Genomic DNA, 118420 nt, shown 5'->3' on the forward strand with positions numbered 1-118420 from the left:
TGAAAGAACTTTCTAGTCATGTGAGACTTGGGCGTGTCCCTCAATGGCCGTCATACCTCCTCAGGTTGTCTTGTCTGGTTCCACATCCTCTGCCTTCCGACCAGAAGGACCCAGGTGCCCTCTGGTCATCCTTTCTGGCCTCTATACCCACGGAGCCCACTTCTCCAAACATCCCCAGAAGAACCTCATGAATAACCGTCACCATCTTCTCTTCCTTTGACAGTTCCAGCCCAGGCCACCGTAAAGGACCACAGTCATTTTTCAGGGCTTTGATGATGAACCCATACTGAGGTCCTCAACATTGAACCTTAAACCCATGCTCCCTATCTAAAACTATCGTAACCAACCCCCACCCCTAGAATGCAAGTCTTTGACATGTGTGACCAACTATGTTCTGGCAACACCAAGGACAGACACTGTTGATCATCACTCCCACTACAACTGTCCTGAGAAGTCTTACGATGAAGAAACAGGTCTGGCCTAGCCTTACTTCCCAAGTGTACTTGACAATGGGGCACTTCATAGCCCTCCTATTAATATCTCTTAGGACGCTGGAACTCTTTAGAACTTGAGTTGGAAGTCCGTCTGCTTGCTTTCTCCGCTGTTTACACCTGTAGAAGAGCAGTAGAGGGTAGCAATCCCCTGCACACAGAAGGTACAAGCACATCCATTGCAGATCCCTGGATGAGCATCACTTTAATCACCACAGAAACAGAGGAAGAAACATATGAGAAGAAGACAGAATCATCTTTGGGGGCAAGAAAACCACTGAGGGTCTCAGGGAAGCAGACTATGACCCAGAAGAAGGGAATACCACTACTCCCCAACTCCCTACTCCCCCACCCCCGCCATAATATCCTTGTCTCTGAAAGATGAGATCCAAGAACATCGTCCCATCCTTAGACCAGAGTTCCAGCTCTGACTCACTAGTCTAGAGCTTACAGGCCGCCCTCTCCTGCTCTATCTCTCAGGACAGCTGGCACTGGAGAGCTGCTTTCAATACCACACCTCTTTCCACCCCACCCTGCATATAGCGGGGCAGAGAAAAAACATCACAGAGGAGTAAGGGAGATTTCAATCCAGATATGGTGGAGAGAGGGGCTGTGGGGAAGAAGCCACGGTCTCAGGACCATCCTGACTCGCCTTTGATTCTTCAAAATCCAGTCCATATGAAAAGTCCCTTAACCCAAGCACTTTCCTCCAGGTCAGAGAGTATAGTTTACATGACAAATAAATTCAGTGGTAAGCCAGACTGTTTGATCTGTAGTGGCCTCGGTGCTAATGAACTCATACTGCTCTCCCACACACACACACACACAATCTCACATTCTGTCAGCCCATTACCACTCTGTGGTTCTGCGCTCTTTCCATGTCTTCACCCACCCTAGGCCAACTCCAGGCTCTGGTGGTGTGTTTGCCATTCAACTACGAAGAAGAAATGAACTCCCAGGATCTTTGATCAAGTCGCCCTGTCTGGATCCCCCTGTGGCAATAGTTTACACATGGCAATTAATGGGGGGCAGGAGCACAAAGGAAAGAGAAACCCAAGTCCCAGGTCCCTGAAGCTAGGCCGCTGTGGGGAGGGCAGGGAGCAGAGGCCATCACTGAGAAAACAATAAGAACCTAGGCATTCTGTGTAGGATGCCTGTGGCTTCATAATGGGTTGATTTTCAAGTTCCTAGCAAAATAGAGAACAGCGTGTACAGAATGGAGGGCATTATCATTGGGAAGAAAACAATCAAGATTCCCAGCCCTGGCTTCCCACGTTTTCAGATTGTAACAAATTTTTTTTTTAAAGTTTCTCTTCAGTGGTGACCATGAGCAAGTCCACAATGCAGAAATACCTAAACTCTAAACTTCTTTACCTAATATCCCTGCCGCTGCCCCCCCCCCCCAGGCTTTTCTTGAGAGCCTGCCTAAACAGAATCTTAGGCTAGAGGTAGATGACTAGGTAAGCGATGCTCTAACTCTTGTTCTGGTCGCTCCCTTAGAACCTTAGTTCTTGAAAAAATAAGATTCAGTCAGTCTGATAAAGTGCCAGCAGCGTGTCTTGGGCTGATAGCACACATATGTGTGTATTGCTACCCACCCTGTTATCGGGTATTGTTACGAATAAGTAGGATCAAAGGACAACTCAGCAGTGATGACTTGGGGGACCTTCACATGTGTAAAGTGGACCTTAAAACATCTCCTTCAGACTGCCTTGAAGCCCCACCTCAGTAGTATCAAATCCCCACTACATGTGTCCTCTGAAATTCCTGGTCCATTTAATGCATTCAAGTCTCAGATCTGGGACTGAGTGTCCTAAGGGACCGTCAAAAGAAATAAAAGCATATTGTATACACAGTGTTCTAAGTTTAGGTATGCCCATCAAACATAAGAAACTCCATAGCACAACAGAAGCTTTGTTTATAAGAAAGGTATATATATATAAAAATTTTCATTTTGGGGGGTTGGGAGAAAAGTAATTTAGGGTTAGAACTGACATGTGCTACTCCAGAGAAAAGTAAAACCACAAACAGTGAGCCTTTCCCAGAGTGCCTGTAAATATAGAACCATCCCACACATCTGTAGCAAGCGAACTATAGTAATTACCAAGAAAAAAAAAGTCCCAGGTCTGTGTCACTGTTCCCGCAGGGAATGGCAGGGATGAGCGTCTCTCTTCTCCTCCAAATCTAAATTCTGACAGCTTCAGTGAAGCATGGCACGGTGGGAAAGAGTCCTGGCTCTCAGTTTGATCATTGTGCCCAGCTCCCCTCTGGAGTGGCCCTGACCCTCTAAGAAAGTTTGCCAGCTATCAGAGTGTAAGAGCTGCCACTCACTCAGCTCCTAACATGGTACCAGGTATCCAGAGGGCTCCTACCTGGCCTCAGCCTCTCACATCTTGACAAGATCAGGCTCCCAGCTCCTCAGTTCCATTAACAGTTAGGTAACTGTCACTCTGGTTTCTAGAGTTCCTGAAGTCTCCTCTTTCAGGGCCAGACCAGATTATAAGCAAAAACATTTGGAGGTTCTAAGTCTTGCTATGCTAAAGAACCTAGTTCCTGCCGGGCGGTGGTGGTGCATGTCTTTACTTCCAGCACTCGGGAGGCAGAGCCAGGCGGATCTCTGTGAGTTCGAGGCCAGCCTGGGCTACCAAGTGAGTTCCAGGAAAGGTGCAAAGTACACAGGGAAACCCTGTCTCGAAAAACCAAAACAAACAAACAAACAAACAAAAAAATCTAGTTTCTTATTCTCCCCAAATATCTACAATATTGTCATAGCCACACATGCACAGTAGACCTCAGACCATTCCTATTAAACAGTGAGTGAAAATTTTATTAAACTCATTTAAAGACTTATGTTGTACTTCCAAAGTTAAAAACAAACATTACTGAAAAAGAGGTGGGCATAACGGCTCACACCTTTAATTCCAGAACTTGGGAGACAGAAGCAAGAGGATTTCTGGGAGTCTGAAGACGAGCCTGGTCTACAGAGTGAGTTCCAGAACAGCCAGGAGAACATAGTAAGACTTTGTCTTGAAAGAACCTAAGTAAATAAAATTATATATGTGTATATACACACACACACACACACACACACACACACACACACACACACACACACACACATATATATAGAATCCTAAAAGCAAACAAAAAACAACCAAGGATGTTCAGTTTCTACAGCACCTCAAAGGGTCCAGCCTGAAAAACACTTTCCTAGCTTCCAACTGCACTGCCCTTTTATTGAGACATTTAAAAACTGTTCTCAATGAAGTGCTGTGGGAAAGACACAGCCCCTTTTAAACTCATTTCCACTTATGTGAATGTACGTGTTTGTGCATGTGAGCACAAGTGCCCTTGGAGGCCAAAGGTGTCAGATCCCCCCTGGAACTGGAGTTCCTGGCAGTTGTGAGCTACCCCACATGGGTGCTAGGAACCAAAGTCTGATCCTATGTTTAACCCCTGCGCCATCTCTCCAGTCCTGAAACCTGATTTTTGTGTGTTTGTTTTTTGTGACAGTTTCTCTGTGTAGCTTTGAAGCCTGTCCTGGAACTCACTCTGTAGACCAGGCTGGCCTCGAACTCACAGAGATCTGCCCGTGAAACCTAATTTTTTTAATGAGGGAAAAAGGTCTTTTTCAAAACTCAGGCATATTCATCACTGATGTCCACTGGCCTTCAATCCTGAAAGCCTTGAGAAGGACCTGCAATACCGTGTATAAAAAGACACGTGATCTGAGCACAGTAGAGCACCAGGATACTCCCAGGCTCTGGTTCACATTCTAGCCAACCACCTGTGGTGACAGAGCAAGACCATAGAAGGCCAGCCTGTGATCTGTTATTTTATCAAAGAGATGAATGAAGAGAAAAGTGCCTAACTTGAAGGACTGTGGCAAAGATTATGTGTGTTAACATTCAAAGACCAGCAAGAGAGGACTGATGTCAAGAGCAAGCAAGTAATGATTATAGCGACCCCAGGGAAGGCTTGGTAGAAGTTAGCTAGCTGCGGCTGCCACCATTATAAACCTGGCTGGCCCTCTCTAGAGTGACAAGTTTTAGTGGGCTGCACCTCTCCCAGGCATTCTCTTTCTCCAAACAGATAAAATGAATGTAACAGATGTCTGCGATCCGTTTCTGGAGACAATTAAGACATACCTATCGTGTGTCCTAAAGAAAGCATTATTTAGTCACACCCAAATCCCGCCAAGACTGTTCCTGAGCAGGGAACAAACCACCGCAATGGCAGCAAAGACCACGGTCACCGGGCATTCTTAGGTCCTTCCCATTCCTTCCCCAAACACCACACTAAAAGTTGAAGGTTAACAACAAAAGGAGAAAGTGAAATACGCAGAGATATACCCTAAGAAAAACAACAAATTCTATCAACTCTCTCCCAAACTGTTAAGAAACTGTCTCTAGTGAATTCTCTTTCTAAGACTCCTAAAAACACATCCTAGATCTGAAATCCCTCCTGGAAAGAACATGTGGATGCTGTCCCGCCATAACTGCACAAGGCCAGACCCTAGTCCAGCAGAAGGCGGCTCTGGTGTAGCAAGGAGCTGTCCCTGGCCATAGCGCAGCAGTGACAGACCCTGTCTTCTCTGCTGTGGAGAAGAGAATTTATACATGATGAATAGCTTGCCCATCAACCCAATGGAAGGAGATAATGTTCAAGTTACGCCACAAGTATTGAGACAAATTTCCAATGCAAGGCATCGCTTGGAATGCTGGGAATAAGCAGTCAGCTCATTAGCATCAGAATAAGTTGTAAATGAAAACAAACAGCTGACCCGCCCTCTTCCATTCCCCACCCACCCCACCCCACCCCACCTCCTAAGTCACACCTCAGTCTGTGCACAGCTAAGAAAATCCAACTAGAGCTCAGGTGACTCAGACCCTGACCAGAATGTCAGCCCTTATCCCTCCCCAGGAGGACAGACAGCTCAGGTGCAGATCTCACAACTGATCTCCGCCCAGTCACAAGGAAGAACTCTCTAGAATTCAGAGCAGCAACATGTCTTTTACTCCCTGGATGAAGGACCGACTGCACCCTGGTGAGGTCTGTGCCTGCAGCCTGTCAAGGGAGTAAGTGCTCAAGAACAAACGGAATTGAAAATTCACACCGGAAAACAGTGAGCAAGCCAGGATTTGAAAGACAAGTATAATAAGTAGTCACCAAATAACACTGTTTGACACCTAAACAGAGCTCCAGAATCTTGCAGGTCACTCGAGTTTATTATCCCCCCCCCCTTTTCTTTCTACCAAGGATGTTAGGATAGAGGCATCGTGGGAAAGGTTACCAGGATGAACCTCTACGGGCAACCTGGAGGGTGGGCCTGCCTGAAACCTGTACTTGAACTCAGTCAGCAGCTCAGGGCGAGGATTGTTTCAAAATTGCCTGGAGTGGCGACAGAGCCTGGGAGTTCAGAAGCAAGCGAATGAAGTTATTTCAAAAATTCCCAAAACAGCAGCTTATGAAATCATTTTGGTTTCACAAATGTTCCATTATTGTGCTCGCCCGTGTCCCTAAGTCCCCCGGCACCCATTCTGGAAAAGGAAAGGGAGGGTGCTGTTGCTTTGGTGTTGACCTAGCGTGCATGGAGCCCTCGGTCTGACCCCCAGCACTGCCTACAGGGAACGTGCTGGCTGGCACTCCTCTGCCATCCCAGCACCTCCTGAAGCCCAAGGAAGGAGGACCAGAAGTCCAGGGTCGTCCTCAACTACGTAGATCTCCTTGGGAAGGTCTCAATAAAATTTTAAAAATGCAAAGCAGGGAGAAAAGCGGGGCAACTGTTGGAAGAGCCAGCTGGGGTCCCAGGAGTTCTTACCGACTGCACAAACCTTCAGGCCTCATGACAGACACCTGCCATGACAGCGAGACCCACAGTCCTTCAAGAGTCCCCCGTGTCCCCCAAGATTGCCTTCATGGCCCCTGCACACCTTGGGCTTAAATCTCAGAAAGTCAACTCTCCAAATCTCCAAGCATCTCAGAGCAGGTGCAGGGCCTCGGGTCTGAGTCCCCCCCCGCCCCCCGCGCGCCCCGGACACCGTGCCTCAGTTTACAGACAACTCGGCTGACACTAGAGCCCTAGGAAGCCACTGACTTTGAACCGGGCCTCACTTACTCTCTGAGTCGCTGAAGCCGCTGCTGTCACTCACGCTGGCGCTGCTGCGCCGCTTCATGCGCTGGAGGTGCTCCTCATAGTGGAAGTGGCGGGCGTGGAAGGGCGAGGCGAAGTCGGCCAGCACGGCGTCGAACTCGCACAGCACGTCCGTCAGGTCTGCCGCGGCCGCTGAGTCCATGGCCGGGGCTGGGGGCGGGCACAGTGAGCTCAGCTGAAGGGAGCCGGGGGTAGGGGTGACTCTGCCCGCTGCGCGGGAGGATCTGGAGGGGCGGTCGCCGGACTAGGATGGCTAACTTCACTCTGCGTTTGCCAGCGACAGCCGCGCAGTTACCTCGTAACCTCTCTACCACCCTCCCAAGCGCCGGTCACCGACGCCGTGCGGGGAGCGGAAAGTCTGGAAGTCACCTAGCCCACCCCAGGCGCTTTCCTGCTCGTGCCCACGCTCACTCCCTGCAGCGAGCGGCGGCGGAGGAGGGAAGTCTGAGTCAGACAGCACCCGTTACGTGTCAGGCTCAGATCCTTGTCCCCAATGGGAAAACCAAACTGAACTGGCGCCGCCGGCCGTGTGCGCCCCGGAGATGGGGGGGACCGGGGGGTGATGGAGAACGGAAGGGTGGGCAGTGGAAAGGGACATTCACGACCCTTGTTCTCTCGCCCCTACCTGCAGGCTCGGGTTCTCAGGGGCCCCGGGACTCGGGGTGTAGCTTAGCGTGGACAGAGTCCCCTGGCTTCGATCCTGGGGCGCAGAGATGGAGGGGGCACCCCAACCCGGCACTCACCTGCGGCCGCCACCCTCGCTGGGCTGCCCTGAGTCGAGGGCGGCTTCATGGAGCAGTCGCTTGCCGACACGCGTGGCAGAGATGCTGAGAGATGCTGGCCCCGGTGGCTGGCTGCCGCCTTGCCCTGCAGTCCGCTCGGGTAGCACTGCCTCCTCGCTCCTTGGCCGGGCCGAGAGCTGGCTCCTCGCTTGCGCCGCCACCCGCCAGCCGCCCCGTCTTATAGCCACGGGCAGGGGCGGGGCGGGGCGGGGCCGCCGAGTCTGTCCCGGGCGACCTAGGGGGACGCCCCTGTCCTCCACCCCTCTTCCCCCCTCCCCTACCCCGGCACCGCCCTCGCCACGCGCCCGCCGACCCAGAACCGCAGTGACGCCTTGTGTCGCCCGGAGCCCGGGTTACCGCCCCAAATATTTACCCTCCGCTTCCTCCCCCCCACCCCCGCGCCACCCTGACAACCCGACCCACGAAAGTGTCTTTGCTGGCCTCAGAGTTCCCCAAGAGTTTATCCTACTTCCCGCCCTCTGGCCGAGCCTCCTGGAGCCTCAGTTTCCTTATCTATGAAACGGAACTGCAAATGCAGAGCCTCCTTGCTTGCTACAAAAATAAAGGAACCGAGGGCCTCAGTCGGTGGTACGAGGGCAGAGAGTCCTCATCCGATTTTCTCAAGAGATCGTGTGTGATCAGAGTAGACCGCTGAGGGCCGCGGACTGAGGCGAAGGCAGTCTTCAGGTGCGGTGATCTCTGAGCTACAGGAGGAAAGCACAGCATGGATGGATGGAGATGGATGCATTCCCTACTGGGTCCCTATGAATGAGCCATCCGTCCACGCCAAGCACAGCCCAGTATAATCCCTGCTTCAGGCCTTGTGTTGGCAAATAGGGTGACCAATTGCTCTTTGCCACAGACGGCTAGTTAAAAGTAAAGTAAGCCGGGCGGTGGTGGCGCACTCCTTTAATCCCAGCACTTGGGAGGCAGAGCCAGGCGGATCTCTGTGAGTTCGAGGCCAGCTTGGGCTATACAGAGTGAGTTCCAAGAAAGGCGCAAAGCTACACAGAGAAACCCTGTCTCGAGAAACAAACAAACAAACAAATAGTAAATAAATAAATAAAATTAAAGTAAGTGGCCTGTGTGGCCTGTGCCTATGGTTCCAGACCTAAGGATGATGGTAGAAAGGGAGTCTGAGACAAGAGAATAGAGATTATGAGGACAGCAACGCATGCGCACACCTTTAATCTCAGTCCTTGCAAGGCAGAGGCAGGCCGATTTCTGTGAGTTCAAGGCCAGCCTAGTTTACAAAGTGAGTTCCAGGATAGCTAGAGCTATTACACAGAGACACCCTGTCTTGAAAAACCTGATGATGATGATGATGATGATGATGATGATGATGATGATGAAGATGATGAAGATGCCTGGATAGCCACCCACTTGTAATCCCAGCCCTGAGAGGCAAAGGCTGGAACAAAAACACCTGTGTGTATACCTGCGTGTCCTACAAGTACACATGAGTGTGTGTGTGTGTGTGTGTGTGTGTGTGTGTATGTGTGTGTGTGTATGTGTGTGTGTATGTGTGTGTATGTGTGTGTATGTGTGTGTATGTGTGTGTGTATGTGTGTGTGTATGTGTGTGTGTATGTGTGTGTATGTGTGTGTGTATGTGTGTGTGTGTGTATGTGTGTGTATGTGTGTGTGTATGTGTGTGTGTATGTGTATGTGTGTGTGTATGTGTGTGTATGTGTGTGTGTATGTGTGTATGTGTGTGTATGTGTGTGTATGTGTGTGTATGTGTGTGTGTATGTGTGTGTATGTGTGTGTGTATGTGTGTATGTGTGTGTATGTGTGTATGTGTGTGTGTGTATGTGTGTGTATGTGTGTGTATGTGTGTGTGTATGTGTGTGTATGTGTGTGTGTATGTGTGTATGTGTGTGTGTGTATGTGTGTGTATGTGTGTGTGTGTATGTGTGTGTGTGTGTGTGTGTGTGTGTGTGTCTCAAATCCTTGTCCCAAGTGAGAAACCAAACTGAACACACATGACAAAGTTAATTAAATGTAAAGCAAGGAGCTGGTGGCAGCTGGCACTATGACTGAGTGATAAGTGCTTCCCTAACAGGGGTCAGCCCTGGGTTTGAGGGGCCAATCATCCTCAGAACTGCAAACAAACAAACAAATAAATGAATGAATGAATATTTTCATAAATAAATGTAAAACAGTTAAAATTGAATAAAACAAAATGTTCAGTGCCTCGGTTACACTGGACACCTTTAAGCGGTTAGTAGCCTTCATCACAGAATCTTTAGACAGTATTGCATGAGGATGTCTTCCCCTGGTGACTCCAGAACTCCTAGGTGTCAGGATGTGGCCCAGCACCAGGTCTCACCCCCACAGTCACCTGAATGGTATAATCACTGTCACTGGTTTGCTGTGAGAAAACGGAGACATGGGCAGCTAAGTGGCCTGCCCGCCCATCAGCGGATTAATAGAAGGCAGGCCAGTCTCCTCTTCAAGCCACTTGGAGGTCGGCCACACCCTGCCTCCCTAGGGTGGGGGAGAGCTAAGCAGCTCAGTGGGCCCCCAAACCCTGGAGCAGACACCCCAGGTCCCAGAAGCCACAGACAAGGCACTTCCTTTCACGTGCCCTCCCCACACACTCTACACCCTCATTCTCTCCCCAAAAGTATTCTGTTCGATTTGCCCATGGCACCCACTGCTCATGCCCTGAGCTAACAGCAGCAGCCAATCTGGGAACTGCAGCCAAAAGGATGCCAATGACAAGCTCATTTGGTACCCGGAGCACAGTTTATCTGTCCATCATCCAGCGGGTGGGCCACTGGGTTGTTCCCAGTCCTTCCCTGTACGCATCTCAGTGCTTCCATGTGATTCTGTCCATGGGTTGATCTTGTTTTCTTCCCTAGAACCAGGTAAAGGTTTAAACCTTTATCCCCAGAGCCTTCGGGCTGGGCTCTGTAGCCTATACTAGAGACTTTTATGGCCCTCAGCCACCTGACAGTGGTGACAGAGATCAGGAATGACCTCAGTGTTCATGTGTGAACTTGTCCCTCCAGAGGGGTGGGGAGCTGTATCCTTTATCTCCTCACACTGAGAGTTACCTAACTTCCAAGTCTCAGAAAGTCATGCTGTCACGGGACACAATGGCCTCAAGAAAAAGACTGGATGTTGCCTTTGATTTGCAATGGGAAAAATCAAGGACTCCTTATACTGTAAAGACAGGGTTTCTCTGTGAAGTTTTGGTGCCTGTCCTTGATCTCTCTCTTAGACCAGGCTAGCCTCGAACTCTCAGAGATCTGCCTGGTTCTGCCTCCCGAGTGCTGGGATTAAAGGCGTGAGTCATCGCTGCCCAGCACAAGACCTGTTCTTTATCTTAACTAGTCTCGCCCTTGTCTACTTTGCTGTCATATAACAAAATATCTGGGTAATTTGTAAACCACAGAAATTTCTTTCTCACTCTTCTGAAAGCTAGAAAGCCCAAGACCAGTGCTGCCTGGTGAGGGCTTGCTGTATCCTTCCGCGACAAAAGGAAGGAGTGGGAAGAAACTGTCCCCACCTCAAGCCCCCTGACAGTCCCTAATTCCATTTGGGAGGACTCTATTCTGGTCAGCTCAGAAAGGCACCCATGCTTGATAGGATCAAATCTGCAGTTAGACTGCCGTGTTCAGACTTTACCCCAAGATCTGCCGCAGACTGACCACAGAAGCCTCCTCACTGCACACTGCTCACCACACTTTCCTTGGAACTTGTCCAGAGCATCGCCCAAGAGCTTCATCCTTCCGAAACCTGGAGGATTTTATTATTGTGACTGAACTCTAGCTCCCTACCTGTCTGCCCTGGATCCTTTCTTCTAACTTGTAACTTTCTCTTGGCCTTCTCACTCTTCTCCCTAGAAAGTCTAACTATAATTCACTCACTTTAATTTTTTTTTTTTTTTTTTTTTTGCTTTCAGAACTGATTTTTGTCCTCTAAAATGTCTTATAGTCAGTTACCCACAGGACTTCTGCTCTTGACAGTCCTCCACAGAGGACTCTCTATGGAAGAAGCTCCTAGTTGTTACTGTAAATAAGTTGGTGGACTCATGCATTCCTGAAATAGCATGTTACCAGTATCTTGAGTTAAGGCGGGTGATGTGACTAAGCTTTGGACAGCAGACAGGGCTAGCCCATGTGGCCTCCTGGGTAAGTCTCCCCCACTTCTCTTTCTCACTGTATAACAGGCAGTCATAAAGCTCCGTTTTAGCCACGAGGTAGAGGTCACTTTCCCAGAATGGCAACAGAAACATTTTTAAAAAAATGTCTTGGGTGTCATAAAGTGGCTACATCAACCAACCCTGGGTAACCAACATCTACAGGAAATAAAGATAAAATAAAATGTCAGGGACTGGAGGTGTAGCTTAGTGGACAAGTGTGTGAGGTTCTGGGTTCCATGCTCAAAACCACTAAATATAAATGAGTAAAGAGAAATGGCTGTCTTGTGTAAGCTTCTATGGGACGGGCAGGCGAGCAGGGGGTTGGTGTGGGTGGGGGGGGGGGGGTGTTGGTCCATACTGTTGAACTTTACCCTTCATGCTTCCTGCATCAAATGAATACCATCTGAGCCTCCTCGATGCTGTTGCTGTAAATCTAAGAGCAGACTTTCCTTCCTCCTTAGGCTAGCTGGGGTCATGTTTCAGTATCTGTCCATCTGTCCATAGCTAAGTTGTCCATCGGGTGATGACTCAGAACAACAGGAATGTATTCTCTCCCAGAGCCCTGAAGATGGGAAACGTGGGATCGGATCACATGCTGCCTGGGCTGGCTTCCTCTGGGAGGCCTCAGGGAGGATTTGCTCCATGCTTCTGCTTGGTTCCTGAGTGTGTGCAGGCCATCCTCAATGTCTCATGTGTGGCGATGTGTCACCATGGTCTTCTGGTTGTCACATGATCTCCCCTGTATGTCTGCTTTGGTGTCTTCTCTTCTTTCAAGGGTAGCAACTGTTGCCTTACATGGATTAGGCTTGCCCTAACTTAGGATGGATGACTTTACCCTAACTCCATCTTGTCTCCAAAAGACCCTGTTTCCAAGGAGGTCGCAGCCATAGGTACTTGAGCAAATCTGAGAGCGGGACACTGTTTAACCCAGGCCAGTGACATAAGCCCTGCATTGACCTCCATTAATGAAAACCATATTAGAGAAGATAAGGTGTCAAGACTTGATACAGAGCTACGATGGTGAAAACTAGTTTGAGATGTAGCTCGGTGGCAGAGTGCTTGCACAAGTCCCAATACTGGTTCATTTTCTGTGGCTTTAACCTGGCTCTGGGGACCTTACAAGTAAAAGGTGGGTATTCCATTCAGTTTGGGAAGCTGGTAGTCCAACACTGGCCGGCTTCATAGCTGCCACCTCTGATGAGGACCCTTGGCTATATCATACCATGCAGACAGCATTGTGGTGAGAACATATTCAAAAGGGAAAGGTCACATGGAGAGACAAAAAGCCAGTGAAATACAGGATGGAGCCGGGTGGTGGTGGCGGCGGCGGCGCACGCCTTTAATCCCAGCACTTGGGAGGCAGAGCCAGGTGGATCTCTGTGAGTTTGAGGCCAGCCTGGGCTACCGAGCAAGTTCCAAGAAAAAGGCACAAAGCTACACAGAGAAACCCTGTCTCAAAAAACCTAAAAAAACACAAAAACCAGGATGGTGTGTGTGTGTGTGTGTGTGTGTGTGTGTGTGTGTGTGTGTGTGTGTGCGCGAGCATGTGTGTGTATATTAGTTCATCTTGGGAACCAGAGTTACCAGAGAACTACATTAGTCCCTTCCTAGGACAGGGTTCCCCAGTAATCTAACTACATCCCACTAAATCTCACTTCTTAGAGATCACACCACATCCCAACATCACCACACAAGGAACAAAGATCCCTATATGTGAGTCTATGGGGAACAGCACACTAAACGCCGTACAGGGCCCAGTCTGATAGCATGAACCTTTAGTAGCAGAGAACTTTTCTTGGCCATGCCCAAGCGGGCATGTAGATGCAGAGAATAGGGATGAGGGGTGTGTCATTGCTAGTTTGGAAGACTGGAGAAGGAGCCATAGGCCAAGAAATGTTGGGGGTTGGGCAGGGTGTCTCTGGTTAGTAAAACAAAGAAACGGCTTCCCTGTTAGGGATCTAGAAAAGAACACCACCTTGCCAACATGTTGACTTCTGCCCATCAAAACTGTTGATGGATTTCTTCAATGCCTTTGTTGTGTTTCCTAGTGCAAAACTTAGGCTGGCTGGGCCTCACAGCCTTCTTCCTTCTGCCTCCTGAGTGCTGGGATTTCAGGAGTCTGTCGCCATACCTACCTCCTTGTTGGACTTCTAACACAAAAGCTGTAAGATATGTATTTTGGTGGTCACATGTTCCAGCCATAGCTAGAAAGCCAGCAGCACTATATGGCTGCATCCCCATGAATCTAAGTTCAAATACAGACAAAAATAATCAGTGGAGATCTGAGTCAGACCTGCAGGGCTAGCACATCACAATGCAAGGGGGACCAGGAGAACCCTCAGGGAATGTTGTGTCTCCATTTGGGTGTTTAACGCTTAGGGTATACAAGAAACCCATTGGATGGAGAATGAGTATGCACTTGACTGGGTAAAACATACACAATGGTATTTTGAAAGCAGGAACAACTGTGCCGATACTTTTCCTCACCTTGAGGATCTAAGCACCCAAGTACCACTCTGCTTCCCTTCCAAGAGTAAGTATACCCTTCACCACGAACTCAAATACAGTCTTCAAGGCACAAACAACGCTTCTCTAATTATCCTCATAAAATTCCTTAAAAAAAAACCCTGAGGATTTTTATGTTAAGCTCCTATCCCTGACAGTCTTTAGAAACAGTCCTAGCCCCTGATACGTATCATTCAGACTGTTGGTTCCTGGTGACGAACTCATGAAGTTAGTATTAGGACCTTTTTTTCCCTCCCCTTCCAGACAGGGTTTCTCTGTGTAGCTTTGCACCTGTCCTGGATCTCGTTCTCTAGACCAGGCTGGCCTCAAACTCACAGAGATCCACCTGGCTCTGTCTCCTGAGTCCTGGGATTAAAGGTGAGTGCCACCACCACCCAGCGAGGACCTTTCTTTGACAAGTGCAAAACCAGTCCTGATAGCATCCTCCCCATGTGACCCAGTTAATGGAGTCCGTGCTCAGCTCCACATCAGTTCACTCCCCAGTGCATCCTTCCCATGACCCCGGGTGACCTCCCTCATTGCCTCCCTAACTCCAGCATTGTACCTGCTCTCTGGCAGGGCTCACCAATGATTCATGACAAACAGGGAATGAAGTTAAGGAAAGTACTCCAGAGGGTAAGCCACTCCTTGAGCATGGCAGAAAAGGCAAGGGACCCTTTTCTGTGTTCACTGGTTTTATGGGGGAGGTATCTTTTTTTATAGTGCTGGGTACCAAACCCAGGGCCTTGTGTGGCAAGAGCCATGGCATAGAACAGCAGAAGGCAATTAATATCCAAGGTGTCAGCCCATCAGAAAGATAATTCTCCAATGGGAAACTTCGTTAGGCATGGCCATGGGGCCACAGACTCTGGAATATTGTTTGCTTCTGTCTATAATTTCTCATGCGCTATTGCAAATTTTCCCTAGTGGCTATGGGGAATCCCCCACTGCCTGTATTGTATCATGTTTATCTCATGAGTATATTCCATCTACTGGGCACATTTGTATCTGTGGTTTGTCAGGAAGACAATCTCTCCTTAATACTAGGCCTATTGTTCCATGAGGGCTGTGAGATGCTTAAGACCTGTTTTATATCACAGCTCAGGTTGACATAGGAAAATACTTGAATCTCCCCAGCTCTCAAGACAACTGAATACCATTAGCTTATTTAAAGCTTTAAAGTAACTTTAGATAAGACCAGGTACCTTGCTAGCAATTTTTAAGATAAACTGTTTCTGGTAAATGCAGTCCAGTTCACAAGAACGGAAAGCCAGCTGTCTGATTGCTGAGTCAAGGTTAAAGGTGCAAAGCAACTTCATAGAGGTGCCAGCTTCTCTCCTAGGTCTGGCTAATGATCTAGGACAGCAATTAACTCTCTGCACAAATTCCTAACCTCAGTTTTAAATGCGGGCATCTAACCTGAAAACTCAAAGTTCAGCCAATTGACTGTTCTTTATGTTGGATCCTGAAATTACACAAATGACAGAGAATCAATAACAGAGGTCTGGGGACAAACAGCTTTCATTCAGAGGCATGCAGGGGTAAATTTTCCAATCAGCCAGGGCTACAGAGTATAATACAACTTCATAGCCCCAAGAAGGAGTTGCAAGTTTCCTTTCTTATGGTCTAAAGTCACAAGCAGGACAGAAAAATACATTTGAAGATTTAAAATGCTTTTAGTGTCACTGTGCCTTGAAGAGCGCCAAGTGAGCTGCACTCCCCAATCTCTCCCACTCCCTCCCCCCCAGCAAACCACCCCTCCCCCCACACCCACACCCACATACCCCCTCCCCCAGCATGAGGGCCCCCAGCCTGCACCTGCCACAGTCTGCACTCTCCCTGAGGACACAGCTCTACCTGTAAACAATTAACGTCCGAGAGAGCCCAACATTTCTAAGATTGTTAATCATAAAATGCTTGTTTAAAATACAGTGCATGATTTCCTTCTTTTTCTTAGATTCCTCAGTAGTTTAGTTTTATAAAACTCCCTTAAACCCCTTTATAAGATTATCTCTTTAGTTAGATAATGAAATGACTGGTTCTTTCTTTGCAGCCGCAACTGCAAATGACAGCCCCACCAATTAGCAAGTTGAGACCTATTACGAGTGAATTGTCAGGATGACTCTATTTCTTATCAAATGAAATGTGACCTTCAAATGTAACTTCTATATTTCCCGTAAGATTCTGTTGGGTATAGCTATAAGGACAAAGGGGTAAAGAGAAGCCCATATGAGAGAATAAAGAGAGATTCAACATGAGAGAATAAAGAAAGTAACCATCAGAATGTATGTGAACTCATTCACTTCCTTTAAAAAAAAGTCCCTCAGCTGACAGTGGCGGCACACGCTTTTAATCCCAGCACTCAAGAGGCAGAGGCAGGGGGACCTCTGTGAGTTTGATGCCAGCCTGGTCTACAGAGTGAGTTCCAGGACTCTCGAAAAACAAGCAAACAAACAAAAAGCCCTCAGATAAAAGTCCTAAGTTTCACTATGCTGCGGCTTTCTCTTTGAGCCCAGTTCAGCAGCCTTGGAGCTTGGTCTCCACAGGCTGTAATACTTGTGCGTGCTTGGAGTCTACCACTGAGCTCCCCCTAACCCTATCAGTTTGTTTTTAAGCCCAGGTATTGCTCTCAGTCCAAGCTGGTCTTGAACTCACATTTCTCTACCACCCCTCCCCCACCACAAAGTGCTGGGATCATAGGTATTCACCACTATGCCCACAACAAGAGAACTTTTAAAAACAGGAAAAGACACCACTGTGATTTTCTTTCCCACAAGTATCTCTCAATAAAATTTGCATACAATTAGCTGCACAAATTTAGAGGGTCGAAATTTGACAAAGGTTAGCATCCACTCACAAGATATTGAACATAGCCAGGCTGTGGTGGCACACGCCTTTAATCCCAGCACTTAGGAAGCAGAAGCAGGTGGATCTTTGTGAGTTTGAGGTCAGCTTGGGCTACAGAGTGAGTTCCAAGCTACACAGAGAAACCCTGTCTCAAAAACAAACAAAAAAAGATACTGAACATAGATGCACGCACAGAGGTTTTATTTCCTGCCCTGTTAAGATTGTTTCTTAACCTCCCTCACACACCCCCATCAACACCCCTGCAACCCCGAGTCACTTTATCACTTTCAATTGGTTAAATAAGTGGAATCAAACATATGTTAAGACGTATCCATGTTGCTGTGTAATTCACTCCTTTTCAGTGCTGGGTATTATTCCACTACATGGATCTACAATGATTTACTTATTTATTTGTCGAAGGATATTTGGGTTACTCCTCATCTGATCTATTATAAATAAATCCAGTACACAAGTGAGGGCAGCTACATCTGCCTCACTTCCAAAGGATGGAAAGACTGGATCATATCGCAGGTTTGTGGCTGTGTGTGTGTGTGTGTGTGTGTGTGTGTGTGTGTGTGTGTGTGGTGTCTTGCTATGTGTGGCTGCCCTCAAACTCACACTCTCCCATCCCAGCCTTCTACATGCCCATATTCTAGCTGTGTGCCACCAAAGAAATGCACAGCACTTCTCAGGCAGCCTTCAAGCTGGAGATGCCCAGGAGGTGGACTCTCCAACTTTCTGCTGCCACCCTCTGGGAGACACAAAGAAAAGAGCTATCCCCAGGAGTCTAGCCCCCACACAGGATCTGTCCAACTTCTTTTCTCTCTCCAGCTGTCCCCACCTCACCATATCCACAATTCCAGCCCATCCAGAGTTCCACCTACCTCCACTACAGGTGAGGGATTTCTTAGTGGTTCAGTCACCAATAAAACTCCTGAAAAGAAGGCATCCCCTTAAGCCTAATAGGGGTACCATTCCTGGGGTAGCATCCTAATATCACAGAGGGAAAAAAGAATTTCAAGTGGCAGAAATGAGGTAGCATGTTATTTGCAATCCAAACCAGCATTGCGTGCGCGCGTGTGTGTGTGTGTGTGTGTGTGTGTGTGTGTGTGTGTGTGTGTGTGTAGTATTTTTGTACTTTGGCCCATAAAAATACCAAGTTTTCATTTGTTGAATGTCCTGGCTAGTCTTATGTCAACTTGACATAAAGCTAGAGTTACCTGAAAGAAGGGACCCTCAATTGAGAAACTGCCTCCGTAAGATCTTAATTTCCTTAATTAGTGATTGATGGAGGAAGGCCCAGTCATTGTGGGTGGTGCCATCCCTGGGCAGGTAGAATTGGGTGCTATGAGGAAGCAGGCTGAGCAGGCCATGGGGAACAAGCCAGTAAGTAAGCAGCTCTCCTTCATAGGCTCTGCATCAGCTCCTGCCCTGTGTGAGTTTCTGTCCTGAGTTCCTTCCGTGACGCACTATGGCTGTGGAAGTGAAAGCCCAGTAAACCCTTTCCTCCCCATGGAGGAAAAAAGTGACTACAGCTGAAGTCACTTGAGCTGCATCACTGAATGAATTAATAATTGCCACAGACATTCCGGACACAGGCACGCTCATGAACAGAAACGATTAAATGCACACAGGACCCAGGCTGCCGGCGCCTGGAGTGGAGAGAAGCAGAGAGAAGAACGCAGCCAGATGCAGTGAGGTAAACCTGCCATCGGCAGGAGTAAAGGAAGGCAGGAGGTGAGCTTCAGACCAGCCTACGCTGCACAGTCAGACAGTGTCTCTAAAACAAAAGAGAAAACAACTTCGGGGGTCTGGAATGCAGGTCAGGGGTAAAGCATGGGCCTCGCATTGCAGGGATAAGGGCAGGAGGCATTTCTTGCAATGCGTGAAAAGAATGCAAAATTCCCTCCTGAGGAACAGCCCGTTTCAGAAAATTTCAAGATGACCATATAATTACAATGAAAAATGAGCAAGACAGAGATACGTTCTCAGTAATACGAAACAGACTGGTTGCAGGAATTCCCAGAGTATGGGAGCAAATACTTCCCCACCCACCCCATTCCGTCACACTCTGCAAGGGAGAGGGGAGCTCATGACAGAGCTCCCCTTGTCTCTCCCCTGAAATACTCTTCAAAAGAACTACCTTTGGAGAAGGAAATGTAATCTAACTTAACAACTTCTTAAACACTAAGAGCAGTTGGGGTAATTTGGCCTGGAAAAGACACAGTGACATGGAAATCTGGGTGACAAAGTAGAAAATGTTTAAAAAAAAAAAGCAGGTGGGTTGGGCGGTGGTGGCGCACACCTTTAATCCCAGCACTAGGGAGGCAGGGGCAGGGGGAATCTCTGTGAGTTCAAGGCCAGCCTGGTTTGTAAAGTGAGTTCCAGGACAGGCTCCAAAACTACACAGAGAAACCCTGTCTCTAAAAAACAAAAAACAAAACAAACAAAAAAAGCAGTTGGGCATGGTGGCGCACACCTTTAATCCCAGCACGATGGAGGCAGAGGCAGGTGGATCTCTGAGTTTAAGGCCAGTCTGGTCTACAGAGAAAGTTCCAGAACAGCCAGGACTACACAGAGAAACCCTGTTTCAAACCTCGCCCTCCCCCCCCCAAAAAAAACCCTCCATTTCTAGCATACTCCCAAGTGCAGTAGCTGCTGCCCCAGTGAGCACAACCAAAGAACCATAGGTAGAAAATGGATGAGTCTGTGAGCCTCAGGGGCTTAATCCTGATACTCAGAAAGCTGTGTACAAAGTGTACAGAAAGACCATTGTAAAACACCATTACAGTTCATTTACAATCCATATCATCAATAAGTGAACTCACATGAAAAACCCACAAGTTAGTGAAACAGCTCCAAAATCGCAGGAACTGTCCCCAAAGCAGATAAGATTAAACAGCACCAGCTGTGAACAGAGTAACACGCTGGAGAGGGCCAGCCTTCAGTCAACACCACTAGTGAGTGCACTCTCACCAACCAAAAGGCAAGGCTCCAAAACCACGAACTCGGCAAACAGCCTGAAGGAGAGAATTACTGCATTCTCTATTCCTTAAGATTTGAAACACAAAAACTAAAAAGTTAAGCGACTCACTGTAATAAATATTCATAAGACAGTATGTTTTCAGTTTAAAAGCTAACCAAAATGCTGGAAATGTATAGCTCAACAGTGAAGTGCTTGCCTAACGCATTCCGATCCCCGCACCATAAAGGAAAAACCAATGAGCCAGATTAACATGCCATAGTGGGACCATGCGTTGGGCACCAGATGAAGCCTACATGGATACCATTTGCGAGGAAGACGAGCTTCAGCAAGCTAAAAAAGATGAGAAAGTAAGGCCGAGAATTCTGTGGATGGACAGCAGGACTTGAGTACCCCGGCACCCAGCTGTGGCCAGGGGTTGTGTTTCCCTGCTTTGAGCTCCCAAACCTGGAATTAGTCAGTCTGCAATAGAGACGCCCCAAACCACAGGAGGCCCGACCTGGTTAATTTGGTTTTGTTTTTTCACAAATCTGTAAGATCACCGCAGCGTGGGGAGAAGAAGCAGAAACACAATCAGGACAAAGGCTGTTACCTCACCCCACACTCGTAGTCTAATACCTAAGGACCCGAAGAAGAACAGAATAATAGAGCATCTAGCAAAGCCTAGCTAGCTACTAATGGTTTGACTCATACCAGCCCCAGACTGGAAAGCAGCCCAAAGCCTATAAGCAGGGACAAATAAGCAAATTTCAACAATAGAGAGAATGAATCATTGATATATGCTGTTAATATTCTGACCCACCCCTCGAAATCCCACCCCTTGGAGGCTGCCCTGCATCTGACTTAAGTTTGCATTCTAAGAAAAAACCCCTCCCCTTCCTCCTTCTCACTTCCGCTTTTCCTCCCACGAGGTGTGCACCCCTTGAGCTCTCTCTCCCTCCGTCTCCCTCCCTCCTCCTCCCTCTCTCTCCCCCTTCTCCTCCTCTCTCTCTCTCTTTCTCTCTTCTCCTCCTCTTTCCTTTCTCTCCATCTCTCTATTATAATAAACTTATTTCTGCATGGATGCAGTGTCTGGGTTGTGAATGTCCACCTTCCACCGCAGCCACATCCACTGCAGCATGTCAGCATGTTTCCATGCATGCCCAGGGATACCCCCGGGTCCCCCAAGCAACTTCATAACACATGCCACAGTGTAAATGATTCTCAAAAATAGTATGATCAAAGGACTAGATGTAAGAGCATCATCAAGTGGCTCTTTAAGTGCCTTCACCTTCATTTGTCTGTTGAGCTAGTGAGTGACTCAGTCAATGCTTAGAAAATACCGATAAGCACTTCTTACTTAAAGATGATAAAGATTGATGGCTGATGGTGGCCCACGCCTTTAATCCCAGCACTTGGGAGGCAGAGACAGGCGAAACTCTCTAAGAGGCCAGCTTGGTCTATAGAGTGAGTTTCAGGACAGCCAAGGCTGTTACACAGAGAAACCCTGTCTCAAAAAACAAAACAAAAAGTTGATAAAGATTTTTGTTTGTTTTGTTACTGTTATTTGTTTTTCAGACAGGGTCTCACTGGATAGCTCTGGCTCAACTGGAACTCACTATGTAGACCAGGGTGGCCTCAAAGACACAGAGATCCACCTGCCTCTGCCTCCTGAGTGCTGTGATTAAAGGTGTGTTCCACCACACCCACTTTTGATAAGGATTTTTTTTTTCTTTTTGTTTTTGTTTTTTGAGATAAGATTTCTCTGTGTAACAGTTCTGGTTGTCCTGGAACTCACTTTATAAAGGCTGGCCTCAAAATCACATTGATCCTCCTGAGTGCTGAGATTAAAGACATGCGCCATCACTAATGTCCAGCATTGATAAGGATTTTAATCTATCATAAATTCAAAGTTTTGGGTCAGCAAGATGGTTCAGTTGGTAAGGGTGCTTTCTGCCATACCTGACTGCCTGAGTGTGATCTCCAGAACCTAGATCATCATCTCCCAAAAGTTATCCTCTGACCTCCACATGTATACCACAGCATATACATGTACACACACACACACACACACACACACACACACACACCAAGTGAAAAATATTTTAATAGAATTCAAAAATACAAATGTATTAGTTATGAAAGTCATATAGAACCATGTGAGGAGGTATCCATTGTCAGCAGTTTTGGGAACCGAGCAAGCGTTTCATGCTTTCCCAGTGAGTCACACCCCAGCTTAGTGATTTTAAATTTTAATGGTTAAGGGGCTGCTCACTGCTCAAAATACTTATAAGAAGAAAATACTGTATTGTTAATTAAGTCATAACAGAGGGAAGGGCCCCTATGTGCAAAAGCTTAGTATAGGTGCTTTGTGAGTCAACGGGTGTCAGACAGTAGTCACCTGTCCTCCCACATGAGGGACAGGGACAGAGCTCCTACATCATCATGGTACAGTCAACTTGGATTCTGTCATTTACACTGAATTACATTCAATTTTACAATTTGGCCTTTCTAGATGGCCCACAACATTGCCCCCTCTCCCTTCCTTCCTTCCTTCCTTCCTTCCTTCCTTCCTTCCTTCCTTCCCTCCCTCCCTTCTTTCTTTCTTTTCTTCCTTCCTTTCTCTCTCTCTCTCTCTCTTAAACATTGACAAGGCATGCACTGGACTTTTTCCACACTGTTTGGAATCCCGTTCAGCCCTAGCCCAGCTCAGAAGCCCAGTTCCATGTGACAAAGACATGTGACCTTGACCTCCTGACCTTTCCAAATGTCTTATAGGAAAAAAGATACATCAACTATGATGTCTTACAGTGCCTGGCACATGGTAAGTGCTTAGATGAACACAGACTCCCCAGACATGCTCTTCAGGGCACCAATGTTTCCCGTGTGGGTTGTAACAGTGCAGGTTTCCTGCTTTGGGCTGGATGTTTTCCCCAATCTGCTTCTGACAGCTGTCATGCCTTGCTTTCTGTAATGTGCTTACATTTTCCTCACTCTTTTTGCCTTTTGTTTTCCAGGGCAGTGCTCACTGTCTCTGCCACACATCTGCCATCTCTCCTGGCTTTCCCAGCCCTCTGTGTCCTGACATCCCTCCTCTCTTGTGGGGGGTCCAGCTCTTTGGCTTGGTATCTTCAGGCATTCCTTGGTCACCCTGAGTACCATTTATAATGCACAGTCACAAGATCTGTTTCCACTCCATTAAGCAGTGTTTCTCAAAGTAGGGTGCCTACTTTGCCACGTGGTACCTATTTTATAAAAGTACCTCCTGAGATGGGATGTAGCTCAGCCCAAAAGTGCTTGCCCTGAGTATGTAAGACCCTGGGTTCAATCCTGCGCACTGGATATAAAGAAAGTCTTCACTATGGTGGGATTTGATGGTACAAAGCATGTAACCTCTGCACTGGGGAGGGGACTGAGGTTGGGAGCATGCTAGGAGTCATGAGTCAGCCTGGGCTACAGAATAGAGACCTTGTCTCAAAACAATAACAAAAACAAAAGAAAACCAAAAATCAATAACGAAAATGTATACATTAACAAATTAAAATAATCTAAAGTCACATGGCATTGCTGCCAGGTCAGCCGTGAGGTGGCCTATCGACAGTCCTTCCTCCTGCCACACTTTGTCTTGTGGATTCCCACTAAGACTCTGTTGTCTGTCACAAGCCTCTGGGCTCAGCACAGCCATGCTATGACTTTCAGATTAGCCCCATCTCTTCCTGCAAGTGGCTACTTTATTCTCATAGCCAACGGGACACAAAACCCAGAGGCAGAGAGTTATCTTCTATAATGTTTATTAATGTCTTAAAAGCATGCCTGTGCCCATCAGTTCTCAACCGGAAAGAAAGCAGAGTTAGGCATACAAAAAAGAAAGAAAGAAAGAAAGAAAGAAAGAAAGAGAGAGAGAGAGAGAGAGAAAGAAAGAAAGAAAGAAAGAAAGAAAGAAAGAAAGAAAGAAAGGAAAGTCCAGTACAGTGGGTTAATCAGCTTGTTAACTAGTGCCATCACTAGTCAATGTTGCGCCAGTGATGTGCAGGGTGGTAGGTAAACGTTTGAATACACTGACGGAACTGGGGGCCGGCTCAAGGGTGGAGCACTTGTCTAGCGCTTGTGAAACCCTGGGTTAGACCCCAGGAGCCACAAAACCAAGAACAGATAACTGACGGAGATTCCACTTCCCTTTAGAGCTCGTCCTTTTTCTGAGTTGGGTGGATGTTTAGTTTGTAGTTTGTTTCTCTAGATGCTTGCTTCATCTTAAAGTATAAAACAGAGATAGGGAAAGGAGGGAGGAGAGGAGGGGGGAGAGAAAAAGGGGAGGACCAGAGGGAGGCAGGATTAGAAATTATGTCTTTAAAGTATCTTGTTTTTCCCTAACATGTACATTTTTTGTTGTTTGTTTATCTGGAGACAGGATCCCAATATGTAGATCAGGCTGGTCTTGAACTCATGGAGCTCCACCTGTCTCTATCTCCTGAGTGTTGGACTTAAAGGAGAGTTCAACCAAAGCACAAATGGACTAAGACCCCAAGGGTGTGCCAGAAAAGCTCCACCAAAGAAAAGATCCACTCTGTGAAATGGGAAACACTAAACTCTGTTCTGCAGGAGACTAGGGTCATCAACGATGATATAGCCACACTGTAAAATAATGTACGACCACTCACTGCACTATGGATGATTTTTAGTAATATGTAAACAGTAACTGAAGGCATAAAATAGGAAATTCTGGGAGCTGGTGTAGCCCACACCCCTGGGCGTGGGAGGCCAGGAACAGGGCTATTTATCCTCAGATGCTCTTCTGCCATCACAGGTCTGTTTGGATGGGGACTGAGCCATGTCTCCTCCACATTACATCCTATGCGGGGGACAGGGGCCAGAGCGGGGCACAGGGACAGGGGGACATGACCCTGAACTGTCAGCCAGGGCAACTCATATCATTTCCCCTTCATTGCTTACCTCAAATATGAAGGAGTTACTAGCATGTTCCATGAAAGATCAACAAGATATTTAGCAAAACAAAGAAACAAAAAATGACTGAGAACTTCAATGAGCTGATGGCACCAATTCTTCTGTGTCTTTACAGTATAGTACAGACGTCACAGGATTTTATTAGTGCTTAAGGAGGATAACAGTGTTTTGAGTAGTGAAGTGGTTACTAACTCTCACAAATGAACAGAACCTGCCACTCATGTGCCTTTTTGTACAATTAAACAAAGTTAATAGCTATATATTGGTTTCATATAGATATCTGTATACACACACACACACACACACACACACACAAATGAGTAAAGAGAAATAAATGATATCCACTAATATGAAATATTTATCATTGGATTCATGGACTAAGAGTTCAAAAGCCTAACACAAGTTTCCTTTTATGTTGGCCATTCATGAAAACATTTAATAGATGTAACTTACTTTAACTTGCTTAGAACCTGGTGGTCTAATTTTAATTTACCTAGGGATTTGAGTTCTAGAGAACTATGGCATCTCCTTGATCAATAACAAAATGGAGAATTAGGTATGGAAGTATACGTGTAAAGGAAAAATTATGTCCTGTGGTCAACAAAGCATGGGGTTGGGGACTTAGCTCAGTGGTAGAGTGCTTGCCTAGCTAAGCGCAAGGTCCTGCTTTATTTTTAAATGGATAATAGGTCGGTTTAGTACATGAATTTAGATTCTGCTACATAAGGGAATAAGGATGCTCTCTGTCTCTGTCTGTCTGTCTCTGTCTGTCTCTGTGTCTCTCTCTCATTCGCTCTTGATAGATAGGGTTTCATTATATAGCCCAGGTTGGCCTCGATCTTGTTTTTGTTTTTGTTTTTAAAGTTAATTTTCTGAGATTTATTTTTATTTTCCATACGTGGGTATTTTGCCAATTAAAGAATTTAAAAGTAGGAAGAAGTGTGGCCAGAGTCTGGAGGGTGGGGGGTGAGGTGTCCCCACACAGCCATCATATGATACCTAGGAAATCAAGCTCCCATCTCGGGTTTCTTAGTCATCAATAGGAGAAGGGACACAAACAAGTTCTAGCACATTCAGAAGCCTGAGGACAATTCTTAGATTCTAAAAGGAAAACCTCAGGGCAGGCAAGCTGTGAGTCTCCTGGCTGCCTGGAAGGGAGGAGAGTGGAGGAGAGAGAGAGAAAAAACAAAAAAACTCAAGCTGCTTGAGATAAAGCAGCCAGAGGTCAGCCACCTGGAGGCCGGCAGCCACACACCAGGAGGGGGTTATTAGAAAAAGTTAAGGAAGCCCAAAGCTGTGGTTAGGGAGTTTCAATGGATAGTTAGAAAAGGTGCGTTCTGTGTCTGCCCTGAGCCTTCTGACAGTGGCCCACTGACTGTAGGGATGGCTCTGCAGGTGGGGGGATTCTGGAAAGAAAAAGCACTTTGTCTAAGGTGGAAAGGTCCCTGACCTGATGCTGGATTAACCCTTAAGGTTGGAGGGAATCAGGGGACCGTCTCTGCCTACAGGTAGATTCCACTCTGGACACCACCAGGCCCAGGAACTCTTCCATGGATTCTGCAGAATTACAATGAAACGTTGTAAAAGGTGCCCTAAAATTATTTTAGGGAGCTGAGGGGTACACAGTCAATAATTTTCAAAGGAGAGGATTCCCTGCTTTAAACACCCCAGAAAGGCTGGATTACTTGACCTAGATTCTTACTGTTGACAATTTTTTGTGTTTGTGGGTTTTTTTGTTTGTTTGTTTTTTGTTTTTTGTTTTTGTTTTTTGTTTTTGTTTTTTTTGTCTATTTTGTTCATTTGTTTCAGTTCTAGAGTCGGAATGGAGGCCAGGGCTCTACCCCTAAGCTGTACTCAGTGCGCTGAAGTGTGAATTGCACGTGTGTGTGTGTGTGTGTGTGTGTGTGTGTGTGTGTGTGTGCACTCATCCCTGGCCTTACACATATTTCTTTTATGTAGAACCGCAATACACTAACTCTTCTACTGAATTCATTCCTTGGAAATGGTATGTTTTTGAGAGAATGAACTGTGACCATCTAGAAAGATGCAGGTCTCAACCCTTCTAAGGGCTCTGAGCTGACTGGTCATGGAGGGTGTGTGGCTGGCCTGCACTGTGTCTCCATGTGGCAGGATCGGCTCTGAGAGAAAAGTACTGCACACATTTCCCCAGGACGCCAGTCCATCTTTCCTTCCAGGCAGTGGTCCGATGTGCATTCTGGGTTTCGTTTACACCCATCCACACCTCTGCCTCTTACTTCACAGGCTATATTCTGCACTTACAATTTTAAACCCGTTGAGTAACACAGCTACTCCCTAGGCCAAACTGGACTGGAGTATTTGTGGCCATGAGTAACACAGCAGAGAATGAAATGGACATGGGTGCAGACAGTTTGTCTCCGAGTGCTGGGGGCTCCCTGAGGAGCCAGGCTCCAGGTCCCTTTAGACATGTGGGGCATTTCTGTACTGTCTTCATGAGCACATGCATCTCCTTACTGCTTGGATCCTCTTAACCACTGTACTAGATATAACTCATAACAATTCCACTCCCTTTATCTAACTTTACAACATTTCCCTTTATCTAGACATTTATTCTCTCTGTCTGTCTGTCTGTCTGTCTGTCTCTCTCTCTCTGTGTGTATGTGTGTATGTGTGTGTGTGTGTGTGTGTGTGTGTGTGTGTGTGAATGTATGTAGTTAATATAGATAAGTGCACCCCAATAAACTTATCTGGGGGTCAGAGAACAGAACAGCCATTATATTAAACATAGAGGATGGGCGGGTGGTGGTGATGCACACCTTTAATCCCAGCACTTGGGAGGCAGAGCCAGGCGGATCTCAGTGAGTTCGTGGCCAGCCTAGTTTACAGAGAGAGATACAAGACAGGCACCAAAACTACACAGAGAAATCCTGTCTCAAAAAACAAAACAAACAAAAACTCTGTAAAACAAACAAACAAACAACAACAACAACAAAACAATTCTGAGAGGCTCAGAGATAGCAATTAGTATCAGAGCACTTGCCTAACATTAAGGGGAGGGGGTTGTGAGAACTCTGCCCTCATGAATACACTGATGCATTGTGGGAGTGGGTATCTTGCAAAAGCAAGATTGATTGGGCGTACTTCCAGCAGGAGGAACACCCTGGAGCTGAGAACCCAAGACCAGCCGGAACAACACAGCCAGATTACCTCAAACGCAAACTAAGTACAATACAAGTAAAACCAACTCTACTCCCCGTCCCCGCCTTCTCTCATCCCATTCTGCCTCCTAATGTGAGGTGATGGAATGCAAGGGCCCTCATAGAAACTGGCCGCTCCTTGGTCTTGGACTTCTCAGCCTTCAGCAGTAAGAAGAAACACATTCTATTCTTTATAAATTATCCAGTTTCTAGTATTCTGTTCTAGCCGCACAAAACAGACTAGGAGCCTTGTCCCTGTTCCCTTCTCTCACTGTGAGGAAACACTCGGACAAACAGCAGCTTAAAGGAGAAAGGGTTTGTCCGGCTCACACCTCCAGGTCACCGTCCATCCTGTAGGGAAGTCAGGGCAGGCACAGGACATTTCCAGCACGTTACATCCCCAGCTGAGAGCACATATGTTCTGCAGTGTTTGGATGGCAAGTTCTGTAGATGTCTGTCAGGTCCACTTGATGTTTCTCTGTTTGTTGGGCTGGCCTACCATTGGTGAAAGTGAGGTACTGAAGCCCTCGACTGTTATTTACCAGGGTTAATCTGTGTCTTTACACACAGTAGTGTTTGTGTCATGAAGCTAGGTTCACCAATGTTCCCCCATGGTCTGTTCCCTTAATCACATGAAATGATCTTCTTTTTTGACTAATTTTAGCTTAAAGTTTATTTTGTTGGTATTTGCTTGGAATGCCTTTTTTTATTTCTTGAAAAAGAGTCTTGGTACATTATGTACCCCAGTGTGCTGGGTAATTTTATACCAGCTTGATACAAGCTAAAGTCATCTGAGAGGAGGGAACCTCAATTAAGAAAATGCTTCATAAGGTCTGGCTGTAGGCATTTTCTTAATTAGTGATTGATGGGGGAGGGTCCAGCCCACTGTGGGTGGTGCCATTCCTGGGCTGGTGGTCCTGGGTTCTATAAGAAAGCAGGCTGAGCAAGCCATGAAGAGCAAGTCAGTAAGCAGCACCCCTGCATGGCCTCTGCATCAGCTCCTGCCTCCAGGTTCCTGCCCTGTTTGAGTTCCTGATTTGACTTCATCCAGTGATGAACAATACTGTGGACGTGTAAACCAAATGAACCTTTTCCTCTCCAAGTTTCTTTGGTCATGATATTTCATCACAGCAATAGAAACCCTAACTAAGACAGTGTCTAAATAGAAACACTGTCTTAGGGTTTCTATTTCTGTGAAGAGACACCATGACCACAGCAACTTTTAAAAAAAATTTTTTTTTGTTTTTGTTTTTGTTTTTTTGGAGCTGAGGATCAAACCCAGGGCCTTGCACTTGCTAGGCAAGTGCTCTACCACTAAGCTAAATCCCCAACCCAACTACAGCAACTCTTACAAAGAAAATATTTAATTGGGGTGGCTTACAGTTCAGAGGTTTAGTCAATTTTCATCATGGCAGCATGCAGGCAGACATGGTGCTGGAGAAGTAGCTGCTACATGTTGATATGCAGGCAACAGGAAGTAGACTGTCTCACTGGGCCTGGTTTGAGCATATATGAGACTTCAAAGCCTGCTTTCACAATGACACTTCCTCCAACAAGACCACATCTACTCCAACAAGGCCACACTTCCTAATAGTGCCACTCCCTTTGAGGGCCATTTTCTCTCAAATTATCACAGACACCCATGCTGGCCTGAAACTTACAATAACCCTCCCATCTCTGCCTCTCAAGTAGTAGGATTACAGGTGTACATGATCATACCTAGTCGTGAATCTGCCTTTTAAAACAAGCAATTCCAGAAGGGGCATTCATTGTCTTCAGCTGTATACTTACTGAGGGCACACAGAGATGCCTGTCAGGCTACAGCCAATAGTTCCAAACTAACAGTCACAGAGGTGATCCTGGTTAGACTCAGTGGGTCTCTGTCCTGGCTGGTTTTGTGTCAGCTTGACACAAGCTAGAGTCATCAGAGGAAGGAGCTTCACTTGAGGAAATGCCTCCATGAGATCCAACTGTGAGGCATTTTCTCAATTAGTGATCAATAGGGGAGGGCCCAGCCCATGGTAGGTGATGTCATCTCTGAGCTGGTGGTCCTGGGTTCTATAAGAAATCAGGCTGATCAAGCCATGAGAAGTATTGTGGTTTGAAAGAAAATGGCCCTCATATAGATTGGCACTATTAGGAGGTACGGCCTTGTTGGAGTAGGCATGGTCTTGTAGGAAGTGTGTCATTGTGGAGGCGGGCTTTGAGGTCTCATATATGTTCAAGATGATGCCCAGTATCTCAGACCATTTTCTGTTGCCTGCAAGATGTAGGACTCTCAGCTGCTTCTCCAGCACCATGTCTGCCTGCATGTTGCCATATCCTGCCATAATGATAAAGTACTGAACCCCTGAATTGTAGATGAGACACCACAATTATATGTTTCCTTAATAAGAGTTGCTGTGGTCATAGTATCTCTTCACAGCAATAGAAACCCTAGGACAAGGAGCAGCAAGTCAGTAAGCAACACCCTCTATGGCCTTTGCACCAGCTCCTGCCTCCTGGATCTTGCTTTGCTTGAGTTTTGGTCCTGACTTTCTGTGGTGATGAATAGCAATATGGAAGCAGAATAAACTCTTTGTTCCCCAACTTACCTTTTGTTCATGGTGTTTCATCACAGCAATAGAAACCTTAACAAAGACAGTCTCAAAAACGAAAACAAAATGTCAAAGAGTCACAGATGTGGGAGAGGGGTTGCAGGGAGCAGGGGTAGTGGAGGTGGGAGGGCAGTTGGGGGTGGCTACAATAATCAGAATGCATATTCTACTTTATGGAATTATCAAAGAACAAACTCGGTAACTTTTTTTTTTTTTAAACACACAGGCTATTCCATTAAGATTTCACTTAAAATACAACCTGGTTACAGTTTCTCCCTTCCAAAATCCAGTCTGGAACCTGATGAAGGGCCAACAAAAAGTCAATACCTTTTGTCAGGCCCTCAGGCTTTAGAAGAAGGACGCCCATGTGGTGGCTTGAATTAGAAATGTCCCCCATAGGCTCATGTGTTTGAACACTTGGTGCCCAATGGGTGGCGCTGTTTGGAGAGATTATGGAACATTTAAGATACAAAGGAAGTACATCACTAGAGGTGAACTTTGAGAGTTTATAGCCCTGTCCCACCTCTGGCGCTCTCTTGCTCTCTCTCTGTCTCTTCTTCATGTTTGTGGTTGAGGAAGTGATCTCTCAGGTTCCTTCTCTGGCTGCCTATTATCATGTTTTCCTCACCATATGGACTCCCCCTCTGGAACCACAAGCCAAAATAAACCTTTTCCTCTAGAAGTTACTCTCAGCCATGGTGTTTATCACAGCAACAGGAAAGTAATTAATAAACTCCACCTGAGCCGTTCACCTCTGACAGTCTTGTCTAGTTTTGAGACAGGGTCTACTTTGTAGCCTAGGCCATCATCAAACTCGTATCAATCCTACTAAGTCCTGGCATTATACCCAAGAACTGCCATCTCCATTTTACATCACTTCTAGACAATACTACCATCAAATGTTGCAGACCGTATTCAGGTTTGGTTTTGGTGTTTATTATTGTTGTCCTTGGTTATTATCCAGATAATGTATAAAAATGTTTAGTGCAGTGTTTGACCTACAACAGTGCTCTAAGCTATTAATATAGAGGAGATAATAAGTATCATTATGGAGTTTTATATATAACATTAATGTTTACATAATAATAATTAACAATGTTAATAAAAAGTTAATAAATATAGAAAAGTACATCAAAAGTATTACCCCAGGCTCCCACACATAAGTGAATATATATACAAAAAGATGGCAGAAATGTATAAACATATGAATAAGCATTAATGTCACATATGTTATACATAGTATGTATTTTCTTTAATAATATACCATGGAACTCTTTCTTTGTCAGAATATTTTTCATTATCTATTTTGTTTTCAAAGCATTTTTTCATTTTGTAGACTTGGCTGGCCTGGAACTTATGCAGACCAAGGTGGCTTCAAATTCTCAGAAAACCATCTGCCTCTGCCTCCGAACTGCCTACCATGCCTGGCCTCATTATCTGTTTTAATGGCTACATAGTGTTCCATTTTGTACACAATTAACTACACTAATTTCTCATTCATATATATAATTTTTTTCAATTTTATAAAATTAAACACATAGTTCTTTTTGCTGTTACTTTTTAAAAACTTTATTAGCCATATTCTGTTGTGGTAAGAACATTAATCTTAAATCTCTCCTCTTAAAAAGACTTCAAGGGTACAATATACTATGGCTGACTGTAGGTATAATGTAGTAGGTAGGCTTCTAGAACTTACTAACCTTGCTTAATCAAAACTGCATATTCATTGATGGTTTATCTCTTACTTCAGTCCCTGGCAACTATTTTTTTGATCTTATGAAACTAACTATTTTCCATACCTCATGCAAGTGGAATCACTATTTTTTTTTTCAATCATTGGTTTATTAGCACTCCACGACTGCCGTGAAAGCTGTAGCCAACATCTAAATGACAAGTGTTGCTGAGCTGGAGAGTAATCTGATGAGTAACCTCATGAACTGTTGGTGGGAACACAAAATGTGAGGTTGTACATACAGAAAACAGCATAGAAGTTCTTAAAAATCTAAAAAGACAAAGACCATCTGATTGACCAGCAAATACACTTCTGGGTATTTATATGAAAGAACAGCAATCAGGGCTGTGGAGACAGCTCAGCCAGTGAAGTGCTTGCCCCACAGGACCCCCATGAAAGCCAGGCACAGTGACATGTGTTCGTAATCCTAGCACTGGGAAGGTGTAGACGTACGTGTAGGTCCCTAGGGCTCTCTGGAAACCAAACTGATGGAATCAGTGAGGTCCCAGACAACGGAGAGACTGTATCATAAAACAAGATGGACAGCAGGGTGACCCTAAGGTTGACCTCTGGCCTTCACACACACTCGCATGCATGCATATGCATGCACACACGCATATGCAAGCACACACACACACATGCATGTACACACACACACACATATGCAAGCACACACACACACACACACACACACACACACACACACACACACTCACGAATGGAAATCAAAATCCTAAAGAGATATCTGCATTCTCATGTTCAACATATTCACAAAAGTCAAGCTAGGGAAACATACCCAGTATCTATGGGCAAATAAATAAAGAAAATGTGGAATACACACAATAGAATATCATTCAGCCTTTGAAAACAGAAAACCAAGTATGGTGATACACATGTGTAATTCTTTTTTTTTTTTTTGGTTTTTTGAGACAGGGTTTCTCTGTGTAGCTTTGCGCCTTTCCTGGAACTCGCTTTGGAGACCAGGCTGGCCTCAAACTCACATAATTCTAGTTCTAAGGAAAACTGGAAGATCTTAAATTCAAAGTTGACCTAGGCTACAGAGCAAGGACTTGTCTCAAAAAAGTAAAAAAACAACAAATTCTGCAATGAAGATACAAGATGAATGAACTCTGAAAACATCATGCTAATTGAAATTGGCCAGCTTCCTTGCTTCTGATTAACTATTCAAGATAATCCCCCAGGACTAGGATTGATAGATCTGTTCTCCACAGCATCATTTTAGAGTTTTGAGAATGAAAATAGCTGGTGAGAAGGGCACAGGTACAAAAAAAAGAATATCTCACAATGTGTATCCATCCTGTATCTCATGGTGTGTCCATCCTGGAGGTGACAAGGCAGAAAATGTTCCAGCACTGAGGCAGGTAGACATGCACACAAGCAATGTTGGCAAAAAGAAAAACATGTTGCCCTCATGCTATTCTACTCCTATGGCAAAACACTACAATCAAGGCAACCTATAAGAGAAAATGTTTAATCTGGAGCTCACAGTTGGAGAGAGTTAGGGTCTGTGACCATCATGGCAGCAGATAGGTATGGTGCTGGAGGAGTAGCTGAGAGCTTACATCCTTATCCACAAGTTGGAGGCAGAGAAAGCTAAGTGAGAATGGACTGACTGGACTTTCGAAATTTCAAGTACCATTCCAGTGACACACCTCCTCCAACAAGGCCACACCTCCTAATTCTTCCCAAACAGTTCCACCAACTGGGGAACAAGCATTAACATGTATGAGCCTATGGGGGCCTGTCTTAGTTTTATTGCTGTGAATAGATATCATGACCATGGCAACTCTTATAAAGGAAAACATTTAATTGGGGCTGGCTTACAGTTCAGAGGTTTAGTCCATTGTTGTCATGGCAGTGTGCAGGCAAACATAGTGCTGGAGAAGGAGCTGAGTGTACTACATCTGGATCCACAGGGTGCAGGACAAGAGAATGAGCCATTGAGCCTGGCTTGAGCTTCCAAGACCTCAAAGCCCACCCTCCAACCCCCACCCCCACCCCCCACCCCCACCCCCGGTAACACACTTTTTTTTTTTTTTTATTCTTTTTCTTTTTTAAATACTTATTCATTTTATGTATATGAATGCTTTATTTTCATTTATACCAGAAGAGGGCATCAGATTCCATTACAGATGGTTGTGAGCCACCACATGGTTGCTGAGAATTGAACTCAGGACCTCTGGAAGAACAGCCAGTGCTCTTAACTGCTGAGCCATCTCCCCAGCCCCCAGTACTGCACTTCTTCCAACAAAGCAATAGCTACTCCAATAAGGCCACACCTCCTAATAGTGCCACTCCCTATGGGCCTATGGGGTCATTTTCATTCATACCACCTCAGGGTGAAGGCAGAAAGTGCTCCAGCACTGAGGCAGACAGGGTATGTTTACACACAAGTGATGCTGGCAGGAAGCAAAGTATCTTGTCTTCAGGCCAGCTCCTAGGATCATGTCAATGACAAAAAGACATTATATGCCTGTCATTTGGGCAGATGAAAATGCGGTGGATGGACGGATGACCTAATAGCCAGCCATGTTAATAAGACCAAGAGTTGGTCTCTAGAGCTTTGCTGAGAAACAGCACTCACCTGCTGGCTTCTCCAGTTATAACCCCTGCTCTCTCGGTTCTTTCCAGTGAAAGCTCGCCCTCCGCACCAAGTTAGGTGCATCTTGCTATGCACCCCCAACCCTGCCACTCCAGCTCTTCTGAGTGAATTAATACCCACTGCCAGATCCCCAACTCCCTATTTTTAAACCAGGCTCTTCAGTTACATCCCACACAGGTGTTAGCCATCATTATCCTCTCCCACGGCACCTCCTCTTTTCTGACCTTTTCCCTTTGGAAATTCTTTGAGGTCTCCTAGTGCAACAGTTAACTTCAATTTCCTGAAACTAGCTTGAAGATGCCATTGTGTTAATACTAAGACAACCTTATGAAGGTGACGAAAGTTTTCGCTCTCTTCTGGGCATATTTTCCAGTGTGCCAGAGTGGCTCCTACAGGGTTCCAGGCAGTCCAACTTCGTGTGGAGTGCTTATACCAGAAAGCCAACCGATTCTCCTTGTCAGACCCCCATCATCCCTTATTAAAAATTTACACAATTGACTTTCAGCAAATCTTGCCCCATTTCCTCTACCCCTTAATATAAACATGCACTTGTTGAGAAACGGCAGGCAAAGCCATCGAGTGACAGCATGGGAGGAGGGGAAGTCGCAGCAGCCTGCTTTGGGCCTTCATTCTCGATGCTTTAATGTCCTCCTTCCTACCCCTCCCAACCCAGCCAGGGAAAATCAACTCTCCTCTTCGTCTCTTCTTTTCCCTTCACCGTTTCTAATTATAAATGTATATAGTGTGTTTGTTTGTTTATTCGAGACAGGGTTTCCCTGTGTAGCTTTGGAGCCTGTCCTAGAACCCGCTCTGTAGACTAGGCTGGCCTCAACTTCACAGAGATCCACCTGCCCCTAATTATATTTTTAAGGGCAAGAAATTATAAGACAGCTGGGCGATGGTGGCGCACGCCTTTAATCCCAGCCCTTGGGAGGCAGAGGCAGATAGATCTCTGTGAGTTCGAGGCCAGTCTAGTCTACAAAGCGAGTTCCAGGACAGCCAGGATTATTACACAGAGAAACCTGTCTCGAAAAACAAACAAAAAAAGAAGACGACAGGAAGAAAGGAAGGAAGGAAGGAAGGAAGGAAGGAAGGAAGGAAGGAAGGAAGGAAGGAAGGAAGGAAGGAAGGAACTAGGAGACAGATGCAGTGGAGTGGAGCTGGAGTGTGTGTGTGTGTGTGTGTGTGTGTGTGTGTGTGTGTGTGTATGTGTATGTGTGCGCGCGCACGCGCGCGCACATGTAGGCTAGGGACCACAGCCTCTCTGAAATAAAATGGTTTATGATGACCTGTTATATATATAAGAAAAACACTGCACTCTGGACCCTTTTCCCCAAATTGCAGCAGAAGCAGCAACAGGGCTCAGGCGTGCTGGGCAATGTCCACTGAGCCGGAACTAAGCATTTGCTTTAATGAGCAGGAAAGGCTCAAGTTGTTTGCACTGACCTACATTGCCTGTGGACAAGGCAGGCGCCTACAAAGCTGGCGAGCTTGGAGCGAAGCTGACTGGAGTGCTGATGGGATAGGAATTTAGCTTTTAACATTCACCTCTCAGAAATAGGCAGCAGTCTTCTGTTGCCAGCTTGCCAGCCGATCAACTTGCCCCATCTCTCCTCCCCTGGGTACTCCAACGTTTCTAGCTCGACTCAAGCCAACTCGGAAGTCCTCTCAATGCTCCACAGAGCAGTGTTTGAAATGAGCTCATTAATAATCCGAACCCTCACGCTGGACTGTGCAGCATTGTATTGCAAAGACAGAGTTTGTATCAACAATGCTGGCGAGAAGTAGGAAATTCTAAATGAAGAAATAACTACCAACAGTAGAGCACTTGTATTTCAAACACTACAGACAGTGCACAGAAGAGAAAACCGCAGACTAGAAAGTCAGTGTCTCTGGACCTTTGCTTGTTTCTATGGAGGGGTCTGAGTTCTATCCCCTCTCTCTTTTCATTTATGAAGATGTGGGTACAATAAAAACACTAAGATGTTGCTGGGCGGTGCTGTTGCACACCTTTAATCCCAACAGCCAGGCAGATTTCTGAGTTTGAGGCTAGCCTGGTCTACAGAGAAGAGTTCCAGGACAGCCAGGGCCACTAAGAGAAACCCTGTCTAAAAAACTAAGATGCAAAGTACAAAGCCCTGGCTTCTATATGCCAAGATGCGTCCAGTTTTTGTTAGCTTGTTTGTTTTTGTTTTGAGCAGGGTCTTTCTATGTAGTCCTGGCTGTTATTAAGCTCACTATGTAAACTAGACTGGCCTCGAACTCACAGAGATCTTTCTGTCTCTTCCCTCCTGTTCTGTCTGTGCTGGGATTAAAGGCATGCACCATTATGCCCAGCTAGTGTTTGTTTTATAAGCCTAAGAGTCCCAGTATTTGGAACACACATATTTACATGTATTGCATCTTCTTGATGAACTGCACCTTTTACTAGTATAATATGAAGGAAATCAAACATGGCCTAGGGTAGGCAAGAGAGATGAGTAACAATAAAAATAAAATATGTATGTAGAAAAATGTCACAATGAAACCAACCCATGCCTTTGTATGACAACTGAAAAAAAATTAAAAACCAACAGATAAATGCAATTCTGTGAAATAGCCTTTGACATGAAAGAGCTGTGCCACCAAGGCAGAAGGCCAAATTAATAGGCAAATTAATGTTTCGATTACAAGATTTCTTACTCAACAAATAATTCCACACCAGGTCGTGTTCTGTACATGGAATGAACGCATGATACAAAATTACTCCTAAATAAATAAACTGCAAGACGTTGACAATTTTGTTTTTGATCCTGGTGCTGTTTTCTGGCCCACAGCACCTGAAACCCTTGAAAGCCCTGAGACCATGTTCTGGTCCATGTGCTAACAAGGTGACTGGTGGCTCGGAATCCTGAGAGTCTCAAACTGGGGGTAATGCTAGAGGAAGTCCACCACAGGTTTAGAGGGCTGGAGTCTCGACCCCATATCATCCCCATCCACGGGGAGACGAACAGGCTAAATATAGAGTTGATTCCCAATGGCCAATCTTAAGTCAGGCATACCTAATGTGGTCTCCATAAACGTCCAGTTGAGGGCATTCTAGGTTCCCATAAACTTCTGGAAGTGCTAGGAGAATAGAGCACCCCAATGCATTGAGGGCTCAGTCTCCACCCTGACCATTTTATTATGTATGCCCTCTTCCATGTGACTTATACTACTCTTTATAATGAACAAGTTATTGTATGCTTCTCTGAGGACTACGAGCCATTCTAGCTAACGATGCAACCGAAGGAGAGGAGCATGGGGCCTGCGATTCCCAGTCAGACAATCAGAAGCACTGGACATCTAGACTTCAGCTGGCAGCCTTGGGGGACTGAAGCCCTTAACTGGGATCTGATACTACTAAGTTCAGGCAGACACGGTCAGAATTGAAATGAAGTACAGGACACGCCACTAATGCCAGGGAACTGGTCCTTGTTGAAAAAATACCCAAACACCTGCTTATGGAAGTGCTGTCTGTTGAGAAACAACCACCCTCCCCATTCTCTGGGACTTATTCTGTCGGGGAAGGCCCCAGTGAAGTAACCAAAATGAGCCTTCCAGTCTGAAAATATCACAGAATATTGTTTCCTAGAAAACCTTCCTCCCACTGACAACAAGAAATAGGATCCCAGGAAGGGTAGAATTTGCCTGAGACCAGTCCCCACTCTTCCCTGACACCAAGACTGTCTTCCCATGTGAAGTTCTCACATTAAAATGTAACAGCCGGGTAACCAGACTTACACCTAGTAAAAGTTTCGTGGAATTGTTCATCTCTACAGAAGACAGCCACCAGCACCTACTGGATCAGAAACCTTCATACCACCAAAAATGAAAAGTACACAAGGTCAACACAGGGGGATGAGAAAATTACCCTCAACCAACTAAAACAGAAACCAACTCAGCCTGCCTTACAGATGCTCACTCTTAAATCAATAGAGTTGGAAAGCTTGCCCTCTAGTGGGAAAATAATGATCTAACCACACAACTGCAACGTTTCAGAAACCATGATCCAGAATCGCATGCTAGCAAAAGTTTTAACAGCAATGATGCACATAAACATAAATATGTCAGGGAACAGGTATGAGCACCTTCTATAAGCTTGGTTTAGACCTATCCTCAGAGGCTTTCTTGTCAGACAGACAAGACCTTGACCTCGCACAGGCCAAGGCCAGACAGACACTATGATTATAGAACATGACAGACAAGAACACATTTCGAAGCTGAAAAGAATGGGTCTGAGTTGAGGCTTTCTATTAGTTTCGAGTCACGTCTAATGAGGATGGTCAACATGCCTCTCCCACAGTGAGGTGTGCATGAGTCCAAGTACCTCGGTGAGTGCCGGCACTCAGCAACAGTTCTGAATGAGTGCTCCCTCTGTATTTCACACTTCACAGAGCAGGCTAGGGAGCTTAGCATCAAGCTAGATAAAAACACAGCAGCAAGGGTTCAAGAAAGGAGGCAACTTCTCCAATACGCATCTGTCTTGCCAGGTTTGAAAAAGGTGTTCCTTTTGGTGGAGGAACTGCAATGGTGTCCCTTCTGAGAACTATTTGACAGGTACCACTGTCTAACACTAGCAGTGGTCATCTACGGCTACTTGGACGAAAGGCCCAGCAAGATGGCTCAGTTGGGAAAGAAGCCTGATGACCCAAGGTCTATCTCCAGGATCCAAACAGTGGAAAGAGAGAACTGACTCCTGAAAGCTGTGACTCTACATGAGTACTGTGGCATAAACACACACACACACACACACACACACACACACACACACACACACACGTACGTACGTACGTACGTACGTAAATAAATGTTAAAAGATCTTTATGCCTTGGTGGCACAGCTCTTTCATGTCAGTACTTGGAAGCAGAGGCAGGTGGGTCTCTGTGAGTGCAAGGGTAGCCTGGTCTACATAGAGAATTCCAGGACAGCTAGGGCTACACACTCAAACTGTCTCAAAAAGAAACAAACCAAACACCTTTACATTTAAAATGAAAATGTGAAAATCAGTTCCTCATCCTCACTAGTCATATTTCAGTGGCCAGTGGCCAGCCACATGTCACATGTGGCCAAAGTACACAGTAAAGTAAGACTGATGTACACTTAAATTTATTGTTTCTCTTTTCTTTCCTTCCTTCTGTCCTTCCTCCTTTCCTTTCTCGCATCCATCCTTTCTTCTTTCCTTCCTTCCTTCTTTCCTTCCTTCCATCTTGCCTCTCTTCCCTTTTTCCTCCAGCCCTTTTTCACGCTCTGACTTTAGCTCAGCATTTCATCTTTCACTCTGTATCTTTCATCTCAGCCTTTCAGCTACACTGCTATTTTCTTAGTAGTTGCCTTGGAGTTTGCAGCATAGCTTTACAACTGATCGTGGGCCACTTTAAAGTATCACTTTACTACTTCGTAGGCCATGTAGGTGCCTTGGAACAGAGCTGCCAGCTCCTCCTATCCAATGCTCATTCCATGAATTCCTAAATTACCATCACCCAACATACTGTTGTATTCCGATAAGCTCCATGGATTAAATAAGAAAGAAAAAGAACAGTTTTGCCTTAATTTATTCTGGCTCTAGTACTCTGTACATTTGTTTGTGACCAATCCAGTCTTCCTTCCCTCTTAAGAATGCTTAACAGCTGTAGCAAGATGGATCTGCTAAAGACCAACTCAATCTCTGGTTAAACCTTATTCCTTCCCATCTGAAGGGCAGTTTTGCTGGATATAAACTTTTAGGCTGGTTTTTTTCTCAATTCTTTTAAGTATTATATTTTACTCTTTTCTGTTTGGCTTCTGGAAAGAAATTTGGTGCTAATTATTACCTTTTTCCCTCTTCAAGAAATGTGGGTTCTGTTCATGTAAGATTTTCTCTGTCTTTGACTTTCTGTGGTTGGAACAACTTGATAGACTTTGCAGCAAGTGAGCACATGGAAGTCAATATGGCCACATCATCTTGTCATGCTTGGCATAAGTTTGGTTTGAACTACTTCATTCTGGTTAGTTCATTCATCTTAGCCTATTTATTTATTCTGGTTTGTTTGTGTTTTTTTAGTTCAAATTTTAGCTTCAGCTGTGCTTCTTATAAGCATTTAATACATCCTAAGAACCTTGAGTCTTCTAATTGATTAAACCATGAGTCTTAACAGGTAAACTACTAACAACTGTAATTAGTGCTACATTAAAACCTCTTTATTCTTTGCCTGAGTTGACTTCTGAGCTTTTCTTCTTGGGTTGCCACAGTTTGTACAATCATACTTGTCTCTCTCTACTTATTTTTTATAACTTCTTTCAATCTTCATAATTATTAATTTCCTTTAAAGAAAAAACCTACAGTCAATATAAAGAGCTGCAGACAATGAAGGGATGCTAAGAGTTGGAGAAGCAGTCTTCCCCAAGGAAGAGCACACCGATGGGTTGTCCAATGCCAATGGTCAACCCTGAAAAACATAATGGAAGTAACATTATACAGACTGAACAGGTTGTATTTAATAATATATGTATATACATAAACGTATATGCGTGTAACAACAATTAGTAAAATTGGTCATGAATTGGAAAGACAGCAAGGAGCGTTATATGGGAGGGTTTGGAAGGAGGAAAGGGAAGGGGGGATTGGTATAGAAACATAGAATATAGATATGATAGGATGAAAGGGTAGAGTAATGAACCTACTTTTAAAGAGCAACAACTTGTTTAAACTGTTTTACATCAGTATAGATTTTAGTTTATTGATACAAGTTTAAACTTAATCTTGTTATACTGTATATATAGTTCTACTCTTGTTTGAGGTATTAAGTTTATGTAACTCATTTAGATTGTAATGGATAATTAAAAAATACAGATTAATAGTCTTCTATGATAGTCAAATTTATAGTCATGTTAAGTTTTCTAGGTATACATAGATATAATTGAATCAGGTAGGTAATCTTCAAACACTTCAAAGACCTACAGAACATGGCATTTAAAATGTTTTGAAAATTCAGACTTTCTGGACAGTGAGACATGTCTGCTCCTGGCAGCACTGATTTACTTCAGAGAGAAAGATGGGCATCGAGATACTCCATATGGAATTTATCTTCTTCTTGGCAAAAATAGCCATTTGGGCAAGAAACTGTTCTGGTCTGGACTGCTTGAAAAAAATGTTATCATCTGGACATACAGGACCCATAGGAAGGTGACCACTGAACTTTGCAAGGTAAAATGGTCCTCCAGGCTCCTGCTTCACAGAGGAAACTGCCAGACATTCTACAGGACACAGAGAAAAGTGACTGAGAGACTCTAGGCCTGTGGCTGAAGACAGATGCCCCAACTTTACAGAGAAACTTTGGATGACTGTCCAGGATACCAGCTGTCTCTGTCTTCTCTCACAAGACTCTCAAAAGTTGCTTGCATCTTCCTCCTCTTTCTCAGGTAATATTATATCTTTCTGAGGTCTTTGATGTATTTGAAGACTTGATAGTCATAGTTTCCTTAATTATGATAAAAAATAAGTTAGATATAAAACCTTAGACTCACAAATATAGGATATGTAAAGATAGGTATCTTCTTTAATTTTGCCAAATACAAACAGACTAGATATTGTAACTAATTCTTGCTTGATAATTGTTTTGTTATCTGTAATTTTACTATGTTAAAGTCAAAACCTTCCTTTGTGAAAAAAAAAAAAAAAAAGAAAAGGGGAAGTGCTGTGGATACAGCTTTGTATGCTATGAATGTGTTGCTCTGATTGATTGATAAATAAAGCGCTGATTGGCCAGTAGCCAGGCAGGAAGTATAGTATTGGTTGGACAGGAGAGAGGAGAATTCTGGGAAGTGGAAGGCTGAGTCAGGAGACACTGCCAACCACCTCTGCATTGAGAAACAAAATGTAAAATACAGGTAAGCCACATGGTAACTTACAGATTAATAGAAATGGGTTAATTTAAAATATAAGAACTAGATAACAGTTAATTTAAGATATAACAACTAGATAACAAGAAGCCTGCCACAGTCATACAGTTTATAAATAATAGGTCTCTGTGTGTTTACTTGGGTCTGAGTGGCTGGGGACCCTGGCAGAATGGAGAAAATTCCAACTACAGGGGATGATGTAATAATAATAACCTCAAAAAATAAAAATAGCTGGGCAGTGGTGACGCACGCCTTTAATCCCAGCACTCGGGAGGCAGACGCAGGCGGATCTCTGTGATTTCGAGGCCAACCTGGTCTCCAAAGTGAGTTCCAGGAAAGGCACAAAGCTACACAGAGAAACTGTCTCGAAAAGCAAAAAATAAAAAATAAAAATAAAATAAAACCTACAAGATAGAAGAAAAGTAATGGCCCAATAAAGAAAAGATTTGGCAATGGATGATGCAGATACTATTGCTCTTATTTAGCTTTATTTCTATTATTTGAAACAAAATTTATTATATATTTTCCTATCAATGAAAATAATTTCAACCTTCTTTAGTTATGATGGAAGTAGAGGAAGAAACACACTGTTTATTCATTCGGCAAGCATTTCAGAATATACATAGGGAAAGAGAAGCCTGTGTAAGTGCCGGGAATGTAAAGGTGAATGCTAGGGTTCATAGCCACTAAGGTCTCACTGACTTGATCATTTACATACAATTAACATACAAACCAACTCATAACTGGTGATACAAGACTGTTGTAAAAATGTACACAAAGGGCTGAGCACTGTACTAGCTATACAAGACACCCGATGAATGGTGGATATTATATTTGTGATGGATGTTGAAACAGTAATAGATTCGTAAGCTGTTAGTTACTACAGACTACAATAGAAAATGCTTCTGGAAGAGGGATACAAATATGGAAATGAGGATTCCTCAACTAATCTCTACCCTAGGGGTTTCCAGGGAAAGGAATGCAGGAAAATGCATCCTAGACAGAAGTGCAAGCTAACAAAGCATAGCAGAAGGAGAGCATGACAGGTCGAGCATCTGAGCAAGGAGAATCAGAAATACCAATACTTAGAGCTGGCGAGGTGGCTCAGTGGATAAAAGCATTTGCTTCACAACCCTGACAATATGAGTTTGATCCCAGGAATCCATGGTGGGAGGAATCAACACCTGACAGTCCTCTGACCTCCATACATGTGCTATGGTACATGTGTGCCTACACACATGCACACACGCACGCGTGCGTGCACGTGCACACACACACACACATTCACAAAATTTTAAAAGTATTAGTATTTATTCATCAATTATGTGTCAAGAACTACATTCACTTCCACAAAAAAAAAAAAAAAAAAAAAAATCTGAGGTAGATATTATAACCCCCATTCAACCAATAGGAAAACCAACACTACGCAAGGCTAGCAAATTACTCAGTGATCCACTGGGCACTGCCTGGGAGAATTACAAGACTAGAAAAGGAAAATGACAAGAGAGATGGCTCTTATAGGACAGGCCAACCATCTGTTCTTTCATGTAAAGAACAAACGAGACATTAAAATCTTAAACACTTGACACCAAGTTGTACTTTCAGAAGAGGTCCTGCAGAGAACAGGCAAGGAAAAGTGAACTTTCAGCATCATAAAGCAATTGACGCCACCTCTGCAATTGCCCTGGCTACCTGTGAGGGTCTGGGTCAGGACACCAGGATTGGAGCATGCAGGCAGGATGACCAACAATGGTGGACACCGAGAGAAAGCAAGAATGCCATGGCATCCAGGTTTTTGGTTCAGTTTTGCCATTAGCTTGGGGAAATCACAGATTCATTAATAGGATGTGTTAGCTACTTTTGTAAATCATAGTGACCCAACTTTATTGTGGGCCATGGTGTCAAGAGAGACCTGTCTTCCACAGCAGAGAACATGTGTGGAGCAGTTCATAATGGCATGTAAGCAGCAGAGACCCCAGCCAACACCAGGTGTGGGTATAGTCTCCAAAGGGTCTAATGACTTAACTTCTGCCAACCAGGCCCAAACCCTAAGGACTCTTCAGCTTTGAAAACAGCACAAGCTGGGGACCAGAATTCATACACATAAACCTGTGGGGGGCATTTCAGATTCAAACCATAGCATTCTATCCATCGCTCTCATTTCATAATGCAAATTTTGGAATGTAAGAGATATTCAGTCCAACTTCAAGTCCCCATAGTCTTAATGGTCTCAACATTGTTCAAAAGTCTAAAATATCTTCTCACATTTGGAAGTCTTAGTTGGAACTTCTACAAGATCAAAAAACAAACAACAACAAAAAGTGACGTCTTCTAATAAAGAATTCCTGGTCCGAAAAGGAAGGAGACAGAGCAAGGGAGTACTGAACCAAAACAAGACTCAACATTAGCAGAGCAAACATGAAACCCTGCAGCTCCACGTGTGACATCAGAGGCACATGGTAACACGACCTGAGCTCTGAAGTTGAGAAGCCCTACCTATCCAGACCTGCCATTCACACATAGCACACGTGGCCACTCCCTTGGAGATAATTTCACTGAGAATCTACAGCTTTTTGGGCATTATCTTGAGCATAGGAGACCTCAAAACCTGGCCCCACCGTGACACACTTCCTCCAACAAGGCCACATCTAATAATACCAATCCCTTTGAGATTATGGGGGCCAATTACATTCAAACTACTACAATGACCCTTTCTTTCAACAGGGCCCCATTTCAGCACTCTCGTCTTTCAAATGCATTGCCACATGATGGGAACCTCGGCTGAGCAAACTTATTTCCCAGTGCAAAATAGGCAGTGTCTCTCCAATGGTGCTAAGTTCCAATGACTGCAACCACTTTGTACTTGCACAACCAAACTGCACACTATTCTGCTTTGCTTTTTAACTCTCACTTTTCTTTATACATCTACCTAAAAGCAACAAGAAATAACCATGCCACAGCCTGAGTATTATGCTGTCTTGGAGTTTTCCTCTGATAAATTATTTAGTCTGTTATTACTTTTAATCCAGTCTCACTCAAATTTTCAAGCCACGGGCAAAATGCAGCCAGACTCTGCCAGAATACAACACAGGCCTCCAGCCCTGTTCCCAATAGTCACTGTTCCCCCTGAGCTATAATGAACTGAGCATCCACAATCTGTCTTGGTATTCTGGACTTTCAGACTGTCACCAGAACGGTCCACGAAGCTCTGCTTACAATGTTACAGCATTTCCCAACCCATGGGCCTATAAGCCACATGGTCAGATTTAAACACAGCATAGCTACTTCTCTGGTACCAGTTTTCTATGTAACCTTTGTATTGCTGAAAACAATACAATACAAATACAAATACAATACAAATACTCAACAGAAACAATTTAAAGATTCAAACCCACAGCCTAACATTTGATGATGTCTGTATATGAGTTACGCAGTTTGAAGCTATGACTGAAGTTCCAGATGACTGGAGATCTGTGATTTAAATCCAGCAGAACTGTTGAAAATCGGTATGTTCGGGGAGCCTGGCAGAACTAGAAGAGGCAAGCCAGGAGAGACAGACAGACAGACAGACAGACAGACACACACACACACACACAGATCAGCCAATATTCTTTCAAACTGGTTACTTGACTGGAGTTTCTGTGGCATATCTGGCTAATCATAATCTTGGCATAGCCCTGGAGACCCCAATGTCAAGCACCCCTTACCCTACCTACACACTGGCTCTGGCTGAGGACAGGTAGTTTCACCTCACCTACATGCACCCAGAACTCTCGGAAACACTGAATCACTCCAAGGAAATACTTTAAAATCTTAATTTTTTTTATTATGCGTGTGCATGTGTGTGTAGTTTGTGCACACGAGAACAAGTGCCCAACAGAGGCCAGAAGAGGATGTGGAACCCTTGGGGACTGCAGCTGCAGGCAGCTGTGAGCCATCTGACTGTTGCAAACCACTCAGTGTGGGTGCAAGGACCGAACTTGGGGCTCGGTGTGCTCCTGACCACTGAGCTACTCCTTCTGCACTACCCCTCCATAGTAATTTCCAGTGTCGCATCCTTCTGAAAGCGGCATCCTTCTGACAGTAAGATAAAAATCACATACTTGCCAGAACATTTCATGACAAATATCCATTAGTTTTGTTTGTTTTTAAGTCAGTCTCACTAGGTAGCCCAGAGCAGACTGGTCTCCAACACAGAGATCCACCTGCCTGTCTTACAATTGCTGGGACTAAAGGTGTGTGCCACCACGCCCAACCCTATTTCTTTTCTCTTCTTTCTTATTTCTTTTGTTGTTTTTCGAGACAGGGTTTCTCTCTGTAGCTTTGGAGCCTGTCCTGGACTAGCTCTGTAGACCAGGCTGGCCTCGAACTCACAGAGATCCACCTGCCTCTGCCTCCCGAGTGCTGGGATTACAGGAGTGCGCCACCACCGCCTGGCTCCAACCCTATTTCTAAATGTTTAAAACACTAAAAGGAATTCCAGTTGCTGTGTCACCAAAGCGCATCTGGGAGGTGATTACCAATAACCACATTTTCTATAAACTTAGAAAGATTGAGATAATTACATTTCTGTTTTCCCCCCAAAGTATTTTTCTAGTATGGACACATAATAATAACAGATATATACACGCAACTTTGTACAAATAATTTATTGCAGAATTGTCTAGGTTGACATTATTTTACAGTTAATTTTTCTCCTCTCAGCAACTATAAATCTAGAGATAAAGGAAACTCACTTTAATTATGACTGTCTAATAAAATCTCCATCTGAGTTTGTATCAGATAGTAGATTTACAGACATATTGACATAGCTGAGAAATAGTGATTCCATTATATGATATGGCAAAAAAGGTGCCCGCCCCCACCAAATACTGTTCAACAACACTATGATTTAACAGCTTAACTAATTATGGTTTAAATTCTCATCTGAGGGATCTAAGAATTCACCAAATAGTTAAAGAATGACTTTGAGGGTGATAGTGCTTTGCTGTTTTAATTTGTACTCTGCCCAATCATGCTCCCTTGAAGAAAATCTCAGGACAAGCTACTTGCTAACTCTCTAAGCAGTCAATCAAGAAAACGCAATTCCTCCACGATGGTCTATAAAACTAAAACAGGCACACAACAAATTTGATGGTCAGGTTACATGATTAAGAGGCAAACCAGTCTTCACATTCTGAATTGTCAACATAAAACTGGAGTTCCTTTATTCAACCGTAAGTATCGCTTCTATGACTATTACAAAAGAATATTAGAGTCTAATGATATGAATGAGGAGGAAATATATATCATTCAAGTTAAGGTAAAGAGGGAGCAATCGCATTAAATACCAAAATGGAAAATATAGCTATTTCTTGTGTGTGTGTGTGAGATTGGGTAAGATTTTATTTCATCTTTTTCATTTTACATACAAACCCCAGATCCCCCTCTCTTCCCTCCTCCCACCTCCCAGATATGGCTATTTCTTTCTTTCTTTTTTTCTTTTTTTTCCCCCAAGACAAGGTTTCTCTGTAGCTTTGGAGCCTGTCCTGGACTAGCTCTGTAGACCAGGGCTGGCCTCGAACTCACAGAGATCCGCCTGCCTCTGCCTCCCGAGTGCTGGGATTACAGGCGTGTGCCACCACCGCCCGGCAGCTTTTTCTTAACATACAGCTAACACTTGAAAAAAAAAATCAAATAAGCCAATAAAAGATCAAAACAGACTCTGAAACTAGATCAAAAGAAAATAGCAAGAGGGCTGTCTACACCTTAATCAGCAACTCAAGTATAATACAGAAGAAACAACACTCCTAATTCAGGAGTGTAAGACTGTATAAGTATAAACAAGCAATTGTAACAGATGTCTATGTAAATTGGAGGCCAGACACAGCATAAAACAAGCTTACACTATACTCCATTTAAAACTTCTATTATTTCATTTCATGCCAATATTAAAATGCACACTGGAAAAGAAACCCTGATGTGAGTTCAGCTTTGAATCTGTAGCAGCACTTTGCACAAGATTTCAAAGTTCACGCTGCAAGAGCTCGTGATCAGCTGTTTGGTTCAGGGCAGCTTCAGTCACAGCAGGCAGGAAGGCAGGTGTAAGTGGAAGCAGGTTATGGCAGGCCTTCCTGTACTCTTCATACTGGGAACTACAGTTCCCAAAGCTGCCATCCAGCAGTGCCTCAGCAACCTGTATCAGAGTCTAATGACACGAGGAGGAAATATCAATTATACAAAGACAAAACAGCAGCTTGCCAGGAATGATGTTCATCAACAGATACAACTTATTCCTTATCCCTGAGAAAGACTTCAGTCCCTTCTTCCTATCTACAGTGAGCAATCATTTCAAATAAAAAACATTAAACACCAGTGTTGAGCTGGTTGTTGTGGCACTCAGGAGGCCGAAGCAGGATTCCAACTCCAAGTCCTAAGAGAACTGCATATCGAGACCCTGTCTCAAAAGAGGGAAAAGAAAGGCGAGATGCCTCAGCAGATAAACATGCTTGCTACCAAGCCTGACAATGTAAGTTCAATCCTTAGGAAAGTAAAGAACCAAATCCCAAAAGTTGTCCTCTGACCTCCACGTTCTTGGCATGGCACTCTCCTTCCCAATAAACAAAAAAAACTATAAGAGGGGAAAACACTCTAAAAGCCTCAAAAAGATAATTCTAGTTTTTGTTTCATCAGGGCAGCTTAGCATCAAACTGAGTATGTAGCCAGGGCTAGCTTTGAACTTCTGATCTTCCTGTTTCCACCCTTTGAGTCATGGAACTACAGGCGCACACCTCATATCCATCCAGGAAGAGTGTCTTTTATTGGTGACAGCAGTTCAATTACTAAGTGCCTCTATATGAGCCAGGACAAAGGACTTCATGCTTCGTTATTTCAGTTAACTCCAACTCAACTATGCAACAGGTATCACTTGCACATCTATCTTTGCAACAAGATAAGAAACGTAACTTGCCTGAAGTCACACAGCTCATCATGGGTAGAGCTGAGAATTGCATCTAGGCTAAGTTCTGTAACCCACTCAGAACTATGTTATAGAGATGTATATTAGATATTGCAAGACCTAGAAATCGGCCTGGGAAGAGTCTTACCTTCACATTTTTGTCTTGTATAGTTTCATCTAACCTAGTGGCTATAGCAATTGCTTTCTCTTGCCTTGATGTGTCCAGAAAATACATCATTTTAGCACCTGAAATTCCAAGACATTTCAATGTGAGTAACTCTTAAGGCTTACGTTTCATTTAGTTTATACTGACCAATCAGATGTGGCTTAAAGTGCTTAATCAACTAGTGGTGGGCTAGAGCTGGCATCCACCAGCTCTGGGCAGCCAACTGTGACATTTGTTCCTAATTTCCTCCTATTTAGTAACATCCCAGTGAAGCATTGGGCTACATTGAGTGTATGAGTTACCACAGAAAAACTATCAGAGGAGCAGTTAAGAACACTTGCTGTTCTTACAGAAAACCCAGATTTAGTTTCCAGCACCCACATGGCAGCTCATAACCATCTGTAACTCCAGTTCCAGGCAATCTGACACCCTCTTCTGGCGTCCACAGGTACTGCACACATGTTGTGCACCAACATACATGCAGGTAAACCCCCAGACACATAAAATTTTAAAAATAAATTTTAAAAGAAAACACATTATCAAAGCTTTTCCTTCACAGACAATTATCAAACATTTACTGAAAGAAGGCTAATTTGTCAACTTCTGCACTTAGAAACAATGTAATTCAAAATATAAATGTACAGGGCTATCTATACAATCAATATTTCAGCCAAAACCACTTTTAAAAAGCATAGTGCCTTAAACTAAAGCATCTAAAGAAGAAATTACTGTCACAAAGAAATATGTTCAAAGAAAGGTATTTCCATACTTACAAATTTTTAAAAGGTATTTAAAATAAAACCCAGTTTCATGTGTCCTGAAAATGGTATGGTTGGTGTTCACGATCCTACTATATTCTTATTAGTGTACATTATTTGTTAGTAATTTGTTGAGAACCCTATACATATTAACTTACAGTTATAAAGTGGACTTCTGACTTTTTTCTTTTAAAGGAGCTTTTCTTTTTCTTTTGTTATGGGATATTTTGACTGTAATTGACACTCCCCAAACTGTCAATAAAGTTTACTTTGAATCAGAGGGTGGAGCTGGCTACCAGCTGACCAAAATTAGCCATAGAGGTTTTGGAGGACCGAGGACCTCTAGAATAGAGACACAGGAGTAGTAGGGTGGGACTCAGATCCTCTGCCCTTGTGGACTGAGGAAGGACAGAGGAGTCAGTGGTCACTTCTTTGACCACTCAGATTCCTACCCCGGTATCTAATTTTTATTAATAAAGAATGATTAGATAAATGCTTCATTCCTTTTAAAAGAAGATTTATTTATTTATTATGTATACAGTGTTCTGTCTTCATGTTTGCCTGCATGCCAGAAGAGGGCATCAGATATCATAACAGATGTAACTGCTGGGAATTGAATTCAGGACCTCTGGAAGAGCAATCAATGCTCTTAACCTCCGATCCATTTCTCTAGGCCCCATGTTTTATTTTTATATAGTAGATATTTTCCTTTCCTTAGAATCCCATTTAATATTTCAAAAACTATTTCTCACAATTATAAAGAAATTATTTCTACTACCCTGGTTTTCCAAAATTATTACTTTTACCTATTACTTTAAAAAATTATTATTTTTAAGTGTGTGTGGGTTTATGCATCTGAGTGCAGGTACCTGCAGAGGCCAGAGGTGTTGAATCCCTCTGGAGCTGGAGTTACAGGTAGTTGTAAACAACCTGATGAGGTACTGGGAATCTGACTCAGATTATCTGGAAAAGCAGTGTACGAATGCTCTTAACCACTGAGCCATCTCTCCATTCTCTGTCTTCTCTGTGTTCTTAAAGAGAAATTCTTCTCTGCTCTTTCTACCTACAAATGTAATTTTTTGAATGTAAGTATTTCTCCCATATGCATTACAATGGGGACATTTGCTTTAACAACAAAGCTTAGATTAAATTATCTACATAATTTTTATCTCCACTACAGGAAGGAAAGCACAGTTAATTCTGGTACATACTTCACTTTATCTCCAATTTTCTATCATCTTCCATCTAGTTTTCATTTAGGCTGCCCTTGACATTTTAGGAGTTGGTGTAAGCTGCCTTTCCAAAACAAAACAGGACACAGAGAGCAGTGTGTGTCCACACAGTGTCTCTACAAGACAGGGAACGAGAGAAGCACAAACGGCTCCCATGGCTGCTGGAGCAGACCCGAGTCTCTAGCACACCAGATGATGTAATAATGGGGTCCCCATAGAACGGTGCTGAGCCCAGAGCACTGCCTGCTCCCTGCCCTTTCTTTGTCCACGGACACACTGCCAGGACATGTTGTCCCTCATGTACACCCTCACAGGCCACGGTTTGCGTGCCACTCAGACTCACTCGATAATAATTCGATGTGTCCTTAGCTGACTGGATAATATATGGATACATGACAGTGAACTTTCACACTGAACTAGATCTGCACCCTGATGCTGGTCTCTGGAATCTGCGTCCCCCATAACTCATCATGACTCCGCTACCCTTACCCCCTCCCCAACCCACCAAAGCAATGCTCCAGAGGATACAAATACATTTCAAGACAGAAAATATATAACGCAAGGCTGGGGATGTAGCCCAATTGGTAGACTGCTTGCCTAACATGCATGAAAGGCCTGGGCTCAATCTCCAGCACTGCATAAAACCACATGTGGTGGACCATGGCTCTAATCTTAGCATGCAGGATGTGGAAGCAGTAAGAAGTTCCAGGTTATTCTTGCCTGTAAGAGGCCAACCAAAACAACATTAAACCCTCCACCAAAATAAATAAATAGGCATAATAGCAATAAAAAGAGAGAAAAATTACTCATAATCTTAGTATCCAAAGGCAACATTATAAAGTTTTGGTATAAACTTCCTTTCAGAGCTTTTCCTAGGCATATTTTTACATAATTGACATTTATTGTTTGCTTGCTCTGCTTATGTATATAGTTATTTATAATCAGATAACCAAGTAGGTGTAATCCCAGCATTTAGGTCAAAGCTGGTTCAAAGCCAGCCTGGGTTACATGAGACCTCATCTCAAAAAAATAAAAAATTAAAAAATAAAAAAGCTATTAATCACTGTTATTATAAATCATGTGAATAGAATTAACACTGCTTTAATGTTTAAATGACTACCTGGTATTCCAGTCTACCATTTACCACTGTTTCCCATATCACTGAACATACATCTATTTGTTCATTCTCTTTCCCTAAATTTTACATACACTTCATACACTTCAGTAGATATCTTTGTATTGAAAGCCCTTTCTTTGTTTGGGTTAATTTTGTTTGAGCCAGGGTTTGTGTATGTAGCCAACTAAGGCCAGCCTCAAACTTGTAATTCTCCTGCATCAGCATCTGGAGTCTTGGGATTACAGGTAAAAACTACTACCCTCCACCCAGTGGTAGTTGGATTAAGTTATTTACAAAAGTATGACTATGGAATCAAAAGGCATAGGTAATGTGCAACTTTAAAAAAAAAAATCATTTTCACTTCTATTTTATGTGTACTGCTTTGCCTATATGTATATCTGTGTACTACATGCATGCCTGTACAGAAGTCAGAAGAGAGCACTGGATCCCCTGGAACCGGAGTTAAGGATGGTTGTAAGACACCACGTGGTGTGACCCTTCCTAAAACAGACAAATTGTGTTCCTAAAGTGGCTGTGTGAATCAAATCCAGGAGTGCTGCTTACTATAGATTCAAGTATTCTTTTATTTATTTATTGGTTTGCTTGTCTGTTTATTATGTATACAGGAGAGGGTGCCAGATCTCATAACAAATGGTTGTGAGCCATCATGTGGGTGCTGGGAATAGAACTCAGGGCCTCTGGAAGAGCAGTACATGTACACCCAGAAGTTGGAAGAGAGCACTGGATCCCCTGGAACCAGAGTTATGGATGGTGGTGAGACACCATGTGGTGTGCTAGAAACTGAACCTGAGTCCTCTGCAAGAGCAGCAGAACTCTTAATCTCTGAGCCATCTCTCCAGCCCCTGAGTTCTCTCTTTCTTAACAAGAACAGTTTGGCCAGTTCAAAAACAAAACTAGTCCTGTGGTTTTTTTGTTTTGTTTTGTTTTTGTTTTTTCCCCTAGTAATTAATTAGGCCGAATACTTCTCCAAACACAAACCTGAAAGTAGATGCTGAAGAGAGGCAGCATTGTGCTTGAGAAAATCTTCATTAAAGCTGTGCAAGTCTTTGTTGACAAATATTTTCTTCATTTCTTGAGCTAGAACTTGGCTCACAATGTCTGGAAGATTACTATGATTAGATACTACAAAAACAAAAACATTTGGATTTGTTTTTCATCTGTCCTTTCAGGGGGAAAAAAATCAACTGAAAGATTTTTGTATTTAGTGTTGAGCTTAATACACACACACACACATAGTAAAATTACTCTATCACTCCTTTGAAACAAATAGTATATAGTCTAAAATGCACTAACTTAAATCTTATCATTTAATTACAGGTGTACTACCATTTGATATCAAGCAAACCTTTGGTTTGATTACATCTTTGCAGTCTCCTTCCTGTCCAGCTAAATGGAGGATGGCTTATATTTGTTTTTCATGGTTGCATGTACACGAACACTTCATCCTCATACTTACCAGATTTAGAAAATTTAATCAAGCATTCATGTAACCACGCATTATTACTGTCGATGGCAAAGGCTCGTTTAACAGACTGCAACATTAGCAGAAACTTCCCTGTGCCAGAAAAACAAAAAACCCAGCATAAGTAGTTACATGGTATCTTCTTCACTTTATTTTAGCTTCATTTATTAAATTCAACTGAAGAACTTAATTTTTAAAAAACATTTGCTAGAAAAATTCAAAGTTAATTTGCATTATCCAAGGCAATTTTGCTTTCCTAAGAAAATTTTAAAAATTGTTTCACATAGGCCAGGCAGTGGTGTCCCATGCCTTTAATCCCAGCACTTGGGAGGCAGAGACAGGTAGATGTGAAGAGAATTCTGTGAGTTCGAGGCCAGCCTGGCCTACAGAGAGAGTTCCTAGATAGCCAAGCCACACAGAGAAACCCTGTCTGGAAAAACCAAAAAGGAATAAAACTGTTTAACATAATGTCTTAGTTAGGTTTCCACTGCTGTGATAAAACACAGGACGAAAAGCAACTTGGGGAGGGAAGGGTTTATTTCATCTTAGAGCTGGGAGTCCATCATCCAGGAAAGTCAGGACAGGAACTCAAGACAGGAATCCTGAGGCAGGAGCTGATGCAGAGACCATGGAGGAACTCTACTTACTGGCTTGCTCCTTATGGCTTGCTCAGTGTGCTTTCTTATACTTCAAAGAACCACCAGCCCACGGGTGCCACTGCCCACAGGTGCCACTGCCCACAGTGAGTTGGATTCTCCCACAATAACCAAGAAATGCCTCACGGCCAATCCAGTAGGAGCATTTTCTCAAGTAAGGTTCCTTCTTCCCAAATATAATACTTCAGTTTGTACTGACATAAAACTAGCTAGCACATCTAAACAATTTGTATAATTGCTCCAACTATTTTCTTACTGGATTTTATTATAATATTTTAATATGCTGCCCAGCAAATTTTTGAGTAGGAAAATAAAAGGAAATTAAACCTTTTGTGGAAGGTTGACATAAAGCTCTAAAAAGCAAAAATGAATCTAACTGACAAAATTAAACTTCAAACAGTCAACATTATAAAGGTTAGAAGCTGAACTCAAGGTTAAGAATGTGTAATTTAGTGAAGAAATACATGCCTAGCCTGTGTGAGGGCTGGGCTTCAACCCCCTGCACCATGGAAAACAAAACAACAGACATACAAACTTCAATTCAAAACAATGTGTTACCTTTTCTAAAATAAATTTCAAATGCTAGCAGGTGGGTATAAATGTTATCAGCAGCAAGGGTCTTTAGAGGAGTGAGGAACTTGATGGCCTCTTCTAATGGATTGTCAACCTATTTTGAAGCAGAAAGGAAATTTTTTGTATTTAAAAAGCAAGTACACAGCCTTTAATCCTAGCACTTGGGAGGCAGAAGCAGGCAGATCTCTGAGTTCAAGGACAGCCTGATCTCTAGAGCAAGTTCCAGGACAGCCAGGGCTATACAGAGAAATGAACAAACAAACAAACAAAATTAAATAAATAAAAGGAAGGTACACATGCCAAATTCCTCTCAAGTTTTATATAAACACACACAGATTTATAATTTGTATACTTTCTTGTATAGCCAAATGAGCATGGAAACATTTAAAAATTATTACCTGTAAATAAATTCAAAGTACATGGTCAGGGGATGGAGAGATAGCTCAGATGTTATGAGCACTTACTGTTCTTCAAGAGGAGCCCGTTCCCAACACCATGTCAGGAAGCTCACAACCACCTGCACCTCCAGCTCCAGGAGATCCACTGCCCTCTACTGGCCTCTGCAAGCCACCCCCGACCATACATACTTATACACATAAATAAAATGAAAATATACTGCTGCTACAACAAATTCCAAAAACTGGGTGTCTTTTTAAAAACTCCTTTCAGTCTGTAGATTGTAAGTCCTACACCGTCTGCTCACCAGGCTTAAAATCAAGGAGTCAGAAGGACCACATCCCCTTCCATGGGCTCTGGGAAGACTCCACTTCCAAGCCTTTTCTACTTCCTACGGCGGGCGGGCGGCCCTCATTCTGTGGCTACGGCCCTCTTCCATCTTGAATGCCAGCAACACATCACCCTACCCCTTTCTGCTTTTCTCCATTTGTGACAGGCCTTGTCTAACCGTGCTGGGCCACGGGGACATTTCAGGCTAATCTCAATCTCTCTCTTTCTATTGAAAGTAGATTTTTTTTTCCCTCTCACAGAATATATTTCCTCCCCACCTCCCCTCCAATCTAGATCCATCCCCTTTCTGTCTCTCATCAGAAAACAAACAAGCTTCTAAGGGATAACAAAAATATAAAATATAGTAAGATAAAACAAAAACTAACACACTGAAATTGGAGGGAAAAAGAAAGAAAGAAAGAAAAGAGCCCAAGAGAAGGCACAAAACACTGACCCATTCATTCACACACTCAGCAAGCCATAATATATACGCAAAGGACCTGCTTCGACGGCTGGAGTCTCCAGTAATCTCTCAACTTCAGCTAGTTACATCCTTAATTTCCCTTTGCCATTATGCACATCCACAGGTTCTGAGAGTCAGAACACACCTTTACAGGATGATATTCTGGTCTATAATATTTCTATATATAATTTGCCATTAGCTAAAATTTGCATATTGCCATTCAAACAGTAACCAGTGGTTCTCATAATGACTTGAAATATTACAAGTGGCTTCTTACTTAAATATTTAAACAAATAATGGCCAGAACAGAATCAAATAGCATGAATTACCATAAAACAGTAACTGTAAACTCAACTCACCCTTTCTAGTTTTTCAGGTGTAAGTTCTTCCTTATGACCACTGGCGGCTTCATCATCTTCTTCTCGTTTTTTCTTCTGGCTTTTCTGCTGACGTTCCCTTTCTGTGTGCTTTCTCTCTTCTTCTAACTTAGCCTTTTTTTGGGCTCTTCTTTGCTTGCTAAGCATTTTCTTCAGTTCTTTGGCTGACAGGATTTCTATAAAGATTCAAATGTGTAAAACGTGCCACCGTCATTTTCCATGTTTCGTCTTTTCTAAAATATATACTATTAATACATTTTTCTTTTGGGGAGGGGGTAGGGTAACTATGTAAAAGGTTTTAGAAAGTATATTCCATGTGACTAGCCAAACATGGCACACAAAAGGCAGCCATTAAATGCTGGTTGCATTAATAACTAAAACGAATTCCAACTCAGCCCTGCCTCTGTGATAATTCTGCCTCTGTCAACTTGACAAAATCTAGAGTCACCTGGGAAGAGTCTCACCAAGGGACTATCTAGATGAGGTTGGCCTGTGGGCATATCTGTGGGAAACTGTCTTGGCTACATTAACTGATGTGGGAAGAGCAGTGCCACTTCCTGGTTTGGGTCCCGCACTATGTTACAAAGCAGAAAGAGCTGAGCAATGTGCATGAATACATTCTCTCTGCTCCTGACTGTGGCTCTGGCCATCTGCTCCAAGTTCCTGCAGCCTTGACTCCCCTGCTATGATGAACCCTGACCTGGAGTTGTCAGACAAAATGAACCCTTTCTCCATAAGCTGCTTTTCCCAGGACAGTTTATCACAACACGATACACAGTCTCCCATACAATAAATAACAAGAAAATCACTTTATCCTCCTTAGTTTCAAGTTGCAGAACAAGTACCAACTGTTTCAAGGATGAGAGGATGTATGGAACAAAACCTATACTTCCTAGCTACTCCATACTGGGCCTCTATTCTGACAATGGCAGTCAGTCCAGTGACTGAAATGTAAGAGGTATTCTCACTTTCAGGAAAGCAAATACCACAAGCTGTAAAAATATTTTTCCTGAGGTACTCAAAGCTTCTCTCTCTCTCTCTCTCTCTCTCTCTCTCTCTCTCTCTCTCTCTCTCTCTCTCTTTTTGGTTTTTCGAGACAAGGTTTCTCTGCATAGTTTTGGTGCCTGTCCATCTCGCTCTGTAGACCAGGCTGGCCTCGAACTCACAGAGATCTGCTTGGCTCTGCCTCCTGAGTGCTGGGATTAAAGGTGTGCGCCACTACCGCCTGGCCACTCAAAGCTTTCTAACTTTTAATTAAAAAACATTTATTATTGGGGAGGGGGAGGTAACATGCCTTTACTCCCAGCACTCAAGAGACAGAGGCAGGTGGATCTCTGTGAATTTGAGGCCAGCCTGGTCTACAGAGTGAGTTCCAGGATAGCTAGGGCAACACAGAGAAACAAAACAAAACAAAAACATTTTTAATATATGATTGTGGCAGGGGAGGTAGAGAGGTTAAGACTGGAAGGGGGTGCATGTCCTAGCGCAGGTATGAAGGTCAGAGGTTAGCCTTATAGAATCAGTTCTCTCCTTCCACCTTTACATGGGTTCCAGGGATTAAACTCAGATCATGAGGTTTGTGTGGTGAAAATTTTATCTCCTGAGCCATTGTACTGGCCTCAAAAGCTTTTCTTCAATTACCATTTAAAGGAAGAAAATAGCCCATAGACATTCATTTATGTTCTTTCTTTTTCCTTTTTGGTTTTTTTGTTTGTTTGTTTGTTTTTGGTTTTTTGTTTTGTTTTGGTTTTTCGAGATAGGGTTTCTCTGTGTAACTTTGTGCCTTTCCTGGAACTCGCTTTGGAGACCAGGCTGGCCTCAAACTCACAGATCCACCTGCCTGACTCCTGAGTGCTGGGATTAAAGGCATGTGCCACCACTAGCTAGAGAGATGGCTCAGCCGTTAAAGGCTAGGCTCACAACCAAAAATATGTTCTTTCTTAACTGATGTTACTGAAAACAAAACCGAGAAAGACTGCTGGATGCTGTAGTATATACCTGTAGCTCCACTGAGGAGACTGAGGCAGAAACATCAAGAATTTGAGGGCAGCTAGGCAGTGAGAGTGAGGGGTAGCAGAAGGCATACAAGTCATCTCACTGGCTGACCGAGATGTATCTGTTATAGAACACCAGCCCCTGACTTTATTTGGTCTCCCTTTTTCCTAATGTGTCAATGAACCAATACTGTCTTCACTTCCATTCGATCACATACTCTTTTACTGTTATTTTAGTTGTACAAACATGGGGTGAGTCAAGACAATTTGATATAGTATATAGTGTATAACTGAGTTAACCATTTTTTTTTTTCTAGACAAGGTTTCTCTATGTAGCCCTAGCTGTCCTGAAATTCGCTCTATAGACCAGGCTAGCTTCAGACTTAAAGATCTGCCTGCCTCTGCCTCCTGAGAGCTAGGATTAAAGGTGTGCACCACCACCATCCAGCTAACATTTTTATCTCCTTAGTCATTTGACACATTTTCCTATGCAGTATGTGGTAATATTTTGAAATTTAGTATTCTTTTTAAATCTTTTCATTACCTGAATTTACGTCTTGTTGCTTGCTTTCACTGGTTAAAGGGTTATCATGTAATCTCAAATATATTTCAATTGCTGATCTAGCAGCCTTGAAATAAAAGGTGTGTCTTCTGAGAGTATCTTCTAATCTCAAGAGGTCAACATAAGCACGGAGGGTCATCTTTCTCATGCAGTAGGTATGGAAGTCAAATTGATCATCGGTTATCTCAAAAAAATGCTTAAAAACAAAACCACAAGATTATCCCTTACATTTATATCAATAATAATTTTATTTTAAAAGAAAATTACAAAAAGCCCCAAAACAATACAGTCACAGTTGTACTTGGTTGCCCTTTCCAATGTCAACAATACAAAAGGCATCAAGTTCTCTGCATTCAACTTAAAATGTCTTTTTTACGGCTGTGATATTCTGAACACACCTGAGCTCAACTTAAAGGGGTCTTCTATAACCTACCCTATTTCCTCATCTCCTATTCTTTGATGCTACTCTATGCTGATAAGGCAAGTATCAGGTCATCTTTTAAACCTGGAGATTAGTACATGTCAATGTAGTTGTCCTCTGTAGTACACCATAAAAACCAACAAGGCAGTGCTAAACAACTTTGAAACTGACGTCACACAGGCTCACACTAAATGTTTCCAAATCTGACAAGCCTTGCTGTCCGTAGCATGCTTCCCACTGCAGTCTAGCACAGCACAGAACCCACCCACGTGAGGTAAAGAGCTTATTAATAGGGTATGTGAGTAAGTCTTTTATTTCTTAGTGCCTTAGTGATTTCATCTAAACTAGGAATACATCTACATAGCCAGATTCTTAATGCGATTGTTCAAGCAACACATTTTAAAGTTTATTCTTCTTAGAAAAGTACTACACAAAGACAACATGACTTTTCCCTAGTGAAGAAGCTCCCATTAACATACCCACATTCCATACATTTTTAAAATCTTAAGTCATAAGGTCTTCCTAACAAGCAAGCTCAATGCTTTCATCTAATTTCCAAAGGACTTAGATCCCCACCCCCAAAAAGTTATGTACTAGTTCCTTTCATGAAAACAATACAATTCACCTTTGATCTACATAAAACAATTTTATAATTTAATTTTCTCCATGACATATATTTATACCTCTGCTTCCCCATTCCACTTTGGTTTCTCCGAACTCATACACAAAAAAATAAAGTACTCCATATTCCCTCAGGGAAAAGAGTTCTCAGGGTGGTCTAGCAACTCACTGTGCAGAGGATGCATTAGCAACTGTCCCTGACCACTTGATAGTTTTAGTCATCTTAGTAATTAGAAACATGTTATATATCCAGAATCACACTAAATACCCAAGAGTTTAAGAGAGGAATTTCAAGAATAAAAGTATAACATGGAGACAAGAAACAGAAAAAATAAACATTTCATATTAGTTCATAGTTATTAGAAAATCATGTTTTAATGACATTTGAAAATTGAATTTTTCCAATGAGATAAATTAGTAACAACATTAATTTGATTTATTTTTAAAAATAAAAGGCTAACATATTTTATAAAGTTGCCAGTGCTTTTCCTTAATGTAAAACAAGCTTACATAAGAGTAATACATTAAAATTCAACACGGCTGGCTAAAGGAAATAGAAAGCTAAGTCATAGAACACACAATAAGATGAAAACACATAAAAAGGAGATGACAAGCTTCAAAAGGTATTCCTAGAAATATCAGTAGACACGGATTTTAAGTCACATTTCACAAGTCATCTGGAACCACAAAAACTTAATCCACCTCCATCAGTAACAGCCCACAGGCTGCCTCTCTCCAGTTGATGTCTTCTATAAACTGGGTGACCAGCTTAGCCCAGTTTACCAGAAGTCGTCTGTTTTTCCAGTGAACACACTGCATATTGGAACCACTCAACCAAAGTCAAACCTAGTGTTCACTTACTCCATATAGCTCTTGGTAGTTTAAAAAAAAAAGGCTGGATGAAATCAGAAAAAGCAGGGCATTGCAGAATACTACACAAGCAACTAAACAAATATCCTTAAACCCTTTCTCTCCTGCCTAGCAGATACTGCTGGTAGATGGTCAACAAAATTAAGCTTGACCATGAACTCTCTCAACAAAACAAAAACAAACAAAACTTGGGCTTGAATTAAGACTAGCTGGCAAAGAATTAAGAAAACCCATCAGAGCTTTACCGTATGACTTTCTTCTGGAATTCCATGAGGCCCTCTCTTCTGGCCACTTTCCTGTTTGTCAAGTCTCTGAATCCTAAGAACTTATCATACACAGAGGAGGAAAAAAGCCTACTCTTGAAAATGGTGACTAGATCAACTTTTCCTCTCTAAAGGCTCTGTCATAAAGCATGTGACAACTAAGAAAGGATGCAACAGGTTTCAATAATCCTAGATTATATATAGTTAGAAATGCAGTGTGTATTACCCTGACCCAAATATAAACCAGCACACTAAAAAGAAATCCAGGTCAGTATTTTAAAAAAGATAAATAATTTAGAATATTGTTATGAATACAAGCTTATAGTTAGTACTTTGAAGACAGCTGTTTTGTTTAATAAAACTTAAGCATCAGATTGGACTAGGCCACATGACCTTTAATGATAATCTTAAAATCCACTTAGAGGGCCAAAATGGAGACAGAAAAGGTACTGTGGACATTCCAGAATGCTACAATTTCAAATCTTATTTCTAAGAAACCACAGCAGAACATGAATGCTGAAACTGCTGTCAATGAAAGTTCTTGACTGAAATCTTAAAAGCAGGAAGACTTGCTCCTTAAATTTGTTTCTTAGCTTTATTTCTATTTAAAAAATAAAATGCAAAATTTTATTTGTGATAGGTATTTATTTCCTTATTAAAATATAAGCAGCCAGGCATAAAGTAACTTGTGTTAAGTAGTTAATAAGTCATCTCTGAAAGCTGGATGTGGTGGTGCACGCCTTTAACCTCAGCATTCAAGTGGCAGAAGTTGTCGGATTTCTACGAGTTTGAGGCAAACCTGGTCCACAAAGAGATCCAGGAAAGTCAGGATATTGCATAGTGAGACCCTGTCTCAAAAAAAATCTTTGAATTTTGTATTTTTTGTGTGCACATCTGTGTATGTGGGCATTCTTGTAGGTGCAGGAGAATATGGCGCGTGCGTGCGTGTAGGTCAGAGAACAACCTGAGATGTCCGTTCTCAGGTGCCTTTGACTTTTGTTTGACACAGGGTTTCCCACTGGCCAGAAATTTGCCATGTTGACCAGGTACCTGGCCCAGTAGCTTCCAAGGATCCATCTGTCTCTGCATCCTATGTCACTGCTGGGATTACAGAAGTACACCATTCTACCTTGCTTTTTACATGGGTTCTGAGGATCCAAACTCAGGTGGGTCCTCAAGCTTGCCAGGCAAGTGCTTTTACTGAACAGGCCGCCTCCCCAGGACAAACTCTGTGTGAGTATCCTGGGTGGGCTCAGGTAGAGACCAGCGGTTGAAGCAGGAGGTCTTCCTCAACTGCTTTTTTTTCTTTTTGAGACAAGGTCTCTTACTGAACCTGGAGCTCACTCTTTCGGCTAGACTGCTTAGCTAGACTCCAGTGGTCTGTCTGTCTCATCCCCTCAGATGTATGCTTCTATGCTTGTTTGTGGTTTGTTTTTTTATTGTTGTTGTTGTTGTTTTGTTTTTAAATCAGTGCTGGAGATTTGAGCTCAGAATCTCATGTGTGCACAAGTTCTTTAACCACTAAGCTGTCTCCCCAGTTCCTAAGCCTGAAGTTTATACTCAAATCTTTCCAATAACATTAAGCATTTTCTTTGGATTTATTAATTTTGTTAGAAATTAGTCATTATTTAATGTATTTATACTAAACACATTTCTACATATGTGTAAAATATGCATATTATTCATGAGTTAAGCTTTTATTTCTAGTATAAATATGTCATTGTAAGTGGCATGAGAAGTAGCTCTCTTCTTATTTTTCAGATTTTTCATAGAGTTAAATGCCAATAGCAAACACTGATCAAAGATTTTTTAATAAATATAATTAGGCCATATGACCAGAGAGTGGTGATTTCTTTTTCTTTTCTTTTCTTTTCTTTTTTTCTTTTGTTTTTTCGGTTTTTCGAGACAGGGTTTCTCTGTGTAGTTTTGGTGCCTGTCCTGGATCTCGCGCTGTAGACCAAGCTGGCCTCGAACTCACAGAGACTCGCCTGGCTCTGCCTCCTGAGTGCTAGGATTAAAGGCGTGCACCACAGCAGCCCAGTGAGAGTGATAATTTCCACATTTTAATCTCTGGTAGTCAATGCAACCCTTTCCTTCAAAGATTTTTTTTTCCCAATTAAATCATTTCTGAACTAGAAGTAGTTTACCTGCTACTAAGAATTTCATTCACACTACTCAGCCAAAGTCACTATAAACTTAATGATACACACTAACGAAAGATTTACTTATCACAGTCTGGCAATTTAGAAAACACTGCAAAGCAGGCATCAACATTCAGAAGAATGGGACCTGAGCCCGCGAGGTTCCAACTGTAACAATCCTACGAACATTCGAATTAAACTTCAACACGGAAATGAGTAGGTTTCTACCTGCATCCTTGCTGAAAGTACTAATGTGCAAATGCTTTAAAAAGAGTTTTACCTCTCATGACAACAGAGTACATGGAATGTCTTTCCTTAACCAGCAGGATGCCTTTAAGTGGCAGACACTAGTGAACACCAAGATAAGCTACTGACATCCAGTACTTTTTTCTGTGAGCTTTTGTTCTTTATTTCTGTGTAAGGTTTGTGTTCACATGTGTATGGGATGGCATATGTGTACTATGACACATACATGGAGGTCAGAGGGAAAACTTGGGTATTAGTTCTCACCTTCCACTTCATTTTGTTTGCTGGTTCTTTTCCATTTATTTATTTAATATGTATGAGTGTTTTGCCTGCATGTATGTTTGTACACCATGTGCATATGTGTTGTCCATGAAGATCAGAAGATGTTATCAGATATCCTGGAACTGGAGTTAAGGGTGGTTATAAACCACCATGTGGGTGCTGGGAATCAAACCTCCCATCCTCTGCAAGAGCAAGTGCTCCTAACTGCTGAACCATCTCTCTAGCCCATCACCTTGTTTTATAAGGGTTTCCCTTGCAGTTTGTGTACTCCAATCTAGCTAGTCCCCAAGTTCCAGGGGATTTTCCTGCCTCTCCCTCATCTCTACCTCCTGACTCACCATAGGAGTCTCGGGATTACAGACACACACCACCATGTCCAGGCTGTTTTGGATTCCAGGGATCTGAAGCCAAGTTACTAGGCTCGTACAAAAGCACATGTATTCACCAACCTATCTCCTATCCCTTTTTTGTTGTGACAGGGTCTCATTATGTCACCTAGGTTGACCTTCAATATCACTTGCAATTCAGGCTAGCCTCAAACTTGTGATCCTGAGTTCTGGGGTTTCAGGCCTGCACCTCCGGTCCCAACTCTGCTCTACAATTTCACCACAGAAATACAAGCCTGATTTAAACTACAATGTTTGGATATTTAACATATAATCCAAGAGGGTTAGAATTCTCAAAGAGAAAATGAGAAGTCTTTCCCCTAGAAATACAACTTTCAAGGACTGAGGAAACAAAAACCAAACAAAGCAAACTTCGGTGATTTCTACAGAGGTTCTGGTATAACCCTAGTTCCAGGTCCCATCAAAAGCCACCCCCTAAGACAGAGCTCTCCTTGGGGTAACCTCACAAGTTTCGCATGGGAAGAAGGCCAAAGTGACTGCCATGGTGCAGACATCAGGCTCACCTGACTACGACGCCTGTGGTTTTAGACTGCGTCAGCAGGGGAAGAGTGGTGCCGAGTGCCCCACAACTGAGGGCTGCTGAGGACTGCCTCAGGGGTGCATTTGCGGCTCCTTTCCTCCTGTGGTCCATGTAGAAGAAGAGTGCTTCAGAGATGACAAAGAACAGGAAAACAAAAATTCACACAAAGGAAAAGAAAAGTGCCCTCGCTGAGGCACATCACACACATAATTCTAAATGCAAGTAATGAACTAAGCCTGCAAATTGGCCAGCTGATGCACAGGGTATCAAATGTGAGAACAAACATCCTGGGAAGACCAACTGGAGAGAGGCTGACTGTGGACCAGATCCTGATGTTAAAGGGGGAAAATGTTGCCACCAGCTGTGTGTCGTCCTAGGCTGCTAATGAAAATTAAATGGCCAGATGAGGGAAGAGAAATTGTGAATGTATATCAATTATACCACACACTGTTTTTACTAAATTGTTTTCGTTTACTCTTCAGAAAAAATACATAAACATGTCAAGTATCAAAAAAGTAATCATTCATTGCACATTGCTCACAATACTAAATACAAAGAATTGTTTTCAAATGAAGCTGTCAAAGTTAGAAGAGGCAGATGATCCAGTGTAGATATGTACCTGCTTTTCTTGTCACTTACAGAAGAAACTAGAATCCACATCCTAACAACTCACCCTTTCCACTTCATGGCATTTTTTCAAGGCATCCCCGTATCTCCCAAGGCGCTGATAGGCCAAAATGCATTCTGTCTCAAACCACATACACTGCATTTCATTTAGATTTTCCACAGCAGATGCTCCTTCCTGAAATGGAAACTTGCATAAATATAAGGCAGCAAGCAATAAAACAGATCCCCCAGTTCACATTGTTTTAAAAGTACAATTAAAAGCCTCAGGTTCAAACAGCAATAGGAAAAAGTCACCTTTCCAACTATTCCCACCAGTATTATGATGAGAATAATTAGCAATCAGCAAATACATTAAGGCGTGTGATGTTTTAAATTATTTTATTAATTGATGTTGTATGTTTGTGTATGTATATGCACAGATGGAACAGCACATTTTGAGGGCAGGGGACAACTTGTGGGAGCCAAAGCTTTCCTTCACTTTCTGAGTCTTAAGATCTAATGTAGGTCCTAGCAGCAGGCACTTTCGCCACCGAGCCTTCTCCACAGCCCTCCTTAGTGCTTTAAACTACAAGGTTTAACTTAAGTCAGCGCCTGTCGGGCGGTGGTGGCACACACCTTTAATCCCAGCACTCGGGAGGCAGAGCCAGGCGGATCTCTGTGAGTTCAAGGCCAGCCTGGTCTATACAGAGTGAGCTCCAGGACAGGCTCCAAAACTACACAGAGAAACCCTCTCTCAAAAATACCAACCAACCAACCAACCAACCAAAATACACAACAGTCCTGTGAATATTGCCTATCTTCTTTTCACTTTCTTTTTCTTTCTACTAGTTAACATTTCCTTGCTGATTCAAGGTCACTGTTATAAAGATCCAGTACTGTTGTGGTACTTCTCACGTTTTCAGTTTCTCAATCTCCCTCCGGCAGGTTAGGCTATACACCGTCACTTTCTATGTTCACACATCTGAGCTTTTAAGAACATCTGCTGTTTCCTAACAAGTCTTTCCCTTCACTGGCTCTCTGTGTCACGTGCTATGAAAACCAAGTAACACTGAACACAGTGGCGCATGCCTATAATCCCAGCACCTGGGAGACTGAGGCAGATTTGAGTTCAAAACCAGCCTGAAGTACATAGCCAGACATTGAAGAAAGAGAAAGGGAGAGAAAGGGGAGGGGGGAGGGGCGGAGGGAGGGAGGGAGGGAGGGAGGGAGGGAGGGAGGGAAGGAAGGAAGGAAGGAAGGAAGGAAAGGAAGGAAGGAAGGAAGGAAAGAAAAAGATCCCTGGATTTGTTACAAGTATTTGTTAGTTCGCACTTAAAGATAAGAGGAATGTGTAAGATATTAGCTCCAATGTAAGGCACTGGATATTTGTCATCCATTGAAACAGATTTATTTTAAACAATTTTATGTGATTTCAGAAAAGATGGGAAAGGCGTATTTATAAAAATATTTTCAGTGTTTGATCATTTTTAAGACCACTTTCTACTATCATTTCAATTCTTGGAATTTATTAAGTCTAAAAATTCCCAAGCTCAGGAGGTGAAGGCAAGAAGATGTCAAGTGTAAAAGGCTAGTGTGAGCTTACACAGAAAGAGCCTATCTCAAAAAGAAAAGTCTAAAAAGAATCTCCAGATTTAAAAAAAAAAAAAAGACTTACCTTATTTCTCCTTTATAGTTATGTATATTTTCCATTTTCTGATGACCGTGTCTTCACAAAAACTATATGTTACTTTATCTCAAAAATCTCACCATAAAGAACTACTAAACAAAGATTTGTAACCCTTTATAATTCCTTTTTTTTTTTTTTTTTGGTTTTTCCAGACAGAGTTTCTCTGTCCTGAAACTCAGTCTATAGACCAGGTTGGCCTCGAACTCACAGAGATCCTCCTGCCTCTACCTCTTGAGTACTGGGATTAAAGGCATGTGCCACTGCCACCCAGCAGCCCTCTATAATTCAAAGCTGTAAACAATCTGTAAATGTGAGCATTTCACTCATTCACTTTATTCTCCTGGGCCCTTTGAAGAGACATACTAATTATCTATGTTTAAATCACTGGACTAACACTTAACTTAAATCTTACAGACTCATTTTCGACGGTACTTCTAGCCCTACCTTTACCTCCTCGTTAGCACTTTTTAACCTAGAACCCAAGGATTTGTATGACTCTCTGCTGTAGTCTCTTCTAAGAGACTTGACAGCTGTGTTGTAGTGGAAAGGACGCTGAACCATGGTACTGGTCAGTGTGACCAAAGACGGTCCAGGTATCCTCTTCTAAGCTTCAATGACTTTTTTGTAAACCATCAGAAACCTGAGTATGTCCTATGTGAACATAAACAATACTACTAGTCCTCTCTCCAGCCACCATGTTCTTGACAAAATTTCTGTCATCATCACAGGGTAGCTACATTCTCTAATTCTCTCTCACTCTGATTACGACTATTTTGCTACACATATACTTAAATAAACATAGTCAAATATATCACTGTTATTCACACTTCATCTTAAACACTTCTAGGATGACTGAATTTGGTCAGTTCATGTTATACATGTTCATGTAAATAACACACTGAATCCCACTAATATGCATGCACTCCTGCTATATGTCAGTAAAATTTTTAATTAATAGAGCTGAGTATGCTGTAGCTCATTTGGCAGAGTGTTTGCCTACCATGAGTGAAGCCCTGGGTTCAATGCACAGTACCACAGAAAACTGGGCATGGTGGGATAAAACTGTAGTTCTAACACTCAGAAAGTAGACAGGAGGATCAGAAGTTCAAGATTATTCTCCCTACAAAATAAGTTTAGGGCCAGCCTTGGCTACTGTCTGAAAGAGCTAAATAAATAATCAAAAAAGGGGGCTGGAGAGATGGCTCAGCGGTAAGAGCACTGGCTGTTCTTCCAGAGGTCCTGGATTCAATTCCCAGCACCACATGGCAGCTCACAACTGTCTGTAACTCCAGTTCCAGTAATTCTAAAACCCTCACACAGATATACATGCAAGCAAAACACTAATGCACATGAAATAAAAATAAATAATTAAAACAAATGAGAAAGCTGTTTAAAGTACTAAAGACAGATGTAGAGAAAGTTATGAAAACAGCGTATCAATAACACAGAAATATCAAGAGGTAGAAAACCTAAAAAGGCCAGGCGGTGGTAGTACACACCTTTAATCCCAGCACTTGGGAGGCAGAAGCCGATAGATCTCTATGAGTTTGAGGCCAGTCTGGTTTACAGAGCGAGTTCCAGGACAGCCAGGGCTGCACAGAGAAACTCTGCCTAAAGAAAAAACAAACAAAACAAAACCACCTAAAAATTACACACACACACACACACACACACACACACACAGACAGACACACACACACACACACACACACACACACACACACACACACATACTCATTTTTAAAATATACCGCTCTGCTCCTTTAGTATTGAAGAAATGCTCCCCTCCAAGCTTAAAGCGCTTCTGGAACTTACAGGCTCCTGTGGCATTCCTTCAAGTATCTGATTTGCCGTCTATATTTAGCTCTTTGGTCCTCTGAACTGGTGTGTGCGCAATGCAAGGTAGGGATGCCATTGAATTTTTCAACGTAAGTGCCTGCCTCAGCAATTTTATCTTTAATTTTAAAAGTACTTCTGGCCACATACTAAGTTTCCAAATATATTTGAATCAATTTGTAGGCCTTCTGTTCTGTTCTATGAACCTGTACTTTTAATCAAAACCAAGTATCATGTCTATTAGGACACTATTACAGAAAAGATGAATAAGGAAGAAAATATAGGACAAGTATTTAACCAAACAATTTTTGATAACTTAAATTCTGAAATGTCACAGAAAATACACAGAAAGAACTCTGAACAATTCTGAAGTAAGAGGATTTAATAGAGAATTAAAGAGAAATCATCAATTATAAAGGAAACAAATTTGGGATACAAAGTAAATTTTTTAAGTTTATTTATTTTAAGACAGGGTCTCATTATGCAACCTTGACTAGCTGATCTCGCTATGTAGACCAGTCTGGCCTTGAACTCACAGAGATCGACTTGCTTCTGCCTCCTCCATGCTGAGATTAGAGGTGCACATTACCACACTCAGCACAAACTGAAGTTTGGATAAAAGCACTTGTAGCTAGCTAGCTCTTCCAAAGGACCAGAGTTCAGAGGCCAGCTAGCACACTGAGCAGCTCACAACCACCTTTAACTCTAGCTCCAGGAGATCTAACACCCTCTTCTGGACTGCCTGGGTGCTTGCATTCACATGGCAGGTATGCACACCCCCATGCATGTGCAACACCACAGTAAGAAAACATATTTGGAATGTAGACTAAACGGGATGTTTTTTTTAAAAGGAATTCTTATGAATTTCAATGGCAAACTTAACAAACCATCATAGAACTTCCATTTTACTAATTCAGACAATTACAAACTTCTACATGCTATTGCCTACCCTTGTGAACTTGGAGCACATTTCCTCTGCTTCTTTTATCATATTTGCTCGGAGCATGTATTTTGCACATTTGGAATTGATGAATCTATCAGCTGTGTCCAAAGACTGTGCTTCATCCATCCATTTTGCAGCTTCTTTGAGATTACCTATATGCTGTAGGAGAAAAGGTATTAGGGAAATCCGTTTATGAGCAAGAGAAAATGGGTGCCATAGAAATGGGAAAGAAATATAAATAAAAACAGGTTAGAAAATTGACATGATCTTGTCAGTTTACCTAGAAAACTAGACAACTATGATTCCACTTACTGAACTGAACCAAAGGACTAACATTGTTACACAATAAAGAATTCTTTTTTTTTTTTTTTTGGAGCTGAGGATCGAACCCAGGGCCTTGTGCTTGCTAGGCAAACGCTCTACCACTGATCTAAATCCATTCTTTAGGATTTTAGAACATAGAAAAAATTATCAGAGAATCTTAGGAGTTACTCTACTTCAAGCCTTTTAAAAAATGATTCAATTCAAACCACTCAAAAATCAGGATTACGATTTTACCTTGTATATTTTTGCTTTTATGTAGAATAATTCTACTAGAGTGGGAGTGCTAGCAATCCCAGCATTAACACACTCCAAAGCCAGCAAATACTGTCCAAGTTTATCAAAGTGCTGTGCCAGGAAATACTGGACCCAGAGGAGAGTTGTTGGAGGTTCCTTTTCCCCATTCTCTGCAATCAAACAAATATAACATTGTTATAAGAATGCTAATTAAAACAAATCTACATGCTTTAGCTCCTTAATTCAGAATGAAATCAACTATTAGTATTAAGAGCAAAAGCTCAGCAAAAATGACCAATCTAACAGAAAGGGGCATGACTCTATGGCATCAAGTTCAAATGTAACAGCAACACTGAGAAATAAAATCTTAGTTCAACAGGCTTCTAATCTCAAACTACCTCCAAATAAACAGCGCTAGAGAAGAACAATCTGTCTAACTCTATGTGTTCTCAAGATGAAAGCAATGTGCAGTGAACAAGAAAAATAAAGTAACTTGGAAAAGAGATTACCTACCTATCATTGTAAAACTTCAGCAGAAGCAAAAACTGCCACATTATGCATTGCCCACATGTGCAAAATATATGCTTCTATCAACTAAGACAACAGAAGCAGAGAAATTAAGTTCCAAGTTCTCAAGGGTTACTGTAGGAGTGTGTAACTGTCTCAATTAGCATATTATACACTTTAATACAGCCAGAGCATCATCAAAGCAAGAAGGATATGACTCAAAGAATATACCCTGATGAGACAACAATATCCCCGATATACCACAAATCTAAGATTAGGGTACACAGCCCAAAGTCAGCTAACAAAAGCAGCCATATATACACATTATCTGAATTCTATTCTGCTTCCAATCCTATACTAAAGAAGCTATCAAAATGGACTACAGAATGTCAGACATGTCTATAGTGAGACAGAGTGAATTACCTGCATTACATCAACAGAAGATCTCCTAGTATATGTAGCCAACTAAATAATCAAGAAGACAATAATGCAAACACACTGAAGCATAAATTAGAAAGCTGGGGTGGTCTGAATAAGAATGGCCCCTTACAGACTCATATATTTGAATGCTTGGTCCCCAGTTGATGAAACTACTGGGAAAGGATTAGGTGTGGCCTTGTTAGAGGTGCTGTGACACAGGAATCTGGCTTTAAGGCTTCAGAGTCCATGCCATTCCCAGTTAGCTCTCTCTGCCTAAGGCTTGTGGATCTAGGCATAAGCTTTCAGCTACTGCTCCAGCACCATGCTTGTCGCCTGCCTGCTGCCATGCTCTCTGTCATGCTGATCAGGATTCTAGCCCTCTGGAACCATGAACCCACATTAAATGTCTGTTGATTGGTCACAGTGTTTGTCATGGCATCAGAAAAGTAACTAGGAGAATGCAAGTAAGGGCAAAGAATCAAACATTTATCTTTTGCATACGCTATCTAATTCAGGAGGCCAAAGCATATGAAGGAAGGTTCTTTAAAATAATTCCAGAACTAGAGTTTTGAGTCAGTGGCATAACACTTGTCTAGCACGCATGAGGCCCTGGGTTCAACCTATAACCTTCTCTGCCCAGCTAATAGATGGGGAGCAAGAATGAAATAAGGACTCTAGGAGATGTCACCGGAGGAACTCTTTCACAGGCACATGAGCCTGCTAAGAGACCCTGGTCAATGCCAGCATCAGACGGAGAACCAGAGCACCTCAAGCACAAAGCACCACCCGGGAGGCATTCAAACAACGCTCAAATCTATTATCTCACTACCAATGTCACGTGAAAGAGGAAGGCCGGTGACAAGCACACGCGATCCCAAGAGAATGCAGTCAGTGAGTCCACAGTAGGGAAAGTCCACAAAACAAGGGAGCTTTCCACAAAAGGCATTTCTTAAAGGAAGAGAGATCACTGCATATTAAAAGACCACAAAACCCTTCAAATGTAAAGCATGGGCTTTAACTAGATTTAGATTAAAATAAACCAATTAAACAAAAATTTTGGACAGTGGTTGAGAAATATGTAGACAGGTATTAGATACAAAGGTGCTTTTGTGTGTCTTAAAGATGCATACTAAGGTCTTTACAGGTAAAATATTTGAAATTTGCTTTAAAATACTCCAACAGGGTGGACTGGAGGCTGGAGAGATAGCTCAGAAGTTTAGAGCACTTGCTGCTCTTCCAGAGGACCTGGGTTCAAGTCCTAATGTCACATGGCAGCTCACAATTGTCTGTAACTCCAGTTCCCAGGGATCTAATGCCCTCTTCTGGTCCATGGGGAATCATGCATGCAAGTAGTGGACAGACACAAATGCAGGCAAAACATTCACACACATACTATTTTCCCAAAACGTAAAACCCAAAAACTCCACACTCCAAGAGCAATGACACAGAAGAGACACATAAGGGACCTAAAGAGACTGTCTCCATACCTGAAACATCCCACAGGATTTTCTAAATTGTCTTCGTTTATACATGTCCCCACAGAGAATTAAAGGGCCAAACAGACGAAATTGAAAATTAATTCAAGAATGAAAAAATAGAAAATTTAGGGATTCAGGAAACAAGGTTCTAATTTAAATACTCGATCCTGGGCAAGCCATTCAACCTCTCAAATCTGTTTCCCTTGATAAATAAGGCTAACTCTCAAGTCAAAAAGATTACAGAAATTTTAAATTAAATACTGAAAATACTGAAAATCCAAAAACCAATAAGCAGTCATTTATGTAGCACACACATAATAAATGTAAACTAGTATTTCTGTGATTAAAATTAAATTTAAATTAGCAATAAAATTCCAATTTAGTCTAGTTTAAACTTACCACAAGGGCTAAAAAAGCCATTCATTTTAAGAGAAGCTTCATAATTAGTAACAAGTTCCTGGATTATTGAAACCTGTTAAAGAAACATATTTTTTAATTTAAAAATGCTTCACTGAAGGTATTTTTATTTGTGGACTAATTTGATCGGAACAACAATTTATTTCTTATTTTTATTGATGCATGTGTCAGTCTGTTTATATGCAATTTGTATGCAGGGGCTTGTGAAGGCCAAAAGAGGGTGCCCAATGCCCGAAACCGGAATTAGATGTGCTTTTTGAGCTCTTTGACGTGTATGCTGGGAACCAAACTCAGATCCTTAGAAAGAACAGCAAGTGCTCTCAACCACTAAACCATCTCTCCAGCCCTACAACAATACATTTCAAAAATCATAGATGAGATATCAAAATACTATTTCTCCCACTCCCAATCTGAGCATTTTAGAGGACTGAGGAAAAACAAATGTACTACTGTGTTTATATGGTTTTAGGACTCAATGACTTCTCCTCTCCACAAGACTGTGCTTTTTCAGTCTGTTTTGGTAATCTCCTCCCCCAGCACCAAAGATGAGGCTCAAACCCACCTTGGGCCTTCACAGTGAACCCAGGGTCTTCAAAGCACTCTACGAGGGAGCTAGATCCCCAATCCCAGAATCCTGACAATTCTAAAGGACAAATTACCACATTTCTATAATTCATCAACAGCTATTGTCTTTTGCTTCCCTGTTTTTGTTCTGTAAAACTATAAACTACAATATATTTAGACTTTTAAAAATGTCGCTCCTTACAAAAAAGTTAAGTGAAATGATTCAAAGTTTTAAAGATACATATTAAAAATGACAGTTCAGTCAGTCAAGGGCTTGTCACACAAACATGAAGACCGGAGTTCAAACCCAGCACTCACATAAAAGCTGGCACTAGCAGCATAGCTTGTATCTGTAACCATGGGCTGATGGGGTGGAGATAGGAGGGTCACTGAACTCACACACTGGCTAGCAGCCTAGCCAAATCAAGTAGCTCCAGGTTCAGCTAGAGTCCTTATCTCAAAACATAAAATGGAGAATAACTGAGGAAAACACCTGATATTAACCTCTGACCTCCACCTACTCATGTACACACATGCATATACCCCTGCATACATAGGTGTACACACACACAGGAACATGTACAAACATGACACACACAGACAAAAATGTTAAATGGCTATATCTTGCTTACTACTGTCAATGACTCTGGTAAAGAGCAGAAAGGAGAATCTGTGCTTAATACAATTAGAGGTCTTCCTTCCTCATTCCCTCATCTAAATACTGCTAAAACAAGTTCTTAAACACCGTTTACTGTTACTATTTTATGAAAACTGGAACTTTTAAAAGATTCCGGCTGGGCGGTGGTGGCACACGCCTTTAATCCCAGCACTCGGGAGGCAGAGGCAGGCAGATCTCTGTGAGTTCGAGGCCAGCCTGGTCTCCAAAGCGAGTTCCTGGAAAGGTGCAAAGCTACACAGAGAAACCCTGTCTTGAAAAACCAAAAAAAAAAAAAAAAAATCATCTGATTTTTCAGAACAATTAATGTATTTTCTTTCCCCAAGCCTCTTTTATGTGTACTATTTACACATTTCCTACCAGTGCACATTTTGGTAGACATGGCTATGAAAGAAACCTCTATATGCATTCCACTTAATAGAAAAAAGATGGGGTTGGGGATTTAGCTCAGTGGTAGACTTCTCAGGCTTATACAATTTACATATTTTTGATATGTTGCTGCATACCACATCACAATTCATTTTTTAAGTCTCATTAGTGACTTAATAAAAATGACAGGCTGGGCTAGACAGATGGTTCAGTGATTAAGAGCACTTACTACTCTTCCTGAGGACCTGTTTGTTTCCCAGCACCCATGTCACAACTGTCTTTAATTCTAGCACCAAGGGATCTGATGCCTCTGACAGCTAGGGCATCTGCGCTCACATGCACACACCCATGCCCAGATACACAACCGAAAAGCATACATCTTTTACAGATGAGATGGGGAAAGGCAATGGGGAAACTAGGGGGAACTATCTAAGAGTAGAAAACGTGTAACAAAAAGATTTACACACAATGACGTCACGAAAACATAGTTGGGGTTGGAAAGATGGCTCAGTGGTTAAGAGCGCTGGCTACTCTTTCAGCAGTTCAATCCCCAGCACCCACCTGGTGGTCCACAACTGTCTGTGACTCTAATTCCAGGGAATCTGGTTCCCTTTTTCTGGCCTCTGAGAGTACTGCACACACATAGTACAAATACATGCATGCAAATAAAACACCCAGACACATAAATAAAATAAAATGAAATAAAAACAAACAAAAAACAGTCAAACATACTCAATGAAAATGTGCTATTAGCAGAATGTGGCTGAAATGGTTCTCTAAAGACAAACAATGTTTAATTTAGTTTAAAACAGTAGTTTAAATAACTGATTGGTTTGCTTTTAAAACAGAGTCTAAGTATAGAGGGCTGGCTGGCCTGGAGCTGGCCATGCTGGCCTCAAAGTCAAGCCAACCTTCCAACTGCTGGGATTACAAGCAAGTAGCACATGTCCTACTGAATCACTATTTTAAAGAGATTTTGATGCTAGGATGGGGTGTACAAGCCTAATGTAGGCACTCAGGAGGGTGGTAAGTTTGAGACCAGCATGGGCTACATAGTGAGTTCATGTTTTAGAAAACAAGATGGGTTTCTCTGATATGGAATCTAAAAAGCTGACTTCATGAGCATACAATTAATTGTCACTGGAGGCCCAGAAGGGTGAGAGGACAGAAGGTTGATGTAACAGGTACCAAAAACAGACAGGAAAGTGTAGCAGTTACCAAAACAGACAAGAAGAGTAGTCTACTGCTCTAGCACTTCTTAAACCATGTGCTGCAGGCTCAGGGCTCACAAATATGGAAGACTGCAAATGTCTGGTAATATATAAAGGTTGCTGAATGTGCAGTGACCAAGAAATAGTTCAAAATAAGACACACAGTGACCACCACGTGTCTCTGGTGGCATGTAACAAGCACACTTTGTACTGCACTTGTCACTACACTACTCATGGCAACAAACGCTACCTAACACACTGTGGCTTAGATTCAAGACAACTACACAACGAATTATAGTATTCCTACACCCACAGTTTTTTGCTCTTAAGCAACACTATGAATTAATTGCAAAAAGCCATTTAACCATTTTTCCTACCATTGTTCTTCAGACTCTAAGTATCAAATTAGTATGTCTTTGGATTCTATTAGAATATATTTTTTTTAATTTCTGTGTAAGTTACTGACATGGGTTTCATTAAAATAATCATTCAGTGGAGGTGGGAGAGATGGCTCAGGAGTTAAGAGCACTGGCTGCTCTTCCAAAAGACCTGAGTTGAGTTCCTAGCATCAGTGTCAGGTAGCTCATGGTTCACAGGTAATACATTCAGGCAAAATATCCATATACATAAAAATAAATAATCTTATGCAGGCGGTAGTGGCATACACCTTTAATCCCAGTACCTAGGAAGCAGAGGCAGGCAGATTTCTGTGAGTTCGAGGCCAGCCTAGTCTACAGAGTAAGTTCCAGGACAGACAGGGCTACATAGAGGGACCCTGTCTTGAAAGAAAAAAAACAAAACAAAAACCAGTAAGTAAATAATCTTTAAGAAATAATTCAGGAGTTGGGGATTTAGCTCAGTAGTAGAGCACTTGTCTAGCAAGCACAAGGCCCCTGGGTTCAGTCCTCAACTCCAGGGGAGGAGGGTAATTCAATGTATTCTGGCTTGGGATTAGGATAAAATTTCTAACAATTTCTGAAAAGTCATAAATATGCTTCTGTCACTTTTCCCCATATATTTTTAGGAAGCAATATTCTAAGCATTGGCAAATATAAAACCAAAGTATCAATCAACTGTGAGAAATGGGGGAAGGTAAGCTAGGGAGATCATTCAGTGGGTAAACCCCTTGCCACTCAAGCAGGAGAACCCAAGTATTTTTTTTTAAAGATTTATTTTATTATGTATACAGTATTCTGCCTGTGTGTATGCCCACACGCCAGAAGAGGGCATCAGATCTCATTATCAATGGTTGTGAGCCACTATCTTGTTGCTGGGAATTGAACTCAGGCCCTCTTAAAGAATAGCCAGTGCTTTTAACCTCTGAGCCATCTCTTCAGGCCAAGAACCCAAGTTTTAACCTCTAGAACTCACATAAAAGCTGGGCAGAGTTGCATGTGCCTATAATCTCAGTCCTATAAGGAGATGGGAGACAGACAGAAGTACCCCAGAATCTCATTGGCCAACTAGCATGGTATATGCAGTCAACAGCAAAGACAAGACACTCAAACAAGGTAGAATCCTGGCAAGGACAAACACTGAAGTTATCCTCCAACCTCCACATGCTTGCCATGGCATGTGCAGACTCACACACATCACAAGCATAAAAATCAAGTTTAGTTTAAAGGAACTAAATGTGCCCTATGTCCTGAAGAACCAAATGTATAGTCAAGATTTAATCCTTTGGATAAAAACAGATAAGCACATCCACCATTAGTATGCAACTACACCCTCATATTTAATAAGTGATATAACTATATATAGACCAAAGAAGTGTTTTATTATCAGTAAATGTTTGATCTACATACTTATTTCATATACTTATAGACCAAGGGGATAATTAAAAACTTCTCAGGTGAGTTCAAAGCCAGCCTGGTCTACAGAGCAAGATCCAGGATAGGCATCAAAACTACACAGAGAAATCCTGTCTCAAAGAAAAAATAAATAAACGCAGGCAAAAAGCATCACAAGCGGAAAAGTTTAAGAGGCTCTGCTCTACAGCAAAGTGGGGTAATAACAGTTCCTAACAATTTATAGTTTTCTAAAGTTACAAGACAGGAGTTCCAAATTTGCTAAGACAGATGATTTATTTAGGAAGCCAGAGATTTTAGTTACCCTATCCGGTCACTAGATACAGTATACATGTATAGAAGAGGCACACTGCACTCCATAATTATGTGTCTTTTCTATCAACAAAATAAATAAAGGCCAGTCCTCAATTTTCACCATTAATTTATCAGAAAAAAACATTTAAGATCAAGTAAACTCATGAGGCTGGGTGAAGCGGCACATGCCTTTAATTTCAGCACTGAAAAAGCAGAAGCAGGTAGAATTTCTATGTTTCTGGTCAGCCTTGTTAATATAGTGAGTTCTAGACTAGCCAGGGCTATTTAGGGAGACCCTATCTCAGATAAATTAGATAGATGAGATGATAGGTAGGTAGGTAGGTAGGTAGATAGATAGATAGATAGATAGATAGATAGATACAGAGAGACAAGCAAGTAAGCAAACAAACTCATGATCTAGAAATTAATGTAATTGTTTTTCAAAGGAACAGTTCTGAAGGTGGGATCCATAGGTCATTAATATCATCAAGACTCGCCAGGAACCCTAGAGATGTACATTTTTAAAAATATTTATGTTATGTAAAAGTGTTTTGTCTGAGCCTTTAATCCCAATACTCAGGAAGCAGAGGCAGGTGGATCTCTTGAAATTGAGGCCAATCTGATCTACAGAGCTAATTCCAGGGCAGCCAGAGCTACACAGAGAAATTGTATCTCTAAAAACAAAAAAAGAAAGGGAGGGGGTGCTCTGATTGCATGTATGTATGTGCACCACATGCTTGCCTGGTCCCCAGAGAGACCAGAAGTAGGTACTGGTTCCCCTGAAGGAACCAAACCCAGGTCTTCTCTATGAACAGCCAATGCTCTTAACCACTGAGCCATCTCTCCAGTCCCCAAGACCCCCAGTTTTAGACAATCCAGATAGAATCAGAAACTGGTTCTCTACAATCTCTGTTTACAAACCCTCTAGTTAACACATACACAAGAGTTTAAGAACATGGATAAAACAAAATTAAAGGCAGCAGACACCTTTTAATGTAACATAACCATCCTATCAATCTTTCTTAGAATATTTGCAACTGAAAACTTCTTTCAGGTTAGAAATTTAGTATTCAAATTGTTTTAAGTATGTGGCAATTATTTTTGTTTTCCATTAACCAACACTGCCATCTACTGACAGTTTGCAAACACTTTAGCTAACAGAGTTTTTTTAAATATTTATTTAGTACCACACACTGGTACTCCCTTCCCCAGACATGAACATCACAGCACACATGGAGGCAATAGGGAAGCCTGCAAAAGTCTCCTTTTCTTCTGTCATGTGAATCCCAGGAATCTAACTCAGGCTTGGTAGCAATCACCATTACCTACTGAGCCATCTTGCCAGCCCTCAAGACACAGGTTTTAAATAAGTTTTACAATTCTGGAGTAAAGCATACTTTCTGGACCAATTTTAAATAATCAAAAGCACAACAAACTAGCTGTGTGTGGTGAAGCAGGCCTTTAATCTCGCACTCAGGAAGCAGAGGAAGAAGGATCTCTGTAAATCCAAGGCCAATTTGATCTACATAGTAAGTTCCAGGACTACACACTGAAAGTTCACCAAAACAAAATAAATAACTAAAAAATAAGTACAACAAAACATCCACTGAAGTTACTCATAAGTCTTCATAAGAGTACAAGCACTGCTAAATAAAATAGTCCTTAGTTTCAGAACTTAAAAGCAGCTTTAAAAAATAAAATCAAGGTAAGAGAAAGTTCACACAAAATCTAAATAAAAAGTCTGAACACCAGAGGTTGAGGAGATGGCTCTATGTGCTGAGCAAGACTACAGACCAGAGTTTGGATCCTCAGCACCCAGGTAAATGCCTGGAAGGCACAGTGGCTGTCTGTAATCCCAACACTTTGAGAGGCAGAAAGAGGAGCTCCCTGGAGCAAACCAGCTTGTGAAACTAGCAGTAATTGGCCAACACGAGGTTCAGCTGAAAAAGACATTCTATGTCAACTTCTGGCCTCCCAACACACTTGCACACTCATACACACATGCACATAACACACACAAGAAACAGAGCTCCTTAGGCATATTTCTTAAGTCTTAAAAATTTATCTCACAGTTACTTCTAATCTAGTAATTAAGCAAATAAAGGAATTTCTCCCTAATTAAGTTTCAATCAAAAATGACAATTTGGGGCTGGCAAGATAGCTCAGTGGGATAGAACTTGCCTCACAAGCTTAATGACTAGTTCAATCCCTAGAACTCATGGTGAAAAGAAAGCCAACTCCCCAAAGTTGCCCTTTGATCATCACAAGGGTGTCCTGGCATGTGCACACCTGTACTCACACTTTATACACACAAAAATATTTTTTAATTTAAGTTTTTCTCAGTTATAGGAATCCATTTCATTTCTTATTATTTCTGTTATCAAGTAGGTAATATCTAATATGGAAAATCAGTAATGTAATGTCCATCATTCGTTTCTGTTATATATTGAGAGCTAATTGTGTATGTGAGGTATGTGTTGTATTCATGCAGTATATGTACCTGAGTGTGCAGATGCACATGTACAGGGCCAGGACAAGATATCTGCCATTTTCCTCTATAATTCTCTGCCTTATTACCTTTAGGCAGGGTCTCTCCCAATGAACTGGAAGCTTACCAATGGAGCTAGACTGTGGGACTGAGAGGATTATGGGAAAGTACAGCCATACCTGGCTTTTTAAGTAGGTGCTAAAATTCAAACTCAGATACTCTAGTTTATTTTTTTTTAATTTTTTAAAAAATATTTATTTATTTATTATGTATACAGTGAGTGTTCAGCCTGCAGACAAGAAGAGGCACCAGATCTCTCATTGTAGATGGTTGTGAGCCACCATGTGGTTGCTGGGAATTGAACTGAAGACCTCCGGAAGAACAGCCAGTGCTCTTAACCTCTGAACCATCTCTCCAGCCCCAGATACTCTAGTTTAATTCCTAACTGATGCCACTACTGGGAGACAGCAGTCATTTTAGGAGGGACCTTATGTGGGAGGAAAGTTAGGTCATGGCAAGGCATGTCTTTCAGAGTATATTGATATTCCAGCCATTTCTTTTCCCTTTTCAATTTCTGCCTGCCACGATGTGATCTAGTCTGTTCCACTACACACTCCCCTCACCAAGATGTTCATCTCTGCCACAGAACCAAAACAACAGAGCCAAGAAACCACAGACCAAACCCCCAAACTGTGAACCAAAATAAGCCTTTCCTGATCTAAAGTTATTTTTTGCTGAAATTTTCTCACAGTGGACACTAACACAATGTCTTAAAATTTTCACAATCTTTAAATCTTCCAAGTTCAACCATCTTCTCATTTTAAATATTTTTCCAAGTAGTTATATTAGATTAGGACTAAAAGGGCTCTATTATGTTTTAATTACTAAAAGCTCTATTAAAGCTTCATTAAAATTCAGCCTGGGAAAATACTGTGCCTGTTGCAGAGATAACTTCCTAAAGCATGGCCTTTGACCTATGATCTTTGTGATTCAAGCTCAAGCAAGTAAATGACAGTCAGAATTCCCAATTAGCTGTGGTTCACGCTCACAAGTGGAACATGAGGTAGACTATCAGGAGCTCAACAACTACTATGGTGTGAACATGGTTTGTGTGGGTCCCTCATGGCTTCATGAACCAATAAGATGTTCTAACCACTGACCTTATTCCCAACATTTTATTATTCACGAATATTACTTTTAAAAATAAGGGTCAAACATAAATAAACTGATAGATGTTTGATGAAAATCTTAATACCCAACAGTGCCTTTCAAAAACTGACTATAAAAATGGCTGACCATCTAGGAAAAGGCACAAAGCTACACAGAGAAACCCTGTCTCAAAAAACCAAAAATGACTGACTGCAATATTTTAGACCTTAATAAGTAAGAAACAATACTTGGGAATAAAAGTATAACTTCATTTCAATTAACCCTCCCCCCTTCTTCATCTGGAGAGGACTCACTATGATGCACTAGTTAAGTCTCAGATCCTGAGCTGAAGTGATCCCCCTGCCTTATCTCCCAAGCAGCAACAACTGCCAAGTGTGTGCCAGCTACAACACCTGACTTTCCTACTAAGTTCTAATTCTCTATCTTTCAAATTTACAACCAAGACTTAAGAACAAAGGTAGATTCTGTACCAGACTTACTCACAAAGGTATGCAGATACCTTGTCATGTGTATGTTGTCATGTGCCCTGTTGTTTGAGACAGGCTCTTTCACTGAAACCTGGGTCTGGTCACTTAAGCAAGTCTAGGTGACCAGAAAGCCCCAGGGACCTCCATGTCCCCAGCACTGGACTACAAGTACACACCCACTTTTTACATAGATGCTTGTGCAGTAAGGTCTATACAGACTGAGCTATCTCTCCAACTCTTAAAACTATACCGATTAGGACTCAACCTATTAATTAAAACTAGTCTCTCATACTCCACTGACCTAACGGTATTCCCCACCCCAGGTGAAGGTATCATAGCACACTGTGCTTTTAACCTCTAAGCCACCTCTCCAGCCCCATCTAATAGCATTTTACTGTTACACAAATTCAACTATCCATGCTACTCTAAAAAATGGTAACGAAATGTAAGAAAAAAAACAAAGAAACAAAAAGTCTGGAACTCACTGTGAACTCAAGCTGGCTTCAAACTCATTACAATTCTCCTGCCTCAGCCTCTCAATTGCTGGGATTACAGACTACAAGTATGTTCTATCACATCCAACTGTATATCTCATATATATATATATATATATATATATATATATATATATATAAAAATATGGGTTTTTGTTTTTTGTTTTTTGTTTTTTTTTGAGACAGTCTCACTGTGTAGTCCTGGTTATCCTAGAACTCTCACTATAGACAGGTTGACCTTGAACTCAGAGATCTGCCTGCCTCTGCTGGGATTAAAGGTATGTGCCACTACCACCATCACCACCTGGCATATCTCAGTGTTTTCAAAATGCCTTTCTATTAACTTCATAGCATGGCAGTTCCTTTGTTAACATTTATACTATATGCATATACATTTGATATATAGTATTGGTATATTAGATAAAAAGACAAGCATTGGTATAATAGAGAAAATAATTAAATCATAGCATAGTCCATGGAAATTTTCCTGTAATAGCAGCAAAACTGATTAAAAACCAAACTTACCTTTTCTCTATTACAATACAAAGATTTCAAAGTAGTGAACAGGGGTGGACATCCTTTGCTGAAGTTTGGTCTCAGGAACTTATCCATGAGTTCTCTGAATTTTTTACCTAGAGACAAAAGCAAACTTTGGTTGATGAAATGAACTGTTAAATAACTGAAGAGATAAAGCTCCTCTGAAACAACTATTCTGCAACCAGATTTTACACCCCCAAGTCAGCACTACCTTGTCAGAAAACAAGCATAACAGCAATGTTTCAGTTGACATTTCCCTAATTTCCATTCAAAGTATCTTCAAGGAACACTTCAGAGACAGATAAATGAAAAGATTATGCAGGTTTAGATAACAATTTACTAACCACCCTGGTTACAATCATAAGAACAGGTATTCTTCCTAAGCTCTCCCTAACACAGACTTGGTCCAAACCCCTGAAGACAGCATTTCGTATATGACTGGCCCTACCTTCAAGAAGTAGGCAAATTATCTTCTTTTAAACACTAAAGTAGTTTGGCCAATTTCAACAGTTGTTCATTCCACAATCATGTATCAAGTCCCTACTATACCCCAACATTATTTCAGGTATTGGGGATATAGAGGGTGATTGTAACAAAAATTTAAAAATATTTACCAACAGAAAACATCTGCAGAATAAGCCATTAAAAGAATGTTACACATTAGATTGAGCTGAGGCATTTAGCTATGAATAAATATTCTACTTGTAACATCAAGCAAGTAATTTTCCTATTATTGCTACCTGTATCAAAAAAGTCTAGTATTTTCATTCTTGTTGTTGTTGAGACAGACCTTTGCTATATGTCTCAGGTTGGCTCCAACCAACATGGATCCCCTCCTAACTCAGGATCCTGAGTACTGTGATCATAAGCGTATCAGAAGCAGTTGGTGTCACATTAACAGGGGACAGAGTTGTAGCTCAATCAGTAAGAGCTTCCCTGGTGTGCACAATGGCCCGTAATTCTATCCCTAGCACCACAGTAAAAAGGGTATGGTAGCAATGCTTCTAACCCCAGGACTAGGGAGGTGGAGCAGGAAGAATCAGGAATTCAAAGTCATCCTTAGCTACATAAGCAGTTGGAAACCAGAATAAGATATGTGAGACTCATCAAGAAGAGGAGGAGAAGGAAATGAGGGTACAGCAAAAGAGGAAGATGAAAGGAAAGAGAGGAGAGAGGCAGCAAATACTGAAAGAAATCTACTTTTAAATGAAGATATAGGAACATAATGACAGTAAGACTTGAATTTATTCATTAAAAAAACAGAAACATGGGGGTCAGCAATGGGTAAAAATGCATGGGCCAAGCCTGATGACCCAAATTCAGTCCCTGGAACCCACATGGAAGGAGAGAACCAACTCCAGAAAGCTGTCCTCTGACCTCCACACATATACTGTGGCATATGCGCACAGACAAACCCTACCGTCACCCTGATCTAACACATACACACACACAAGTGAATTTTAAAAACTTTCTTACAAGGTATCATACACCAGCACATTATTTAAATGTTTTCCTGGGTTTCTTTATGAGTAACAACACTGCACAATAAAACCCAGAAATTCCAAACCAACCCAACAAAACAGAGTGGTTATCTGGTCGAGCAGATTGCACCAAGTAAAGTATGCATAAGCAATATCACTGAGCATCATGAAAATGATTTCAGATTTCTAATCTCTTATGAAATCATATGCACCCATCTTTTGAAAGCCACAAAGTAATGTTTACATTTATATCTAGATCAGCAGTTCCCTTAAAACCAAAAGTAGTTTCAAAGATCCGATCTTCCCAGTACTTCCTCAGGCAGACAGGGGAATTAGTAATATTAAGACAAACAGTAAGAGGCTGTTGCTTAGAATGTGCATGCTTGTATTTTGTGTGAGCCCCTGAACAAACAACCTGCCCTCTAAACCCAGTTTCGTCATGTAAACTAGACTACACCTATTAGTATCAAGAGCATTACGGTATAGCTCAAATAAGTGTAGAATAAGCAGTACCCGGGGTCTATCAGTCACTCTATAAATACTATCTATTTCATTCCTGATATCTGACAGCTATATACTTCTACAACTAATATTCGCTCCAGCATGAGTACAGAAACAATGGCAACATGGGCCGGGGGGCAGCACACGCCTTTCATCCCAGCACTCGGGAGGCAGAGCCAGGCGGATTCCCCTGTGAGTTTGAAGCCAGCCTGGGCTACCAAGTGAGTTCCAGGAAAAAGGCGCAAAGCTACACAGAGAAACCCTGTCTCGAAAAACAAAAACAACAACAACAAAAAAAAAAAAAAAAAAATGGCAGCATGGACTAAACTAAATCTCTAAACTCTAAGAAGAACAGCTCTTTCCCCCTTTGCAGCTGGTCATCTCTGGTATCTCTGTCACAGGAAACAACAAAAAGGGACCGATACTGAGGACGACTTCAAAGGAATGGTGCTCTTTCTCAAATACTGTGAAGGGCACAAAGAGCTCCCAACTCTTTCCTTGACTATACACCCTAAAAAGACAGAAAACTTGAAAATATTACCACATAAATCACAACAGTTCATCTGTAATTTGTCATCAATTCTAAGAAATTTTATCTCTAAATATAGCTGCTTTTTTAAAGTCATGTTAAGAAAATCTTTCTGTACATATCGCTTACAATACTTAAAAACAATATTAATCTATACATTGAAGCATGACATTCTTATTTATATAATAAAATTTATAACTGACCACTTTTTTATATTCTAAAAATTGTATTTATTCTTTTTAAATTGATTACTAAAATCATATTATATTAGTGATCAATGTTCCCTACAATGTCTTTGATGAGAGAATAGAAATTTTACAGAGATTTATGAATTTGGATACATTCAGGTATAAAGGAAATAACTGTCCCCTGATGCTATTTGACAATTCATCTTGTGCCCAATTCTCTCTTCCATGTATGCATCTGTTTTCATATTATTTGACATGTCAGTTTATTGGAGGATATCAAGTGATTTACCAAACAACAGAAGGAGGGTTTAGTTTTGTTTTGTTTTTCCCCCTGGAGCTGAGGACCGAACCCAGGGCCTTGTGCTTGCTAGGCAATCACTCTACCACTGAGCTAAGTTCCCAAACCCTTACCAAACAATAGAAAGACTAGGGAAATGCCCACCAGCAGAAACCAAGGAGTCCAAATACACACTGGAGTAAGCCACAATGAAAGCCCCTCAGCACAGTGGGCAGACTGTATTGTGCTCCCTATTCTTTCTCTATCCTAGCAACAATACTTCAAACATCATCATTTCACAGCCTCAACATAGTTTCAGGTTAGAAAAACTGGCATTTCTAAGCCCCTTTACACTGGGAATAGCCATTTGATTGGTAGTGACCAATGGTATTTTAGTGGGCTTGATGACAAATTGGATTGCAATATGACCACTCTTACTCATAAGATATATTTATCTTTGTGTTTCTAGAACACAAAGAAAAATTTGAAACATGAAAGGTACCCATTAATTTCAAAAGCATTAGCATTACAGAAGATATCCTAATATTACCTGGGACAAAATTCAAGGGCAATCTTCTCGGTGAAACTGCTCTGGGGTGCTGCTTACTGATTTCTTCATAAATCTGAAGCCTCTCATCTGAAGAGCCTAGTGTCAGTAAAAATGCATGAGATTATAGCATCATAACTTTTATCTATTACAGCAACAAATTTTAAGACAAAAAACTGTATTATCACTGTCAAAGCTGCTATCAATTTTGCCAAAAATTATATTTAAAACTGCAGTGATAAAAATACTATAATCAGGAAATCATCCTCTGTGTGTGTGTGTGTGTGTGTGTGTGTGTGTGTGTGTGTGTGTGTTCAGCTCTTGAACTGACAGAGATCCACCTGCCTCTGCCTTCCAAGTGCTAGGATTAAAGGCTTGTGCTACATCCTTAAAATCTCCAAGAGAAACGCAACAGTCCTTTCTTCACTAGATTCTACATCCAACTCAAATCACTTACATCAAGTCAGATAAAGATGCATTTCTCTTCTATCCCTTAGCTCTCAAACCATGAAAAAGAAAATCATTTTGTAACATATTGCTTGTAATATATGTTATATATGTTATATAAATACTATAAACTAACGAAGCCTCCCCCTAAAAGTCTACAATACCTGTATGCTTAAATAACTGTTTTAGGATTGTGGTTATAAATGTTTTAATTTAAAAATAAACTATATTTCTTGATTGCTTTGACACCTGAAATCTTCCATGAAATTCCACAAAAAAACCACAAAAATCATTAGAAGAGATTCTTTAGGGGAAAAAGAGATGGTCCAGCCATTAAGCGTACTTGATACTCTTGCAAAGGACCTGGTTTTAATTCCCAGAGCCCACACAATGGCTTACAACTGTCTGTAATTATAGTCCAGAAGATCTAACATCCTATTCTGGCCTCTGTGAGCACAAGGCACACACATGACATAGAAATATATGCAGACAAACATTCATATACATAAAATATAGATCAATCTAAAGAAACAGATTCTTTAAAGTGGCAACTATTTTTCCCAAATAAAATAACAGAAGTAGTAACTCCAATCAAAGAACCATTTAACTTTTTAGTACCATAAAGAAAATCCTTATGAGAATAACCATACTATATCCAGAATAGAATCAGTATAATTCCTGCATAATTTATAAAGACACTACTATGTATAAGCAATCAGATTATTTACAGCAGTATTTTAAAGAAAAAGTAAAGAAAACTTTTTTAAATTGTAGGGTTTTAAGTGGATTCTACTGCAGATCACAAAAATGTAATTTTAAGAATAATCCATAGCACCAGACATGGTGGTGCATGTCTTTAATCCCAGTACTCAGGAGGCAGAAGCAGATGTGTATCTTTGATTTCATGGTTAGCTTTAGTCTACACAGAGTTCTAGAGTTCCAGTACAGCCAGGGCTACACAGAGATACTGCTTCTAAATAAATAACCAACCCTTAGTTAATGCAAAGAAGGCATTGCCACAGTAAAAGGGCTATTTGTATCAAAATTATAAAGAGATTGTAAACCACATGCCGGTGGCGCACCTCTTTAATCCCAGCACTAGGGAGGCATAAGCAGGCCGATCTCTGTGAGTTTGCAGCCAGCCTGGGCTACAGAGCGAGTTCCAGAATAGCCAGAGCTGATACACAGAGACACCATCTTGAAAACCAAACAAAATAGATTGTAGTTAAGAGGTAATGTTGGACTTCTGTGTACTCATACCTTCCCCTAGTACTGTGCTTTGAAGTGCCAATGTGGTTGAGTTTTAAAAATGGGGATATCTGAGAAATATTTCTGTTCGAATTGTTAACAATTTGGAGACTTCATAGAATGTTAAGGACCTTTACCTAAAATATATAATGAAAGCTACTGATTTTTTTTTTTTTAAAGTTCTCAGCTGGGTGGTGGTGGTTCATGCCTTCAACCACTCAGGTTTGAAGAGGCAAGTGAATCTCTCTGAGTTCAAGGTCTACAGAGTGAGATCCACAACAGGAAACTCTAAAACTACATAGAGAAACCCTGTCTCGAAAAACCAAAACCAAACCAAAACAAAATTTTCATGTTACTAGTTTTAGAATAATAAACTATATCTAAAAAAAAAAAAAAAAAAGATAACTTTGTGTTGCATTCCAGAAAAAAATCAAGTCTTATGTATGTAGTTTAATTAGTACTAAGTCAAGGCAGTAAGTACTATTTTAATGCCCTACTTGAAGTCATAAGTTGGAGCTCCAGAATACCATGGGGGGAAAAACATATCAAGGAATCTAAAAAGATGGATAGTGTAAGTAGTTTTAAAATCAACACTTTATTGTATCAAGCACCTTAAAATGTAAACTATGGTACTTATTTTACTAAAATACTTAAGGACTTCATTATTAATTGCTTTGTCAGTGTGGAGGTTAACCTTCACTGTCACCTGAATGGATCTGGAATCACCTAATCAGAACCCTCTGGGTCTGACTTTGAGGGAGTGTCCAAAGAGGTTCAACAGAGGGGAAAGATCCATATAGAATATGGGCAGCACATGCCATGGGTCGAAATTCAAAGGTAGAATAAGAGAAAGGAGAAAGCAAGCTGAGCACCCGCACAGATCACCTCTGCTTCTGTTACCAACCACTTTACTGTCCCACCCCATGCCTACAGGGAGCCAGAATAAACCTTCCTCTTGTTTTTGTCAAGTAACTAACATAGCTAATAACTAGTAGTTTAAAGACAAAAGTCATAGTTACTTTACATTTCCAACCTGAATACATGCAACTTTTGCCTTTTTTTTTGCCTTGTTGACTAAACAGTATTCAGTCAATATTTTAATCATTTTCCTAAAAAGAAGTATTTAAGAAAACAAAAAATGTTATGACTTATTTCAGACATAAATAAATATGTTTTATTTGTTTGTTTTTCGAGACAGGGTTTCTCTGTGTAGCTTTGGAGCTTGCTCTGTAGACCAGGCTGGCCTCGAACTCACAGAGATCACCTGCCTCTGCTTCCCGAAGGCTGGGATTAAAGGTGTGAGCTGTAAAGCCTTGTCTGTTAAGATTTTAAATGACCCTTACTCTCATTCCTTCGCTGACTTTAGAGCCTACTCCTTCAGGATTACAATGTATACTGAAGAACAGCTGAAATACCCAGCCTTGTGACCTGAACAACTACTGGATTCCTGGACTTTCTTTCGGAAGACAGCCATTGTTGAATGCTGGACCACAGCCTGTAAGCCACTCTAATAAACCCCTTTATACATACATGCATATTCATACTACCAGTTCTGTTCCTCTACAGGACCCTGACTAATACAAACCCTAATACGAATAAAAAATTTAAAAAAAAATTAAATGGGTGCAAAATCACCTATTAGTATTATTAAGTATAAATATTTTAGTGAATTTTCACACCCACATTTAATCTGTAACTTTACGTGGAAAAATAACTGTTAATGCTAAAGTTATTTATTCTCAAGGATTACTACAGCTTTCATTTTATCATACTTCAAAAGCTACTTAAGGAAAAAAAAGACAAATCAATACATACAGAGTTGCAATGCTTTTTCCAAGCCTTCATAATACCACCAATTTTCTGCATTCCGGTCAATCAAGTTTTTGAATACTTCACTGGCTTCTTTCAATCTTCCCAATTTCAGCAGCATTTCCCCTAAAATTAAGTTTCAAGTCACATTCATTTTCTTAAACATTAGTTTTTGACCCAAGAGAATTCTCTAAGCATTACTGGTGAACTAGTATTTTATGAAAACCCCAATTCTACATGTCTTCCTTTGGCCTTATTATATAAAATTTATATAACTAAACGTAAATTTATAGTTTGTCTTCAGAAATGAACCATATTCATTTTTGGCTCTGTCTCATTCCCTAAATATACATATAGATACTAACTTCTTAGTTAAAAAAAAAAAAGTATCTTTTCATTTTACATAATTTTTATAGCCTCCTAGAGATAACTAAAGCCTACACAGTAAAATCCAACTAGCAAGTCATCCAAATGGAATATGCCAACTTTCTTACTGGAAGATTTAAATGTCTTCTTTCAACAGTTCCTATATTAACTGTTCTGTTCTCTGTTTCTTTTCTAGTTTAAAATTGTGTAAGTTAACTCAGTACAATTATATAACTAAGTATTATTTCACAGCAATAATCATAAGCCATGTTCACATGTGGGTCACCTTTAAGGTTCAAATCTTTTCACTAAGTCAGAAAAACTGCAAATGAGTCTGGGAGGTAAGGCACTGAAGCCCACAGATACAAGGGGAAGTGACTTAAACTAAAAGAAAAGAGGCTTTTCTTAAATGTGTACCATACATTCCTATTGTCAATATGTCCCATTCCCCAAGGAATCAATTTCAAACAAAGCTTTGGAATATCTCTATTATATTATTTAACATTCACCATACTGGGGTAGGTGGCCTATAATATAATTTATTCATATTTTTTGTTTTATATAAACAAATTCCAAAACAAAATTAAACTGGGTATAATTATATCACACATACCAACTTTGTGAACTTGAGCAAGCAATTAGACTTCATAAAATGGGCAGATGTAACTGCTGGGTAACCAAGAAACAATAAAAATGCCCTAACTCCTACACAACTACATATTAGCCAATCTAGTAACTTCCCTGCCTTTCCTAGATAGAAGTGGAAACAACATATTTTCATTCCCATAAACATGTTATTTGCTGCCACCCTGAAGCAAATATTGTAAGAACGCATAGAGCAAATAAGTGCACAAGCATATCAATTAAGTGAAAAATCTATTAACTTTTACAATTTTTGAAAGGATCTTAGCTAATGATGCAAATGACATAAATGTCTAAGTATTAAATGGGCCTACAAGTTCACTGGAAAAATAATACCATAGCCCACTTCCATGAGCCATATTGAGAACTGGTTATTTATTCAAGATTAGTGCTCCCCAAATTCTTGCTACCAACATAAATGAATGTGGTAATGCAGCTATTTACAAGATTGTGTCTCTGTGTAGCCCTGGCAGTCCTGGAACTAGCTCTGTAAACCAGGCTGCCCTAGAACTCACAGAAGAGATCTACCTGCATCTGCCTCCCAAGGACTGGTATTAAAGGTGTGCGCCACCACCTCCTGACTAAGATTTTTTTGTTTTGTTTTAACGAAACCCATGTCCCTGTATCCCACTTACTTTGTAATGACTGCATTCTGTTAATGCTGTAAGACAAAGAAAGACAGAGTAACAGCTGCCTGAGAGCACTGAGATTTAATCACAAAAATAGGAATGATACACCAGGAAGGAAGATAACTGCCATTTCCTTTTGCTTCCATCATTTACAGGCAGTGCAACAAGAAAGAAACTGAATAATTATTTCATTGATAATTTTAAAAAGTGTTGTCGTTAATACTGATATTAATGTTAACTACAATAAAATACTACAGCCGGATCTTTGTGAGTTCGAGGCCAGCCAGGTCTCCAAAGCGAGTTCCAGGAAAGGCGCAAAGCTACACAGAGAAACCCTGTCTCGAAAAAATAAAATAAAATAAAATAAAGTACTTAAGTCAGGTACTAGAAAGTAGTGCATTGTTGGGGTTGGGGATTTAGCTCAGTGGTAGAGCATTTGCCTAGCAAGCGCAAGGCCCTGGGTTCAGGCCTCAGCTCTGGAAAAAAAAAAAAAAAAAAAGAAAAAGAAAAAAAAAAAAAAAGAAAGTGCATTGCTCTTGCAGAAAAACCGAATTTAGTGCCCAGTACCCACACTCGGCAGCTTACAACCACCTGTAACTCCAGCTTCAGTGGTTCCAAGGCCTCTTGTACTCTTGACAGCTACATTCACATATATATATATATATATATATATATATATATGTATATATATACATATATATATATACGTATATATATATATGTATATATATATACATATATATATGTATATATATATATATATATATATATATATATATATATATATACACCCACATACAGACATACACACACATACAGTTAAAAAATAATAAAAACAAATCATACACAAACAACTAAAGGCTGGAGAGAGAGGCTCAGTGGTTAAAAGCACAGGTTACTCTTGGAGAGGATCTGGGTTCAATTTCTAGCACCCACATGGCAGCTTACAACCACCATAACTGCAATTCCAGAGGATAAACACTTTCTTCTGCTTCTGAAGGCACCAGGCATGCACACAGTACACATAACATACATGCAGGCAAAACATTCATCACATAAAATAAAAAGAAAACCCAAATCACAAAGTGCTATATACTAGCAAAAGGACAACAGCTCACCCTATGTCATCAAAAGGACGTCACAGGGATTAAATTAATAATGGTTTAGTAGCACGTGCTTAGACAGTCACTAAATGCACGGTGTTACTTAAGTGTCAGGACAAAATTTAAAGCACCATTAAAAAAAAAATCAAGTCAACTTACCCTTAATTTCTTCTACCAAAAGTTTATCGCATATCTGTTTCTCATATGTTTCTATATGTTCCAAAGATTCTTGACATAAATCTGCCTCTCTCATCACTTGATTCTGATATAGTAACAGTTCACTATATTCATAATCTATTTTGTTGGGAGGAACCTGGAAGAAAACAACCAAATCATCTTATTTGTGTTAACTATACAAATCAGTTACAGATCTTAACAATTTTTTTACGCAGGACCCATTTGCACAGACTTAATCCAGAAGCAGTTAAAAATAGGTTAACACTTGATTAATTCTGTCTTTAAAGAAAAATAGGTATATAAGAGAACAGGTGAACAGATCTTATATCCAGATATAAAAGTGGGTGACATCTTAAGGAATCTGCCAAAAAAAATTTCAAAGGAAAAACAGAACCAATAAAGAAGTTTAGCAAAGTTTTACACAAAGTTTCTTCAAGAAACTACTGTGAAGCAGGGCAGAGTGGAGTATACCGTAATGCCAGCACTTGGGAAGTGGGAGCAGGAAGCTCAGTCTCAGCTACAAAGCAAGACAAAGACTAGCCTGGGTAACATGAGACCCTGTCTCAAGCAACTAAAGACACTACTGGCCAAGAGTGTGTCTACTACCCCAGTACTCAGAAGCCTAAGACAACTGAACCACCATGAATTCAAAGTCAGGTGAGCTACAGAAAGTAGCGGGTCAGCCAGGGTTATACAGCAAATCACTGTCTCAAAACACAAAACAGACATGGTGACACACATACTCCAATCCCAACGCTCAAAGACGCCGAGACAAGAGAACTGAGAGTTTGAGGCCAGCCTCAGAGAGAGGGGACTTATGTGGAAGGTCTAAGGGGAACCAAAGTGATCACCCTCTTGTCGGCCTTTAGACTGTACAAAAAACCAGAAAGACCTAAGGCAGTGTTTGTAAAACCTCTTGTAGAGTGTGGTAGAATTGGTCCAACACATTCACAGAGGAAAAAAAAAAAAAAAAATCAACAAAACTACAAGTTGGTTTTTGACCAGACCAACAAAATCGCTAACTTAACCTATAATCACCAAAGGGAAAAATAGACCAGTTATTAAAATCAGAAATTAAAGGAACATAACTACAGGCCTAAGATTTAAAAGAGAGAGAGAGAGACAGAGAGAGATTAAAATACAATAAAAATTAAATGGAAAAAATTTAAGATAAAATGAGCCAGGCGGTAGTGGTGCACACTTGTAATCCCAGCACTCGGGAGACAGAGGCAGATGGATCTCTGTGAGTTTGAGGCCAGCCTGGTCTACAGAGCTAGTCCAGGATAGGCTCCAAGGCTATAGAGAAACCCTGTCTCAAAAAAAAAAAAAAAAAGATAAAATAGATAAAATGCACTAATTCCGGGGTTGGGGATTTAACTCAGTGGTAGAGCGCTTACAGAATTAGTTCTAATTCTTCATGAGTCTTTCAAAACTGAACAGGAGCAAACACTCTGAAACTTATGCCATGAGGCCAGTATCACCCCCAATACCAAAAGTAGGCATAAGTATTCAAAGAAAACTACAGACCAATATCATTTTGTCCAGGGTTCATGCTTTGGGGGTTGTGGGGGTATGTGTCTTTTGCTGGTAGTGGTTTTGTTTTGAGACAAGGTCTCATTATGTAGACCAGGTTAGTATGGAACTCACAGAGCTCTGCCGGCCTCTGCCTTGCTGGATTAAAAGACCTATGCCAACATACTCTGAGATGCTTTTTGTCCTCATGACATAATCTAGAACCACCAGGGAAGAGAGTCACAATGAAGACTGTTTATCAGATCAGCCTGTGGCCATGTCTGTGGGAGATTACCTCATTTGATGTGAGAGGATCCCTCTTCCCTGGGCTTGGGGTCCTATGCTATAGAAGAGTGAAAAAAACAAGCTAAAGACATAAATGCATACACTCACTCTCTCTGCTCTTGACTACTGAAGTGACTAGCTGCTTGACTTCCCAGCTATAAGACTGTAACCTGGAATTGTGAGCTAAAGTTAATCCCTTTCCCCCCAAATTTCGTTTTTGTTTTTCAAGACAGGGTTTCTCTGTGTGACAGCTCCAGTTGTTCTAGAATTTGCTCTGTAGACCAGGCTGGCCTCAAACTCACAGATTTGCTTGCCTCTGCCTCCAAGTGCTGGGATTAAAGGTGTGCACCACCACGCCCAACTCCCCTAAATTAGTTTTGTCAGGGTGCCTCATCATGGCAACAGGAAAGAAGTCATCTAATATCCCTTAGCCTCATTAATAATCAGGAAGACACAAGTGGGTCAGGGAGACAGGTAAGTGGAAGGAAGTGCGTTAACAACCTGAGTTTAGTTCCAGGAACCACAGGGTATAAGGAGAGAACCAACTCCTCCAAGCTGTCCTCTACCCTCCACATGTGCACAAACACAAAGAAAGAAATACGGAAGTATTGTAAAGAAGAAAAAGTTACAAGAGAGGTTAGCAAAATCTTTCATTCCCAGATGTAAAAAACAATAAATAACTGGCACAAGTCACGAAATTCATGTAACAGTGCCAGTGGCTGTTTAAATTGGTAAAGCTACTCCACAAAGGGACAATACCAGATCTGGCAATACTTATAATCCCAGACCAGTCACACTTCTGTAATTCCAGTTTTAGATTTACACTGAAGACAAACACAAATGTAGCCAATGAAACAGCAAACAAGGATGTTTATAATAAGCCCTGTTTTTAATAGAGACAAAGTAGAGTACACAAACTATAGCTTATTCATAAAACAGAACAAGACACAGTGATTTAAAATGGACAAATCAGCCCTAAAGAATTAACATGGATAAGTCTCCAAAAAACGTTGAAGAAAAAACTTATGGGCTGGGGAGATGGCCCAGTGAGTAAAAGTACCTGCTATGTAAGCGGACAAACAGTTTAGATCCCGGGAACCAGCAAAGTGACTGCAGCTGCTTTCAGTGCCATCACCGAATGCAGCTGCAGTCCCAGCACAAAGATGTGTGGCGCAGACAGAACAGCTCAGCAGTGTGCAAGCCACGTAGTCTAAAAGACACAGCACAGCAGTAACTAAACAGACCCTGTCTCACAGCAAGGTGCAAGGCAAAAACTGACTTCTGAGGGTTTTCTGCTGACCACACACACACACACACACACACACACACACACACACACACAACACACATTTATAAACACATAAATTAAAAAATAAAAACAACACAGCTAGGAACAGATGCATGCCTATGACCCAAGCCCCCAGAAAGCTAAGCCTAAAGGATCTTGAGTTCAAGGCCAGCCTGGTCTATATGAGGAGATTCTGCCTTAAAAACAAACAAATATACAAAACCTTTCACATAAAAATTTAAACATATGAACAAGTCTGTATGTTTTATAGGTTTATGTGTGACATAAATATATACACACATATATATATATACATGTTTTTTAAGTAAAACCGTTAACAATTATAAAAAATGTTAACATATTTAAATGCTCTAACATGCTTTATATATTTATTTTTACATATAAGTTTACATTAATATAAAACAAAAAATATATACATCATTTCCATATCCCCAACTATATGAAGTTATATCATAGAAACAACTCCTCAACTTCCAAATTCTTTTCATTTTTACTTTTTTTCTAGTTCTGAGGACAGAAACAGGGCTGTGCACCTAAAACACAACATACAAGACAAGCACTCGACCTGAGCTGCATCACTAGTCATCACATTTTCTTCCTTTATCCATCTGAATATTGCTGAAATTATTATCCATTCGATTTAAATAATAGTTTATTTTATACTGTGACTCCTGCATTTTAACTTTTTCTAATTATTAAAATACTTTTCAAGTCTTTTCATAGTCTTCTAAGAAAAACTGAAAGCTAAAAGTCAACTATTTTAGTCTGCAACAGAAGAAAATGTTGAGGTTCTCACTTGCTGTGTCTGTCTAAATTCTTCTAGTAGTTTTAGCGCCATGTCGTAATCCTTCAGCAAATGGTACGCAATGGCATATCCAATCCAGGAAGCACGCTGTGTTGGGCGCAACTGAAGCAGCTGGTATCTTGTCTCCTTTGGGGTTAAAAAAAAAATATATATATATATATATTCTTTATCTAAATATTTACATTTCACTGAATTTTAATAATCTTTAATAACACTGTAATTAATTCATTCAATATGAGTTCTAAAATATGATAAAATGCATTTTGCATTTCTTATCTAAATGAAGTCTCTATTAGTAACACTAATGTCTTGTATTGCTCACTGTGAAGCTGTCACTATGAACTAGATTGTGAGGCTCGTGTCTTTGGTACCTTGTAAAAACTATCTATATACAATAAAAATGTCTTCTGATAAAATATCCTACCAGAATTAAGATTGTATTTTATTATCCTAGATTTTTAAAAATAAGTGGAATTAGCTTATTTAGATTATTTTACATGTTTTCCCAAGTGCCACTACTTGCAGACACAGTCTCATGGAGATTGTGAGCTATAAGAAGTGTAGAAAATACCTATTTAACTTGTTGAGTCTGTTCCATGTTTCAAGAGGTGCCAGGAGAGGGCATCCTTTTCAGGTCCTCTCCGCTGTGTGTGCTCCCTTTGCACAGACCCCCAAGTTCCATCCTTTTAGTTACTCAGCTCCTCTCCGCTGTGTGTGCTCCCTTTGCACAGACCCCCAAGTTCCATCCCTTCAGTTACTCAGCTCCTCTCAGCCATGTCTGCTCCCTTTGCACAGACCCCCAAGTTCCATCCCTTCAGTTACTCAGCTCCTCTCAGCCATGCTGCTCCCTTTGCACAGACCCCCAAGTTCCATCCTTTTAGTTACTCAGCTCCTCTCAGCCATGTCTGCTCCCTTTGCACAGACCCCCAAGTTCCATCCTTTTAGTTACTCAGCTCCTCTCAGCCATGTCTGCTCCCTTTGCACAGACCCCCAAGTTCCATCCCTTTAGTTACTCAGCTCCTCTCAGCCATGTCTGCTCCCTTTGCACAGACCCCCAAGTTCCATCCCTTTAGTTACTCAGCTCCTCTCAGCCATGTCTGCTCCCTTTGCACAGACCCCCAAGTTCCATCCTTCACCTCACTTTCACTCTTGTTCCTATGTCACTCACTCCACTAACGTATGAGTCATGTCTTTTCCTCTGGCAAATTCAATACTGATATGGACAAGATACTAATAGTTACTAATCTAATAGCCTATCTTCTTAGCTGCAGCATTTCCTGTCTTCAATGATCTCTACCCATTTCAGGGACCCACTTGCACACCCACATTTCTCTAAACCTTTAACCAACCCAGAAGTCAAATTCAAGTATCTCATCCTCTAGCCACTGCTCCTCGGCTGCCAACATTTCAGCCTGGTAACACTTCATCCCCACTTTTGTTCTCTGACCTCACCAGTGTGCCGAACACTCCTATGTCAACTTGAACAAGCTACAGTCATCTGAGAGGAGGGAACTGTAATTGAGAAAATGCCTCCCTAAGACGAGGCTGTAAGCCTGTAGGACATTTTCTTAATTAGTGATTGATGGGGGAGGGACCAGCCCATTGTGGGTGGTGCCGTCCCTGGGCTAGTAGTCCTGGGTTCTATAAGGAAGCAGGATGTGCAAGCCATAAGGAGCAAGCCAATAAGCAGCATCGCTCCATGGCCTCTGCATCAGCTCCTGCCTCCAGGTTTCCTGCCCTGTTTGAGTTCCTGTCCTGACTTCCTTCAATGATGAACTGTGCTGTGGAAGTGTAAGCCAAACAAACCCTCTCCTCCCCAAGTTGCTTTGGTCATGGTGTTTCATCACAGCAATAGTAACCCTAACTAAGACACCCAGTATCTCTGGTTCCACAACTGCTTTGCTTTCATGACCTGCTCTCTCTTAACTTACTTTATTTCATAATCCAGTTCAATAGCGATTGTCTTACCAATATTCGTAATTTCTATGCCTCACTCCTAAAGACAACTAATTTTTTCAGGGTTTTTTTTTTTTTTTTTTAATGTTACAGGTCTTTGCCTGTATGTGTATATACATACTACATGGATGCCTGCAGAGGTCAGAAGAGGGCACAAGATGCTCCAGATGTGCAGTTTCAGCCAGTTGTAAACCACAATGTGTGTGCTGGGAACCAAACCCAAGGGTCTTTTGCAAAAACAACAAATGCTCTTAACCACTGAGCCATCTCTCCAGTCCCAAGAAAATTATTCCTATCACAGCCAAGCGCTGCTGAAGACAATATGCACTTTGAAAATGATGCGATAAAGCCGGTGAATCTGGTGAAACATGGACTTAGTTGTGAGCATATAAATGGCAGGAAGAGGACAAAAGAAGAAAATGATTTCAAGAGAACTGCTCATAGTTCATAGCTCCTTCACATAAGAAACTGGGGAAGCCAGACATGGTGGTACACCCTCTAATATTTTAAATCCAGCACTCAGAAAACAGAAGCAGACAGTTATCTGTGAGTTTGAGGCTAGCCTGGTCTCCATAAGTTCCAGAACAGCCAGGGTGTCACAGTGAGACAAAACAATACAAAAAAGAAGCTGAGAGAATTCTCTTCTAGACAGACTGACTAAGGTACTGGCATGTGGAGACGGAGGCCCAACAGAGAACTGCAGGTGCAATCTGAGGAAATCTGAACTGTACGAAGATGTCCTTATTGAGCTGGAGCAATAGTTCAATGGCTAAGGGCACATACTGCTTTTGCAGAAGACCCGAATTCAGTTCCCAGTACTCACAACTGCCTGTAACACTAGCTCCAGGAAATGCAATGCCGCCTTCTAGCCTCCACGAGAACTTAAACACACATATGACCAAACACACACAGAGACACAATACCTACACATAACTAAAAAGAAAAATGAATTTTAAAAAAGCACAAATCTTTTCTTGGCAATCTTTTCCACATTATTTTATACTTGCTAACCTATAAAAAAAAAAGCTAACTAATTTAGATTTCAATCAAGCTGAATGTCAAATCTATATTCACTTTGTCAACAATGTCCCAACCAAAAAGGTAACAGTATAATACTTGCACACCAAGATAATCAATTCTTTAAAACTGTGTATGTGTATGAGTGAGCGTGCATGCACCACAGCACACATATGGAAGCTAGAAGACAACTTTCACAGTCTGCTCTCTCCTTCCAATGTGTAGGTCCCAGGGATGGAACTCAGGTCATCAGGCTCGGCAGCAAGTGTCTTTATCCATTGAGTCGCCTCAATTTAGCCTTATTTAATGCTCAAAAACATAACATTCTATAACTACCATCGTAGGAAGGTCCAAGGGCTTTCCTCGTCTACTTCAGGCTATAATGAATCAAATGTACACCATCTTGCCTTAGGCTTACTTCATTCTGAATTCACATACTTTTAAACACTGAATTTTTACAAGTGTGGTGGCACACACCTTTAATCCCATCACTTAAAAAAAATCAGACTTTGTATTAAAAAAGTACATTTAAGACTACTTACTCGATAACCTTCAAGGTCTCTCATCTGAATTTGTAATAGAGAGAGATCCCTCAAGATTTGCAAATTATCTTTATCTAATTTGAGGGCATTTCTGTAACACTTAATAGCTTCATCGTACTTCTTATCTGAACGTTGCAGGAGGCCATATACATGCCAACCTATTAAGTCAAGGAAATACAGACATTCACAGACACTACAATAGCCTATGCAACAACATCAACAGCATTTTGTGTGTAATTTGTTCAGAATGACCTGTAGACAGAGGGAAAAGTCAGTGAGAAACAGGCAAATTATGAAACCAGCCAAGCCTTGACTGCTCAAGCTGGGTGATCAGGACACAGAGCTTCAACATTCCATTTCCTCCATTGTGTACATGCTTGAAATTTTCCGTATTTGTAAGTAGCTTTTAGAAAGTTCCTGGTAAAAGTTCACAGCATTTCTCTATACTCTTATCCCCTTGCTTTTTTAACCAAACAACTCAAAATTCACTGATATAAAAATTGTAATTTTCTTCTAAAATAAGTTTATATTTATCCAATTCTAAGTAATAAACCCACCACCATTTAATTCACTAGTGATACTAAAGAACACAAAATTAAGTTTTATTCTCTTAGCTTATCTTAGAGGAAAAATGCCCCAAATTAAAAACTACTATAACTTACACAGCCTCTCTCTTCGCTTTGGGATAAGCACTGGAGTAAGAACATGAATTTTGTGAGACCCCTAAGTTAATTATATGAAAATAGGGAGACTGTGCCTGTTGAATACTAGCCAGCTGCTAAATGGATTAAAAGTCAGATACACAACGGCACTATGAAAAAATTGAACATGAACAAGGGAAAATAAATGAATTTTTTCAACAATCTTTTAAAAGTATTTTTTACATTTGTTTACATATTGAAACACTAGCCAATGAAAAATATAATTTTAAAGACTCAGTGAAGCAATAGCTAAGTCTCTGTTAATAGAGCTCAAACTAAAGAACCAGTTTTTCCTAACACAGACTAGAACCTGGTTTCCGTCTGTCAGCTTTCCAGTGCCAGGGGCCACACCCAGGGTGCCCTGCACACACTAGGCAGGCACTCTGCTCTCTAGCTACAGATCCAGTCAAACTTCTTTTAAAGTAGGTTTCTTTTCCATTTAAAATTTCCTCTAAGACTTCTAAAAGGAAATTAAAGAAATGTAAATATTTATGTAGGTTAAGTAATTAAAAATAATTATTTGAATAGGGGAGCATAAATAAATTCATGGATGTTTAGGGAAAGAACTGGTGTGTGTGTGTGTGTGTGTGTGTGTGTGTGTGTGTGTGTGTGTGTGTCTGTCTGTCTCTGTCTCTGTCTCTCTCCATGAAAATTTTCTTTGAAATAAATACTCAAAAAAGGTTTAGGGAACAAAATATTGTTAATTACGGGTGATGAGTAATGGGTAGATATAGACCTTCATTAAAACTTCTAAGATTTAAAGGTTTCACAGGAACGCTGTAAAATTCGAATTAGAAAAGACAAGTAAATGAAAACACAAATGATAATGCAAAACTGTGACAAAAGGATACAGACATGACTCCTGACATCACTTCGAAGTCCTTTACGAACAAATTCATACGCTTCTTCTCTTTTTCCTAAACAGTTCAACGTTAATCCTTTCATAGCCAAAGTCTCTGAAAAACAATTTTAACCTCTGTTTAGGAATGGCACTTGAGATTAAAGCACTACTATTGCGGTGGTGGCACGCCTTTAATCCTAGCCCTCGGGAGGCAGAGGCAGGCGGGTCTCTGAGTTCGAGGCCAGCCTGGTCTATAGAACGAGTTCCGGAACAGCCAGGGCTACAGAGACCCTGTCTGGGGGAAAAAAACAAAAAACAAAAACCCAAAACCAAACAAACAACAAAAACGAAGAACTACCTTGCCCCAGCGGTTTATCCTCATCACAAAGGTACAAAGAGTAAAATCATACTTACACATTTGCTTGAAGCATCTTTCCGCTCCACTGAAACCAATTTCAACCTACCAATCTAACTCCTACCTCACAGAGAGAGTGACTACCTAAAGATATACATTCTAATCATTATCACTGTATTCAATAGCCTAAGTCCTATTCTAGAACGCCTTAAACCTGGAGTGGAGTTACTAAAGTGTTTTCTACCTTTATAAGACTGTATAGAGGGCTGGAGAGACGATGGCTCAGAGGTTAAAAGCACCGACTGCTCTTCTGGAGGTCCTGAGTTCAATTCCCAGCAACCACATGGTGGCTCACAACCATCTGTAATGAGATCTGGTGACCTCTTCTGTATATATAATAAATAAATAAATCTTTAAAAAAAAAAAAAAGAATGTATAAAAAGGGAGTTATATTACTCCCTGAAAAAATTAACAAAGTGGGCATCTGAGTCCTCTTGAATTAAATCTACTACAGTAGTTCCACCTTTTCTCAAGGCCAGTTCGTTTGTGCATGTGTCTGTGTGTGAGTGAGGGTAATTGCATGTCAGGCATGTGGAAGTCAGAGGACAACCTCAGATGTAGCTCCTCAATGTTCACTTTCTTTAAAGCAGGGTCTCTTGGCTTTTTACCAGACTAGCTGGTCCATGAGCTTCCAGGGACTCAAGTATCTCCACCTCCCATCTCACTGTAGAAGCAATGGGGTCACAGACCCCCATTTCCACAGCTGGCTTTTACAAGGGATAAATGCAGGGCCCCACAATTGCTCTATGAGCAAGCACTGTGAGCACTGTGTCCACTAAGTATTGCTCCATCCCACTGAGACCAATTCTAACCAATCACAATCTAGTTTGTACTTCACAAACAGCATGACCCTACTTAGTTAAAAATAGATGTTGTGATCATTATAAACATATTCAATATTGAACAGATTCTTTTTTTTGTCAGTAAATTTATTTCAACAGTTCTACATAGTCTAATTTATGGTGATATTTTATTTGTACTGAAATGTGATTTTATTTGTATGTTAATAAATAAAGTTGTGGTGGGGGTTAGAGCTAATACCAAACCATAGCAGAAGCTGGGCGATGGTAGCACACATGCCTTTAATCCCAGCACTTGGGAGGCAGAGCTAGGCGGATCTCTGTGTGTTCAAGGATACAGCCAGCATGGAGACACACGCCTTTAGTCTCAATACCAGCCATAGAAGACCTGGGGGGTCTGTATAGACAGGCAGTGACGAGGAGGTCATGTGGTTGGGTTTACAACCAATGAGAAGGCAGAACAGAAAGTCAATTGAAAAGGACAGACACACAGGAAGTAGGCCTCTTTCAGAGGGGAAGGACAGCAGTGACAGCTAAGGGTAAGAAAGTCAGTTTTAGGTCTCAGCTTTCAGCCATTGCTCTGACCTCTTGGGCTTTTAACTCTGCAATTGGCTCTGTGTTTCTTATTTAATAAGACTGTTCATCTACACTAATTAATGTTAGTTTGTATTTGGAGAGCATAACATTGGACTACAGCAACCCAAAAAAATGTCAGAAAGTTAATGAAAGATGATTTACAATAAAATATTACTCTGAAAAACCCACAAAGGAATTAGATAATAACAGTGACTTTCAAAATGATCTCTGTAGACTCTATAGTTTTCAGAACACAGCGGTCCAACTGCTCATTACCATAGCCAAACATCTGTCATTTTCTCAAACTTCATAAAATGAAAACGTACTTATATTTCTTTCAAAAGGTCTTCTAACATTTTTTAAAATGGTGAGTATTATCAGCCCATTTTCCTAATTAAATGGTTTTAAAAGTTGTCCATGTCTAGTATCCTGAAAGATCTTATTTAGCTATATTATATTACGGATCACGTTCTGCAAGTTTAACCTAATCCTTTCAACAAACAATGCCTACCAGTAAAAGGGGTGGAAAAAAATAAATGTAGACTTTATTAGGAACAATGACCAAAACAAACAAGCAAGCAAGCGACAATCATGTCAACAACATAATGATGGATTAATGGTAATATATTTATATAAAGATGAGGCAGTCAGGGGGTTGGGGATTTAGCTCAGTGGTAGAGCACTTGCACAGCAAGCGCAAGGCCCTGGGTTCGATCCTCAGCTCAAAAAAAAAAAAAAAAGATGAGGCAGTCAGAGCCAACCAGAGGACTCAGTGGGTAAACACTTGCTCAAGCCTGACAACCCGAGTTCAATCCACAGGACCCACATGGTAGAAGAGAACCAATTCTCAGAAGTTGTCCATTGACCTCCACACATGCACTATGGAATGCATGCAACTGACACGCATAATCACACATGATAAATAAACATTAAAAAATAAGGAAATACATTAAAAATGGCGTCAAAGAATAAAATGCATGTGACTTTATCTTCATATAATTCTATACTGCAAATAAGTCTAATTTTATATACAAGTAACTAAAGTAAAAAAAAACTGTAGTCTAGTCAAAGTGACAGACAAATACAATCTACAAAACTGAGCATCCCTAATCCAAAAGTCCCAAATCCTAAGTGCTCCAAGATCTGAAACTAAGATTTCTGGTTTTTTGAATTGGGATGTTCAACTGGTAATCTAAGCATTAATCCCAAATCTGAAAACCTCTGATATCTGAAGCACTTCAGAAAAATATATTAACATGCACATTACCTCATCCAACTGTCCCTCAGCAGATCAACTTTCTCATCTAAAAGATATTGCATACACTACAGCATAGAACTAGCACAGCATAAGATTCATCTGAAGCATAACAAAAAATGCTAAACATTTATGCTTTCAATAGTCACAGCCTTAGATTCTGAGAATTATTCCTCACTGCCAAGTCCTGCCTGTTTTTAGAATTATATTCCCCCAAAGAAACATTGTCATAGATGAGACAGTACCTCCATGTTCAGCAAATTTTGGGTTTGAAAGAATCATCTTGCAGAACTTGAGGCCATTTTTGTACTGCTTCTGTTCATAACATTTCTAAAAAGAAACAGAAGCAAAAGTTATTTTATAAAATTGATAATGATGCAATTTTCATATAAATTCTAAATTCAAGATGCAAAGTCTAAAATGTGATGACATGCTCTTCTGTTTAGTGTTTACAGCATTAAGTGCAGTTAAATACGCTTTGACAAACAGCATTTCCACTATTACAGAATATAAAGACATAAATGCATAAACTCAATAAATGCAGAATCACCAACCGACACCAACACAGAATTTAATGAAGAATTTTAAAACCATCTAACTGTGACTCAGTACCCATTGATTAACTTTTCCTGATCCCCTCCCGCCAATCATTCCTATCCACCTCTGGTAACCTCTATTCAGCTCTTCTGGTATCGACTTTAGTTGTTGTTGTTGTTGTTATACATGAGCCCTCAAGTCCTTGAAGTATTTATCTTTCTATGCCTGGCTTATTTCACTTAATATGACGCCTAACTTCATCCATGTTGCTGAAAATGTTGTATTTTCATTCTTTTTATGGCTGATTACTATTCCATTGGATGTGCCACACTGTTTTACCCATTTATCAGTTGAAGGACATTTATATTATTTCCATTGTTTCTATTTATTGGCTACCATGAATGGTGCTGAATAGTACTGCAATAAACATCCTACAGGCGTCTCTTCAACATACTGATTTCAATTCCTTTGGATATACACTCAGCAGTGGTGTAGTAGGATCATATGGTAGTTCTGAGTGTTTGGGTTTTATTTTTTGTTTGTTTGTTTGTAATTAAAAAACTCTCCATACTGTTTGGCTGTGTGTGTGTGTGTGTGTGTGTGTGTGTGTGTGTGTGTGTGAGTGAAGACAACTTAGGGAGTTGGTCCTCTCCTTCTACTTTTCCACAGGCTCCAGGGATTGAACTCTGGTCCTTTGGCTTGTAGGTAAGCACTTCACTTGCTGAGCCATCTCCATGCCCCGCCATGCTGTTTTCTGTACTGGCAGTACTATCATTACCAAAAACAATGAGCAAGGGTTCCATTTGCTCTACAACCTTGCCAACACTTCTCTTTTGTCTTTTTAATCTTAATTCCCCTGAAGTAGTGTTACCATCTCACTTTACCAATGTGGAAAAGTACTTACCTTTGCTGCAAACTGTGGTCCATCTAACACTAACAAAAAGCATCTTCATCCAAATCACACAGGTCAGGCTAAGCAGTCAATGTCTCTCCTCAGCTGTCACTGACCAGGAACATACTGTCTTTCCAGTCTCCCATCAATATACTGTTCAGACGAGGCATCCTACCCCTCAGTAGTCAAGCTTTGCCCCACTTCAGGACCAACCACTATACCGTGTTCCTTTCAACTCAAATGCCCTTCCTCCAATCTTCCCTTAGCTGTTTCTTATGAGCTAAGTCACACATCACCTACTTGACCATGCTAACTCTGACAGTCTTCTACCCTCTGCCTCCCCATACTATCTATTACTCTGTTTCATCTGCTACACGGCGCTATCATTTTCTGTCTGGCATTCTTGTTTATTCATTTACTCATTTACTATCCGTCTTAGCCACCATCTTGTGAGCTCTAGGAGAATGAAAATCTCGTCTAGGTTTCCTTATGCTGGACAACTAAGAGCTAAGAGCTGCTCAATAAGACCATCCTCCTAAATTCAAAGCAAAATGGCACCAAACGCATGGCTAATTCTTGCAGCAGAGACTGGATGTGGAGGTGATAATTGAAAGTCCTCATTGAAATATATTTAAACTGAGTTTTCCTGATTGGCTCTGGCAAGAAAACTGAGTGATTGGAAGACAAAAGTAACAGAAAGAAAAAAATGAACCATACCAATGCACTACCTATCCTGAAAAAAATATACATACATACATACATACATACATACATACATACATTTTAATAGCCATGTGGTGGCTCATTTCCTACAATCAACCAATCCCATCCCTTAGGAAACTGAGACAAAAGGATGCTGGCCTAGATTACACAGTGAGCTCCACTATGGGCTAGAGTGAAACTCTGAAACCTAGTCTCAAAGTCAATAAAATAAAATAGGGCTTAGTAAAGATGCCTGGCACCAAGGCTGACAACCTGAGTCTGACTCTGGAAACCCATATGAAAGGAGACAGCTGACTCCTGCAAAGTTGTCCTCGACCTCCACACAAACACCATGGCATGCACACAAATAAATATAAGTTTAAGGTCCAACTTTGACTCTAGAGGTGCAGCTGATAAATGACAAAAGAAAAACAGTGGGAATACATATAAGCAGAAGAAACTACTGAGGAAGGGTACCAAGTGTTCCTTAAATAATAATGACTCAGCTACAGTAACAAAAGGAGTGAAGATTTTTATTTGTTGTTTATCTGCCAAGCAGGCTTCACTATTAACCTTTAAGTTCCATAATGAACAGATTTGACATTTTCACCCCAAGGCTAGATGTGGTATCCAAAACTGCAATCCCAGCACTCTTTAGACAAATGCAGATGAGTTCAAGGTCATCTCTGGCTAGAGTTCAGGGCCAACCTGAACTATATAACGCCCTGTCTCAAAAAAAAAAAAAAAAAAAAAATTCCCCAGTCAACTATGTATCATTGTTAACATTCTCAATACTAAACGTGAAGTTCCCGTTGGCTTGAATCAGAACTCCTACTGTAAATTTTTTGTCAGGTGATGGCAATAAACTTTAGAAAATAAAGCTGACCAACAGCTAACTGCTATGCATGTGCTCTCAATATCAATTCACCCTTAAACCTGAAGCTTGTTCTGCAAGTACTACGTTTTCAAATTTAAAAGGCAGATTAGAAGACAGCTATTAACTCATAATTGGCTTATCCGTCTTCGACCCCCTGGGGCAGACTGGAAAACACAAAGGCAGGCCACATCTCTCCTCCCTGGACTATGGTGAAGGTGGCAGATAGGCTGGCACACATCCAGAGAAAACTTGTCCAGGCAGCGGCAGATACCTTTTATCCCAAAACTCGGGAGGCAGAAACAGGCGGATCGCTCCAATTTCTAGGCTAGCTTTGTCGACATCCATACAAGCCAGCCAGGGCTACATAGTACGCCTGTCTTAAGTAAGATTTAAAAACAAAACCGAACCTCTCTTGGCTTGGCATCGGTCTGACATGACCACGGCATGCACGATTTAGGGCTTGCTTCAAAGCCACATAAATGGTCTCCTGTGCAAAGCCAGTCTCTGCAGCTTCCATCACTCGGGCGAGTTTGAAGCCAGAGTTTCTGGCAAGTCAGTTCCAAAGCCGGGCTACCGCACACATGCAAACTCTCCCGCAGAGGCACTGGCTCAATTGCCCCGCACCCCCAAACCACGGCGGTCGCTCCCTCCAGACTGGGTCTGGGGGTGCGCCGTGTCCCAGCCTGGACTCGATGCAGCTTTGACTACCCGGAGGGGCGACCGGAGGGATGCGGCGAGCCCAGTGCCGCTGCGGGGGGTAAATGGAGGGGGAGAAGACAGCCCAGCCCGCCCCAGAGGCTGGGAGGGAGCGCGTGGGGGCGGGGAGCCGGAGGCGAGCCCGGCGCGGAGGTAAACAAAGCGCGCTGAGGTCGGGTGGGTCGCCGCCCCGCCGCTCACCAGCACGCGCTTGAAGAGGGCGCTCTCCTTGGGCGGCAGCTGCACGCTGGGCATCACGGCGGCGGGGAGGCTTGCTGGCTGGACCAGCCGCTGCCCCGGGCCGCGGGTTACCTCAGTGGGACGCCACGGGGAACGGAACACAGCGCACTCCAGCGGGCGGCCCGGGAGGGAATCCCGCGCGCGCCAAGATGGCGGCCAGGCCCCGCCCCGCCCCGCCCCCTGCGCCGCGCACGCGCAGACTGACAGCCGAGGGAAAGGCCAGCTTCTGCGCCCCGGGGAGCTTGCCCGCACTGAGCCTGGCAATGGTTCCCTGCACTGGTTCCCGTCTCCACTTCAGCGCCAAGCCGCTCACATACCTTACCCTCCGGGCACTGTTCTTCACACGCCGGTTGTTAGGCTTCTGTCCTAGATAATGTAAATTTTTTCCGAGTTAACTTTTATCCTTCTGTGCATGACACAGTGTAGACTCTTGATTTAGAATCAATTTTCATTGATTTAAAATGACTCTTAAAAGAAGCCTTATCTTTTCTATGCATATCAACGTGGTGGTCACGACTTACGTGGGGACATGAGCAGACCTTGAAATGATGGAACTGATGTGAAAGCCCCTTTAAAAAACAAAGGTCAATAAAAATGTATTGCTCGCTGGGCGGTGCACGCCTTTAATCCCAGCACTCGGGAGGCGGAGGCAGGAGGATCTCTGAGTTCGAGGCCAGCCTGGTCTACATAGTGAGATCCAGAACAGGAAGGACTAAACAGAGAAACCTTGACTTGAAAAACCAAACCAAAACAAAAAAATGTGTTGCGCAATGGCGCTAAACCTGTACTCACGGCACTTCGGAGGCAGAGGCAGGAGGATGGCCTAAATTAAAGGCCAACTTGGTATACTCAGTGAATTCTAGGTCAAGGAAAGGGTAGGAAGGAGAACGAAAATAATCTCAGCCATATAGGGCACCCAACATTTTCAGTAAGAATTACAGTGTTTTTATGGTTCCACTGACCTCCGGTCGGCTGCTTTTTTTTCTCCATATAAGCCAACCAATAATTGGAGAAGCAGGATACAACCCTACAATGTTCCAGGGGGAGATTTCTAGGAAAATTAAAGGACAACATGTGACTAGATACAGATAGACATCTGTGACAAGAAGGACCATACACAAAATGTTGGCTTAGTATTAAGATGTATGTAAACGCTGCATAAACACATATATATTCTAATCCTAATTTCTGCATATTTATGAGACTATGAGGTACTTGATAATTTCATTTAACAGGCTATAAGGAGAACAGGGATGGTGTTGTTTTTATCCCTGGTTGGAAGGAAGAAAATATCATAGAAGACTGTAAAAATAGGAAGAGACACTCTCTGCAATTGACATCTGTTTGCAAAGGAAACATTAGTTTTCTCCCTTGGAGTCTCACTGGGTATATTAACCACAGTCAGGGGCAGGTTCCATGCCCAGCTTTGGATGACCAACACAAAACTAACTCATGATATTTTTATAGACTTTTTGTCTCATATTGCTTTATTTGGATTTTTTTTTTTTTTTTTTTTTTGCCTTACTGTTCTTTTGCTATGGTTTCTGGTTTGTGTTTTTATGGGTTTTGTTTGTGTGTGGAGGGGTTTCTTTTGTTTGTCTAATTCTGATTTGTTTTTTGTATGTCTGTTTTCTAAAAAGGGATAAAGAAAAGCTGTGGAGCTGAATGGGTAAGAAGGTGGTTAGATTTGGGAGGAACTGGGAGGGGAAAGTGTGATCAGAATATATTACATGAAAAGATTTTTAATAAAAGTTAAAATATGAAGGGAGATCTATATAGGCGGCATTAATTTGACTCAGTAGGATATGTGTGGGTGTGTGTGTGTGTGTGTGTGTGTGTGTGTGTGTATTAAGGATGAAGATGACATGAAACTGGGATGGAAACATGTTGGAGGGGGAAGTGAGAAGTTGATATGGTCAAAATACATTGTATACATATATGAAATTCTCAATAGATAAAGGTATATTTTAAAAGAAATACAGGGTCAGGAAGATGCCCAGTGGTTAGGAACATGTACTGCTCTTGCAAAGGCTTGAGCTGCATTCCTCAGACCCAGATCTGGCAGTTCACAACCTCCTGTAACTACAGCTCCAGGGAGTCATGGTCTCTTCTGGCCTCTGTGCTCACTTGCATTTACATGCATACGCATACACTATGAAAACGTAAAGCCCATCATGGCAGTGCACACATTTAATCCCAGCACTTGGCAGGCTGATCTCTGAATTTGAGGCCACTGTTTCCTATACAGCTATTTCCAGGCTAGCCAAGGCTACATAGTACGACACTCTCTCAAAATAATTAATAATAATAAATAAATTAGGAAAGGGGACTGCTACTAAAGATGGAGTCCACCAGTAGTTCAGGAAATAATTGTAATCATGGCATTGCATGAAATTAAAAACCTTTTCCTCAGAGCAAATAAAGCAATCAATAGGGTGGCAAAAATCTACAAAATGGCAGAGAAATTTTTGCTAATTATGCATAGTCAATTGATAGTTCTCAAAGGAAGAAAATAACCAATAAGTATATGAAAAAGTATGCCACCTCCATAGCTCTCAGGAAAATATAATTAAAACTGCACTTGAGGACACAAGCATAAGGATAGCTTAACAACCTATGACACCACTTGGCTTGCACTCCACATATGCACCCCCTTCCCAGAATGCATTTGGCAACCCTATTGAACTGCAAGTACACCCCCACATCAAACAATGAAATGAAGTATTTTTTCCTTGACAACTCTATAGCAATGCCCCGTTTTTTCAAATATGTCTCAGAACATATCTGAGAACAGGCGGCAGGGGGCTGATCCAACTTCAGCTGGTTTGGGGTACATGCACAGTAATGTGTACTCAGGGACAGAAGTGTACTCTGAGTAGATTTCTAGGGGCAAAATTATATTTACCATCTTATACCTGTGCATAATTGGGAGTGCATATAAGTAAAATCAGAGCCATCATGGGAATGGACATACATAGTAAAGAAAAGCTTATGAAATCCAAGCATATCAATCAAAGGAGAATAACTCATACCCAACCTTTAGCAATCAACTCCTCTTCCTAGACCCCATAAAGGTAGCCTCAAATAATAACACGTTCTTGAGAACTCCAACCCCACAAACCTGCTCACTTGCAGGGAATGTAGTGTGTACTGTTGCTTTGCTTCTAAATAAAGGTTTTTGCTTCTGCAGAAGCTTCTTCAATTCTCTGACCAAAATGCCAAGATCCTGCAGAGGCCTAGTCCTGACTTAGACCCTCCCATACACACCTCCATAACACACTGAGGTTCCATTTTACCCAAGTCAGAATGGCTATCACCAAGGAAACAAATGACAGCAAATGATGGAAAGAACCTTCACACACTGCTGGAGAGACCCCTCACACACTGCTGGAGAGAACCCTCACACACCGCTGGAGAGTACCCTCACACACCGCTGGAGAGACCCCTCACACACCGCTGGAGAGACCCCTCACACACCGCTGGAGAGAGCCCTCACACACTGCTGGAGAGACCCCTAACACACCGCTGGAGAGACCCCTCACACACTGCTGGAGAGATTCCTCACACACTGCTGGAGAGATTCCTCACACATTGCTGGAGAGACCCCTCACACACCGCTGGAGAGACCCCTCACACACTGCTGGAGAGACCCCTCACACACTGCTGGAGAGAACCCTCACACACCGCTGGAGAGACCCCTCACACACTGCTGGAGAGAACCCTCACACACCGCTGGAGAGACCCCTCACACACTGCTGGAGAGAACCCTCACACACCGCTGGAGAGACCCCTCACACACTGCTGGAGAGATTCCTCACACATTGCTGGAGAGACCCCTCACACACCGCTGGAGAGAACCCTCACACACTGCTGGAGAGAACCCTCACACACTGCTGGAGAGAACCCTCACACACCGCTGGAGAGAACCCTCACACACTGCTGGAGAGAACCCTCACACACTGCTGGAGAGACCCCTCACACACTGCTGGAGAGACCCCTCACACACTGCTGGAGAGACCCCTCACACACTGCTGGAGAGATTCCTCACACACTGCTGGAGAGACCCCTCACACACTGCTGGAGAGACCCCTCACACACTGCTGGAGAGACCCCTCACACACTGCTGGAGAGAACCCTCACACACTGCTGGAGAGAACCCTCACACACTGCTGGAGAGACAGAACAGCCACAATATTAAACGTAGAGGTTAGGCAGTGGTAGCACAGGCCTTTAATCCTAGCATTCCAGAGGCAGAAATCCCTCTGGATCTCTGTGAGTTCAAGGCCACATTGGAAACAGCCAGGCGTGGTGACATAAGCCTTCAATCCCAAGAAGTGAGCCTTTAATCCCAGGGAGTGATGGTAGAAAACAGAAAGATATAGAAGGGGTGAAGACCAGAAACTAGAAGCATTTGGCTGGTTAAGCTTTTAGACTTTCGAGCAGCACAGTTCAGCTGAGATTCATTCGGGATGAGGACACAGAGGCTTCCAGTCTGAGGAAACAGGATCAGCTGAGGAACTGGCGAAGCAAGAAAGCTGTGGCTTGTTCTGCTTCTCTGATCTTCCAGCGTTCAGCCCAATACCTGGCTCCAGGTTTGATTTTACTAATAAGACCTGTTAAGATTCCTGCTACACACATCATATATGCTTTCTCATATTCAGAACCTAAATTTAAAAATAGACATATATGCGTATGTGTATATATACATATATGTGTATGTTCATATACATATATATGACATGAAAGCAGAATGGTGAGTATTTAGAGGAGGGAAGGGGCCAGTGGGGAAAGGAAGGTGGGCAAAGGTGGATGGTGGGGAGATTAGTGCGAGTAAAATACAATAATATTAATGTATGCAAATATCATAAAGAAAGCTATTGTGTAGCAGGAATCTTAACAGGTCTTATTGATAAGAGCAAACCTGAGGCCAGTTATTGGGGTGAATGCTGGAAGATCAGAGAGACAGAACAAGCCACAGTTTCCTCACCTCGCCAGTTCCTCAGCTGGTCTTGTTTCCTCAGATGGCAAGCTTCTGTGTCCTCATCCCAATGGCTCTCAGCTGAACTGCTGCTCCAAAGCCTGAAAGCTTATCCAGCCAAATGCTGAACCAGCCAAATACTTCTAGTTTCTGGTCCTCACACCTTATATATCTTTCTACTTTCTGCCGTCACTCCCTGGGATTAAAGGCTGGATTTCTGGGATTAAAGGTGTGTGTCACCAGGCCTGACTGTTTCTAATGTGGCCTTGAACTCAGAGATCCAGAGGTATTTCTGTCTCTGGATTGCTAGGATTAAAGGCGTGTGCTACCACTGCCTGTCTTCATGTTTAATATTGTGGCCGTCCTGTTCTCTGACTCCAGATAAGTTTATTTTGGGGAACACACAATATTTCAGGGAACACAATACCACCACACTATTGTTTTCTTACTAGAGAAAGTTAATAACAACAATTGCAAGACTAACTGGGGAAAGGAGAAGGAGAAATTAGTTGCAAGTCTAACTGGAAAGGAGAGGGATGGGGCTACAGATGGGCTTATGTCTTCTCTACAGAAAACAGGCATAGCCAGCAATTAGAAAGGAGGTAGATGAGAAGGACCACATTGGATGCTTGGCCGAGTGCAGGCCCCGCCACAGTGCCCTCAGAGCCAACTTCTTTCCACAGTCCCTGTGATGTTTGTTCACTAGGTATTACTAATGCCTGAAAATTATTCGACTCCCAATTCATCAGCATCCTCTGGAGTAAAGGGTTCATCTCAGGAAGACCAAAGCTGCAGTGAAGAAGTTGGACCGTCCCTTGACTCTCCTGGGACAATCTTCTGGAATGTACCTGAGGTGAGTCAAGATATTCTGCCTCTCTTCAAGGCCTGATTTTAAGTGCCATGGCATTTTTAAGAGACGCCTGGGCTGGCAGCACATGACTGTAATAGCTCTGGAAAATCAAGGGCAAGAGGATTACAGGTTCAAGGCCAGCCTACGCTATGTAGTGAGACCCTGTCTTTTTTAAAAGGGGGACAGGGAGGAGGGTACAGGAAATGGGAACTGGCTCAGCCTATAAACATGAGAACCCAAGTTCACTCTCCAGAATCCATGTTACAGGAAAAAAAAAAAAAAAAGCCAGACAGAACTGAAGAGATGGTTCAGCCGTCGAATGCTAGTTCTTCAAGAGGAGCAGAGTTTGGTTCCAAGCACTCAGCAACCACCTCTAACTCCAGCTCCAGAGGACCCAATGCTCACTTCTAGCCTCCTCAGGCACCTGAAAATGTGTGTATACACACACACACACACACACACACACACACACACACACACACACAAATAAATCTTTTAAAAAGGAAAAAAAAAATGCATGGTGGCACACATTTGTAATCCCAGTGCTGGGAAGTAGGAAACAAATCCCTCCAGGCTAGCCTACCTTACCTGGTGAGCTCTGGTCCAGTGAAAGACCTCATCTCAAAAAACCAAGGTGGACAGCTCCTGAGTAGCCACACTAATGTTGCCCTCTGGCTTCCACACATACGCACACACTGGTACACCCACATGTGCATACACACAGGTATGCACATAGAAAAAAGCTAAATTACATGAAAAGGATGGTCCTATAAAATATTTTAGGAGAATTTTCTTGTTATGGAAAGTGTCCTCTGACCTCATCCCACCTACTTACTATAGATCTTTAAGTATTTCAGCTTTCTGTGGTAGTTGCCAAACCTTCCTCTTCATTCACCATGGCTTTCTCCCACCTAGCAACCAGGCACTCCCGCTGGCTCATCATTTGCATTTTGCCACCAGTCACCACTTCCGGCTTCCCCACCTCAGCCTTTCCCAGGTCAGACTACAAAGGAAACTACCATCCCAGATACTAGTTATGGTGATATTTTATTTGTGCTGAAGTGTGATTTTATTTGTACGTTAATGAAGTTGCCTGGAGATCAGAAGTCACAGCGAGACATAAACGGGAGTCCGACAGTGGCAGCACACGCCCTTAAACTGATCACATGGCAGGCAGAGTGTCTGTGTCAAGGCAGAGTGTCAAGGGCACTTCCAAAGCAAGGTGACCTGAATTTTTAATCCCGGTACCAACCATAGAGACCTGGAGGTCTGTGTAGACAGGCAGTGATGAGGAAATCATGTGGTTGGGTTTAGAGCCAATGAGAAGGCAGAACAGAAAGGCAATAAAAAAGACAGGACACAGGAAGAAGGTCTCCCTCTCAGGGGGAAGCGGGGGCAGCGAGTGGTAAGCCGAAGGGAGTGGTGGCTCTGCTCTGATCCTTTAGGCTTTTAACTCTGCATTTGGCTCTGCGTTTCTTATTTAATAAGACCGTTTAGAATTTCATCTACACCCAGGAAGTGGGGTGATTACAAATACTCCAGTTTACCATCGTCTTCATCCATCTTCCACGGGTCCCTTAGTTGTTTAGGCTGCCCGTTAGCTGGGGGAGAAGGTCAGGAATTAGAAACAAGACAAAGCCTCCACTAGTGCTATTGCTGGCTGTTCTAAGGCCATATCTTGGAACATGTAAAAGATAAAACGTTGGCACAACCAGAAAGCCTAAACAAAGCAGTCGCTGTAATTTTATTACTGGCTTCCTGTTTTGTCTGGAATGAATCTTATTTCTACCTTTCAACAGGAAATGGAGTTATAACATTATTATAATCTGTTTTACAGCGGGGTTATATGAACTTAATGCTTGGTCATTTGAAAGCCAATTAAAAGAAAAATGCTGTGCAAATCAGAACTCAGTGTTTCTCAGAAAGAAAGCCCAATTCTGCTTGGGAGCATCTGGGATTTCTAGCTAAACGTTCTTTCTTGGCCCTTCAGACAGACTATACTTCCTTTAGAATCTTTTTTTTTCTTTTTCTTTCTTTTTTTTTTTTTATTGGTGGCCTTTCTTTTTTTAAAGATTTATTTACTTATTATGTATACAGTGCTCTGTCTGCACACATCCCTGCAGGCCAGAAGAGGGCAGCAGATCTCATTACAGATGGTTGGGAGCCACCATGTAGTTGCTGGGAATTGAACTCAGGACCTTTGGCAGAGCAAAAAATTCATTTTTACACACATCATAGGGACCATGATTCTCTTTGGTATGCCTAGTCGAGTCAAGGAAAACAAAATCATTGAAAAAGGATGCTTTTCTCGACGCCATGTACATGTTTTATGTGACTAGCTGGCACAGTAAAATGTAGCAGTCTGATACTTTTCCCACAACCAGCTTAACCGCGCCGTTAAAGGAAACAACTGTGGAGGTCTGAATGAGAATGGCCCCCATAGGCTCATGCATTTGAATACTG

The 118420-nt window shown here is 41.9% G+C and overlaps 2 protein-coding genes across 7 annotated transcripts in view; both read right to left on the reverse strand.

Moving 5' to 3' along the window:
• Positions 1–7594, reverse strand: part of Rgcc (regulator of cell cycle) — a 13554-nt gene extending 5960 nt beyond the window's left edge. Inside the window, exons 1-2 of the mRNA XM_036199840.1 lie at positions 7389–7594; positions 6610–6795 (exon numbers count right to left, since the gene is read on the reverse strand). Of these exons, the coding sequence (XP_036055733.1) occupies positions 6610–6795; positions 7389–7437 (235 nt within the window). The 5' untranslated portion in view covers positions 7438–7594. The remainder of the gene's footprint in view (positions 1–6609; positions 6796–7388) is intronic.
• Positions 7595–48465: 40871 nt separating this feature from the next.
• On the reverse strand, positions 48466–110279 carry Naa16 (N-alpha-acetyltransferase 16, NatA auxiliary subunit). Of its 6 annotated transcripts, none has more exons than XM_036199361.1 (20): positions 110091–110279; positions 106431–106515; positions 103150–103254; positions 101598–101755; positions 98074–98208; positions 94154–94307; positions 91261–91380; positions 87754–87849; positions 84216–84322; positions 74132–74204; positions 71328–71497; positions 70776–70928; positions 66371–66499; positions 59909–60122; positions 57353–57546; positions 55790–55898; positions 54570–54668; positions 54092–54235; positions 49968–50065; positions 48466–49069 (listed from the first exon to the last, which is right to left on the reverse strand). In XM_036199361.1, the coding sequence occupies exons 1-20, from the start codon at positions 110142–110144 to the stop codon at positions 48887–48889; spliced, it is 2580 nt and encodes an 859-aa protein (XP_036055254.1). In that variant the 5' UTR covers positions 110145–110279; the 3' UTR covers positions 48466–48886. The 6 variants fall into 6 exon arrangements, 5 of the variants coding, with proteins under 5 accessions (XP_036055254.1, XP_036055255.1, XP_036055256.1 ...); XM_036199362.1 differs by lacking the exon at positions 110091–110279 and adding an exon at positions 109601–110062; XM_036199363.1 differs by lacking the exons at positions 101598–101755; positions 103150–103254; positions 110091–110279 and having other exon boundaries at positions 106431–106490.
• Between the last annotated feature and the right edge of the window lie 8141 nt (positions 110280–118420).

This window comes from Onychomys torridus, chromosome 9 (assembly GCF_903995425.1).
Source record: "Onychomys torridus chromosome 9, mOncTor1.1, whole genome shotgun sequence".
NCBI lineage: Eukaryota > Metazoa > Chordata > Mammalia > Rodentia > Cricetidae > Onychomys > Onychomys torridus.

What these genes read in the sequence shown, in the direction of transcription:
- Naa16 (XM_036199361.1), bottom strand. Translation starts at nt 110,144, where the DNA reads ATGCCCAGCGTGCAGCTGCCGCCCAAGGAGAGCGCCCTCTTCAAGCGC. An exon ending in GAGACCTTGAAGGTTATCGA is followed by an intron (nt 98,209 to 101,597) that starts GTAAGTAGTCTT and finishes TTAACCCCAAAG; the next exon opens with GAGACAAGATACCAGCTGCT. An exon ending in AATTTAGACAGACACAGCAA is followed by an intron (nt 94,308 to 98,073) that starts GTGAGAACCTCA and finishes GTTTTCTTCCAG; the next exon opens with GTTCCTCCCAACAAAATAGA.